This window comes from Salvia splendens, chromosome 22 (assembly GCF_004379255.2).
Source record: "Salvia splendens isolate huo1 chromosome 22, SspV2, whole genome shotgun sequence".
NCBI lineage: Eukaryota > Viridiplantae > Streptophyta > Magnoliopsida > Lamiales > Lamiaceae > Salvia > Salvia splendens.
This window is the reverse complement of record NC_056053.1, coordinates 20,659,087-20,786,105: the sequence shown is the minus strand read 5'-3', so window position 1 is coordinate 20,786,105 and position 127,019 is coordinate 20,659,087. Positions and strand designations below refer to the sequence as shown.

The 127,019-nt window shown below is 40.4% G+C and overlaps 8 protein-coding genes and 2 pseudogenes across 13 annotated transcripts; 3 read left to right on the top strand and 7 right to left on the bottom strand.

Annotated features, from left to right (window-relative positions):
• The first annotated feature begins 32,765 nt into the window (after positions 1-32,765).
• LOC121786148 (UDP-N-acetylglucosamine--N-acetylmuramyl-(pentapeptide) pyrophosphoryl-undecaprenol N-acetylglucosamine transferase) lies at positions 32,766-35,955 on the top strand. Of its 3 annotated transcripts, none has more exons than XR_006047121.1 (6): positions 32,766-33,426; positions 33,681-33,967; positions 34,154-34,262; positions 34,487-34,622; positions 34,800-34,963; positions 35,132-35,955. XR_006047121.1 is itself a non-coding variant. In XM_042184692.1 (5 exons), the coding sequence occupies exons 1-5, from the start codon at positions 32,845-32,847 to the stop codon at positions 34,910-34,912; spliced, it is 1,227 nt and encodes a 408-aa protein (XP_042040626.1). In that variant the 5' UTR covers positions 32,766-32,844; the 3' UTR covers positions 34,913-35,955. The 3 variants fall into 3 exon arrangements, 1 of the variants encoding a protein (XP_042040626.1); XR_006047122.1 differs by having other exon boundaries at positions 35,122-35,955; XM_042184692.1 differs by having other exon boundaries at positions 34,800-35,955.
• Positions 35,956-39,553: 3,598 nt separating this feature from the next.
• Positions 39,554-41,535, top strand: LOC121786291 (guanine nucleotide-binding protein subunit beta-like protein). The gene is made up of 2 exons (XM_042184897.1): positions 39,554-40,541; positions 41,296-41,535. The coding sequence occupies exons 1-2, from the start codon at positions 39,642-39,644 to the stop codon at positions 41,395-41,397; spliced, it is 1,002 nt and encodes a 333-aa protein (XP_042040831.1). The 5' UTR covers positions 39,554-39,641; the 3' UTR covers positions 41,398-41,535.
• A 142-nt stretch (positions 41,536-41,677) lies between these two features.
• Positions 41,678-42,689, bottom strand: LOC121786292. The gene has a single exon (XM_042184898.1). The coding sequence runs from the start codon at positions 42,353-42,355 to the stop codon at positions 41,768-41,770; it is 588 nt and encodes a 195-aa protein (XP_042040832.1). The 5' UTR covers positions 42,356-42,689; the 3' UTR covers positions 41,678-41,767.
• A 7,454-nt stretch (positions 42,690-50,143) lies between these two features.
• On the bottom strand, positions 50,144-52,223 carry LOC121786406 (alpha-1,3-arabinosyltransferase XAT3-like). The gene is made up of 3 exons (XM_042185035.1): positions 51,926-52,223; positions 51,749-51,841; positions 50,144-51,532 (listed from the first exon to the last, which is right to left on the bottom strand). The coding sequence occupies exons 1-3, from the start codon at positions 52,197-52,199 to the stop codon at positions 50,265-50,267; spliced, it is 1,635 nt and encodes a 544-aa protein (XP_042040969.1). The 5' UTR covers positions 52,200-52,223; the 3' UTR covers positions 50,144-50,264.
• A 3,792-nt stretch (positions 52,224-56,015) lies between these two features.
• On the bottom strand, positions 56,016-60,768 carry LOC121786087 (cyclin-dependent kinase D-3-like). Of its 2 annotated transcripts, XM_042184614.1 has the most exons (9): positions 60,613-60,759; positions 60,362-60,517; positions 59,752-60,050; positions 59,568-59,676; positions 59,281-59,406; positions 58,827-59,062; positions 58,444-58,758; positions 56,371-56,499; positions 56,016-56,286 (listed from the first exon to the last, which is right to left on the bottom strand). In XM_042184614.1, the coding sequence occupies exons 2-8, from the start codon at positions 60,470-60,472 to the stop codon at positions 56,433-56,435; spliced, it is 1,263 nt and encodes a 420-aa protein (XP_042040548.1). In that variant the 5' UTR covers positions 60,473-60,517; positions 60,613-60,759; the 3' UTR covers positions 56,016-56,286; positions 56,371-56,432. The 2 variants fall into 2 exon arrangements, with proteins under 2 accessions (XP_042040548.1, XP_042040547.1); XM_042184613.1 differs by having other exon boundaries at positions 56,016-56,272; positions 60,362-60,768.
• Positions 60,769-62,698: 1,930 nt separating this feature from the next.
• Positions 62,699-72,106, top strand: LOC121786299 (N-alpha-acetyltransferase 40-like). Of its 2 annotated transcripts, none has more exons than XM_042184908.1 (9): positions 62,699-62,809; positions 62,928-63,030; positions 63,584-63,663; positions 63,768-64,085; positions 64,597-64,673; positions 65,674-65,713; positions 65,835-65,903; positions 68,342-68,420; positions 71,794-72,106. In XM_042184908.1, exons 1-8 carry the CDS (start codon positions 62,756-62,758, stop codon positions 68,369-68,371), a joined length of 771 nt encoding a protein of 256 aa, XP_042040842.1. In that variant the 5' UTR covers positions 62,699-62,755; the 3' UTR covers positions 68,372-68,420; positions 71,794-72,106. The 2 variants fall into 2 exon arrangements, with proteins under 2 accessions (XP_042040842.1, XP_042040840.1); XM_042184906.1 differs by lacking the exon at positions 71,794-72,106 and adding an exon at positions 68,576-68,610.
• On the bottom strand, positions 66,905-70,674 carry LOC121786298 (type IV inositol polyphosphate 5-phosphatase 9-like). 2 transcript variants are annotated; one of them, XM_042184904.1, is made up of 7 exons: positions 68,995-70,674; positions 68,782-68,889; positions 68,330-68,669; positions 67,981-68,165; positions 67,553-67,661; positions 67,310-67,446; positions 66,905-67,235 (listed from the first exon to the last, which is right to left on the bottom strand). In XM_042184904.1, the coding sequence occupies exons 1-7, from the start codon at positions 69,156-69,158 to the stop codon at positions 67,076-67,078; spliced, it is 1,203 nt and encodes a 400-aa protein (XP_042040838.1). In that variant the 5' UTR covers positions 69,159-70,674; the 3' UTR covers positions 66,905-67,075. The 2 variants fall into 2 exon arrangements, with proteins under 2 accessions (XP_042040838.1, XP_042040839.1); XM_042184905.1 differs by having other exon boundaries at positions 67,310-67,374; positions 68,995-70,672.
• Positions 72,107-86,405: 14,299 nt separating the features above from the next.
• On the bottom strand, positions 86,406-92,600 carry LOC121787689 (annotated as a pseudogene).
• A 4,499-nt stretch (positions 92,601-97,099) lies between these two features.
• On the bottom strand, positions 97,100-100,402 carry LOC121787714 (annotated as a pseudogene).
• Positions 100,403-109,044: 8,642 nt separating this feature from the next.
• On the bottom strand, positions 109,045-111,039 carry LOC121788086. The gene is made up of 5 exons (XM_042186959.1): positions 110,716-111,039; positions 110,547-110,632; positions 110,348-110,449; positions 110,077-110,220; positions 109,045-109,381 (listed from the first exon to the last, which is right to left on the bottom strand). The coding sequence occupies exons 1-5, from the start codon at positions 110,828-110,830 to the stop codon at positions 109,214-109,216; spliced, it is 615 nt and encodes a 204-aa protein (XP_042042893.1). The 5' UTR covers positions 110,831-111,039; the 3' UTR covers positions 109,045-109,213.
• Between the last annotated feature and the right edge of the window lie 15,980 nt (positions 111,040-127,019).

Sequence of the window (127,019 nt, the reverse complement as noted above, 5' to 3'; positions counted from 1 at the left end):
ATACCACCAATCATCAAATCCAATCCGGACTCCCTTGCTAGATCAATGATCTCGAGAGCCCCAAGCACTCCCATTTTGGCGAGCTTGATGTTGACTACGTGTGCAAGGTCTTCCTTCACTATTTTCTTCACATCATCTAAACTACGACAACTTTCATCAGCAGCAACAGATACCCCATACTTGGTTCTGGCAACGCGACTAACGTGACCAAGGCCTTTCCAGTCATCTCTGTGAACTGGTTGTTCGAAAAGAATAGGCGTCACCTCCATTTCTGCAGGAAAAGAGATGGTTACTAAGATCTTCCAAGAAAATCTATGCAGGTAGACGGAACATATAACTACCGTGTAACTTTTGGAGAACTTGAATGGCTTCTCCAGAGCTATAACCTTCGTTAGCATCTAAAATGAACAAGCAGTCGGGATGGACTGTGCGTATAGCTTTAAGAACGTCGATGTCAGCAGACAAGTTCTTGCCGACTTTGAGCTTCAAAGTCTTGAAGCCTTGAACGCGATACTTTGAAGCCAGCTTGGCTGCTTCGGTTGGGGAAACTATTGGAATCTGTATGTATGATTATGGCAATTGGTTAGTAACTTCACCTGCTAATGATTTTATTCACATGAATACATTAACTCAAGAAAAACATGTTTGAACAGAGAAGCATCTAACTGTTATATCTGTTGTTATCGCGTTTGAGAATCCGCCAAACAGTCTCCATAGAGGTACTCCAATGCTGTTTGCAACTGCATCGATCAATGCCATCTCGATCCCTGCTCTGGCCTTCATCAATCAGATATATATTCAATTAGCATCTGACTCATGTTGGGTTACAAATCCATCCCACATCGAAGAAGAATGAGGGAAGTTGGAAGTAATATATATGTGACTGTTGAGGCCTTTTGTAGTGACCCAGAAAATACAGAATCTTCAAATTCAAGGAATATTTAACATCCAATATTGAAAAACTAAGAAATGAGGATGAATGATCACAATCAACATCACCAAAACAATGTCAATTAGGATTATGAACCCTACTTAAGAAAATCCCAAATACACCCCCAAACATGATTAATTCAGTATCCAACACAATTAGAATCCAACAAACCATCTAAAGTCTAAACTATGTCAAATCCAAACCAGAAGATTATTATTAAGTAAGAATTACAAGGGAATTAATTGTGTGAAACTCACAGAAGCAAATGAATGGCCAGGAAGCATCCCACCAATCTCAGCAAGAACAATGGCCAAGGTCTTGCCAGCTCTCTGCTTGAGAGCCCGGCAAGCCTCAGCCACCGCGGCCAGGGCGGAGGCGGGACTCCCCCCACCCGACGCAGCCGTTGCGGAGCTCCACTCGCACGGCCACTGATGGGGTACGAACTAAACCCTAATGGCAAGCCCAATAACAGTGACGGCCCATCAGCCCAGAGCCCAAGAAAGAGTATCTGTTCGGCACCAAAGAGTTCGGCACGACCAAAGAGTTCGGACTCAGCCTACAGCTCGGTAAAAGCCGACCAGTCCAGCTCTCCTCTCAGATCGGCAAGAGCTGATCGGTAAAGTCCAGCAGTTCGGTCTCAGCATTCGACCGAACTAGGAGTTAGTGGACTCATGAAAGGCCTCCACGACCTCCACTATACCCACGATCTATTTAGTGGTACGAAGCAGTTATTGAGCAGTTATTGCTCACCCACGATCTTGTTAGTGGGGCTGCAAACCACGATCCTAGTTCAATGTACAAATAGAACTTAGATCAGGTAGAAAAGGGAGCTCTCTAGAGATAAAATATCATATAGCAAGTCTGTGTTGTAAGCTGTAATCCCAGATCAAGCAATACAATCTTGCCCTCCCTTCTTCCCGTGGACGTAGATTTACTTCAGTAAATCGAACCACGTAAATTCATTGTGTCGTAGTCTTTATTCTCTACCAGCATTTACTAACATCAAAAATTCGCGGATTCATCACTGGCGCCGTCTGTGGGAAGCAGAGAACAAAATTTGTGATAAAGCGAATTTTTGATCCATTTTTTCCACCCAAAAAATGCATACCAGATCGCAGAGTACCCGTATTCCTGCCCGTAAGAACCAGGAGGAAGCCAATCCATCCCATAGGTCTGGAAAACAGCCTAGGGATAAATCCACCACCAGTTCTCATGGCGAAGGAACAAGCCGCTCCAAAAATCGTCCCACTGAGTCTTCCCAGCAGCCCGATTTGAATGAGGCTGTCAAGCAGTTTTTGGCGGCGAAGCAGGAGGAATTCTTAACCTTCCTGCAAAAAAGCCAAAAGCAGCCGGAGACGAAAACGGCGGATTCTCCTTCTCCCTCCGCACAAGAAAGTCACTACCGCAGTAGTGTCGCATCTCCCAGGAGAAAGAATCCCCGTCCCCAACATGTTCCAGTTCCTCCTCGGTACCGGAATCACAGGAGAACTCAATCTCCTCCATACCGACGAGATATCGGATTCGCCGTGTACGGAGCACTGAAGACTCCGTTCTCGGACGACATCACCCGAACTCCCCTACCACAGAACTACCGAACTCCGTCGATGACTTACGACGGGCTCGTGGACCCTCACGATTTCTTGGGGCGCTATCAATATAACATGGCGAACCAGGGTCTCAACGAGGTCCACATGTGCAAGCTGTTTCCCGAGCTGCTCATCGGGAACGCGAGAAGGTGGTTCGATAGCCTCCCCCAGGGCAGCATCAGATCTTACCGAGATCTAATGGATGCCTTCCACAGGAGGTTCTTTCAGAAAGCGGAAGCCCGAATCACTTCGGCTCAGCTGCTCTCCATTCGTCAAGGTCGCGACGAAAAAATCAGCGACTTTATGACAAGATTCCACAAGGAATGCCTGCAAGTAGACGATCTCAACGATCTGCTTGTCATCTCGGCATTCCAAAATGGAATCCTGCCCGAAGCTCTCTACAGGAAGCTCGTTGAGTGCGGTCCGCAGACAGCTCAGGAAATGTGGGACATTGCGGACCAATACTCCCGGGCCGATGAGGCAGACCGTCGCAAACGGTCGTTAGACAGCTCATCGACCCGAGGAGACAGAAAGAAGCCCGATCATAGCGATCAGGGGCATCCTCGCCGGACTCCATTTGAAAGAATTCAAAGGGCTCCGGTGCAAGACAGATTGGGACCCCGTCTCAATCCCGAGAAGCCGCCCGCTCAGTTCGTACCGCTGAACAAGCCGAGAGCGGAAATTTTCGAACTGCACTCTGACCTATTCGAAAAGCCAAAGCGGATGACGAAATCAGCCGCGCGCCGACCACAGGATAGCTACTGCTCCTACCATCAAGACCACGGTCACGATACTGAGGAGTGCAGAAACTTGGCTGCAGGTATCGATGTTCTTGTGAAGGCAGGGACATTGAAAAAATACCAAAGCAAGCAGCCAAAGAAGAATAAGAAGCAGAGTGGTGCGAACTGCGCTCCTCAGGATCCGAAAAGGCAGCCGGATCCCGAAGACGATGACGAGCCGCAATATGATGGAGTAATCCAGACTATTGACGCTCTCCCTGCCGGGAAGACCAAGTCGTCCCTAAAGTCAGAGCGCAGAGGCTCCAATCGAGAGGAGCCAACGCATAAAAGGCTGAAGCAGGACGAAGTGATTACGTTCTCGGATGCTGATCCCGTCCCGGCCATCTCTCCTCACCAAGACGCCATTGTCATCCAAGCCGGAGTGGCAAACAAACTGATCCACAGGGTGTTTGTGGATACAGGAGCGTCGGTTAGCATTCTTTTTAAAGAGTGCTTTGACAAACTAGAAGTGGACCCAGCTCGGCTCAGTCCGGCTCCGCTTCCCCTGAAGAGCTTCGCCCAGGAGGACACCCGCCCTGAAGGTATTATCAGCCTTCCGATCACGGTGGGGAAAGCGCCTACTAGCTCCAGTACGATGATTGAGTTTTTCGTGGTGAAAGCTCGGTCCCCGTACAACATCATCCTGGGAAGAGACTGGCTCAACACAGTTCGGGCCGTTTGCTCCACTTATCACCTCACCATCAAGATCCCTACTAAAGGAGGGATAGCGGTCATCCGAGGTGACCAAAAGAGAGCAAAGGAATGTCTGCAAATTGCGCTTAGAAGTGCCGAGCAGTCAGATCGGCACCACCAAGCATAGCAATCACAGCAGCCGGAGTCAGAGGCGATGACCGAAGTCATACCGGAGCCGAACTCGATGACAGTTCAGCTGTACGAAGACGATCCATCCAGAACGGTTAAGATCGGCTTCGCGGGAACGCCCCTACTTCGGGAAAAAACCATCCAGCTCCTCAAGGAGTATAAAGACGTCTTTGCATGGTCTCCGTTGGACATGACCGGAGTGCCCCCCGAGGTAATCACTCATCGGTTAAATATTGATCCTTCAGTCCGGCCGATAAAACAGAAGCAAAGACTCTTTGCGGCAGAACGAAGTCAAGTCATCCATGACGAAGTCCGTCAATTATTGAAGGCGGATGTGTTATTCGAAGTGAAGTATCCTTCGTGGGTGGCCAATCCTGTCATGATCAAGAAAAAGGAAGGAGGATGGCGGATGTGCATAGATTTCACCGATCTAAATAAGCACTGTCCCAAAGATTGCTATCCCCTTCCGAACATAGATAAAAAAGTAGAAGCTTTGATAGGCTTTGAAATTTTTTGTTTTCTTGATCTGTACAAAGGATACCATCAAGTTTTAATGGATGAGATTGACGCTTCAAAAACGGCCTTCATTACTGATTTCGGCATTTTCGCTTATAAAAAGATGCCATTCGGTTTAAAGAATGCCGGAGCCACTTATCAAAGGATGGTAGACAAGCTTTTTCGGCACCTGATTGGAAAGGAGGTCGAAGTGTATGTTGACGATATAGTCGTCAAAAACAAAAGCACTTCGGAGTACGAGCACAACCTCAAGTCCACTCTCAACGTGCTCAAGAAAGCCAACCTCAAACTTAATCCCCAAAAGTGTACCTTTTTGGTAGATTCGGGAAAGTTTCTGGGTTGTTGGGTTTCAAAGGACGGACTCAAGGCAAACCCCTCAAAAGTTCAAGTTGTTCAAAACATGGCGATGCCGAAGTCCATACATGACGTGCAAAGGCTAACCGGATGTCTAGCCGCACTGAATCGATTCCTTTCTCAAGCAGCCGAAAAGCAACTGCCGTTCTTCACGGTGTTGAAAAAGGCACCAAAGTTCGAGTGGGGAGCCGAGCAGAAAAAGGACTTTGACGAGCTCAAAAGTTATCTAGCCGAGCTTCCTATTCTCTCTGCTCCAACCGAAGCCGAAGTAATATTCTTATACTTAGCGGCATCGGATCAAACCATCAGCGCGGTGCTTGTACGAGAAGAAGGCCTAAAGCAGCTTCCCATCTACTTTACAAGCCGAGCATTAAGAGGTCCAGAAACCAGGTATCAACCTCTGGAAAAGATTGCTCTGGCATTAGTAAATGCAGCAAGGAGACTGCGGCCATACTTCTATGCTCACAAGGTATGCGTCTTAACTGATCTGCCACTTCGGCAAGTGTTGACCAAACCAGAAGCATCAGGCAGAATCGCCAAGTGGGCTATAGAGTTGGGAGAGCACACAATTGAATATCTACCTCGGAAAGCCATCAAGGGACAAGCCTTGGCAGATTTTCTTGCAGAAGCGAAGTTCGATCAAGCAATTCCTGTTATTGCCGAACAGAAGAATTCTGCCAGTGCCGAACTAGCACAGCCCTTGGAATCCGAAGTAGAGCCGCCGGACTGCTGGAGCGGGTTCGTAGATGGAGCTTCGAACAAGATGGGAAGTGGAGCTGGTATTTTACTTGTCGCTCCCGACGGACACGAGGTAGCCTACTCACTTCGGTTCCTATTCCCCACTACTAATAATGAAGCCGAGTACGAAGCCCTCCTGGCCGGACTCCAGTTAGCGCAAAGTCTGCTCGTCAAATCTCTCAAAGTCCATTGTGATTCACAAGTCATAGTAAATCACATGTTGGGTACAAGTGAAGCCCGTGACGAGAGAATGAAGAAGTATTTGGACAAAGCGCAAAGCATCAGCCGAAGTTTCTCCTATTTTCGGATAATCCGCATTCCCAGAGCGGAAAATAGCCGAGCAGATACCTTAAGTAAGTTGGCCTCAGATCCGAGCTCAAAGGCGGAAGAATTAATGCACCGAAGCATTGATGAAGCCGAGGTACACTCAGTATCCAGCTCGCCGAACTGGATGACGCCGATCTTGCAGTATCTGGATCAAGGACAATTGCCCGAGGATAAGAGAGAAGCTCGGAAGATCACGTGCCGAGCACTTCGGTACGAACTTCATGAAGGAGTCCTCTTTAGAAAGTCTTACCTTCAGCCGTTATTGCGGTGCGTAGGACCAGAAGAGACGGACTACATCCTCAGAGAAGTTCATGAAGGATCGTGCGGTAGCCACATCGGAGCCAGAGCTTTAGCTAAAAAAGTTCTGAGATGGGGATATTATTGGCCAACCATGGTACAAGAGGCAGTGCAGCTCGTCAAGAAGTGTACGAAGTGCCAAATTCATGCAAATGTCCCAAGGATGCCGCAGACCGATCTATACACTATGCAAAGCCCTTGGCCTTTCATGCAATGGGGCATAGACATAGTGGGACCACTTCCTCAAGCTCCTCGGCAAATGAAATTCCTTATCGTTGCCGTGGACTACTTCACGAAGTGGGTGGAGGCTGAGCCATTAGCTACGATAACGAGCTCAAAGGCATTGGACTTCGTCTGGAAGAACATAGTGTGCCGATTTGGCATACCCCGCATCCTCGTCTCGGATAATGGGACTCAGTTCACCGACAAGACGTTCAAGAATTGGTGCCAAGAGCTGAACATTCAACAGCGGTTCACTTCGGTCTCCCATCCCCAAGCAAACGGACAAACGGAAGTAACGAACCGGATTCTGGTGAAAGGGTTAAAAGCTCGGTTAGAACAAGCCAAAGGACAATGGGTAGAAAATCTCCCTCAAGTCCTATGGTCCTACCGAACTACACCCAAAACCTCCAACGGTGAAACTCCGTATAGTCTGGTGTACGGCACTGAAGCCGTAATTCCGGTGGAGATCGGCGTACCCAGTCCTCGAACTCTAAATTTCTCCTCAGAAATGAATGACGACGGACTGAGAGCAGAACTAGATCTCGCCGAAGAAAGAAGAGAGTTGGCGTGCATAAAAGCAGCCAAGTATAAGGAGCAAGTAGCCCGGTATTATAACCAAAGGGCGAAAAAGCTTCAATTTCAAGTGGGAGATCTCGTCTTGAGAAACAACGAAGTAAGCCGAGCAGAAAAGCTGGGCAAACTCGAGCCCACATGGGAGGGTCCGTATCGGGTGTCAGAAGTCCTCGGCAAAGGGTCTTATAAATTGACTCACATGTCAGGAGAACAAGTACCCCGAACATGGCACGTCTCCAACCTCAAGAAGTTCCACTTGTAAGAGACAAAGTCCGGTCAGTCTGTCTTGTGTCTAGTTCGGTCATAGGGGTACATGTTTTTATTTGTTTGTTTTTTACTTGTACCTTTTACTTGTCGTTTTATAAAAAGTTTAAAGTTTTTTTTCTTTCATCTTTTTCATTTTTTCTCTATGTGTTTTGTCTCTATGTGCTTGTCGTCTCTTACAAATGGTACCGAGGTATATTAAAGACTATTGTGAGTCCAAGCTTCTAAGGAGGATACAAGACCACAATTCAGCTTAACAAGCAGTTCGTCTGAAACGAACTACAACAAGCCAACGATTGTGAGTCCAAGCTTCCAAGGAGGATACAAGACCGCAATTCAGCTTAACAAGCACTTCGTCTGAAACGAACTGCAATAAGCCAACGATTGTGAGTCCAAGCTTCTCAGGAAGATACAAGACCACAATTCGGCTTAAGAAATAAGCACTTCGTCTGAAACGAACTGCAATAAGGGAAAGTCCGATCCATGCGATAAACCTCGCCGAATTAGGACGACCAAGTTCGGTCAAAGAAGTTTACTTCATAAGACCGAGGACGACCATGTCCAGTCAAAGAGGTTTACTTCATAAGACCACTTCGGTTAACTGGGAAAGTCCGATCCACGCGATAAAACTCGCCGAATTAGGACAAGGGAAAGTTCGATCCCGGCGACAAAAATCGCCAAATTAGAACACAAACCAAGTCCGGTCAAGGAAGTTTCCCTCAAAGTCCAAAGACGAGTCCGATCAAAGAAGCTCACTTCATAAGACCGATGACGAGCACGATGAAATTGTTTCGCAGAACTGTAAGTAAGCAGTGATAAAAGCGAAAGGAAAAAATTTCATTTATTAAATCTCGTTCGGCAGACAATTCAGCTCCTCTACGAGAAGGCATTACGCCATTACAAAGGACTATTCTACTGTCCGCGGTTGCTAAAGTTAAGCCACCTATCTGCAAAATCCTCTGGAAGCCGAGTTCGGTTGTTCCGAGCAAATGAAGAATAAGCAGGTCGACGAGATGCTATCCTCGACCCAACGCCTCTTCCCCGAGCCCGAGAAGTCCTAACACCTCGGCGATGAAGAGTCTCTGCAATAAGCATCTGTCGATCTAGCTCACTCATAGTCGCAACTCCTCGGCGAATTTCAGTCCGTCCCTGCCTTGACGATTCTGGTTGCTCCTGAGCCCGTTCTCGTCTTGACGTTTCCGGCTGTTCCTGAGTTCGTTGCTGACTTGGAGCAAGATTTTGAGCAAGGGAACCAGAGGTTTGATCTGGAGTGCGAGCATCTGTTGGCACGATATGCCGAAGGAATCTTTCTATGGAGGGGCGCCGAGAAAGAACAATGTTGTACCGAGAAGCCCAACGCCGCAGTGATGTCACAACTTGTTGGCAAGCCGGGCTCTCCAGCACATTGTTCCTACGGAGTACATGATATTCCTCCCACAGTTCGTCAACTCGACTCTGAACATCCGAGATGGTAACTCCCCCGCGCTCACGGATATAATCCTCATACGCAGTCCTCTCAGCAATGGCCGTATTCAGCTCGGCCTCCAGATCTTTCTTATCGGACTCTAAGTCCTTGATATCGGCCTCCAGCTTCACTAAACGAGCCAGAAGCTCGTCATTCTTCGTCTGATCGGCTATAGCTCTTTTCTCAGCTTCGTCTAAAGCCGAAGAGTACAGCCGTTTCCAGTGAAGTATCTCCATCTCCTTGGGTACAAAGCAGCTATATTAGTTCGGCAGCTGTACCGAGCAGATAGTAAAATACAACAGGAGTAAAGGCGAGTACGAAAAGCTATACGAAGACAAGTGTAGAGAATTTTTCATTCACAAGGAAAATTTTTTACACTAGGAGGGCTTCAAGGCCATTTTACAAGGAAGAAACTAGACTAAGAGAAGGGAGACGAAATCATACTCCGCCAGCTTCGTCTCCGGCTCCTCGGTCTGGCTCAGCTTCTTTCTCCTGAGCTACCTCAGCCTCGGCCTCGCCTCCTGCCGGCCTCGCCTCCGCCTCCTGATCGGCTTCCTTCTCCGGATGCCCGGCCTGCTCGACTTCGGCCTCCGGCTCCAGCGGCTCGGCCTCACCCTCTCCGTTGTAAGTCGAAGCGGGTGAAACGGGTCCCACGGAGGCAAAGATAGCCTCCAGGTTCTCGTCCCGATCAGCTCGACAACTCCGGACTCGGTCTGCAAAAAGCAGGACCGAGGATGAAGCGAGCTCCTCAAGGAGCGGCAGATTCTGAAGCCGAGCTGCTATCTCTCGGCTGTACAGAGGCAGCACGACGTCGGCCCCCTGCTCGCCCTTATCGGTAATTAGCCTTACCAGACTACCGACAAAGGCCGAGAACTGGCTGCTCAAAAAGAGTTTCTCCGTGTAAACACGGAGAGCCTCCCCCTGGGCAGCCACGGCGGCTGCCTCCTTCTGAGCCTCCCGGTGCTTCGTCTGCTCTCGCAGGATGATGAGCTGGTTTTTGGCTGACCGAGCTTCATCCTGAGCCGAGATCCTAGCAGCTCGGGCCCTCTCAAATTTGGCCTCAGCCTGTTCGGCCAGACTACGAGCAAGATGCAACTTCTTCTGCATCTCCTCGTAGTCGTGGGATGCTTTGGAGAGCTCCACGGAGACGAGCTTCGCTCTCTGAAGATGAACAAGGAAAAAAGTCAACAGAAGGGCCATCAAAAAATGTGGAAAAGAAGCCAAGTCAGAAAGCTTACCTCCACAAAATTCGTCGGCCATTGAAAAGGCTCAGGGACGTGTTCCGGGATGTCTGCAACCACCTCGGAGATGACCAGGTCTTTCCCCGGCACTCTTGGGGACTCATGAAATTTCCCCTTCCCTTTAGCCGAAGACGGCTCCGGCTCTTTCGGATCCGAAGAAGAGGTTTTTTGCCTCTTCGGATTCTTTTCGGCTTCAGACGCCGACTGAGGGGCTCTCTGCCTCTCCGGCCCCACAAGCTCGGAGGATTTGCGGACGGCCTTGTTCAGCAAGTTCACTGTCAAAAAACAAAAAAAACAAAGTCAGATTTTCTTCGTTAAAGCAGTAGAGCATAAAGAAAGAGAAAGCCTCACCCTCGGCCTCTTCGTCCGAAGACGAGATGTCGAACATGACGTCGCCCTTGACGAGCTCAGACTCCGTGTATTGTTTCCTAACTATGGGAATCTTGTTGAGCTCGCCATCGAGCTCGTCCAACGGTTCAGGCCGAGGATGACGGATAACGGACTTCGGCCCTCTCCAGGGAAAACTAGGAGCCGCGGTCCTATCATAGTAGAAGAAGCGGTTTTGCCACTTCGGCCACTTCGTTTTACAAAAGGCCCTAAAGGGCTGTACAGGGATCAAGTAAAACCAAGACCCCTTCCTCTTAAATTGAAAGAATTTAAGGATCGCCTTCAAAGACAAATCCCTTCCTAACCTACGGAGTTCGGCAGCGAAGGCCGACAAGTGCCTCCAAGAGTTCGGAGTCACCTGGCCTAAAGGAAGCTGAAAAAAATCTAGTAAATCTATAAAGGCAGAAGGGAGGGGGAAACGAAGCCCGCATTCTAAGCAGGCCTCGTACACGGTGGCGTAACCCTCCGGCGGGGAGTCAGCCCTATGATCACCGTCAGGTACCACCGCCTTCCCCCCAGGAAAAAAGTATTTTTCGGGTAGGGATATCACAGTATCCCTACTCAAAATACTATGGAAATACTCTACGGTCTTCTCCCCGGACTCTTTCCGGCCAGAAGACCCCTTACCGCCTCTCCTACCGCTACCCGACTCCGAAGAAGAAATAGAAGCCATTTTTCTTACTTTTTGAACGTGAAGAAAGTCTGAAGAAGCTCTTGAAAGCGGAAGAAAATTTCTCGAGAAAGAGAGAGTATAGAAGACGCAACAGCAAAAGTGTTCAAATGAGGAAGAAAGAGCATATTTATCAGATTCGGGAAAGATTTCGAAATCCTTGCGCTGTTTCGAATCCCACCTTTTCAGGATTCAACGGCCGGATTTTACTGTCGCATTTAATGCAGGCACGCGCAAGGCACGTCCCCTGACGTCAGCCTCCCCCTTACCGTTATCCAGAATGCCGAAGTGACTCACCTCGCCGAAGTGATTCACTTCGCTTTTCGGGGGGGGTAGTGATGGGGTACGAACTAAACCCTAATGGCAAGCCCAATAACAGTGACGGCCCATCAGCCCAGAGCCCAAGAAAGAGTATCTGTTCGGCACCAAAGAGTTCGGCACGACCAAAGAGTTCGGACTCAGCCTACAGCTCGGTAAAAGCCGACCAGTCCAGCTCTCCTCTCAGATCGGCAAGAGCTGATCGGTAAAGTCCAGCAGTTCGGTCTCAGCATTCGACCGAACTAGGAGTTAGTGGACTCATGAAAGGCCTCCACGACCTCCACTATACCCACGATCTATTTAGTGGTACGAAGCAGTTATTGAGCAGTTATTGCTCACCCACGATCTTGTTAGTGGGGCTGCAAACCACGATCCTAGTTCAATGTACAAATAGAACTTAGATCAGGTAGAAAAGGGAGCTCTCTAGAGATAAAATATCATATAGCAAGTCTGTGTTGTAAGCTGTAATCCCAGATCAAGCAATACAATCTTGCCCTCCCTTCTTCCCGTGGACGTAGATTTACTTCAGTAAATCGAACCACGTAAATTCATTGTGTCGTAGTCTTTATTCTCTACCAGCATTTACTAACATCAAAAATTCGCGGATTCATCAGCCACATTCTCCACGCCGTCCAGCCGCGCCGACGCGATCGTGAACGGCGCGAGCAGCGGCACGTTCAGCGCGCGCCCCTCCGCGCGCTGCACGCTCACCGCATACGTCTCCAGCAGGTTCTTGAACCCCAGGAACGCCGGCGGCGCCGCCATGCAGGCGGTGGGGCTCTTGGAGAATCGGAGGGGCGGCGATTTCAGGGAGAGGAAGGCGGCGGAAGGAACCATTTTTCCCCCCTCTGTTTTAGTGAGTGTAAACAGAAACAGTGTTGCTTCAAATTTTTCAATAGTGATTTGAGGAGAGTGAGAGAGAAGAAGATGCAGCCATTTTTATTTGTTTATGTTGATGAGAGAGAAGTAGAAACCCAGTTGTTTTTGGATGTTTTTGAAACGTGTTTGTTTTCAATAATTAATTATTTGCTGCTGTATGTGTTTTGCAATTTGCATGTGTGATGTACTTGTCTGTTTATCTTCTTCCTCGCCAAAATTTCCATTTCAGGCTATTTTTCTAGATTTTATTTTTCATCCATGCAATATTTTGAAACGTGTTTGTTTTGAAAAGAGAAAAAAGAGATTAAATTGTCATGATTGCAGTATCCACCTAAATTTTGTGGCAGTTCAAATTTCAAGAATTGTTCAACACGGAAAGAATTACTATGGTCTATGAGTCACATTTTTTTAGCATATCTGCTTATTATATTATAAAAACGAAACGAAACAAAATAGGACAATGGCAAAATGAGATACGTGTTAATTCTGTATAAAATTTACTTACATAATGTGGGCTTTAATTTGCTTATCATATACGGAGTAAATAGTATATCTGCTTATTATACAGTAAAAACCAAATGAAACAAAAATAGCAAATTGACGAAATGAGATAGGTAATTATGTACTACAAAGTATACTAACTGATGGAGTACGTACTAAACAAGCCCAATAGCAGTGACGGCCCATCAGCCCAAAGCCCAAGGAAGAGTATCAGTTCGGCATTACCAAAGAGTTCGGCCCCAGCCTACAGCTCGGTAAAAGCCGACCAATCAAGCTCTACTCTCAGATCGGCAAAAGCTGCTCGGTCATAGTTCAGAAGTTCGGTCTCAGTATTCGACCGAACTGGGAGATAGTGGACTCATGCAGAACCTCCACGACCTCCACTACACGATCTATTTAGTGGTGTCAACTCATACAGGATCTCATGCAGGATAGCGGACCAAACAAAGAGATAGTGGACCCATGCAGGATCTCATGACCTCCACGACATCCACTACCTAGTTAAGGGTGATGCAAGCCACGACCTAGTTAGTGGTGATGCAAGCCACGATCTTAGTTCAATGTATAAATAGAACTTAGATCAGATAGAAAAGGGCTTTAGACACAAAATATCATATAGCAAGTCTGTATTTGTAAGCTGAAAACCAGATCAAGCAATACAATCTTGCCCTCCTTTCTTCCCGTGGACGTAGATTTACCTCAGTAAATCGAACCACGTAATTCCTTGTGTCGTGATCTATATTTTTCACCCGCATTTGTTACCATCAAAAATTCGCCCAACCATCACTGGCGCCGTCTGTGGGAAACAGAGAACCAAATTTGTGATAAAGCGAATTTTTAACCCTTTTTCCACCCCAAAAAAAAAAAAAAATGCATACCAGATCACGTAACACCCATAATACCGTTCGTGATAACCCTGAGGAAGCTAGTCCAGCCCGCAGGTCTGGAAAACAGCCTCGGGAGAAATCTACTTCCAGTTCTCACGGAGAAGGAACAAGCCGCTCAAAGACTCATCGCACCGAGTCTTCCCAGCAGCCCGATTTGAACGAGGCTGTCAAATTGTTTTTGGCCGAGAAGCAGGAAGAGTTCTTAATTTTCCTGCAAAAGAGCCAAAAGCCGGAGACGAAAACGGTGGATTCTCCCTCCTCATCCAGACATGAAAGTCACTACCGCAGTAGTGCTGTGTCTTCCAGGAAGAAGAATCCTCAACCCCGACATGTTCCTGTTCCTCCTCGGTACCGGAATCACAGGAGAACTCCATCTCCACCATACCGAAGAGATGTCGGGTTCGCCATGTACGGAGCATTGAAGACTCCGTTCTCGGACGATATCACCCGAACTCCCTTGCCACAGAACTACCGAACTCCGTCGATGACTTATGACGGGTTAGTGGATCCTCATGATTTCTTGGGACGCTATCAGTATAACATGGCGAACCAGGGTCTCAATGAGGTCCATATGTGCAAGCTGTTTCCCGAGCTGCTTATCGGGAACGCAAGAAGGTGGTTCGATAGCCTCCCCCAAGGCAGTATTAGATCTTACCGAGATCTAATGGATGCTTTCCACAGGAGGTTCTTTCAGAAAGCGGAAGCCCGAATCACTTCGGCTCAGCTGCTTTCTATACGTCAAGGTCGCGACGAAAAGATCAGCGACTTTATGACGAGATTCCACCAGGAATGCCTACAAGTAGATGATCTCAATGATCTACTTGTCATTTCGGCATTCCAAAATGGAATCCTGCCCGGAGCTCTCTACAGAAAGCTCGTGGAATGCAGTCCGCAAACAGCTCAAGAGATGTGGGACATTGCGGACCAGTTCTCCCGTGCCGATGAGGCAGACCGTCGCAAACGGTCTTTAGACAGCTCATCCCGAGGAGACAGGAGGAAGCCCAATCATAGCGATCAGGGACATCCTCGCCGAACTCCTTTTGGCGATCAGGGACATCCTCGCCGAACTCCTTTTGAAAGGATTCAAAGGACTCCGGTGCAAGACCGATTGGGACCACGTCTCAATCCTGAGAAGCCGCCCGCTCAGTTCGTACCATTGAACAAGTCGAGAGCGGAAATTTTCGAACTGCATTCCGATATGTTCGAAAAACCAAAGCGGATGACGAAATCGGCCGCGCGTCGACCTCAGGATCAATATTGCTCCTTCCATCAAGACCACGGTCACGATACCGAGGAGTGCCGACATTTGGCTGCAGGTATTGATGCTCTTGTGAAAGCAGGGACGTTAAAAAAATACCAAAGCAAGCAGCCGAAAAAGAACAAAAAGCAAAGAGGTGCAAACTGCGCTCCTCAGGATCTGAAAAAGCAACAGGACCCTGAAGACGATGACGAGCTGCAATATGATGGAGTAATCCTGACTATTGATGCTCTCCCTGCCGGGAAGACTAAATCGTCCCTGAAGTCAGAGCGCAGAGGCTTCAATCGAGAGGAGCCAACGCATAAAAGGCTGAAGCAGGACGAAGTGATTACATTTTCAGATGCAGATCCCGTCCCGGCCATCTCTCCTCATCAAGACGCTATTGTCATCCAAGCCGGAGTGGCAAACAAACTGATCCACAGAGTGTTTGTGGATACCGGAGCGTCAGTCAGCATTCTTTTTAAAGAATGTTTCGATAAACTAGAAGTGGATCCAGCTCGGCTCAGTCCGGCTCCACTTCCTCTGAAAAGTTTCGCCCAGGAGGACACCCGCCCTGAAGGTATTATCAGCCTTCCGATCACGGTGGGAAAAGCGCCTACAAGCTCCAGTACGATGATCGAGTTCTTTGTGGTAAAAGCTCGGTCCCCGTACAACATCATCTTGGGAAGAGACTGGCTCAACGCAGTTCGGGCCGTTTGCTCTACTTATCACCTCACCATCAAGATTCCCACTAAAGGTGGGATAGCGGTCATTCGAGGTGATCAAAAGAGAGCAAAAGAGTGTCTGCAGATTGCGCTTAAAAGTGCCGAGCAATCAGATCGGCATCATCAAGCATAGCAATCACAGCAGCCGGAGTCTGAGGCAAGCGAAATGACCGAAGTCACACCAGAGTCGAACTCAATGACCGTTCAGTTATACGAAGATGATCCATCCAGAACGGTCAAGATCGGTTTCGCGGGAACGCCTCTACTCCGGGAAAAGACCATCCAGCTCCTCAAGGAGTACAAAGATGTCTTTGCATGGTCTCCGTTGGACATGACCGGAGTGCCCCCTGAGGTAATCACTCATCGGTTAAGCAAAGACTCTTTGCGGCAGAAAGAAATCAAGTCATCCATGACGAAGTCCGCCAATTATTGAAAGCGGATGTATTATTCGAGGTGAAATATCCTTCTTGGGTGGCCAATCCTGTGATGATCAAGAAAAAAGAAGGAGGATGGCGGATGTGCATAGATTTTACCGATCTAAACAAGCATTGTCCTAAAGATTGCTATCCCCTTCCGAACATAGATAAAAAAGTAGAAGCTTTGATCGGCTTCGAAATTTTCTGTTTTCTTGATTTATACAAAGGCTACCACCAAGTTTTAATGGATGAGAATGATGCTTCAAAAACGGCTTTCATTACTGACTTCGGCATCTTTGCTTATAAAAAGATGCCATTCGGTTTAAAGAATGCCGGAGCCACATATCAAAGGATGGTAGATAAGCTTTTTCGGCATTTGATAAGAAAAGAGGTTGAAGTGTATGTCGACGACATAGTCGTCAAAAGCAGAAGCACTTCGGAGTACGAAGACAACCTCAAATCCACCCTCGACGTGCTCAAAAAAGCCAACCTCAAACTCAATCCCCAAAAATGTACCTTTTTGGTAGATTCGGGAAAGTTTCTGGGTTGTTGGGTTTCAAAGGACGGACTCAAGGCAAATCCCTCAAAAGTTCAAGTTGTTCAGAACATGGCGATGCCGAAGTCCATACATGATGTGCAAAGGTTAACTGGATGTCTAGCCGCACTGAATAGATTCCTTTCCCAAGCAGCCGAAAAGCAACTGCCGTTCTTCAAAGTGTTGAAAAAGGCACCAAAGTTTGAGTGGGGAGCCGAGCAGAAAAAGGCTTTTGACGAGCTCAAAAGTTATTTAGCCAAGCTTCCAATTCTCTCTGCTCCAACAGATGCCGAAGTGATATTCTTATACTTAGCGGCATCAGATCAAACCATTAGCGCGGTGCTTGTACGAGAAGAAGGCCTAAAGCAGCTTCCCATCTACTTTACAAGCCGAGCATTAAGAGGTCCAGAAACAAGGTATCAACCTCTGGAAAAAATTGCTCTGGCGTTAGTAAATGCAGCAAGGAGACTGCGGCCATACTTCTATGCTCACAAGGTATGCGTCTTAACCGATCTGCCACTTCGGCAAGTTTTGACCAAGCCAGAAGCATCAGGCAGAATCGCCAAATGGGCCATAGAGTTGGGAGAACACTCAATAGAATATCTACCTCGGAAAGCCATCAAGGGTCAAGCCTTGGCAGATTTTCTTGCAGAGGCAAAGTTCGATCAAGCAATCCCTGTTATTGCCGAACAGGAAAATCCTGCCAATGACGAACTAACACAGCCCCAGGAATCCGAAGTAGAACCGCCGGACTGCTGGAGTGGATTCGTAGATGGAGCTTCGAATAAGACGGGAAGTGGAGCTGGTATTCTACTTATCGCTCCCGACGGACACGAGGTAACTTATTCACTTCGGTTCTTATTCCCAACTACTAATAACGAAGCCGAATACGAAGCCCTCCTTGCCGGACTTCAATTAGCGCAAAGTCTATTTGTCAAATCTCTCAAAATCCATTGTGATTCACAAGTCATAGTGAATCACATGCTGGGTACAAGTGAAGCCCGAGATGAGAGGATGAAAAAATACTTGGACAAAGCGCAAAGCATTAGCCGAAGTTTCTCTTATTTTCGGATAATCCGCATTCCCAGAGCGGAAAACAGCCGAGCAGATACTTTAAGTAAGTTGGCCTCATATCCGAGCTCAAAGGTGGAGGAATTACTACACCGAAGCATTGATGAAGCTGAGGTACATTCAGTAACCAGCTCGCCGAACTGGATGACGCCGATTTTACAGTATCTAGATCAAGGACAACTGCCCGAGGATAAGAGAGAAGCTCGGAAAATCACATGCCGAGCACTTCGGTATGAACTTCATGAAGGAGTCCTATACAGAAAGTCCTACCTTCAACCGTTATTACGATGTGTAGGACCAGAAGAGACGGACTACATCCTTAGAGAAGTTCATGAAGGATCTTGCGGTAGCCACATCGGAGCTAGAGCTTTAGCTAAAAAAGTTCTGAGATGGGGATATTATTGGCCAACTTTGGTACAAGAAGCAGTGCAGCTCGTCAAGACATGTACGAAGTGCCAAATTCATGCAAATATCCCAAGGATGCCGCAGACCGATCTATGTGCTATGCAAAGCCCTTGGCCTTTTATGCAATGGGGCATAGACATAGTAGGACCACTACCACAAGCTCCTCGGCAAATGAAATTCCTTATCGTTGCCGTGGATTACTTCACGAAGTGGGTGGAGGCTGAACCATTAGCTACGATAACGAGCTCGAAGGCATTGGATTTCGTCTGGAAGAACATAGTGTGCCGATTTGGCATACCCCACATCCTCATTTCGGATAATGGGACTCAGTTCACCGACAAGACATTCAAGAATTGGTGCCAAGAGCTGAATATTCAACAGCGGTTCACTTCGGTCTCCCACCCACAAGCAAACGGACAAACGGAGGTAACAAACCGTATCTTGGTGAAAGGGTTAAAAGCTCGGTTAGAACAAGCCAAAGGACAATGGGTAGAAAATCTCCCTCAAGTCCTATGGTCCTACCGAACTACACCCAAAACCTCCAACGGTGAAACTCCGTACAGTCTGGTGTACGGCACTGAAGCCGTGATTCCGGTTGAGATCGGCGTACCCAGTCCCCGAACTCTAAATTTCTCCTCAGAAATGAATGATGACGGACTAAGAGCCGAACTAGATCTGGCCGAAGAAAGAAGAGAATTGGCCTGCATAAAAGCAGCCAAGTACAAGGAGCAAGTAGCCCGGTATTATAACCAAAGGGTGAAAAAGCTGCAATTTCAAGTGGGAGATCTCGTCTTGAGAAACAATGAAGTAAGCCGAGCAGAAAAGCTGGGCAAACTCGAACCCACATGGGAAGGTCCATATCGGGTGTCAGAAGTCCTCGGCAAAGGGTCTTACAAATTGACTCACATGTCAGGAGAACAAGTACCCCGAACATGGTACATTTCCAACCTCAAGAAGTTCCATTTGTAAGAGACAGTCCGGTCAGTCAGTCTTGTGTCTAGTTCGGTCCTAGGGGTATGTGCTTTCTTTGTTTTTTACTTGTTTTTCATGTTTGTCTATGTGCGTTTTGTTTGTCTATGTGCGTTTTGTTCGTCTATGTGCGTTTTGTCTATATGCGTGTCGTCTCTTACAAATGTTACTGAGGTATCTTGTTCTTCGAAGGCTGATCCCCTTTTTAGAACATATATAAGCCAACGATTGTGAGTCCAAGCTTCTAAGGAGGATACAAGACCACAATTCAGCTTAAGAAACAAGCAGTCCGTCTGAAACGAACTGCAACAAAGGGAAAGTCCGATCCACGCGATAAAACTCGCCGAATTAGGACAAGGGAAAGTCCGATCCACGCGATAAAACTCGCCGAATTAGGACAAGGGAAAGTCCGATCCCCAAATTAGGACAAGGGAAAGTCCGATCCGAGCGATAAAACTCGCCAAATTAGGACACAAGCTTAGTCCGGTCAAAGAAATTTACTTCATAAGACCAAAGACGAGTCCGGTCAAAGAAGTTTACTTCATAAGACCAAAGACGAGTCCGGTCAAAGAAGTTTATTTCATAAGACCGAGGACCAAGTCCGGTCAAAGAAGTTTACTTCATAAGACCAAAGACGAGTCCGGTCAAAGAAGCTTACTTCATAAGACCGAGGACGAGTCCGGTCAAAGAAGTTTACTTCATAAGACCGAGGACGAGCACGATGAAATTTTTTCGCTGAGCTGTAAATACGCAGTGATAGAAGCGAAATGAAGATTTCATTTATTAAAACTTGTTCGGCATACAACTCCGCTGCCCTACGAGAAGGCGTTACGCTATTACAAAGGACTATTCTACTGTCCCTGGTTGCTAAAGTTGAGCCATCTATTCACAAAATCCTCGTGAAGCCGAGTTCGGGCATTCTCGGCAGCTGAAGAATAAGCAGGTCGACGAGATGCTCTAATCGACCTACCGCCTCTTCCCTGAGCCCGGGAAGCTCTAGCACCTCGGCGGCGAAGAGTCTCTTCACGAAGCATTTGTTGATCTTGCTCACTCATAATCACAGCTCCTCTACGAACTTCAGTCCGTCCTTGTCTTGACGTTTCCGGTTGCTCCTGAGTCCGTTCTCGTCTTGGCGTTTCCGGCTGTTCCTGAGTTCGTTGCTGACTTGGAGTAGGGTTTTGAGCAAGTGAATCAGGGGTTTGAGCTGGAGTGTGACCATCTGTTGGCGGGAAATACCTAAGGAATCTCTCGATTGAGGGACGCCGGGAAAGAATGATGTCGTACCGAGAAGCCCAGCGCCGCAATGATTTCACGACTTGTTGGCAAGCCGAGCTCTCCAGCGCATTGTTCCTCCGGAGTACATGATATTCCTCCCACAGTTCGTCAACTCGTTCCTGAACTTCAGAGATGGTCATTCCCCCGCGCCTGCAGATGAAATCCTCATACGCAGTCCTCTCAGCGACGGCAGTGTTCAGCTCGGCCTCCAGATCTTTCTTTTCGGACTCTTAAGTCCTTATTGTCGGCCTCCAGCTTCACTAAACAAGCCAAGAGTTCGTCATTCTTCATCTGGTCAGCTATGGCTTTTTTCTCAGCTTCGTCTAAAGCGGAAGAGTACAGCCGCTTCCAGTGAAGTACCTCCAGCTCCTTAAGAGTTAAGAATACAAAGCAGCTATGTCAGTTCGGCATTTCAGTTTACTGAGCAGGTAGTAAACCACAACAGGAGTAAAAGAGAGTACGAAAAGCTATACGAAGACACAAGTGCAGAAAGAAGAATTTTTTCATTCATAAGAAAAAAATTTTTACACAAGGAGGGCTTCAAAGCCATTTTACAACAAGGAAGAAACTAAACTAAGAGAAGGGAGACGAAATCATACTCCGCCAGCTTCGTCTCCGGCTCCTCGGTGAGGTTCAGCTTCCTTCTCCTTGTCTGCCTCAGCTTCAGCCTCGGCCTCCCTGCTCCTCCCAGCCTGCTCGGTGCCCCCATCACCGATCAGCAGCACCTCTTGCTCGGCCTGCCTGTCTCCGGTCTGCTGATCAGGCTGCTCGGTCTCACCCTCTCCGTGGAAAATTGGAGCGGGTGAAACTGACCCTAAGGAGGCAAAGATAGCCTCCACATTCTCGTCCCGGTCAGCTCGGCAACTACGAACTCGGTCAGCAGAAAGCAGGACCGAGGACGAAGCAAGCTCCTCAAGCAGCGGCAGACTCTGGAGACGAGCTGCTATCTCTCGGCCGTACGCGGCAGAACGACTTCGGGCCCCTGCTCGGCATTATCGGTCATCAGTTTCAGCAGATCACCGACAAAGGCCGAAAATTGATTGCTCAGAAAGAGTTTCTCCGCGAAAGCACGGAGAACCTCCCCTTGGGCAACCACGGCGGCAGCATCCCTCCGTTTCGTCTGCTCTCGCTGGATGACGAGCTGGTTTTTGGCAAACTGGGCTTCATCCTGGGCCGAGATCCTAGCAGCTCTGGCCTTCTCAAAGTCTGCCTTAGCCTGTTCGGCCTGGTGACGAGCAGCCGCCAACTTCCTCTGCATCTCAGCATAATCGTTGGACGCTTTGGAGAGTTCAACGGCGACGAGCTTGGAGAGCATATCGTTCCTCTGAAAATGGAAAAAGGAAAGAGTCAACAGGGGCCACCAAAAAAATACAGGAAAAAAGCAAGGCCAGAAAATCAAGAAGAGAATTCACCTCGGCAAAATCTGTGGGCCATAAAAATGGCTCACAGATATGTTCCGAAGGAGGCGCCAAGACCACGTCTTTCTCTGGCGCTCTTGGGGGCTTCTGGGTCTTCCCCTTCCCCTTTGCCGAAGTCGACTCCGGCTTTTTTGGATCCGAAGAAGAGGTCTTTTGCCTCTTCGGATTCTTCTCGACATCAGGCGCCGAGCTGGTAGCCTTCTCTTTCTCCGGCTTCTTAAGCTCGGAGGATTTGCGGCTAATCTTGTTTAACAAGTTCACTGCCAAAAAGCAAGAAAACAAGGTTAGTTTTCGTCGTCAAGGCAGTAATGCATAAAAAAGAAATCCTCACCCTCAGTCTCTTCGTCCGAAGACGAGGAGTCGAACACGAAGTCGCCCTTGACGAGCTCAGACTCCGAGTACTGCTTCCTAATCATGGGAATCTTATTGAGCTCGGCCTCGAGCTCGTCCAACGGTTCTACCCGAGGATGAGGAATAACGGACTTCGGCCCTCTCCAGGAAAAGTCCGAAGCCGAAGTCCTATTATAAAAAAAGAAGCGATTTTGCCATTTCGGCCATTTGGTTTCGCAGAAGGCCCTAAAGGGCTGTAAAGGGATCAAGTAAAACCAAGATCCCTTCCTCTTAAACTGGAAGAAATTAAGGATTGCCCTCAGAGACAGATCCTTATCTAGCCTACGCAGTTCGGCAGCAAAGGCCGATAAGTGCCTCCAAGAGTTCGGAGTCACCTGACCTAAAGGGAGTTGAAAAAAATCTAGCAGCTCTACAAAGGCAGGGGGAAGAGGGAAACGAAGCCCGCATTCCAAGCTGGCTTCATAAACGGTGGCGTAACCCTCCGGCGGCGAGTCAGCCCTATGAAGGTCGTCGGGAATCGCAACCTTCCCCCCAGGAAAAAAATATTTTTCGTGTAAGGATATCACAGTATCCTTACTCAAGATGCTGTGAAAATACTCTACGGTCTTCTCCCCGGATTCTTTCCGGCTAGAAGACCCCTTACCTCCTTTCCTACCGCTACCTGACTCAGAAGAAGAAGAAGAAGACATGGTTCTTACTCTTTCAAAGTCTGAAAAAATTCTGAAGAAATTCTTGAAAGCGGAAGGAAATTTTTTCGCAAAAGAGAGAGAATGCAGAAGAAGCAATAGCAAAAGTGTTCAAATGATGAAGAAAGGACGTATTTATCAGATTCGGAGAAGATTTCAAAATCATCGCACCGTTTCGAATCCCACCTTTTCAGGATTCAACGGCCGGATTTTACTGTCGCATTTAATGCAGTCACGCGCAAGGCACGTCCCCTGACGTCAGCCTCCCCCGTACCTTTATCCAGAATGCCGAAGTGACTCGCTTCGCCGAAGTGATTCACTTCGCTTTTCGGGGGGGGGTAGTGATGGAGTACGTACTAAACAAGCCCAATAGCAGTGACGGCCCATCAGCCCAAAGCCCAAGGAAGAGTATCAGTTCGGCATTACCAAAGAGTTCGGCCCCAGCCTACAGCTCGGTAAAAGCCGACCAATCAAGCTCTACTCTCAGATCGGCAAAAGCTACTCGGTCATAGTTCAGAAGTTCGGTCTCAGTATTCGACCGAACTGGGAGATAGTGGACTCATGCAGAACCTCCACGACCTCCACTACACGATCTATTTAGTGGTGTCAACTCATACAGGATCTCATGCAGGATAGCGGACCAAACAAAGAGATAGTGGACCCATGCAGGATCTCATGACCTCCACGACATCCACTACCTAGTTAAGGGTGATGCAAGCCACGACCTAGTTAGTGGTGATGCAAGCCACGATCTTAGTTCAATGTAATAGAACTTAGATCAGATAGAAAAGGGCTCTAGACACAAAATATCATATAGCAAGTCTGTATTTGTAAGCTGAAAACCAGATCAAGCAATACAATCTTGCCCTCCTTTCTTCCCGTGGACGTAGATTTACCTCAGTAAATCGAACCACGTAATTCCTTGTGTCGTGATCTATATTTTTCACCCGCATTTGTTACCATCAAAAATTCGCCCAACCATCACTAACATAATGTGAGCTTTGCTTATCATATAAATAGTATATCTGCTTATTATACAGTAAAGACAAAATGAAATAAAAATAGTTAAATGGTAAAATGTGATACTCCATTAATTGACGTCGGAGATAGTAGTATTCAGCCCTGTTATTATTTTGCTACTTTGCATTAAAGTAATAATTAAACAATTAAATTCAAGGGTGTGGTCGAGTGGCTCGTGACTTATCCATCTTTAATTAAATAATCAGGTTAGTTTTCTCGAAATGCCTATGTATTAATGTTTAAATTGTAGTTCAATTCTTACCAAATAAGTTGTCTTGATAGTACTTATCCATTGCTCTCTCTATTTTGGATTTTGATCTTTTAAATTTATGTTTCCTACTATTATCATTATAATTACTAGTACTCCTATTATTTTTGTGATTGCTATTTTATGGAGTACTTGTTTTATGGCAGCTTTTAACAGTGTAATTAAATAAAATTTCAGTATATGAATGTATCAATCCATTTCCTCAATATAATAAAAATACTGAACGTGCCTCTAAAGTTGTTACAAATATCAATTTGTGATGGTTATTATTTTGTTAATGTCAAATAAGCTTTTTTTTTGGCAGTATGTGTTAGAGTTAGGTAAATACAAATTAGAAAACATTGCTCCTATCAATAATTTTTTTTCTATATATTTGGTCTCTACCAAAATAGGTAAAGGTTGTTAGATGAGACTGTCATTTAGTTTGGGAGATTAAGAACAAGTTGTTATCATTGAATGACTAATTAAACAGAATATATATGTCTTTTCGAATATGCTTAGTGACCCTCCAATGCCCCTAATGGCTGCTTTTGGATAACAAAACTATTATTAATAATTTAGGCCACAAAAAGTTCATTAATTTGTGATGCTGCATTGGAGATGTAAATGTTGACATGAAACGGTATATGTTCACATATTCTCAAAATGCACTGTTTTTTTCAGATAAATGCATAATACACCTAATATTAATACATCGAAAAGGCTTCTTGTTCTTGTATTGAGAAAATATCCATTGCCCTAGTATCTTAATTAAGATGGAAGTGATATTTTAATGTTAAAAGCCTACATAATACTCCATACATCGGCATAGAAAATCTAAAGTAAAATAAAACGACATTTTTTTTATTTGATTGTTTCTTTATCTTATTCACAAAACAAAATTTTATTTGGAAATAGTATGGTTAACATAAATTATTCCAACACAATGAAGATATATAATTATCCAATCCTGGGCCTACGTTCAGGAGGAAAACTCTAATCTGTGTGGGCCTGAGTGAACACCGGCCCAGGACTTGGTTGGTCTGTTTTAGATTTTTATGTCCAAATAATAATTTCTCCTTTGTTATTACTACTACATGCTAAACATTTTATAGCAAATTTTTTTTATTTTGAGTTGGCCGCCTAATAATATTTTGGTTGACAATTGTAGTTTTAAGTAATTCACTAGGAAAATAAGTTTTTAAATTAATAAAAGTGAAGAAGATAAGATAATGTTTGGGCAAGATCTTGAAACTTTTTACATGGATAGCTTTTCTATTCACAAAGTTGAATTAATTAACTTTTTCTACGTAATTTTTTAAAAATAATTCTATTTGTTGAGTCATTGGAGTCTCTTTCAGCATGATAAAAGTAGCAAATCAAACGCCACTCTCCACTACAATTCTATAGCTTTCTATCAATATATGAGGATGATCACAATTCAGTAAATAAATGATTTCTTGCTCACTAATGAAATAGTAATTATTTTCTTCCACATTAAATATTATCTACTATATATGTGGTAGCATAGGCCTCTTCACAATCCATAGAAAAATGTAGCAGTAAGTGGGATTTTTAATGGAAATCACACTCAAAACCATACATTTGTGGATCTAATGGCTATAACTCTCATGTCCAACATTTCAATACTTTTTTTTTTACCCTTTTTGGTTCTAGAATTTTGTAAATAAAAAAGGTTTGTGTATATCATGTTTATATTAAAAGAGAACAACACTTAACTCCTATGTGATCATATTTCATATACTATGGAAGAGTGGAACAAGTTCATAAGGAAATCAACCTTCATCAATGTCATGAAAAATATGTTTATCTTCCTCATTAAACAATCTAATTCATACTATCAATCTTCAAAATTGATAGAATGAGTAATATTGATATTTGAACCTACCACTACAAAAGACACAGATTCTTGATGAATTTAAAGATGCACCCTCAGTAATTAAACGTGATTTTTATGTAATAATTTGCTAAATATATACATAAAATTAGGAAAAGAGGGAAAAGTGGAATATGATAAGCAAATGGGGTTTGGCCCTTGGAGGAGGTGGGGAGTCGACGACTTTTACTGTAACACAGGTCAATTTAATCTAATTCTATTCTTACAAGTGGGAAGAAGAATAGATTCATTTCATTAATCTCAAACACAACCAAACACACTAGCTAGAATGTTGATAAATTTGAAAAAGTTGATAGGTGAAGATGAATTTCAAGTTCAACCCATATTCTCAATGGTGTGGCTAGTTTTGGCCTCAGCTTCAGTGATGTCTCTCATTATATGGAAATGTGCACATGGTGTTCAACAAAAAGAAGCCGACGCCGCTGACCCCTACGGTGGAAGCAGTTGCGCCGCCGCCTGTGGTGGTGGTTGCGGTGCATGATTATTGTAATGCATGTTTTATGGATTGTATGAGTGTCGACTCATAACATTAACAAACTAAAGTTGGGTAATGCTAATGATTTTGATCCATCTCCTACAAATAGCTAATCTTCAACTATTTTTTTCGTTTAATTAGAGTTTAATTCCTCCCTATATATCCCACTGCATGTTGATTTATTTAATCAATTTCATCGTATTTCATGTTGTTGGATTTTTTCCCTTTACATTCTAAAATTCAAAAGCAACCAAAACACAATTGTGTGTTTGTGTCGTCCAAGGTGTTAAATGGTATAGACAACATATTTAGAGAAGAAAGCAATGGGAGAAGATTATTGTATTTTGATTGAATGATGAAATGGTACTCAACACCCATATATTTATAGGGATGTTGGTGACTTTTGAGATCCTACAATAAATATATATTCATGGAACTACACTACTATTGGAACAATGCATGCACATCTTCAATGCTTCTTGGAACTCTATTCTTCTTTAATGCTTATTGATACTTCCCATTTTCTCAACACTCCCCCTCAAATTGAGTGGTGGGATCTCCAAAACTCAATTTGGAAAGCACATCTTCAAAGCTCCTTGAGTTGACTGCTTTAGTTAGGATGTCGGCAAGTTGATCCTCAGAGCGAACAAAAGGGAGTTCGACAATCCCATTCTCAATGTTTTCTTTGATGAAGTGTCTGTCAACCTCCACATGCTTCGTTCGATCATGTTGTACTGGATTTTGTGAGATGCTTATAGCGGCTTTGTTATCACAATACAACTGGCACTTGCTTGGAGGGAGATTAATCTCTTTCATCAATCTCCTTAACCATAAAATCTCGGTCAACCCACTTTTAATCCCACGAAATTCTGCTTCGGCACTCGAAAGAGCCACCACCTTCTGCTTCTTACTTCTCCATGTTACCAAATTACCTCCAACAAAGGTAAAGTAGCCTGCTGTAGACTTCCTATCGTTTGGGTTCCCTGCCCAGTCAGCATCTGTATAACCATGAATCTCAAGATGCCCATTTTTAGCGAACAACACTCCATGCCCTGGAGTTCCCTTCAAATACCGACAAATCCTAAGTGCTGCCTCCATGTGATCTGTCTGCGGCTTATGCATGAACTGACTTACGACTCCAACTGCATAGGCAATATCTGGCCTAGTGTGCGAGAGATATATGAGTTTTCCGACTAGTCGCTGATATCGACTACGGTCAGCCAACTTGGCTCCTTCTCTGATTTGTAATCCGTGATTAACCGCCAGAGGAGTGTCTGCTGGTTTACATTCCAGTAGGCCAGTCTCTGCTAGGATGTCCAAGATATACTTCCTTTGTCGCAGAAAAATTCCTTTGGTTGACCTTAGCACTTCAATCCCAAGAAAGTACTTGAGATTCCCCAAGTCCTTCATCTCAAATTCCTGAAAAAGATTTTTCTTTAATTCCTCAATCTCTTCTAGGTCGTCACCTGTAATAATCATGTCATCAACATATATGATTAAACATGTGATCTTGTCACCCTGCTTCTTAAAAAATAGCGTATGGTCTGAATTTCTCTGTGTATATCCATAGCTAATCATTGCCCCAGCAAACTTCCCAAACCATACTCTTGGAGATTGCTTCAATCCATACAAGGTCTTCCTCAATCGGCACCCTTCACCTGCTTTAAAATCTGTTGCAAAACCTGGGGGTGCCTCCATGTAAACTTCTTCTTCCTTCTTCAACTCTCCATGTAGGAAGGCATTCGTCACATCAAACTGGTGTAATGGCCAGTCCCTATTAACAGCAATGGATAACAACACCCGAATTGTGTTCATCTTAGCTAGTGGAGAGAAGGTCTCAGAATAGTCAACTCCATATGTCTGAGTATAGCCTTTTGCGACAAGTCGTGCCTTGTACCTTTCTATCGAGCCATCAGGTCTTCTTTTGATAGTGAAGACCCATCGACAACCCACTGGTCGTTTCCCTTCTGGTAGAGCACATTTCTCCCATGTGTGGTTTCGAATCAGTGCATCAATCTCTTTCTTCATTGCTTCCCTCCAATGCTTGAATTTCATAGCTTCTTCCCATGTCTGTGGTATTTCTTCTTCCTCATATAGTGCATTCTCGAAAGCCCGAGCCATCTCTGATAAATGGCCTTTGGCTAGGTTCACAACAGAGTACCGCTTTTTCTTGTCAATCCTCTCTGGCGTATACCTTTTGGGTGGAACTCCTCTGTTTGACCTTGGTGGAAGTATGTACCTCCCAGTGTCAGGGTCAACTCCTTCGACCTCGACTTCCTCAATTTCCCTTTCTTCGGCCTCAATTGAATTTTCTTCTGCACTTACAGTGTTAGCCAAACAATTATCTGTATCCACAGGATTACTTACATTGGATAACCTTAACGGAGAAATATTTGAGGCGATGCCACTTTCTACGATGGACTCTACCACATCAGAGACTTGCTCAGCGGAATTGCTTACTGTTTTCTCTGATAGATCCGCATCAGGATTGCTTGGCGTTGGCAGTGGCATTGAGATCCAACTTAGCGGGTCCGTATCATTGTTATCCCTAACATTACTCTCCCCCTGACCGCTAAGATGGGTAAAGAAGTACTCAGTTTCAAGAAAGTTGCAGTTCATTGTAACAAACATCCGGTTGGACTTTGGATCGAAACACCTATACCCCTTTTGATTTACCCCATATCCTACAAAAACGCATTTGATAGCGCAAGGGGATAGTTTAGTTCTTTCATGTTTAGGAATGTGGACAAAAACGGAGCATCCGAAGACGCGAGGTTCAAGAGTCAAGGGCGGAGGAATTTTTGTGAAGGTGGACAAGACTTGTAGAGGAGTTTTGTGTTTGAGAATACTTGTGGGCAATCGGTTTAAGAGATAGGCTGAGGTGGCAATGGCTTCTGGCCAGAAGTGTTTCGGGGCTTTTGACTCTATAAGCATAGAACGAGTTATTTCGAGGAGAGATCGATTTTTCCTTTCAGCCACACCGTTTTGTTCGGGAGTATGAGCACATGTGGTTTGGTGTATAAGACCTTTGTTTTGGAAGAGTTGTTTCATGGTAGAATTAACGAACTCCCCCCCATTATCTGACCGAAGGACCTGAATGGTTTTGTGAAACTGAGTTTGGATAAGGTTATAGAAATGGGTAAAGTGTGACAAAACTTCAGATTTTTGTTTCATGAAATATATCCAGGTCATGCGAGTGCAATCATCCACAAAAACTAAGAAATATCGAAAACCTTGCCCCCCAATAACTGGTGCGGGCCCCCAAACATCAGAGTGTACTAAGGCAAATGGGGTTTCAACACGAGTATTACTTAATGGGTAAGAGTTCCGATGACTTTTGGATAAAAGACAAGTTTCACAGTACATGTCATGCTTAGGAATAATACTAGGAAATAACAATTTTAAGTAACCGATAGATGGATGACCCAAGCGCCGATGCCAAAGCCAAGCTTTCCGGTCAGCTGATCCGTGAGTTAACATGGCAGTCCCTTTTTGAGCTATCTCATCCACATAGTAAAGCCCATCACGTTCAGTGCCACGTCCAATTATCTCTCCGGTTCGGATATCCTGCAACAGACAAAATTGTGGCTGCATTAGTAACGTACAATTCAATTCCTTTGTGACATGACTAATGGATAATAACTTATGAGACATCGAAGGAATATATAGACAATTTGATAACTGCAAAGTTGGGGAAATGTTAACGGTTCCAGCCCCCTCAACCACCGTAAATTCCCCATTGGCAGTTTGGATATGAGATTTTAGAGGTTTCTGAAGGTTGGTAAGGTCTGAGGCATCATATGTTATGGTATCGGTTGCCCCACAGTCAAAAATCCATTTATCATTTTTCTCATGGCCATTAGATACTGCACACACAACTCCAAGCTTCTCGAGAGGCTGAAATCGATTTTGGCAAGTGGTTTGGGAAATTATGGAATTTTCAGGAGATTTGGGGGCTAATTGTGACTGAGAATTTTGGTGGGGTAAAACCTGCAATTTCCCAAAGATTTGGGGGCTTCCAATAAAAGAGCCCCCTAACCCTAATCTACCTGAATCAGGCGCCGCCTCTCCCCTCATCAATTCTTCACTCCAATCGTGAATTACACTCCCACTTCCGCTGGCAACGAAGTTTGCTGCCCCGGTTGTGTTCGCCGGCTGAGCAGCTTCATTTCTGGTCCTTCCTCCTGGCTGGACAGCACCGGCGGTTTGCACGACCCCCTGCACGGCGTTGCCTCCGTCGCCTCCAACTGCTGCGGCGGCGTGCCCGCCACGGTTCCAGGGTGTTTGCGGTTGCGGCGGCTTGCCGTGCTTCTCTTCCCACCAATCTGGATATCCAACTAGTTCAAAGCATGAATCTTTTGTGTGTCTTTTCCGTTTGCAGTAGGAACACACCAATTTTGACTTGTCTTCTTCATCACTTCGCCGATTTCTATCATTGCCACTGCCGCGACCACCACTGTTGCTGCCGCGACCACCACCGTTGCTGCCGCGACCGCCACCCCGAGAGCCGCCGGTAGGGTTCTGCCACCCTCGGATGGCGAGGCCAGTTCCAATTCCATCCATGGCAGCTGCTCCGCCGGTGTTTGCCTGTTGTAGCACTCGGAGTCGTGTCTCCTCCTGCTGAATCAGGTTGTACGCATAGTCGACGGAGGGAAGCGGGTCCATTTTCAGTATCTCCCTCTTAGTTGTTTCATATTTGCTATCAATTGCATAGAGAAACTGACATACTCTCTGATCTTGTATGAATTTGTTATGAATCTCCATATCCTCTGGACATTTCATTGGGTTCGTCTGTTTTTGGTCGATTGAAATCCAGATCTCTCCCAACCGGCTCCATATTTCTTCTAATGAACTGCTTCCTTGTCTCAGTGTGGTTGCTTTGAACTGAAGATCATACACCTGGATTTTATCTCTTCCGCTCCCATATGTGACGGCCAACGCATCCCATATATGCTTTGCCGTCGGATGTTGTAAAACTCGACTGACCAGTCGAGGCTCAATGTTTTGTACTAACCAAGTGATCACACAGTGATCGGCTTGTTCCCATTGTATGAAGGCTGGATCGGTTCGCGGTGGGGAATGAGGCACTCCGGTGACGTGAGATACCATTCCCCGACCGCTTATTGCCGTCTTCATCAATACGGACCAAAGGGCGTAATTTTCTCCATTCAACTTATTCCCACCAATGTGGAGGGGCTGCGTGTCAATTCTGAATGGCATGGCAGCTGTTTCTGGTGGATTTGGTTGGTTCATCGCAAAACTATTGCGCATAAAGTTGGCAAATTGCCGGGCAAATTCATCTGCCATAGATGAATCTGAGGTTTCGGTTACTATATAGTTGTCATTTGACATTTTGGCTTATGGTTATAGGTACAGCGGAAAAAGGAAAAACAAAAAAACGGGAAGGGGCCGAGAAAGGTATCAAGGACGATGATGATACCTTATCTGAGTCCAAACCCGCTCTGATACCATGTTAAATGGTATAGACAACATATTTAGAGAAGAAAGCAATGGGAGAAGATTATTGTATTTTGATTGAATGATGAAATGGTACTCAACACCCATATATTTATAGGGATGTTGGTGACTTTTGAGATCCTACAATAAATATATATTCATGGAACTACACTACTATTGGAACAATGCATGCACATCTTCAATGCTTCTTGGAACTCTATTCTTCTTTAATGCTTATTGATACTTCCCATTTTCTCAACACAAGGATCAAGCTCCTAATTTATTTTTAGATACAAATAAACTTTTTAATATTGTAATTATTAATATACGTATGCATGCCCCCTGCCTACTATTTGCACCAACTTAGTTATGTGTTTTTGATTTTGAAGCATTAAGAATCAGAAATTTATCATTAGTGAATTAAAATTGGTTCAAATTCTCATTCCTGTCTGTCTTAATCCGTCAATTTTATCACAGAATGTGAGTTAACGATTTTCAGCAATGACATTTTACGAGTTTGGTCATAAAGATTTTAATGATATATATGGATATATTCGCATTCATGATATGTGGAAAAAACAATAAAATTTACAAAAAATACTTCAACTTTTGCCTTCCAATGGACCAAAAGGCGGCTGCAAGAGGCAAGCAACAACCCCATTTAATGTTTCGGAGACGAAGAAGACGAGGGTAATGGTAGAGCGAACGTGAGAAGCCAATAAAAATGGATTATTGCACTGTCATATTTTAGTTTACCTAAAATATTAGTACTACTAGTATTTAAATCAATCATATTCTATAAATTCTAGATTAACAACTTATGAACAAAAATTGGCTTTTAAATGTATCCAAAATTATTAAGAGAGTGAGGAAGCTTCAACAATGGCTGCCTTCTTCTACTCATCTCTCAAACCCTCCACCACTCCTCTCCATCACCTCTCCTTTTCCCCCCAACCACAAGCCATCTCCACCGCCGCAACCTCTCCCACCCAAAACCTCCGTTTAGTATTCGCCGCCGGCGGCACAGGCGGCCACATCTACCCCGCCATCGCCATAGCAGACCACCTCAAAACCCTCCACCCCAACGCCCAATTCCTCTTCGTCGGAACCCCCACCGGAATGGAGGCCACAGCCGTCCCATCCGCCGGATTCCCCTTCACCCCCGCCCCCGCCGTCCCTCTCCGTCGCCCCTTCCTCTCTCTCTACAATCTCTTCCTCCTCCCTTTCATCCTCGCTAACTCAATTCTGCACAATCTCAGAATCCTCCAACAATTCGACCCCCACATTGTCATCGGCACCGGAGGCTTCGTCTCGTTTCCCACATGCCTCGCCGCCGCCGTCAGAGGCGTTAAGCTGATCATACAAGAGCAGAACTCCGCACCCGGAATCGCAAATCTGGTTCTTTCCTTGTTCGCCCACAAAATCTTCGTGGCCTTCGATTCTAGCGTGGACCGTTTCTTATGGGTGAGCAAAATAATCGAAAACCATTCAAACCAAACTGAAATTTAAAATTCGGTTTGGCTTTTGTAGTTTGCATTTTGGTTTTTACATTTTTTTGGATATATTTATGATATTTTGATTTTTCGGTTCAGAACGTTTTTACAGTTCATAATTCAGTTTTTCGGATAATTGGGTTCGGTTTTCATTTTCTCAAAATTTTGGTTTTTCGGTTCGGTTTGGTCAAAAACTGAATACTCACCCCCTAATGTTTCTGTCAGAGGGATAAATGCGTTGTCTGTGGGAATCCGGTGAGGCTGTCGTTGATGAATGGGGCGTCGAAGGAGGCGGGAAGGAGGCGTTTCTTCCCGGGAATGGAGGTGGAGAAGGTGGTGGTGGTTCTTGGAGGGTCATTAGGTGCTTATGCGATCAACGTTGCAATGGTCAATGTGTATTGCCAGTTGTTGTCGGAGAATGATGGACTCTTTGTTATATGGCAGACGGGGATGGACGCCTTCACAGAGATGGAGAGCCTTGTGAGGACTCATCCTAGGCTACTTCTTTTTCCGTGAGTGTTGCATTATGTGTTCAGTTTGGAGGGTTTGGACAGTTATATGCAGATTGATGATAGTGCAGTAGTTTAGTTTTGGATATTTTTTTGAATAGGTGGAATGTTTTTAGGCTGTTTCTTGATGCTCTTATCTATTAATATGTGTTTTTTTTCAAAGGTGAAACATTTTTTGGCGTTGTGCAGATTCTTGAACGATGTGGATTTGGCGTATGCTGCTGCAGACCTTGTTGTTTCGAGGGCTGGGGCAATGACCTGCTCTGAGATCCTAGCGACTGGGAAGCCTTCTATCTTGGTATTGAATTGGCTAGCTTAGCGTATGAGTCGATTATCTTAGTATTTCTTACTTTAAGAGGTCTTATAGTTGATCAACTTGATCTAAGGAAGTTGATCATTTGTTTCCATGATGCAAGTTGAAGATGATACAAATCCTATTTATAAGGTTTAAAGTGCCCTCTTTTTGAAGAAATCTGGAATCATTTGCATATCTTTAGCTGCCTTTTAATTTGGATGTTGTAGATACCGTCACCATATGCTGCCGAGGGACACCAGTTAAAAAATGCTCAACTCATGGCCAATGTAGCTGGTTCGAGGGTTATAACAGAAGATGAACTCGACTCAGCAACCCTTAGAAATGCAATCCAAGGAATTATCGGTATGAGATGCATTTCTAATACTACAAAGGATCATTGCTGTTTTTTCATATGAAACTTGATGTATAACCCTTTTTTCTTTACTTTTCAATTGCCAAACTAAAAGGAGAAAACTTATCCGAAGAGTCTTTCTCAAACTGCTTATGCGAGCTCTTATGACTTGCTTTGGTCTTTGACAGATAACGATACACTGATGGAAGAGATGTCTGAGAGGGCTTTGAAAGCTGCCAAAACAAAGGCCTCTGCTGAGATAGCCGAACTTATCATCTTCCTAACCTCTGAAGTAACTTGAGTTCTTGAAGGATTACTGAAAATACATTCACCTGTTTTCAGTAAACAGCAGGTTGCTGAGTTTAGTTTTAACATGCTGATATGATTAGTGTTTTGAACTGTTTAATTTCAATAGACTGGTTGAGGTAGCAAAAAATCTTGGATGGTTTATATATGTACACACACACACACATCAATTTCATTCCAGTTATGTACTTCTTTATGATTCAGTTCTGTGCAGGACTTCCTCTCTGATCATTGCCATTTGCTTCCCTTCTTGGTGAACTTGTGTAGCATCAAGGGACATGTCATCATCTATAAGATAAATGAAACTATCTGTGACTTTGAGCTTTGCATTTTCAAGATTGGAACCACCATTTCTTGAAGAGAGCAAGAATGCGGATGAATCTGGAAACACTGACCTCTAATGCTCTTTTTGACAGTTCTGTGGCACGAAACTGCAGTGAAACATCCTTCTTGCATTGATCCAGTAGCTTCTTCTTTTGTCAAGAGTTGTCTGGAAGAATCTGTGAAACTAAGGTTGTGCTTGTATCCGGGTTAAGGGAAGTGGTTGAAAGCCTCCGGCCATTGTACAAAGACACATTGAGGGGTTTCAGTTTCTTAGGAGCCGAGGGAAGTGGTTGAAAGCCTCATGGATCTTTATCAATGAATTGTATGCTATCAGACAACTCAGCAGGAGAAGTGTGTGGTGAGACACGTTCGGGCATGTTGGAAGGACGATGCTTGTTTGAAAGGATGGATGAGTCACATGCCACTCGATCACACCCTTAGGTTTAAGTAGATGTCTTTGTTTGCATGTAACTATGAAATCTTTCATTCCTAGGGGTGGGAATACGGATATCGGGTATTGGGTAAACCCATATCCGACCCGATACCCGCCGGGTATTGGGTATCCAATATATCTACTTTTATGGGATTGGGTATGGAAATTTAAGATGATTCGAGTATTGGGTAACCCAAATGGATATCGGGAATTACCCGAATACCCAATTTATTATTTTAAGTATTTTTATAAATTAGGTTTAGTCATTTCGGGCTTCAAGAGTCGGGCTAATTTATTTACTAATTACTCCCTCTGTCTAGAGGTGCCCACGGTTCCGGAATCAGCGGTTACGGTTCGGAACCACCGGTTCCGGTTTTGGAAATTTTCGAACCGGAATCGAACCGCGAGGGTGTTTCGCGGTTACGGTTCTCGTTCCAAAACCGCCGGTTTCGGTTCCGAACCAGCGGTTTTCCGGCGTTTTTTCACGGTTCCAAACCGTCGGTTTTTTGCGGTTCCGGCTTGGTTTCACGGTTTTTCAGCGATTTTTCACGGTTCCAGTTTGGAACCGCCCAGAACCTGCGGTTCCGGCACGGTTTCGGTTCGAAAATTTTTGAACCTGAACCGAACCACGGTTCAAAAATCGACGGTTTCGGTTCGGGTAAATTCTCACGGTTTTGATTCGGAACCGTAACCGGCGGTTACGGTTTCGATTTTAACCGCCGATTCGGTAAACGTTGGGTAGGGTCTATCTCCGTCCCATAAGATTATGCACTATTTCCTTTTTAGTCCGTCCCATAAGAATATGTATTTTCCAATTTTGGAAACTCCTTTCACTCTAATTAGGTGGGTCCATTCTCCACTAACAATACTTTAATTACTTTTTCTCTCTACATCTCTCTTATTTTTTCTAATTTTGTATTAAAACCCGTGTCGAACTCAAAGCGCATATTCTTTGGTGACGGAGGGAGTATAACTTTCTCTAAACTTATAGTATAAATAAGACAATATCTCTTGCTTTAGGTCACTGCTTCTACATTTTAATTAAATGTGTAACTTTTGTTGTTTTACTTACATAACCAATCCTCATAAATATAATCGATCTACTTAAAAATAAAAATGACCCATTTTTTATAGTTTTATACTATAAAATAAATGCAACATTAAAGATATTAGTCTATTTAAATATTCTCTATAGTTATATAAATATAATCATAATTTGAATTTTTTTATGTTATTAACACATGTAAAAAGTCGGGTATTTGGATACTCGATTCGTCGGGTTTGGATACCCGGGGCGGGTATTGGACTACCCGAAAATATATTGGCCGGGTATCGGGTGGACATTTTAGATGATTTTCGGGTTTGGGTACCTGATTTTTTCGGGTCGGGTATCCATGGATACCCATATTTCCCACCCCTATTCATTCCTTTAGATTTATCAATTTTATCCCATTTTTCTAATTTGTACTATAATTTTTTATCAATTAGTACTAATTTTTAGATAATTATAATCATACAAATAAAAAAAATAAAATGAAATACGCATACAGACTTTTTTCATAGCAAAATGCTAGTAAAAATTAGAATAAAATTGTTAGAATGAATTTTCTCTCATAAAATAGATAGTATAAAATTGAAAATTTAGAATACAATTGCTAATCATGTAAAAACTAGAATAAATTACAGACTTATTAAAGATTTGAACAGATTCAATTAATAAAAAATTGCGCGGATAATATTATAACAATGGGCAATTTTAATAAGTGATAGTAGGTCCATTTTATTTTGTTGTGAGTGTGGAGTAGGAGTTGACTGGAATTATGAAGTAGGTGATCCGCTCCGAAAAAATTGGGTGAATATCTTAGGGTAATTACATATTTTATACAAAATGTTTTACCTTTATTTAAATTTAGTACAAAAAGTATTAAGTTACATATTATATACTAAAAGTTTATTAAGTGTTTTAAGTTAATATATTATGTTAAATATTTTGAACACAGTTAGGTAGTTTATAATTTGTCCAACTTATCAGTATAATTATATAATTAGAGATTTAATACAATTAATTACTCTAAAAATAATGGTCAATATCAATTCTTTTAGCAATTGATTGTGGTTTAAAAAAAATTTATCTCTCAATATACTCTATTTTTTTATATTGTTCTTTATAGAACATAATATAAAATAAGGCCATATTTCATCTTTATAAATTGGTTGATTTGAGCTTCGAGCAGTTAATAAGTCAATATTTATTTTTTTTTAAAAAGATTCAATGTTTTTTAGTTGTATTCTCCATTGTTATATGAGAAAGCTTAGACAATAAAATGCAATTCGTTAATTTGATGGTGAAGAGTGGTGAATTTTTTCTCTGTATTTTTCATTTTGTGAGTAATAAAAATAACTATTTGATATAATTAAAGGAATGTTTTAATTTAAAACTTTTTGTGCAAATTTGAAACAGTGATAGAAGCTTTTTGTATACATGATATAATTAGAAGTAATGGTGTTAGTGGGGACTTGACAGAATGTATTATTTTGGAACACTTAGAGCATCTCAAGGGGAGAGGTAAATGAAGAGGTAAAGTCATATAACAACCATATTTACCTTTTTTCATGAAAAATCATTCTCGAAGATGATAGGTATTTGAGAAGATATTATACCTTTTTTTTCATTTTGAAGAAGTATCTTTACCTTTCCATTAATGGAGAGGTAAAACTTACAACTACCATATTTATCTTCTTTTCATGAAAAACCATTTTCCAATGGAAAATGTATTTGAAAATGTATTTTTTAATGCATTTTGTACTATAATTTTATTACTACAAAAAATAATTCACCTTCCTATATATCTTTTTTTCTTTGGAGTGTGTTACTTTTTGAAAGGACATGTTTCACTAGAGGTAAATAGATAATATACCTTGTGGAGATGCTCTTAGTAAACTTTTTGAAAGTAATATGTAACGTACTAAAGTTAAAAGGTAAAACATTTTGTAAGAAACATCTAATTATCCCGTATATCTTTTGTTAAACCTATGTTTTTTTGAAGATATAAACACCCGTCGCTTTTGTAAGAGTGTCCACTATGGAGTGGACGCGGCTATAGCCGCGAGGGTGAGCGGACTATAGTGGCGAGGTTGTCCGCCCCAGGGGCGGAGGCGGCGGACGTGGCGAGAGACGGCGGACGTGCGATCGCCGGGTGAGGGGCGAGGACGCGGCAGGGGGACATAGCCGCGCCTATAGGCGCGGCGACTATAGTGCGGACATCCGCCGCGGCGCCTGCGGTCAAAATTTAATTTTTTTCTGTGTACCACTTATTTTTCACCATTTTCACAAAATCCATCCACTCACTATCTACACAACCACTCTAAAAAAAATGCACCGAGGAGACGACGAATCACCCGACTCTCAGGAATCGGGATATGGCAGCAATCCATCAAACCCCTCGGCCTATCCTTCGCAGCCATCGGGTTTTGGCAGATATGCTTCTCAGCCGTCGGGTTTTGGCGGATATGCGCCTTCGTCCCAGTATTGGAGAAGAAGAGGAAATGGAAGACGAGGAAGCCGACTCCGACACCGAGTAGACGGTGGCGAAGTTTTGTAGTTGTATTTTATTTTAATTATTCTTTGTATAATTTTACCGGTTTGCAATACAACGAATATTCGGCCCTAATTACCTCATTTTCTAGTTATTTACAGTGCGATTATTTAAATTACACTTGATTGAAACTAAAAATATTTTAAAATGAAAATTGATTATAAAATTTGGGGGCTATTGGAGGTGTCCACTATAGTGGCAGAAATAGAATTTTGGGACTGTGGACAATAAAATTGGGGCTATGGACAAAAACTGGGGCGGGTGAGGCTATTGGGCGTGTGCTTATAGTGGACACCCTAATGACTGAATCCGGCTGCTTCTTCTCCCTCGAAAACCCCTAATCCAAAACCCTAGCAGCAGCAGCAGCAGCCATGGCAATGGGGCAGGAACAGCTCGTCCTCCGCGGCACCATGCGCGGCCACACCGACTGGGTCACCGCCATCGCCGCCCCAATCGACAACTCCGACACCATCGTCACCTCCTCCCGCGACACATCCCTAATCCTCTGGACCCTCACCAAGGACTCTTCCTCCTCCTCCTCCGGCGTCGCCACCCGCCGCTTCACCGGCCATTCTCACTTCGTCCACGACGTCGTCCTCTCCTCCGACGGCCAATTCGCCCTCTCCGCCTCCTGGGACGCCGAGCTCCGCCTCTGGGACCTGCAAACCGGCGAAACCGCCCGCCGCTTCGTCGGTCACGCCAAGGACGTCCTCTCCGTCGCCTTCTCCGCCGACAACCGGCAGATCGTCTCGGCTTCGCGCGACAAGACGATCAAGCTCTGGAACACGCTCGGGGAGTGCAAGTACACCATCGAGGGAGGCGAATCGCACTCCGATTGGGTCTCCTGCGTCCGGTTCTCGCCCGACGCCGGCCAGCCCACGGTTGTGTCGGGGTCGTGGGATAAGACTGTCAAGGTCTGGAATTTGACCAATTGCAAGCTGCGCGCCACGCTGACTGGACACACTGGATACGTGAACACGGTGGTGGTGTCGCCTGATGGCTCGCTGTGCGCCAGTGGGGGAAAGGATGGTGTGATTTTGCTTTGGGACTTGACGGAGGGGAAGATGTTGTACTCGTTGGAGGCTGGCTCGATTGTTAATGCTTTGACGTTTAGCCCTAATAGGTATTGGCTCTGCGCTGCTACTGAATCGGGAATTAAGATTTGGGATTTGGAGAGCAAGAGTGTTGTTGCGGATCTCAAGGTGGATTTGAAGCAGGAGAGTGAAATGGCCAGAGATGAAGCTGGGCAAACTGCTGCAGGGAAAAACAAGGTATATTTTTTGTCCTGCTATCTGCTTTTTAGATTCAAGTTTTGATTTTTTGATTATCATGAGTCTAATCTGAGTTTTTTTATAATTAAGGGTATAATTTGGATTCTTTTTGTAATTATGATTGTAATTCTTCTGATCAAGCTTAGTTGGTTGGCCACCAAATTCTTAATATTTTTCTGGGAGTTTTATTTTAGAATATCAGAATGCAATTTTGAGATCTTTCATTTCTTAAAAAGGCCAACTTTAGGTTTAATCCTCCATTTTTATCAAATAAATGGTTCTGTTCGATTGTGTGCCTAATTATTTAATCATTCCCTATTTTTGTTTTTTTTTAGATGAGAAGCAAACTTTCTACAATTGTGTGTTATTCCTCTTGTCTTAGTACATCTTGATTCTGTTAAAATTTGATGATAATGGGAGGTAAAGTGTAACCATTATAGTATACTCTAAGCAACCGGAGTATCTGTTTAATCAAGCCTTTGAACTATGTTGTTATGTTTCAATCAGGGAAAGAGCTAAAACTTTCTTGTTTATTGTTATGTTTTTATAGATCTTTCATTAGAATCGAACAAACAAAGCAGTTTATAAGATTTGACTGGCAAGTCCGCGTTCTTAATCGTTTATCATTGGCTTGGATTTGTTTAGTAGTTTAATATCAAAATTGGAGTAGTTAACTGATAGTCCATCTCTGGATCTGACTATGTATTTATAGCTTTAACTGTAAGTTATGCTTATTCATAATTGTTTGCTGCAGGTTATATATTGCACCAGTCTCAGCTGGAAAGCTGATGGAAGCACCCTTTTCAGTGGCTATACCGATGGTGTCATCCGAGTTTGGGGCATCGGCCGATACTAGGAATGTGATTCTACTCTCGTAAATTTCCAGCATGTGGAAAATTTTGACAATGTTTTTTATCACTTGGGATTTTTGTCTGCTAGGTTTCAGCACAATTCAATTCTAATTTTATAATACATAATCATATCACTTGGGATTTTTGTCTGCTAGATTTCCATTAGCTTTCGAGTTTGTTAAGTGTTTTTCCAGAGAAATCTGCTGCATTTGTGCTATATGTAGATTATGTTTCTATACAATTATTTGCAGTGTACATGGGAAGAAGTGTTGTTATTCAACACAACAATTTCAAGATTACTGATCAAATTCTGCAATCATGCAATATCTATTATCATAAGATAATACACCAAAGTTGAACTTTGAAAGAAATAGGTCATGTGGCATGAGCAACTACAGGCTCTGCATCTTCAACAATAGCTTCCTGCTTGATCGAATGAGAATGCAGATCTCTGGTAAAGTTGGTGGTAGTGTCCAAGAAGTAGAGAAGGAACGACATGGCGAAGCAGCAAAGGGACATGGGTATCGGGCCGAACACCCAGAGGAAGAGAGGAAACGACAAGTAGAAAGCTCCGAGTCCAAGCGACCAGAAGAAGCTACCCCTGTTCAAGTTCCTGGCCACGTACTCAATCGCGTCTATCCTTCCTTGAGAGGTGGGCACGGTGGCTAGGAAGCTGACGTGCGCGTAGTACCTTATGGACTGGACGTTGCAGAGGAACGCCACGAGAAAGCAGAGCAAAATGGCGAAGAACTTGAGCGAGGACATGAAGGAGGATTTGTTCCCGTAGATCAGTTTGGAGGAGGGGGAGCTGGACTTGTTGCTGACATACACGCTTATGAGCGAGCTCAGAGTGATGGCTGTCGTCGCCAAGAGGGTCGACGCCATTATGTTGTTCCGGATTGTTTGAACAGCCAGTACTCCATTTTTTAGTGGATCCTGCCAATTATCATAACAAACAACCATGAAAACTGATTACAAACAGAAAAGGGAAAAGGAATACTAACAGACATCAAGCAGAAGAGCCATTTATGGCGACTCTGAGAGTTGATGCCGATGACAGTTCTTGTCGGATTTCGGATGATGGTGAAGAGAAGCCAGAGAGAGGTGGTAGCCGAGAAACATAGCCATCCCCAACGGCACCAGCACGTAATCGAGCTGCTTCTCCTCCATCAAACTCCAGATTTCATACAAAGGCTAGAAGAAGAGAGATGGCCAACATTAAATAATAGATATTGTCCTATACAATACTATCTTTTTATTGGCATAGAATAATGAATTGAATTGTTTTAGGACAAAAAAACCCATGACAGTACGAGTTACAAAATTTGAAAGGTGTATTTCCTCGTCATCTTAGCATGCACACGTTTTGTTTACCATAACTATAAGATCTTCATAAGCATCTACACACATCAACAAAAATTGGATCCCACTATGCATCCCATACTCAATTTTTCATTACATAACACATTTATTCAATTATGGATATACACTCAAACTACATTGATTTTTGTTAACTTTTGATGAAAGTTATATGCAATTGTACAATATGATTGTAACTTGAAAACAAAAGTAAAAGAATAGACATATGACAAATAATCAATTGAGAAACTAAGTTATTGTATATAATTAAAACTTGTGTCGTTCACTACCAAGACTATTTTTCATGGACGAGGCGAAGCAATTTTTCATAAGTTAGTGACGTATATCTTTCGATATTTGACACGATTTCTTTTAACTAGCTAGAGTGTTGATTCTTCCTCCATCTTTGAACTGGTATAAGTAGTTATTAAATTAATATTCATGTGGCCGGCTATTAATTAGCTAAATTAGTTTATTTGAGCATCACCTTTGAATATACTGAGATATTTTTCAGAAAACTAATGGGCCTGATTACAGGACCACAACAAATTATATAAATGCACATTCATAAAATGGGCCTGTTCACAGATTAAGCTTGTAATTACAAGTTAAATTTGAAGAGATGTAAATATCTTCATTTAATTAATTTATTAAAATTTTCTCTCACCTATTTTTCTTTGTCATGTTTTACATTCCTGCTTTATTCAACTCATAGTCCCTTTTCTTCATATAATCCTACTTTGTCACACGTATTTTTTACATCTAGAATGATATGGAAAGGTTATATATGCAAAATAAATATCTAATACATCTCGTACCAAGCTTGACAAAAAATCGAATACGCAATACATTAGTAGGCATGAGTCGATTCATTCAAATACAGAAAATTCGAACCTTGAGTTCCAAACAATCATTCTAAAGAATAGATATTGAACTAATAGATTTCATATTTTCATTTTTTTAATGTACCGTTTTCCCTCTCTCTTTTCGTTTGGGTGCAAGTGCAACGTTACAAGTTAATATGAATTAGAACTTAATTATTTCAATAAAATTCCTACAATTTAATAGAATATATTTTGTGGTATTACAACTTAATTTCTAACGAGGTCTAATTTTCTCAATTTTTAATATCAAACTATTGTTCTAAAGGATACTGGGTCATTTGCTTACAAATTATATAGGGACAACTGATGCTGAAACACTGGAATTGGTTTTTAAGTATAAATGGTCAAATTTAATCTGATAGTACTAAATACTATAGTTAGTATTTAAATAAGTCATGGTGTATGTAAAAAATAGTATAATACATTAGCTTTATAAAAGCGTGAAACTAAGAGTCAATTTTATTAAATTGTAAAACATGTCTCCAACAATCGCTTATTATTTTCTTAATTTTAATAGAGTAAAAGTCAAAACTGGTCCTAAATATATGTCAATTTTACGATTTCGGTCATTTACTTTATCTTTTGAATTTTTGCATCCTGAACATTCGGATCGCAATTGGTCCTACACTAACATTTCCGTCAATTTTTAAACGGTCAACGGTTTTAACCCGATTTTGACCGATTAAAGCTGTTAATTATGATTTTTAACTCACTAATTATATCATTAATTATTATTATAATTTATTGTTTAATAAAACAAAATAGATATATTAAAAACAAAATGAAATTAAAAACAACGCTTGCTGCCCCTGGATGAGGAGCCCCTCACAATCCCTAGTTCTCAACCCCAAATCTTTATCTCTCCATTTCGCCGCGAAATTTCCCAGTTCACCTCAATCAACCACCACCCCTTCCGTCTCAGCCCTCTTCTCATCTCCCCAGAAGAAAATATCGAGCTTTCTTGTAGCAAAGACGCAACTTTATTGTTAGGGTCACTGATTTTCGCTGGCTGTGTGAGGGGAAGGCCTGCTTTGGCAGAGCCGGTTCAAGAAAGTGAGGTCTTTGAGGAGAAGAAAGATTCCCGAATTAGCGATGACGAGGGCGAGGAGATGTGCGAGAGACTGTTGCAGGAGAATCCGAGAGATGTTGAGGTGTTGAAGATGGTTGTGAATGTGAAGATGAGGAGGGGGAAGAGTGGTGAAGCTGTGGGGAATGTGGAGAAGTTGATTGAGTTGCAGCCTAATGAAATGGAGTGGAGGCCGCCCGCAAGTGTTGTTTTTAATTTCATTTTGTTTTTTTCATATATTTATTTTTAATATATCTGTTTTGTTTTATTAAACAATAAATTATAATAATAATTAATGATATAATTAGTGAGTTAAAAATTATAATTAATAGCTTTAATCGGTCAAAATCGGGTTTAAATCGTTGAAGGTTTAAAAATTAACGGAATTGTTAATGTAGGACCCATTGTGATCCGAGTTGAAATGTTCATGATGCAAAAATTCAAAAAATAAAGTATATGACCTGTTGAAATACGTCAACATAGCTGGAAGACTGAAGAAAGAAGAACTAGACCGTTGGAAGATATTTTCGAAGTTAGTTAGTTAGTTGGGATGAGCTGGCAACTCTTTTTGTTTTCTCTTCTATTCCTAGCTCGACTATAAATAGCGATCATAACCGCATGTATTGAATCATTGAGTGATAAATAAAATTCTCTCGTTTATCTTTTCTCCCTCGGTTAGTTTGTGTGTGTTTGTAATCTTTGGTATGATTTTGTGTTGAGTTCTTATCCTCAAAGTCAGTTTCCAGTGTTTCTGATCTGAGTTCTCAATCTTCATACTCTGTTCTTCGTGTTGGTTTTCTACCTTTCTACATGGTATCAGCAGTTTAACTGCGTTTTCGCTTCGATCTTCTCTGTTTTCTCACAATGAATCGTGTTCCCCGAGGAAATCGTGGTGGTGAGGTGATTGTTCCGGTTGAAGACAACACCAGTCCGTATTATCTTCATGCTAGTGATAATCCAAGTCTCCAGCTCGTTCCTCACTTGTTGATCGGCTCTAACTATATCAATTGGAGCAGATCTGTTGTCACAGCACTGATCGCTAAGAACAAACTCTCCTTCGTCAATGGAACACTTCCTCGACCTTCGATTGATGATCTTTTGTCTCCTTCATGGATTCGATGTAACAGTATGGTGCTTTCCTGGCTTCGCAATTCCGTTTCTCCTCAGATTTGTTCGAGCATAATGTACATTGAAGATGCTCATGAGCTTTGGCTGGATCTACGCGATCGGTTTTCTCAGATCGATTCAGCTCGATCTTATCAGCTCAAGCAACAGCTTATGTTCCTTACTCAAGGTAATTCGGATGTCAACACATATTTCACAAATCTGAGAATTGTTTGGGATGAGTTTAAACACTCTCAACCTCTTGCTTGGTGTACTTGCACCACTTGCCGTTGTGATAGTGCTGCGAAGTGGCACAAATACCAGGAGGATGACTGCACAATGCAGTTCCTCATTGGCTTAAATCCTTCATTTTCTCAAATCAGATCTAGTATTCTATCTACTGTTCCATTGCCTTCTCTATCCAAGGTTTTCTCCATGGTTGTACAAGAAGAAAGGCAAAAGAGTATTGAAGGTTATCTACCTTCTTCTCCTACAATATCTTCAAGTGAGCAGCCTTATGCTAATGCAGCCTCCATGAATTATGGACGCGGCAGATTAATGTGTTCTCATTGTGGAAGAAATAATCACACAGTAGATCGTTGCTTTTCTCTTCATGGCTTTCCTCAAAGCCTTGGCAGAGGCCGTGGAAAATTCCTCTCTAAGGACTTTACTTCTGCAAAATCAGTGAATTATGTGGATGATTGTCTGACTGATGACACTGATAAAGCAGCATCAGCTCCATCAACTGCCATGCCTTCATCTGATCAGTGTCAACAATTGATCTCTCTATTGCAGTCACAGCTTGCTGCCATGTCCACCTCCTCTACCTCTCCTCCTTCAGCCGCACATATCAACTCTCCATCTACCTCCACTCAAGTTCCCTTCACTGGTACCACTCTTTTCTCTCCTTTTGTTGCTTCAATTTCATCATATACTCCTATGTGGCTACTTGATACCGGTGCCACTCATCACGTGTGTTGTGACATAAATCTTTTTATCTCTTCATCTCCTATGGATAATGCTTCTGTTAATTTGCCAAATGGAACTAAAGCCACTGTCACACACATAGGATCAGTCCATCTCACCCCCACAATCACTCTCCATTCAGTCCTTTGTGTGCCTACATTCACTTTTAATCTCATATCCATTAGTTCCCTCACTTCATCTCTGTCATGTGTTGTCAATTTTATTCATGACTCTATAATCATTCAGGGAACTTCTCCGGGGATTGTGATTGGGAAGGGTAGAAGAATGGGAAATCTGTACACTCTTGATGTTGATTCTGACCCAATCTCAGGTTCTTCTTCCTTTCCTTGTATTAATTCTGCTGTTTCTGTTGATCTTTGGCACAAACGACTTGGCCACTTATCTTTCAATAAGCTCAAGTCAATGTCATCTTTTCTTCCTTTCTCAAATAATGTATCCCCCTTTGAAGCTCTTTTCCAGAAATCTCCATCCTACTCCCATCTCAAAGCCTTTGGCTGCCTATGCTATGCTTCAACCTTAAATCGGCATAGAGACAAATTTTCACCAAGAGCTTCTAAATGTGTCTTCTTGGGATATCCATCGGGGTATAAGGGATATAAGCTTCTTGACATTGACTCTATGCAAGAAATTATCACCAGAAATGTGGTGTTCCATGAAGACACCTTCCCCTTTGATCACCTTTCTCCATCTGATTTTCCACTTCCTCTAAACACTTCTCCTACTGATACTCCTCACTCTCCTTCAAACTCTATCTCTGATTTCCTTTTTCCACAACCACACAACACAACTCCTTCTGATATTCCTCAGCCTGCTCAAGCTCAGCCCACAAGAGCTGGCAGACAACCAAAAACCCCAGCTCACCTAACTGACTATCTCTGCAACTCAGTTTCCTCTTCTTCATCCTATCCTATATCAGCTTACTTCTCTCTCTCCAAGCTTTCCCCATCTCACCTCAAATACATTGTCCTTATGTCTGCTGTCTTTGAGCCTAAATCCTACAAACAAGCCTCCCAATGCTCTGAATGGCAGCAAGCTATCCAAGAGGAACTCTCTGCTCTCATTCAAAATAACACTTGGCAGATTCTTCCTTTGCCTGAAGGAAAGCTTCCTATAGACTGTAAATGGGTGTTTAAGGTTAAATTCAAGCCTGATGCCACTGTGGAAAGGTTTAAGGCTCGCTTGGTGGCCAAGGGCTTCACCCAACTGGAGGGAATCGATTTCTTAGACACCTTCTCACCAGTGGCTAAACTTACAACAGTTAAGTTCATCTTAGCCCTTGCTGCAATACATGGCTGGTCCCTTTATCACCTTGACATCAATAATGCATTTCTATATGGTGATCTTAAGGAAGAGATCTACATGAACATTCCTCCTGGGCTTCATGTTGAGGGGGGCAATCAAGCTGGTCCCCGAATGGTTTGCAAACTAAATAAGTCTTTATATGGACTCAAACAAGCATCAAGACAGTGGTACTTGAAGCTCACTGAGGTGCTAGCAAAATTTGGATTACAACAATCAGCCTCGGACCATTCATTCTTCTTCAAGAATGAGAACTCTATCTTCTTTGCAGTGGTTGTTTATGTTGATGATTTAATGGCAGCCACCAACAAGCCCGAACTAATGGAGAATTTCAAAGAATTCCTAGGTCAGTATTTTAAGTTCAAAGACCTAGGACATCCTAAATATTTTCTTGGACTAGAGATAGCAAGAAGTGAGAAAGGCATCATGGTCTCTCAAAGGAAATACGCAATGGATTTGCTACGGGATGCAGGCTTACTTGGGTGTAAACCTTCCTCTGTGCCCATGGATCCCTCTAAGCAGTTGCAGCAACAGTCAGGTAACTTGATGGAAGATTCGTCCAAGTATAGAAGGCAAATAGGGAGGCTACTATACTTGTGCATTACAAGGCCAGATATCACGTTTGCCGTGCACAAACTGAGCCAATATGTGTCCAAACCGTGTGTTGATCATTGGGAAGCAAGTGAAAGGATATTGAGATACTTGAAGGCCACACCGGGTCATGGATTGTTCTATTCAAGCACAGCCACCCCGACACTTAGCATATTTTCGGACGCTGACTGGGCAGCTTGCCCGGACACTCGCCGATCCATGACCGGTTATTGTTTGTTTCTTGGATCTTCCTTGGTGTCATGGAAGGCTAAGAAGCAACAAACCATCTCCAGATCATCTGCGGAAGCCGAATACCGAGCAATGGCTCAGGCAACTTGCGAAGTCATCTGGGCCATAGCATTGTTGAAGGATTTTGGGGTTCGAATTGACAAAGCGGTTCCCCTCTTCTGTGACAATCAAGCTGCGGTGCACATCAGTGTTAACCCAGTTTTTCATGAACGTACCAAACATATTGAGATAGATTGTCACACGGTTAGAGAGAAATATCTAGAGGGAATCATTAAGCCGATGCATATCAAGAACGATTTGCAACTAGCCGACATTTTTACAAAACCTCTCGGAGCTGCAGCTTTTGAAATAATTCTGAGCAAGATGAGTTTCCATAGTTTGTACACTCCATCTTGAGGGGGGGTGTTGAAATACGTCAACATAGCTGGAAGACTGAAGAAAGAAGAACTAGACCGTTGGAAGATATTTTCGAAGTTAGTTAGTTAGTTGGGATGAGCTGGCAACTCTTTTTGTTTTCTCTTCTATTCCTAGCTCGACTATAAATAGCGATCATAACCGCATGTATTGAATCATTGAGTGATAAATAAAATTCTCTCGTTTATCTTTTCTCCCTCGGTTAGTTTGTGTGTGTTTGTAATCTTTGGTATGATTTTGTGTTGAGTTCTTATCCTCAAAGTCAGTTTCCAGTGTTTCTGATCTGAGTTCTCAATCTTCATACTCTGTTCTTCGTGTTGGTTTTCTACCTTTCTACATGACCAAAATCATAAAATAGATATATGTTCATGACCAGTTTTGCCCGTTAGTCATTTTAATAATTTGAATTGTAGTGTTACGTGTGAAATATTCCCACGCAAATTATTTTATGTTTGATGAAATTGATGCGTCACCCTTCACCACCCTCTCCAGATTTTATATGTCCAACAATATGTTTAATTAGATTTTGCGCCTAAAAACAATATAAACCACACACAGACGCGCGCACACGTTTAAATAGAGTAGACCAACTTCCCCAGCAATAGATAATGAAAAAGCTTAACAACTTTTTGTCTTAAATAGAAAAAAAAAACATATGATCTTTATGTGTTGCTGCAAGTTCATAAACTATATGGTTGGTGTCATAATGTCATTCAATTTAATTATGACCTTAATTTTAATTTATTTTAAAATAGACTGAATTTGAAAATAAATAGAACCACATAAAGTTCATGCATGTAATAAACGGTAATTAACTCAATAAATTAACAACAATTCCAAAATTACATTTAAAATCAACATTACCATGAAGGACACATAGTTGCACACAATGCAACAAAACCTATAAAAAAAACATAGATCAATAGCGCAAAAGCTTGAGCGCCTTAGCTAAAGTGGCTCTAAACCTCCGTACATCAATGGTGACATTCTGATTATTCAAGTAAACATCTCTGAGCTCACCCCATCCCTTCCTATGTATCGAAATCGGATCTCTAATCACCGGATGATCCGCCGCATATCGCTGAATCAGAGAGCTCTCCTTCACCCCAATTTTGTAATCCAGATACCGAATCCCCATCCCCGCCGCCGGATCCCCAAAATCGAGCTTCGCGAACACGTCAATTGCGCCTAACGGTACAATCTGTACCAGCACCGCCTTCTCCGGCAGGAACACCATGTTCGTCAGCCCCGCGCCGTGCACCCCAACCATCACGTCGCACGAATTCACCAGCTGCGCGAATTTCGTCAGATTTGTCGAGTGGTCGCCCTCGGCGGAGACCACCTCGAACCCTAGCTTCGCCGCCGCTCGCGAGATCCGATCCTCGTTCGTCAGAATCCGCGTCCTCTTCCTCGACACGATCATCAGGCGAGGCCTGCCTCCGCCGCGGATTGATCTGTCTCTGTTTAGAGAGTAAGTTTGCCGGAGGAGCTGCCGGAATTTGTGCATGCTCACGCCGGAGGAAGAAGTCGGATCAGCCGCAACCACTAGCTCGCTGTCGAATTTGAGGCCGGCGATTAGTCTCCCGTAGCAATTTGTGGTGTTTTCGTGGTCGATGTCGATGATTTCGCTTCCGGTGAGGCGGCGGAGGAGGGGGCGGAACTTCGCCGGCCACCACGGCTTGTAGTCGGCGGCGAGAAAATGCACGTTTCGTTTGAATCGGAACGACGTCGTAAACAGTGGAACTAGTAAATCGGCGAAATCGTGGAAGTGATTTCCGGTGAATCCGCCGATTGAGAAGAGCAATGCGGGGAGAGAGTGAAGCCGATCGCATTTCGGAACGGAGGCGTCGTCTTCCGCCGCTACTTTCACCGTCCATTTTTTAACAAATCCGGTTCCTCTTCTCGGATAAGGCTCTATGATCCAATCAGAAGTCGCGTTCGTATCCAATTCCAGATACGAACGCGGCCTCACGACAAAAATCGTGGATGAATTCGCGTCGACTCTGACGTCTCCTTCGATCTCGCAGTAATCTGCATCTGATTTTAAAACTCTGCACAACGGCTCCACATTCCGCCATTCTCTAGCTAGCTCCGTCACTGACTCGTTCGTCACAAGGATGCTTTGCAGATTCAACAGCTCGATTTTCGCTGTATCGTTGATCGTAGGCATGCTCTTAGCACTATCTTCTGAGAAACACAACAGCATTATTTTGTTAGTGTTTCTTTAATCATCATATCAAATTCAACAACTGTTGGGTTGCAAACTCATCTCATATCAAAGAACGAGGGAAGTTGGAAGTAGTATTGTCCAACTTCAATTACTAGTTCGAAGCCTTTTGAAAGTGACTCAAAAACAAACACGTGCAGACTTGGCCAATATCAAACTAATGTGCACACATATACCTGTTTGAGCAGTGATATTGTCGATAATGGCATCATCGATGAGCATGGTTTCCACAGCACTGATCGAGAGCTGCAAATTGACAGCATCGCCAACTGAGATATACAACAATACAAAACCTAATTATCAGTACTTTCTTTCTGGAGAATGCAAAATCAAGAGAAAGAGAGGCTACGTACTGAGTGTCAATGGATGCAAAGTAGGCTCAAACGCGGAGGAAATGCTTAGCGCGATGAAGAGAGCGAGGACGAGAGCGAAGCATCCGAATCGTTGGCGATCGAAGCGGCTGAAGCTCTTGGCGAAAATAGGATCATACATCTTTACTTGGAAATGGAGCTCTCCTTGCTTGAGGTGATGAAAGCGTCGATATCTTTGCTTAAATGGAGTGCCACTAAAAGTCAAGGGGAAGTAGACGGTGTCGAAATAATTAATTAATTCAATATGTTTATACATAGCTTATACCAACTTAAGTTTTCGTGCTCCCCATTTCAATGATTGATTTATAGGTTAGTTGCAATATTACTTTTGGAATTTGACTTATAGATTCTATATATCCTTTCAAATTGTGTAGGTATTTAATTGATTTCTTTGCTACGTTGTTTTCGTATCCAATTATAATCGGACATTTGTATTTTATCATGGTCTTCGCCTATCCAACAAACGACAAGTTTTTTAAAAAACAATTCACCATTTCTCTTATTTTTTCATGTAAAAATAAATTATAATTGCTCATTTGTATATATGCTGGTTGTCGAGTTTATATTTTTGGATACCAGCTTATATTTATAGGAGTATTTGTAGGTTTTGGATGGGCAATGAAAACGCAAACAATTACTCAATTATAAAGGATTTTCAATTAAATTAGATGCATTTATACATATGTAAAAGTGTATTCGTTAGTTTTTGGGTGGAAGATGAAATTTTGTCAAGTAAAGATTTTTTATTAAAATATTATCTTGATTAATTTTGTCTATTATGAGCGCATATCTTTGGTATATGAATTATCTGTAATTCGATTGTCATGACTAATTATTATATGATAAGTCATGCTTGTTACTGGACAAACGTTGGATTTGTTCGACGAGTACCTGCACATTGGGGACATCACTGGGAGACTGTGTTTGATGAACTTCTGCAAAGGCGTCCGGGCAGCCTTCACCGACGAATTTCTCCGGAAGCCAAACACCACAGATTGTCAGTTTCTGCTCCGACTTCACGAAACAGTGCAAGGATTCCTCGGGATGCTTGGCAACGTCGATTGCAAGCATTGGCAATGGAAGAATTGTCATGTGGGGTGGAGGGGATCATACACGAGCAGCCACAGAGGCACCCACCCCACTGTTATACTCGAGGTTGTTGCCGACTACCGGCTATGGATTTGGCATGCGTTTTTCGGGGTCCCGGGATCGAACAACGACATCAACATGCTCAATCAATCCGGCCTCTTCAGCGAAGTTTTGAATGGTAAAGCGTTGGCCATCAACTTCACCGCTAACAACCGCCAGTATAAAATGTGGTACTATCTTGCCGACGGCATCTATCCGAAGTGGCCAACCTTCGTGAAGACGTTCAACAGACCGATAAACGAAAAACATGCTCTTTTTGCGTAGAAGCAAAAGGCTGCTCGCAAGGATGTGGAGAGAGCGTTCGGGGTTCTACAAGCTCGATTCCACATTCTCAAATCCTCGGCTCGTACGTGGTTTATGGAGAATATGGTCGACATCATGTATACGTGCATAATCTTGCACAACATGATTATCGCCGACGAAGGACCTGAAGCGGGAAATTGGTTCGACCCTGAAACCCCGGGAGGCTCTACCGCAAGTAGTCCGCCTCGCAGTGGAGTGCATCCTTCTTTGCAAGAGCGAATATGTGTTCGGGCAAGGACACGTGATTCTATTGCCCACGCCCAACTCCAAGAGGATCTAATGGAGCACATTTGGGCAAAATTTGGCAACCGCTAGACGATCACCGCATCACTTTCCATGATTATGCGGATTTCAATAAATTGTAATATTGGGATTTCAATTATGTATTTTTCGTATTTTCGGATGTTGTAATTTTCATGGTTTTTAATGATTTTATGAATTATTAGTATTAATTTAATATTTCAATGAAATATTAATTGAATTTGTTGGAAATAAAAATAAAAAATGAAATTGAATAAATAGTTAAGGGATGAGATGGTTAAGAGATGGAGGGTTGCATGTGTTGTCTCTTAGTTAAGAGATGGGGTAAAAAGTGCAGTGGACCCATGAATAGTTAAAGGATGAGACGGTATTGAGACAAGGATGTGGATGGCCTTAGCTATGGCTAATTATCCCATAATTATCCATCTAGGATTGAATTGTGAGATTTAATCTCATGAACATTACACACTCCATATTTAATCCCGGATACAATCTTGCAAACCGAACACTCCATATTGTACTTTAATAAAATAGAAGACGCCTGCTACTCTATAAAATAAAATAAAAAAATATTTAGCAAGAGACGATGTTTATGATTTACAATCAGTTAACGTGAGAGTTTAGGGAGATTCTCAAATCTGCTAATGCCAATTTAAAAATCATATTCCTTTGGTTATAGGTGGCACGGTTGTTTGTTCGGACAGGATGACTTCAACTACATCCATTAGAAATTAGAGAGTAAATATTATTTGTGAGGTCAATTCTAGAATATGTCACATCCTCTATATGCACGGGATATAAAACTGGTAGCTAAAGAGAGAATATAATAATATGATATTCAATTAGATTATAAGTTTAAAAGGTTGTTAGTCCCAAATTTGGAGTTTCTTGCGGGTATACTAATACAATGCCCCATCTTAATTTTAATTTAATTATAACGTAAACAATGTTGAGAATTAAGAAATTGAAACAACTTAGTGTCGGTAGAGAAGTCCGAAGCTAACTGTTAAGCAGTAGGCAATGAGTTGCATTCCATGGTGAATAAATAATGAATTTGTTGAAGAACACACTATAAACAAATATTATAATTGTCAAATAAATTATGAAAGATAATCATGTTCTGGTTTGCTCCACATTTTTCAAAATCAGAAGTTTATATTATGAAAGATTAAAGTTTTACATTCATCTCATCATTCCCTTTTTACGTCGAGTTACACGCTGATACGACAACCGTTTTAAAACAAGTGGTTAAAATGGGAAAACCGCAACATCTACTTAAGTTTGGAACAATGTTTTGTCCATGTGTTTTGAATCGGCTGTCACATCAGCACGTAATTTACCAGAAGGGGAAGGACAGATTAAAATTTAACCATCTTTTGTGATTTATTTGGTAATTTACCGTAATTTAATTATAAATGTATTTTTGTACATATGTTACTCAAATTTGAAGTCATGAACATCCAGAAGATATATAAATCTACACAAGTTGTTACTTAACATTAAGTCATAAACATCAAGCCTCATTACTTAATTAAATCTACATAAAACTTGTGTGGAAGATATACAAATGTAAATATATGTACCTACTATACATAGACACTCAAAACTGGGGTCTTATTTTCTTTGAAGCGTATTTTAATCTTTTTAATTCCACCATCAACAATGGATAGCTCCATGTTATGGTGGATGATGGGGTATTATAATTTATATTTCCAGTTTTTAATATAAGAGGAATGGGAGACAAGCATACTAGAAACCAGTGAATCATACACACATATATAATCACTTTTTATTCAGTATTTCAGTGTAGAAGAGTTGATCATCATAGTCATACCCTAAACAAAGACAAATTATTAGTTTAGCGTGGAAAAAATGTTGCTTGTGTACCTGCTCTAATGACTTGAAAAAGTGCAATTGTGAGGTAGAAGGCACTAAGGGGTAGGTTGAATAAAATAGGGACATCTTAACAAATATTACAAAATATTCAAATATAATAGTACTCCTTGATTGCATAATTTGCATCCATTGGGAATCTAGGATTCATTTGGGACAAATATTGATGACCCTCATCATACAAGATGGAACTATCGTCCATTCAGAATTACAAAACTTTTAGGAGTAGTTGCAAGATTTTAGCCAGAGTAAAGTTTGCCAAAACTTGCAAAAACGCCCACAAAGTAATCACATTTTAATTTTTCTGTAACTAACTACATTTCAATAAAATCATATTGCAATATTTCACTGTATCAGACAAGGGCACTACATTTCACATAATTGAGTAAAATTATTACGGGTGAAATCCAGTCTACAACAAACAAAAACGACCTAGAACGTGCTCGAAATTTGAGTACATGGTTTCTTTTAACGAATAGATATGTAAACTGCCGCAAAACATTCAGATCTCTCACAACTTAATACAAGAATTAATAGACAATTTGCATGTTGAACTTTTGCCAACCATCAATTAATTAGAAAAGGTGAAAATGAAAGAAAAACAAAAAATTACCGGCACTGTGATTTGTCTTCCGTATGGTCGGTTAAAAATACAGGGCTACACAATCATTAGTTAAATCCATTCAGCCTATGGCTCCTCCTCGGGACAGTCGATTTCCAAATCTGCGAGGGTAATACTGATTTTATGGTATAAAAATAAACACCGATGTGAACTAAAAGATGCAATGAAAATATGATCATTGTGGAGGGCCAGTACAAACCTCGGGTAGGAAGCTTTATACATTGTGCAGAAATCAGATATCCATACGTGCTTGTCTACAGGTTATTCTTCTTCTTCGGGTAGTTGAAATTCAAGATCCAGTTTCTTCTTTAGATGTGATCTGTCAGCACTGGAAGGAAATATGTCAGTTCCAAACATCACATAAAACACAATTGACAGCCCGTCATATGAGGTTTGGAAAAAGGATCAAAAGCCAAGTCCCCTCTCAAATCCAAATGTACACACAATTAACTCATTTATCCATGCTAGAACTGAAGTAAACAAAATATCTCGATTAAACCATAAAATGGGCTAGCTTTTACATGCAAAAGGGACATTCAGCATTAGGTTAGACCAGGAGGAGTCCTTGGCTCCTTGCCCCATTTATCACAAATACAATTTAATGATGACATGAATTTCCACGGAAGACAAGGTTCAGTACTCTACTCCCTTTCCTCCTCAAACCACTACGATGAAAGAGACAGACGATAACAGGGCTAACAATGGAACACAAATCAAGTCACTTGTATAAACAATCCCAACTAGAACTTAGAAGGTATACCACAACTCTCACATGCCCTTCAGGCTTTACCAGAACTGGAAATTCCCCCTTCTACTGCTGCAAAGGTATCCACTATTACTCTCTAGCCCAAGTTCGGCTGGTCATTGGTTTCATCTAACAACCTTGGGTTAAAAGATTTCTTAAAAGTTACCTAAAGTATAGGAGAAAGATTACATTTGACAAAAAGTGTTTCCAGCTGTAACTTCACCCAGCTGATTACACTATGAACTCCTCCGCTCCCAACTTTTGGACCCTAGTTTTGCAGTTATATGAACAACCCTCTTTAACTTTCTTTTTTGTCATAAAAACAAAGCGTTAGATTGGATTTATTGATTAAAAATTCTAACCTAGTTCAAAAAAATCCTACTAGGCTACTATGCAAGAGAATCTTTGGAACCAATATTCATGGCTCAAAACTTTTGGCCACTAGTATTAAGGAGAGTTGAAAGGTAATGTATTGTGTGAGTGACAAATAATTAAATATTATGTAAAGGTATCCTAAAAATGACACAGCCCGTGTTACATGGGATGGCCAAAAAAAGGAAACAGGCCACGTATATTGGGACAGATGGAGTACTATATTGTTCAAGATTGGGAGTTCATATATATTTCGTTTACATTGATTCCTTATCACTGTCAATTCAAAGATTTTAAGAGAAAGGTGCGACCCATTAGCAAATACAAGGGGATATTTTATAAGAGCTCATAAGTTTATCTATGGTACTAAAATGACTATTATAAGAATTGCCCTTCGTCTAATTTTAATGCATATTATAACATGTTATGCCATTTTTGTATTTTATCTGAATTATTGACCTAAATCCTCAAATGGGCACAATATTTGACGCTGCTCGAATCAGTTCCAAACATCAGCAGCAATTCTGTAGAAACCGGTTGGCAATTCATTGATGAATAACTAAAATGTTTGAAATCGATAGGAATATGTTTTTACAAGTTTTTTAAGAAATCTTACCACCATTCAAGATACATGAGTTTTCTAGTGGTACTATATGTAATATATTCTTCACAACTGTCTGCTACTTGATAGTTACGAATCAGAGTATATAAAAGGACATGTGGCACACATGTGAATCTTTTCTTCTAGGTAAATTAAAGGGTAGGCTTAAATGCTAATCTGATAAAGTACACATACTTTTCAATTGCTTTACTTTGGTCGAGTGGTCTTGTTATTATTAAAAAAATATTAACTACAGATAAGTAACAAGAAAGTCTACTCTTTCCAATTCCAATACAATGCTTAGTATTAGTCTCCAAAGTGGCCAGGGGTATGGGCAAAATTGACAACTATGTTACAGTTATGATGATCTTATGCAGTGTCTTATGATCTCTACTTACACAGTTCACTAAATTTCCACATTTACAATTTTAAACAAACAGTGGGTATGACTTTTGAGCATATCTCCTGCAGCTGCTCCTTTTTTATCAACACATATAAACAAACTGAACATTCAAGGAATCTATATTGTCATCAAGTGTAGAGAACGAGCCTACCTGTTAATAGTTGGTCTATTTGGTGGCCTCATGCCAAAAACTGAAAAATCCAAAGACATTGGAGCGTGCTCACTCCTCTCCCCGGCTGCCTGCTTTGTCTCATTGCCATGGTCGTCCATCTTGATCGTATTGTGTGCATTCACATCAAAGCCCTCACGTTGAGGCATGACTCTTCTTTGTTTTCTAGGAGGAGACAGCACTGTTGGTCCATCCAGAGGATTAAACTCTGAGGCTTTTGGATTGGCCGGTTCCTTCTTTGGCGGAGGTCTTCGAAGCAAAGCAGGTTCTGTAGGTGGAGGTATGGAAGAAAAATACCTGAGGGAAAAGCAAAAGATAAATTTAAATGTTTTCCAACTAACTTCAGTACGGTTGAATAAGAATACCTATGCTCCAGAGCCTGCTGTGCTGAAATTCTTGCTTTAGGATCATACATGAACATCTTCCCTAAAAGGTCCAAACAATCATCACTAGCCATGGGAAACAATGTACGCAGTGTTTGACCAGGCACATGCTGATATTCCACATAATCTGGAAGATAGACCATATCTGACCATTGGGATGCCTTTGGCGTCCCAAAAGCCGCGAATATTTTTCCTAGTTGATCAATGTCACTGTTTCCCTGCAGAAAATCTAGTTTGAGCCCCATATCTCAACTACCGCAGGCATCACATGCTCAAATTTATCACACATATATGGCCTATAACAGATGGGTGCCTTGATCATAGCAAGAAAAACTGATAATTTAGGACGATGAAAAGATTTCAGAAGTACACTGCCTTCCAGAATTCCACTTAGCAAATATGAATGACAAAATGACATAAGCAGATTGAATTGCACCTGCAGAAAAGGTCGACGTAAAAGCAGCTCAGCAAATATGCATGCTGCGGCCCATACATCAACCCCTGGACCATATTGCTTGGCACCGAACAGAAGCTCGGGAGCTCTGTACCATCTAGCAAAAACCTAACACGACACTACAAGGTTCAATATGATTTCCCACAACACCTTGTATAAACAATTAATCGAATGGTCGGAGTAAGAAATACTAGTAGGTTCGAACAATATTTCATGCAACAAGTTTGAATGTGATCAGGGTCAGAATCCGATAACCCAAGACACAATACCTGATGTGTGAACCTTCGATCAGGGCTTCCAAATATACGAGCTAAACCAAAATCTGCAAGTTTAAGTTGTCCAGCAGGTCCAATCAGCAAGTTGTTCGGTTTCATGTCCCTGTTCAAACTAATATAAGAAACCAAAATAAATGAAAAGTTGAACTTGATTAGCTCTAAGAAAAAGAAAAAAGACCTATGCAGGACCCATTTTTTATGGCAAATGGAAAGCCCCTTCAGTGTCATCTGGATGTATGACTTGATGTCAGCTGGAGAAAGAACAATATTTCTATCACGAATAACAGCTTCGAGATCTGTCTCCATGAACTCAAACACAAGGTGCAAGTTCCCCTTGTGAGGGAATGCATCAATCAACTCGATGATGTTAGGATCCTTAAGCTCTTTGAGCAACTTAATTTCTCTTAAAGCTGTGAAATTGACACCTTCCTTCTGCTTCCCCAAACGAATTTTCTTGATAGCAACTACTTGCCCAGTCTGCACAAGTATATAGCTGAAATCAGAGCAGCTCACAGAAAATTGTCACAAAATGATATCGATACCAAAACCCCAAAATAACTGAAACACCCGTATCTTTCCCCGATTTCAGAAACTACAATAGATGGACGAGTGCAGCAATTACTAAAATAGAACACACAAAATTCAGAAAGGGGTAAAAGCTGCCTGATGACTCAAACCCCACAAAACCCTAGAACAATAATTAGAGGCAAATTGAGGCAGAAATTCCGAATATTGGCAAGATAAAATCGACAAGCACGTATGAGAAGTGGCGTAGGGATGGATGGTACCTTAGTATCGATGGCTTTGTAAACGACACCATATGTACCTTCACCGAGAACTTCGCGTTTGAGATAACGATCGGCTACCTTCTTGGTCAACAGCTGATCCATGTCCGCCATCTTTCTCCGCGTCTTCGCCCTCCCTCTTCAAGATTCAAGAACTTTGTGCTCAAATTCGTGGGTTTTTCGATAAATCAGAGTGAATACAAGTTGTCATCCTGCGATAAAACGGAGGTGTGAGCGAAGAACATATGACATACAATCGTGTGGAGATATATATATGCGGATGCAATTGCGATTGGGGGAACGCCGGAGGGAGCGTAGTGCGTGAGGGTGCCTGTGGTGGGACTGTGTTTCAACTTTTGTTTAATGGGTTTTTGCACTTTTGTTGCTAAACAAAATCAAGTAATGGAATTTCGGTACGGAATAATTTCCCTCAATATCCCTACTTATAGTATAATGTTTTCAATGAATCCTCAGACTTTTGATTCAATTGTGAAAATTAATGTTTTCAAAGTCCTATTTAATGTGACACAATATAAATTTGAATCGAGTAAAAGTAATTCCAGTTAAAAATATATTAGTACAACTTTATTGAATCGAGTAAGTAATTCTACTTATAAATATATAAACAGTGGTTTAGGGTGTCGTTCAAATAAATTCAACTATTTGCAACCCTGGATTATGAAAATATTCTTGTTTTATGAGCAACAACAATTCGATGATTTCGTTACTTTAATTTGGCGAATTGGATCATGATAAAATTAAATTAAGTTGTACTACAAGTAGATATATGTGATTATATAAGTTGTGTGGACCTAATGCATAAACCGAAGGAAAATGAGGATATTATAGTAGTTGGAATGATTGAAGTGATATGGATTTTGGATGGCCGTAATATAGGCTTTTAAAAAATATGTTAAATGGAGTAATGATAAAATAGAGAGATTAAGAGAGAATAGTACAGGGGAGAAAATAACATTGATAGAGGCTTTGCATTATATAATTTTTACTTAAATTTGGACAGACATAGAAATTTGATAGAAGAAAAATAATAGTAATAAAAGTATTTTTAGTGAGGGCTTGATAATAAGAGTATTTTCAGTGAGGGCTTGACTAATCAAAGTTCCGATTGGATAAAGTTGGTGATATTCTTTAGTAGTAGCTATTTAACTTTATCGAGCCGATATCAATCTAACAAGACCCCATTTGATATTACATCAAATAAAACTATAAAACTAATGCAATGAAAATATGAGATTATTTGGATCTAAAGTCTTTATTGTACGTCATAATAATATTGCTTACACAAATTTAACGTGAAAATGCTAGTAGTAGTATGGCAAAAATATTAAACTTTAAATAAAACTATTGATCCTGAAAAAATCACAATTTTTCATCGTATTTATACACTTAAATTTTAATTGAAAAGATTATGAACTCAAGCCTCATAATGAAATTCCCACATATTCGATTTCAATTAAAAGAAAAATCTAAAATCTAAAATTTACAATTGACTTTTTTTGGGTAGGGGGAAGGTTATACGATTTAACTACGTTTTCTGTAATTGCAAGAAGGTGGCGTCGCTTCAGATTGTCACCAACCAAGCAAAGCCGGCAGGGGGAAAGCTTTACTTTTTATGTGAGAGCAAGGAATGTTGTTTCTTCACGTGGTGCAATCCAAATTCATGAAGTCGAAGCCAATTCTTAGTCAACCTCAATGGGTGGTTCCGCTTTTGAGGGTTTAGCATTGAATTTATCTTAAATAAATGATAAAATTGAGAAATTGGTGAATGTTGTGTCGTATGATATGTTATTGTGACAATTGTTTGTGTATTCAAGCAATTTGGTGGATTTGAATGCAAAATCCTAATTTTGAATTTTGGATGAATTTTGAATTTTGGATGAATTTTGAATTTTGGATTTGATTTTGAATATGGATGGATGTATTTTGAATCTCTTACATACCATTATGAAATATATTTTTGAATTTCGATTAGCAATTCTGGATGAATTTTTTTATTGTGAATCTGAATCAGAAAACACACAACTTAATAAACATCAGCTGATCAACATAGTCCATGATATTCATAATCAAGCTCAAATAGGTCCAGAACATTTACAATTAGATGACTAGTAATCCGAGATTAAGCCTAATCGGGTTAATATTTCGCTAATCGATGGTTGACCGTAAAAAATTGACAGAACCGTAAAAAATGGATCTATACGACACAAATTTTATTCGTTATGGACTAATTTTTTAAAAATTGAATATTTTAGACCAAATTCGTATTTTGGCGCTTAGGACCAAAATTAACCTTAGTCTTTTATTTTTCAAGGAGAATATATAAATGTCAGACGAAAAAACAAATGCGAGGGAAAGAAAAACAAAAAAAAATCGCAGATGGAAGCTGAATGCAAAGGTTGCGATAGACCAAGGAAGAAGACGCGGCGAGAGGTATATTGGTTTATCCATCAATTAAATTGAATTGTTTCCTGTAATCATTGTTTTCTGAGCTGAAAAAATGAGCGTTTTTCGATTTAATATCGGTTTCGCAATCCATATGCTAAAGCAGATAATTGAGAAGAAGAAAGCAATCGAGAACAGGATCAAAGCTGCTTCTTCGGTGAAAGATCATCTCGCTACTTGTCCGCATTTTCGCCACTATCGAGGAAACGGTTTGTCTGCATCTCAAGCTTTGTCTCTTTACAGTTTTTCTAATATTAAACAGTAGTAATGGTTTAGGTAGGTGAAAGTATATGCTATTGTGACTGCATTGTAACATTTTGCTGTTGGCAATGTGATTTTTATTCTTTCTATTAGGAGTATTATTCTTATTTTTATTTTTGTTGTTGTGGTTTTGGGTTTTTTAAGAGCATAACATGTGCTAAGTAGTTGACTATGGTTGTTATGTGACCTTTCATGGCTTTATGGTGGCTATTCAAGTACTGAAATTGTAACAGCACTCTATGTTTGGAAAATTGGATTTGGGAAATGATTGAAAAGAAATCAAATGGACTTTTTTTTCCTGCAATTTTTTACTATTAGAAATCCCCGAGAAATGCTAGGCTTCAGATTTTTCCTGTTTTTAATCTATGTATCCTGTAATTGATGTATGATATCACTGTTTAAGCAGACATGCTCTTGTAATTGTTACTCTTTCTTGATTCCTGCATTGGATGCCTTCTGTTTTAAATATTCACAGTACTATCTAAATCATGTCATTACCAGGATTGCATGCGCATTTGGATTCAGGACGTGGCGATAGGCTCCCTGTTCGTACGAAACAATACATACAAAACCTTCTTAAGGTAGCCATGATGCCATATAATAATCCTTCTGCTGCGTTTCTCAAAAAATATGTTTTGATTTGTGTTTTTTTCTTTGACAACCCTGGATGTATTTTCTTATTCAGCTGAACATGGAGGCACCTTTTGGACCAGAGTGGTCAGATGAAGAAAAGACCAAGAGACGTGATATGGTTGCGCCAGAAGCTCGTTACATATTTGTGCATGAGGTATCAGATGAGGATGCTGATAAAGCATTAGAGCTCAGGGACGTGGAGAGGCCATGCAATTGTAAGGGCTCTATTGTTGGTTTTGTACATTACCGATTTACTCTGGAGGAAGAGGTGCCTGTACTTTATGTTTATGAATTACAGCTTGAGCATCGTGTTCAAGGAAAGGGACTAGGGAAATTCTTAATGCAATTAATTGAGCTAATTGCTTCTCAGGTATTGTTATATGTTCCTATTTTCATTTAGCTGAAATATATTTTTCATATCAAAATTTGAGTGAGGCTTATGGGGGTTAATGAAGTGGGGTATTGGAATGAAAAGAAGATGGTTTTTTGGTGTGGCAGAATCATTCCCTGGCACTCAAGTTCATTTCGAAAAGTGAGGAATCAGTCATTTTGTTTTTGTTTGGGGGTCTGGGTATGTGTTAGCCATTCCCATTCCCCATAAATTGCTAATTTCCCCCTTAAAGTACCTATGCCGAATCAGGATTTTGTGTGAGAAAAAAATCGTTTGAACAAATTAGTTCACAAATGCCAACCCACTAGTGATGTCTATACCATTAAAGAATATATTACTGGTCTCTTTGAATTCTCTCTCCATTGATTTCACTAACATGGCCTATGAAATTCAAATGTCACTCATTTCTGGTTGAAACAATTTCTCCTAATGCCTAATGGCGAGGTTCCCCTGTTCAGAGAAACGCATGCTTATCTTGCTTCTATTTCAGAATGGAATGGGTGCTGTGGTTCTAACCGTCCAAAGAGCAAATCCAATGGCAATGAATTTTTATATATGTAAACTGAGGTGGGTCGTTGTGTATACCACTGTTTGAAGTGATTTAAATGGTAAATATATAATTTATTTTTATGTAGAATCATAAAGAGAATAAAAGTTCTGAACCGCCAACTGCCAGCCAGGGCTACGTCTAGTTTGAACATCACAGTCCACTAGCTAATCTACTCCAGATTATATATCACTTAACTGGTTTTTATTCTGCGTATAATGAAACAAGAAAATGAACATAGCCACATGACTTGTATCCGTGATATTTGTAATTTCTCTTAACTTGGTTCTGCAATGCATTACAAAGAATAGTTGCGGCACATGATCTTTGACACTTGACTTTTACCTGTCTGATGTCTACAATAATTCATGGCATGTAACTAACTAAACTGAGATTTGATATTTCTGTTTCTCACTACAAGCTCTATAGAAATATTTCTCATACATCACTTTTTTAGCAATGGTTTGCTCAGGCAGACACTTTCAAAACCAGTTTCAAGATTCTTTTAGGGATGATCCCAGCAATTTACTTATAGGAGAATGTAAAATGTAAAGTACGATTAGTAATTGCTTTGCCTAAAATTGCTTATGTAACTTTTGTTATCAGCACATTAAGTCATCACATTCTGGTTGACATTTTACTTTTCAGCAAACTGCAAATCTTCTCTCGGTAAAGTATGACGACTTTCATGTAAAAAAACAATGTCTTGTCTCATAGTTTATTTTGTTTCATAATAAATTACTGAAGAACTTCATTATACAAGGGGCTTCGATATTATACCATAAGATATTTTTTCTGTGAAGTTTGTTTTCTGGCCTCCATTTCATGCGTAGCTTCATTAAGCAAAAAGGAAATATCTTTCTCGCAATTCATGTGTACTATCCACCTGCAATATCATGCTTGACAGGCCCCAGTTGCTTGGGAAGAACCATGACTCTAATGCTTCATTGGTTTTTTTTGGTGGGGCTGGTATTTGCGTAGCTTCTCAACTATTCTTTATTGCATTTTAATCTCTTTCAGGTACACAATTGCTGCAATTTCTCCCTCAAAAGTTAATCCGGTTAGAACACTCTATCGATACTGACAACTTTTATCCAACTTCTCCAATATGGTGAAAACTTAATATTTTAAACCTTGGAACTCCCATATTCATATTGTTATTATCTTTTTTCCTCTTGCAGTTGGGACCAGAGAAAAACTATGAGATACTTTGTAAGTCATTACACAATGAAGCTCAGGCAGTCTTGGAGGTGTGTTTATAATTTAACGTGTTTAACATGTAAACATATGATATTTTCCAGCCAATGCACTTTGACGCCTTTTAATGTTAAACCACGTAAAACAGCCCCGAACTCGAATGATTTGATTGAGAGAACTGCTGTATAGCTTAATGAAAAACCTTAAAATACTAATGAATTTTTTTGTAGAGTGATTTATCGCGAAGCTCCAGCACTCTTGGAGGTTCAAGCTCTATACTAGTGTGTTCATATATATCTAAAATTTCTATCTAGTATGCTCACATAATATCTAGAGATGTCAAACATTGCTGACCCACTCAGCCCAATTTTTGGACGAGTTTGACAATCTTTTAGTCCAACCCAATCAGTTTGACACATCTAACGATATTCAAGAGAGAAAAAAGAAATGGTTAATTTATCATGACAAAATTAAAGGATAGTTTTTGTCAAAAGAATAGATGAAATTCATTCTTGAAAATAAGGAATATGTAATACTAAGGGGGAGGAAGGGATGACTGATCCCATCCGCATGGATTACTAATTCCATGGAGAATGATAATTTCCAATTGTAAAATTATGCCAAGTCATGATATTAGGAATTAACATATTCCTTTCCCACCTTATTCTTGCATTCCAGTCACTTCCTAAGCTTATTGATTTGAAAATATCCTGCTTGAGTTTATACAGATATTCCACTACTCTTATTTAACCCTTCCACCCCCTCCACATTTAAAACTGATTAACGTCATGTAAGCTATAATAAGGATAGCAATCTTAAAAAATCTTAAAACTATATATTAGTGATAGTAACTTACTACCAAATAATCTCCATTTTCATGACAGCATTTATTTTAGTCAACTGACTTGTACTCTTTTATTTGTTTAGTGGCTCCATTTATGTTCTTTTATTTTTGAATTCGTTATTCACTTCTGTTAAAGTTCAACTTGAACTTAACAAATTTCAACAATTCAAAATGTTGGTTGTAGATGATATATCTGATTATATCATCTCATTGAAGCTCCAGCACTCTCTGTGCATTTGCCATCATAAATTTACAAATCTGGCGGCGGGGGAGTGGTGGAGGTGGTACATAATGATTTGCTTATATACTCTAGGTAGCTACAAAATATAGGAATTAGTCATTCGGATCTACTTAATATAAATTGGTTTCTGAATAAGCAGTTCAGCTTGACATGGCGCTGTTTTGCATTCCTGGGAGTTTAGACACCTCTACGTATGCAGTGAACCTTGCGTAAACCGGTCTATGATCAGATAATCTGGATTCAACTCTGTTGTACTGGATCTGCTTCAGTCCTTTGCCAAACCAAATTATTCTATCACACCTGCACAAATTCTACTTCTATCACATCTGGGAACAGTTAGTTGAGTAGAAAATTTAAAGGGGAAAATGGCTTACCATGCTGGAGCTCGCATTCTCTTCACTTTTATTTTTTGACCCGATCCATAATAGTCATCCGAGTTCTGGTCATATTTATATGTAGGTGCAAACTCAATTAGTTCCTCATGCCATTCTTTGTTCATCTCAGCTATCAGCTTTATTTGAATTGTGCAGAATTAAATTATTAGAATAACTGACTGTGGCTACTCTAGGTGAAGTACGTTTTTTAATACAATCAACTGTATTCCTAGTTTTCTTTACCTGATCATTTTCTAAGAGTAAACTCCATTCTTTATTCTTCACCAAGGATCTCGTTGTATCTTCAGGCAGGTGAATCCTGTAATTTAAATCTCCTAGCCAAATCACCCGGCTGTTGCAAAACAGGAGCAACTTTTGAGCATAAGAGGCTACATGAGTGAATACAGTATTGATAATAAGTATTGTTTTGAAGTTATTCAAAACAAGTTAGAAATGCTCTTATGTTAAGTTCAAGTAAATTGTTCATATTTTCCATGTATAAAAAGCTTAGAAGGTATTAGCACTACAAGTTATCAAGTGACTAGTGCTTTCAAGAAAGCAGTACTTATGCTTAAATTTGCATTAAAAAAGTTCAACTTCAGTTCATCTCCCATAAAATAACAGGCAGCATAATCACTATGTGATCTGAGTGATGTATCTGATCTACGTACTCATGGTCTAAAATTTTTCTGGGCAAATGCTGGAGGGGTTCAGGCAGAAATAGGGTGCGCGCTAATATATGTGCTGCATCTGCATTTCGGTGTCTCTCATCGCCTTCTTTACCACCTGAAGCCAAATGGCTACATACAAAACAAAAGCTTGTTTCATGCAAGCAAAATCTGATGGAGACTGAACCCTGTTATATCGTATAGATTCAGTTAGTTACTACTGGTAAATCAGTATACTTCAAAACAAATTTGGAAGTAATATCGCATGCAATGTACGACACATTACCATTAAGAGTAGGTTATCTTCATAATTTATCATTGACATTCATCAAGTCTGATTCAAACTTATTACCTTGTTTCCCAGGCGCCCCAAGATACCACATCCGACGCATGAGACACCCAGATTGCTGATGTACTGGTGTAGCTCAGTTCTTGCCCATATGGTAATATATATTCCTACCATTTGTTTACTTATTATGCATTTATAATCTGTGGCATTGGACTTGGTGGAGCTCTGTGTTTTTAGGGGATAAATTCTTTGTGACTCTCCAATTTCTGTCTTTTGTAATGTATCTTCTGCTGGTGTCCTCTTGTTTAGGGCCGCTTTAATAAAAGAGTTCCACTTCACTGAAACGTCGCTATTTTCTGTCGCCAAAATATTTCCAGCATTGAGAGGGACAATTTCTTGAAACCTGGCAAGAGTTATTAGTTAAAAAAAAAATTTAAAAGCTAATTCTACTCTCTTTCATTTAGCTAGAAGTCATAGATATGTAACTTTACATGCTCATAATAGTTAAAGATTACCCCAACACATATATATCTGCCATGGTGTCTTCAGTGTTGAGCAACTTGTCGAGGTTCAAGTTGTCTGGAGGGCGGATGCCTCCTACGTTCCAAGAGCCTACAAAGAGTCTTTTTAGGGGGAAAAAGAAAAAGAAGCAGACGCATGCGGTTAGAACTTAGAAACAATAATGGTTATATTTTCTATGCCTCGTAGCATATAGAAGTTGATCGTACTTGAAAGATTCGTGATGAATATAATACTCTTGGGAGCGGAAGTAAGCTTGATTTGAGCTTTGTGCTGAAGCTTGTGACATATTACCCGAGTGTGGAATGGAAGTATCATCGTTCACTCTTTTCCTAAGGATATTACTTGCCTCCATGATAAGCTCTGCGACCATGGTGTCAACGGGCAAACTTTTCTTTCTTAACTATAGAGAAGTGCATGCTCTCACTTCCCTCGTGGGGTATCTGTGTTGTAGAGCAGTATTTTTATAGGTGGAAGTAAACTGCGAAAGTGCAGAAAATAGTGCAGGTTAGATACAGCTTATAAAAGGATTAGATATAAGGGTGGTGGGTGGGTGAATATGTAGGCCTGACTGAATCCAACATCAATAACGAAATGGAAAGGGATCGATTTGGCTAGTTGGAAGGGGCTTTTATCGGTGGGGTCTACTGAAAGGAAAAGTTAATCTTGTTATAGCAAATACAAGATAAAGTAATGCTGAAAATGATGTAGAAGAAAATGAGACAATCTCAACTTGGAAGTAGGACTAACTTGCATTCATTGAAAATGAGACAACCTCAACTACATTAGAGACTTAATCTTCTTGTTGAGATCATTATGAACTTTTACTTTAGATAATTATCATTCTTGGCCATCCTTTTTCTTATCTGCATTACCACTTGATTTTGAGTCAACGCCGCTAAACATTTCCAGAATTAGGCAGGCGATCTTTGCTGCGCCTACAAATCCATACCACAAATTCTTGTAATTTTCTATTTAGAATTACAGTTGTTTTCAGTGAGGTTCTTGTCGTATGTTTTGTTTGCCTCAGTTTTTAACTGTTAATTGCTTCTCTCTATATCTTGTTTTGAATTAATAATAATTTTAAAGGCGTTACTAAAACATGAGAACTTTAGCTTCAGAGGTTATTCACACGAATACATGTACACAGCACAATCTTTTTTGTTTGAATGACTGAGTAATTTTAAAGATAGCATGATAGTGGATTCAAAACTTGAGAGTTTTAGGCCATCTGCAGCGTATCTCGCTGGCGTCTCGGTCTTTTCTAGCCGAAATGAGACACCAACGTGTTGCGTGCATCTCGTCTCGTGGAGCATCAAAATGGGGAGAGAAGGCTGGCGAGCCAACTCGTGAACTTTGAAACGAGTAAATTTAATTTCTTTGGAGTGCGAAATATTAAAGGCTATTGGCGGCTAAACTTAGTTTAGCTCGTGAACTTTGAAACAAGTGAAAAAAATACACGAACTTAGTTGTTGTGGCAATTTTCCCATAAATTTAGTTTTCACCCAAATTATGGGCATTGAAAAGGAAATCATGCATAGAATCTTTATACCCTGTAATTTCATTAGGATTTCAGATTAAATAAAATTCTTGAAATTATAGGGAGAGTTGCAAGAAGGAATTCGACTAAAAACGACTTTTTCCTTTGAGATTGCACAAGAAGGTTAATTGAAGCTAGCTCATGGAATAATTGATCAGGAAGCTTGGTTCTAGTATCGACGTCTATGACTACCAAAAGACAAAATTCTGAAAGTATAAAACAAGAAACCATTTCATAGGTTCTAACGGGTGCAAATTATCGTGAATTGAATTTTGTTATTTTCACTTTCAGCTAATCGGAATTGGTTTGTCTAATGTCCACTATGGAGTGGAAGCGGCTATAGCCGCGAGGGTGGGCGGTCGGTGGGCGGACTATAGTGGCGAGGTTGTCCGCCACGGGGGCGGACGCGGCGGACGTGGCGAGAGACGGCGGACGTGCGATCGCCGGGTGAGGGGCGAGGACGCGGCGGGGGGGGGGGGGGACATAGCCGCGCCTATAGGCGCGACGACTATAGTGCGGACATCCGCCGCGGCACCTGCGGTCAAAATTAAATTTTTTTTTGTTTTTTTTCCTCTATAAATACCACTCCTCACCACTTATTTTTCACCATTTTCACAAAATCCATCCACTCACTATCTACACAACCACTCTCTAAAAAATGCACCGAGGAGACGACGAATCACCCGACTCTCAGGAATCGGGATATGACAGCAATCCATCAAACCCCTCGGCCTATCCTTCGCAGCCATCGGGTTTTGGCGGATATGCTTCTCAGCCGTCAGGCTTTGGCGGATATGCGCCTCCGTCCCAGCATTGAAGTTGGAATCAATCTCCCCCACCGTGGGCATCGAGTCCACCACTTCCTCCATCTCAGTCGTGGAGGTCTTCTCCAACTCCGCCACCGAGTAGACGGTGGCGGAGTTTTGTAGTTGTATTTTATTTTAATTATTCGTTGTATAATTTTACTAGTTTGCAATACAACGAATATTCGGCCCTAATTACCTCGTTTTCTAGTTATTCACACTGCGATTATTTAAATTACACTTGATTGAAACTAAAAATATTTTAAAATGAAAATTGATTATAAAATTTAGGGGCTATTGGAGGTGTCCACTATAGTGGCGGAAATAGAATTTTGGGGCCGTGGACAACAAAAAATTGGGGCTATGGATAAAAATTAGGGCGGGGCTATTGGGCGTGTCCGCCTTATAGTGGATCCACAATAGGGCGGACGACGGACGATGCGTCGTCCGCGCCCTAAGCTTAGTCCGCGGACGATAGAGCATCGTCAGCGCCATCGTCCGCCCACTGTGGGCGACGCGGACGATGCAACGCGTTTTAGTTTTTTTTTTTAAATCGAAAATTTTATTTATATAAATACCTCATCCTCAGATTTCATTTGTAACTTTTCGATTCACTTTTCAACTCTCAAAATATGCTATAAAATGGATTCTGGTGGATACTCAAGTCCTGGTAGCCCGATATTTGGAGATGGCGCACGGTGGCCGGTACACAACCTGACGAATATCGGTCGTTCGATGACAACACGCAGTACGACCCCGACTTCAGTACGGATTCATACGGTCTCGATGAGTTGCACCGGAAGTTAGGGCTTTTGTAGAATAGTCAATTTTTTTTATAACCATTGTAACTTTTTAAATCAATGTATTATTTGTCGTTTCTATTTAATCGTTGTGTTTTTTAATTAGTTTGCATTTATATATTTGAAAACATTTAAATTAATTAACAAAACAATAGTAAAACCTATAGCGGCGCCCCACTGCAGGTGAAAAGGCAGGAGGATAAAATGCTGACGTGACGATGCATATGACGGGCTTTAGGGTGCCCTTAGGGCGCCCAATGTGGATGCCCTAATGCTTGTTGTGATTGTATGAGTTTTAAATTAATGAACGTACAAACAAAAAAGTAAAGAAAAAAGACAATGAACAACCAATCAACAATGGACAATCAAGCAACTATTAAGCCAATCAGATTACTCTGTTTGATTTGTGTAGTGTTGAGCATTATTTGTCACCTTACATAGTCGTCGCAATCTGATTGGCTGGCCGGTAATCAAAAAAGCATGCATATATTATTGTTTCATTAGATATAATGATAGTGGGGATTTATTTAATTAATGGTGTTGGGGCGACGTTAAAATTTTCATTACAAAAAATAAACCAATCACCTTCACCACTCCACTAGTGAAACAGTTGATGCAGCGTCTACTAAGATTATTAACCCCTTTTTCTATTGGCTCATTAATGTAATTGTTTTTGTCTGTTTAGCTCAATCAGAAAACTTGGAGTATTAAATTCGAAAGCTTATGCTCTTTTTGATTAAAAAAAAAACCAAAGTAGGAAAATTGCTACTCCTAAATAGGATGGTTCATGGAGAGAGAACCATGTTTAAAATACTAAAACTATTAAAGTTGGTTATAAGTTATAACAACATATGTCAAGTCAATATTACTTAAAGTAAGTGAAAGGTTTAAATCATGTAATATGATACAGTATTATGTTGTTTTCAGTTGGGGCATATTACATGATTTCGATAAGCCAAATATATAATGGGGTGCAGGCCATCAACTTTGGCATTTCAAAAAATGTCATTCTTAGCTTGATTTATTTTAACCTAAGATATATATAAGATGTTGTTGGGTCAATTTCTATGTAACTCAACCTATCAATTTTCTTTGAACCAACAAAACCACTTAGTAAAACAAGAAAGTTTAATCTGTCAAAAAAAAGCAAAACAAGTTTAAGGGCATTTAGACATCGATGTTTTATAATATTAAAATAATAATAATAATAATAAAAAATCTCTACATATTCTTAAGCATCCATCATCGTGACCATGCTAATATCAAGTGTCTCACAAAATTTTAAATAGCATCCATACATTTTATTAAGTATTTAATAAATAAAATAAAATTTAACGAATATTTTAAGTTCTGAGTTGCGAAGATTTATCATTCTACTACCTATGGATAATGGAATGTTTCCTCCTTTTCATTGGGACTGGAAAAGGATAATATACATTCTTGCAGGGAAATTTAATAATCTCCATTTCATCATAACTTGCTTCTTATAAAGTCAATACTTCTTGTCACGCCCGCATTTCCTAAGGATAGGAAGTACGGTGGACCGCGACTAGGGGAGGAATAAAGAAGCGGGGAAGAAAGGGGAGAACAGGAATATTTGACCCAAAAACATTTATTAAAAAGAAGTTCACTTCAAACATTGTACTAAGAAGACATTACTAAAGTTAATGTAAACAGAGTTAAATAAAAACAATGTATCGGATTACAAAGCAGCGGAAAAGACCAAAAGACAGATGATGCCGGGTATGACGACACGACACCATCCAAAAGACCAAGTAAAACACTCATTTGGCTTTCACTGCTCAACATCCGTCATCCCCTCGCCGCTCAACCTGCACATTAAGAAAACAACATGCATGGCTGAGTACTTATTGCACTCAGTGGACACACGCCAAAATCATAGTTTGTCATGCCACATCAGTGTAACCTTGGGGTTTTAAGTGTAAGAAAATAACCCAAGTACACAAAATATATTTCATAAATTCGACTGCGCAGTCATTTTCAGATATTGCCACCCTTATTCCCACCATCATACACTATCTGATCCAACGGTGACAAGGGGCGTGGCCACACCCCAGGTCAACTAGACCGGCCAACTTGCTCTCAGATGGCTCCCGGTCTCGTGTACACTAGCCTGAGGGTTCGCAGCCCAACAGACCCGAATTCGATTAAACATATGTGGTAAACCACTTCAGATAGGTTTCAAATCAAAACAATTGGCAAGACAAACAGTTCACCTCCATAAACATTTCCGGAACAAAGTCCGTATTAAAAAAAATAGCCCACATAAAAGTAGGGTAGAAAAGCCCACCTCGATTGCTTAGCTTTTAAAACAGTTCCCTTCAACCACACTTTCCTCGAAACAGTCACCCTTTTGACAGATAAATAAATCGTGATTAGAGTCAGGGTAGACGATGTTTAACGACAATGCATGATTCCTACGTGGACGACTTCAACATCTAGCACGTTTCACGTACACACACTTAACAACATGTTATAACAAACACACAAAAAAAACACGTCCGAAACACACCACGCACGCACCCGACACGCATACCACGTACCCAAGACGCGCACACGACACAAACACAACACTCAAACTCCCGGAACACCCACACTGCACAAACGGCTCACCTGGCCCGGAACAGGTTCGGGAAAAAGGCTCGGCGTCTCGGCCTGGCTCGGTACCTCGGCCGGCTGTCTCGGCCGCCTATGTCTCGGCACCTCGGCCGACCATCTCGGCCGCCTGCTCGGCACCTCGGCCGACCATCTCGGCCGTCTGCTCGGCACCTAGTTTACACCCCTTTTCCTCTGACCCCCGATTCTCAAACCCTATACGACAAACACACCACGCATTCTACATCCCAAAACACACCCAAACACCTGGGATCATCCCTTCCAGACTCTCCACAAAACTGCCCTAGGCTGAACCCTAAAACTCTCGGCCAACACACACGAAAACTCTCGAACCAAACACTGATTTTCCCGAGCCATCTCTTGGCCAAACACACCCACATACTTCACAAAACACAACACTCAGAAACACACCCAAAGCACATGAAAACATCTCCCAAAAACATACAACTCGCGAATCTGCGCAGTCTACTTGCAAAAACATAATAAAATCATACGACATCCAATGAAGCTGAAATTTACACACCACACCGAAGACACATCCAAGTTTATACGGTTAAAATTTCGTACCAAAAGGAGATCGTTTGCTCAGTCAAAACGGGGTCGGAACCCACTGTCAGTTACTATCAAAACATGCTTGACAACAACACATAATCACAAAACCTATTCAGCATCTAAACCTTCCCAAAAACGTCCTACATGCATGTTTTTTTCGAATTTAACAAGGGTTAGGGTTTGGGTTACCTTTCCCGGATAGTTCAAACGTAATTCGAGCAGTTTACTTCTTCCTCCGACTCCGATTCACAACGAGCGAGCGTAACACCTTGAAGAATTCGAGATGATGATGAGGGGGAATGAATGGGGAAAGGTAAACCGAGAGGGAGGAGGGCGAGAGAGCTTACCGGTGAGAGCACACTTCGAGAGAGATGAGCGCTTGAGAGAGAGACCGAGAAGAGAAAAAGTATGGAAAAGAGGGGGGGTATCGGTTATGAGGGAGTGGGGGAGGTTGAGAGATTTGTGGGGAGAGAGGGAGGGTTTTCGAAAAAGAGAGAGGGAGAGGGAGAGAAAAACCGAGAGAGAGGGGGGGTTTAATTTATTAATTAAGATATTAATTTGCTTTTCAAATAACCATAAAACTAAATATTCACACCCATAAATAATATAAAACAAATAAAACATACCACACCATATCTTAAACAAGATATTCACAAAAGCAAACACCCCTTAAATAAAAAAAAACGGACATTACATTCCTCCCACCTTAAAAAAAAATTTCGTCCCGAAATTTCATCCAAGATCATTCAAACAGCTCCGGAAACTTCTCTCTCATCTTATCTTCTAATTCCCATGTTGCTTCCTCGACTCCATGATTCCTCCACCGTACCTTCACCGAAACAATTGACTTATTCCTCAATTCTTGCACCCTTCGATCCAAAATAGCCTCGGGCTTCTCCTCATAACTTAGATCGGGATTTAGGACCATCATCTCTTCTTGGTGAACTATGTGTGTGGGGTCAAACACGTACTTCCTCAATTGTAACACATGGAAGACGTTGTGCACATTCCCAAAGCTTGGTGGTAAGGCCAATCTGTATGCCACCACGCCGACTCTATCCAAAATCTCGTATGGGCCGATAAATCGAGGTCTCAGCTTTCCTTTCACTCCAAAACGGGTTATTCCCTTAGAAGGGGAAACTTTCAGAAAGACCTTTTCTCCGACCTCGAATTGTAAATCGGTCCTTCGAACATCCGCGTATGACTTTTGTCGATCCTGTGCCTCCTTGATCCTCCCACGGATTTGTCGGACAATCTCTATCATCTCTTCTACAGAGTCTGGTCCGAGAATTCTTCTCTCACCCACTTCATCCCAATAAAGTGGCGATCTACACTTCCTTCCATACAATGCCTCGTATGGAGCCATCTTGATCGTCGCCTGGTAACTATTATTGTACGCAAACTCAACCAATGGCAACACTTCTTCCCAACCCCAGCCTCGATCAAGCACCACGGCTCGTAGCATATCCTCTAAGGCTTGTATTGTTCTCTCCGACTGCCCGTCGGTTTGTGGGTGGAAAGCTGTACTGAAACTCAACTTAGTCCCCAACTCGCGCTGCAGGCTTGTCCAAAATCTAGAAGTGAATTTAGCATCACGATCAGATGTGATTGTCGCAGGAACTCCATGCAAGCGTATAATTTCCCGTACATATACCTTAGCCAACTGATCGGATCCATAAGTGGCACGAACCGGCACAAAATGGGCAGATTTGGTGAGGCGATCTATAATCACCCAAATCACCGTGTTCCCTCGCTGGGATTTTGGCAGTCCTACCACAAAGTCCATTGCAATATGTTCCCACTTCCATTCCGGAATCTCGAGGGGTTGCAATTTCCCATAGGGCCGTTGGTGTAGCGCCTTTACTTGTTGACATGCCAGGCATCTCTCCACAAATGCCGCAACATGCTTTTTCATACCGTTCCACCAAAACTGTCTTTTCAAGTCTTGATACATTTTGGTGCTCCCTGGATGAGCAGCGTATGGGGTTTCATGTGCTTCTCTCATGATTTCCATCCTCAGGCCTTCATCCTTAGGCACACACAACCTTCCCTTGTAGGTGAGACCGTTATCCGCTGCCTCACGGAAACTTCCGGGTTCACCCGTCCTCACTTCTGAGCGAATCTTTTCTAGTAACGTATCTCGCCGTTGAGCTTCTACAATTCTGGCTCTTAAGTCGGGTTCCATTACCAACGTGGCTACTATTCCTTCCACAGTCTCGGGTATTCTCACTACTTCCAACCGCATCTTACTGAACTCTTGGATTAAACTCTCCTCGATAGTAAGAAAGGTGGCCAGCTGAGATTGAGACTTCCTACTAAGAGCATCGGCCACTACGTTTGCTTTTCCCGGATGGTAATTTATACCACAATCGTAGTCCTTTACCAACTCGAGCCACCTACGTTGGCGCATGTTCAACTCCTTTTGCTCAAAGAAGTACTTTAGGCTCTTATGGTCCGTGTATATCTCACAACGGACTCCATAGAGATGGTGTCTCCAGATCTTCAAAGCATGTACCACGGCTGCCAGTTCCAAGTCATGCGTCGGATAATTCAGCTCATGGGGCTTCAATTGTCTCGATGCATATGCAATCACTTTCCCCTTCTGCATAAGCACACATCCAAGTCCCACCTTCGACGCATCCGTATACACCGCATAGTCAGTCTCTGGCTCTGGCACGGCTAGGATTGGTGCGGTGGTCAATTTCTCCTTCAACAACTGAAAGCTCGCCTCACATTCTGGTGTCCAAATCATCTTGACTCCCTTTTTCAGTTGTTGCGTCATTGGCCTTGCTATCTTCGAGAATCCCTCGATGAATCTTCGATAATAGCCCGCCAGTCCTAAAAAGCTTCGGATTTCGTTTTGTGTAGAAGGTGACTTCCACTCCTGCACCGCTTCCACCTTGGCCGGGTCCACACGAATTCCATCTGAGGTTACTACATGTCCCAGAAAATTCACTTCCTTGAGCCAAAACTCGCATTTACTGAACTTGGCATATAGTTTCTCGTCCCTTAGAGTTGCTAGGACGGTTCTCAAGTGCTCTTTGTGCTCCTCCTCGTTCTTTGAGTAAACAAGCACATCATCGATGAAAACTAGGACAAACCGATCCAGAAATGGATGGAACACGCGGTTCATAAGGTCCATGAACACTGCCGGGGCGTTTGTCAGTCCAAAAGACATCACGACGAACTCATAATGACCATATCTTGTTCGAAAAGCCGTCTTGGGTACATCTTCTCGCCGAACCCTCAGCTGATGGTACCCAGACCTCAAGTCCATCTTAGAGAAGACTCCTGCCCCTCGAAGTTGGTCAAACAAGTCGTCTATCCTTGGTAGTGGATACTTGTTCTTCAGCGTCAGTTTGTTTAGCTCTCGATAGTCGATACACATCCTCATCGTTCCATCCTTCTTCTTTACAAACAAAACTGGTGCTCCCCATGGCGACACGCTAGGTCTAATGAATCCCAATTCCAGTAGCTCTTGTAGTTGCACCTTAAGCTCCTCCAACTCTTTTGGCGCCATCCTATAAGGTGCTTTGGATATTGGTGCCGATCCGGGCTCCAGATCGATCGTGAATTCTACCTGCCTGTCGGGTGGGGGTCCCGGCAATGCATCAGGGAAGACATCGGGATATTCACTCACTATCACCACATCTTCTATCTTCCTGTCTTTCTTCTCCTCCCCATTCAAATAAACAAGGTACGCTGGACATCCCTTTCTCATCATTGTAGTGGCTTGCAGCGCAGAGATAATGGACTTGCGTCGGTTCATTGAGATTCCGTAAAACTTCGTCGGCTCTTTTCCCGGGGTTTCAAACGAAATTTCCCTTTCTCTACAATGAAGGGTAACGTGGTTCTCTGCTAACCAATCCATACCCAAGATTATGTCTACGCTACCCATCGTCATTACTTGTAAATTATGAGCCACTAAACTGAGTTCACCTATTCCAAAGTTCACACATGCACAAGATCGGGATATATCTATAGTCCCGCCTACCGGTGAGGTCACACTCATAGCGGGTTCGGTCTTAACAGTAGATAATCCCAAAGTATCCACACAAGAAGTTGATATAAAGGAATGCGATGCACCCGTATCAAACAAGACAACTATAGGCATATTGAGAAGTGTGCCCATACCTGCCAAGTTCCCTTGCCCAGAGGTTTCTTTCCCATTTGCCGGCTGCTTCCCCTTCAAGGCGTAGGCCCTTGCTTGTGACGGCAATCCTTGGCGGCGTTGTTGCGGTGGAGGTGCAGGTAGTGCCTGGGATGGTGGACGGAAGCCTAGCTGGTTCTGTCTCGTTCTCGTTCCCATGTTCTTATTTGGGCAATTTCGGAGGTAATGGCCACTTCCACCACAGTTGAAGCACCTAGGGTCTCGACACTCTCCGGTATGGTACTTGAAGCACCTTCCACATTGAGGGTTCCTCGGCGGAAAGTTTGCCCTCGGTTGAAAGGTATTCTGTCTCCCGCCATTGAAGGGTGCATTCCTCATGTGTTGTGGCCTCTTGCCACCATACTGAGTTTGATCACCATCCCACCTCCTCTTCTCTTGGTGACCTGGCTGAGCTTGTAGTGGTGTCGCGTTTGTTGTTGCCACAACTCTTGGCTTAGGGAGTGCATCTTCCACGTCCAGTGCACAAGTCAAGATCTCCGAGTAGGAGAGTTCTCCTCGACAGGCCAATGCGGCCTTTATCTCATCTCTGAGCCCGGCCCGGAACTTCACCGCCCATTTCTCATCGGTGTCCATCAACTCGGGCGCATATCGTGCCATCTGCGCGAGGGCTCGGTCATACTCGGTTACAGTCATTCGGCCTTGGCTCAACGTGTGGAATTCTACCACCTTGGCCCGTCTGTACGTCTTTGGGACATACTTGTTGTCAATCTCCACCTTAAACTCTTCCCATGTTAGCGCTTCCAGGCGTGCAGGATTCATAGTCCTTTGCCGAGTCTCCCACCAGTAATCGGCAGCACCTGATAGTTGAAAGGTAGCGCCAGCAATGCGCTCCCTATCTGTGCACTCCATGACCCTGAAGATACGCTCGAGGCCGCGTATCCACTCTTCGGCTTTTGAGGGATCTCCCTGTCCATCAAATTTAGGGGGATTCTGCCTGGAGAACGTAACTATAAATCTTTCTTGTTGAGGCGGGGGTGGAGGTGGTGGTGGCGGTGGTGGTGGAGGTGGTGCCTCCACGTTGGGTCCTTGTCGTGGTTGGCGTGCACGTCTTGGCGGCATTCTGATTCAATATCCAAAAAGTGTTACTACAATTCTCATCCAAAATTACCACTTTCTCAAAATTTTCTTATAAAATCTTCATGTAGTACAAGGTGCAACACATAGGATATATATATCAAAATCCAAATTCTCATTAAAAGAAAGGAGGTCAAACGTTGTTCTCAAGAGCAGATCGTACTGAAAACAAAAACTGAAAAGACAACGAACTATTCTAATTCTCGACTACGACTCTATCATCCTCATCCATAGGCCCTTCCTCCGGGTCTTCGTCATCGTCCTCCTCGGGGTTCTCTTGCTGAGCCTCCTCGGGGTTCCCTTGCGGAGCCTCCTCGGGTTCCTCCTCATAGTCATCTTCAAACCCTTGCTCACCCTCGTACATGCTCACATACTTGTCCTGGTACACGATCCTCTCTTGCACATCCTGTGGGGGCTGTTCCTCTCGAGAATCTACCAGTGCACAATACACGGCCTTCCGAAAGCCAGCCATGTCACCCACCATGTCATCGGTAGCGGGCTCATGCCACGTGTACCTTCTCGCCGTTCTTTCGGCCCACTCTTTCCAGCTGTCGGGGAGCAATTCTATTAGCTTCTCAATGCCGTCATGCTCTGTCACTCCGAACTCCTGAGCTGCCCTCCAGAGGGTATCGAAGTGTGCCACGAACTCGATCAACGGTACGTGATCCTTCTTCCGGTACACTCTATAATCTCTGAGCATCCTCTGTGCCCTAAGTCTATCGCGATCACTCCGTCGCGGGGTTCGGAACATACGCGCCATCTATAGAAAAACAGAAACAACCGCCTCGCGTATAAAAACAGAGTGCATAACCGAAGAAGAGAGAGAGATATGTGTATGCAGACGTATCGATGTTCTAACTCCCAACCCACTGGTGTTCAAAGGCCAAACGTTCTTATCTACTATAGGTCCAAGAAGCACTAGTGAAATCCTATCACGTCTAAGTTCAAACATTCAAAAGGCCAACACATACTCACATAAAAGCTCACCTCAACAATCACGTCATCAAAGCATCACACATCAGCCACATGCTTTCATATAAATTCATCACACAAAAACAGTTCATAACTCTCATAATTTCCAACTTTTCACATCACTTTGTACCCTTCCACATGCATCAATATTTACTTAAACTTTCCAAAAATCATTTTCAAAACCCAAAATCACAATTTCCTCCACTTCCATATACTTTCCAAAAATTGAAAATTTTCATTACCTCATTTCAGGTTGAGTGCGATGAGTCGGATGTTGAGCCAATGACACTTTTGAAAACTTACTCAAAACAGAAAAAGACTCTTGGATCCAGAGCAGAAAGAAAACCTCGCTCTGATACCACTCTGTCACGCCCGCATTTCCTAAGGATAGGAAGTACGGTGGACCGCGACTAGGGGAGGAATAAAGAAGCGGGGAAGAAAGGGGAGAACAGGAATATTTGACCCAAAAACATTTATTAAAAAGAAGTTCACTTCAAACATTGTACTAAGAAGACATTACTAAAGTTAATGTAAACAGAGTTAAATAAAAACAATGTATCGGATTACAAAGCAGCGGAAAAGACCAAAAGACAGATGATGCCGGGTATGACGACACGACACCATCCAAAAGACCAAGTAAAACACTCATTTGGCTTTCACTGCTCAACATCCGTCATCCCCATCGCCGCTCAACCTGCACATTAAGAAAACAACATGCAGGGCTGAGTACTTATTGCACTCAGTGGACACACGCCAAAATCATAGTTTGTCATGCCACATCAGTGTAACCTTGGGGTTTTAAGTGTAAGAAAATAACCCAAGTACACAAAATATATTTCATAAATTAACCTGCGCAGTCATTTTCAGATATTGCCACCCTTATTCCCACCATCATACACTATCTGATCCAACGGTGACAAGGGGCGTGGCCACACCCCAGGTCAACTAGACCGGCCAACTTGCTCTCAGATGGCTCCCGGTCTCGTGTACACTAGCCTGAGGGTTCGCAGCCCAACAGACCCGAATTCGATTAAACATATGTGGTAAACCACTTCAGATAGGTTTCAAATCAAAACAATTGGCAAGACAAACAGTTCACCTCCATAAACATTTCCGGAACAAAGTCCGTATTAAAAAAAAATAGCCCACATAAAAGTAGGGTAGAAAAGCCCACCTCGATTGCTTAGCTTTTAAAACAGTTCCCTTCAACCACACTTTCCTCGAAACAGTCACCCTTTTGACAGATAAATAAATCGTGATTAGAGTCAGGGTAGACGATGTTTAACGACAATGCATGATTCCTACGTGGACGACTTCAACATCTAGCACGTTTCACGTACACACACTTAACAACATGTTATAATAAACACACAAAAAAAACACGTCCGAAACACACCACGCACGCACCCGACACGCATACCACGTACCCAAGACGCGCACACGACACAAACACAACACTCAAACTCCCGGAACACCCACACTGCACAAACGGCTCACCTGGCCCGGAACAGGTTCGGGAAAAAGGCTCGGCGTCTCGGCCTGGCTCGGTACCTCGGCCGGCTGTCTCGGCCGCCTGTGTCTCGGCACCTCGGCCGACCATCTCGGCCGCCTGCTCGGCACCTCGGCCGACCGTCTCGGCCGTCCGGCTCGGCACCTCGGCCGACCATCTCGGCCGTCCAGCTCGGCACCTCGGCCGACCGTCTCGGCCGCCTGTTCGGCACCTCGGCCGACCATCTCGGCCGTCCGGCTCGGCACCTCGGCCGACCATCTCGGCCGTCCGGCTCGGCACCTCGGCCGACCATCTCGGCCGCCTGCTCGGCACCTCGGCCGACCATCTCGGCCGTCTGCTCGGCACCTAGTTTACACCCCTTTTCCTCTGACCCCCGATTCTCAAACCCTATACGACAAACACACCACGCATTCTACATCCCAAAACACACCCAAACACCTGGGATCATCCCTTCCAGATTCTCCACAAAACTGCCCTAGGCTGAACCCTAAAACTCTCGGCCAACACACACGAAAACTCTCGAACCAAACACTGATTTTCCCGAGCCATCTCTTGGCCAAACACACCCACATACTTCACAAAACACAACACTCAGAAACACACCCAAAGCACATGAAAACATCTCCCAAAAACATACAACTCGCGAATCTGCGCAGTCTACTTGCAAAACATAATAAAATCATACGACATCCAATGAAGCTGAAATTTACACACCACACCGAAGACACATCCAAGTTTATACGGTTAAAATTTCGTACCAAAAGGAGATCGTTTGCTCAGTCAAAACGGGGTCGGAACTCACTGTCAGTTACTATCAAAACATGCTTGACAACAACACATAATCACAAAACCTATTCAGCATCTAAACCTTCCCAAAAACGTCCTACATGCATGTTTTTTTCGAATTTAACAAGGGTTAGGGTTTGGGTTACCTTTCCCGGATAGTTCAAACGTAATTCGAGCGGTTTACTTCTTCCTCCGACTCCGATTCACAACGAGCGAGCGTAACACCTTGAAGAATTCGAGATGATGATGAGGGGGAATGAATGGGGAAAGGTAAACCGAGAGGGAGGAGGGCGAGAGAGCTTACCGGTGAGAGCACACTTCGAGAGAGATGAGCGCTTGAGAGAGAGACCGAGAAGAGAAAAAGTATGGAAAAGAGGGGGGGGTATCGGTTATGAGGGAGTGGGGGAGGTTGAGAGATTTGTGGGGAGAGAGGGAGGGTTTTCGAAAAAGAGAGAGGGAGAGGGAGAGAAAAACCGAGAGAGAGGGGGGGGGTTTAATTTATTAATTAAGATATTAATTTGCTTTTCAAATAACCATAAAACTAAATATTCACACCCATAAATAATATAAAACAAATAAAACATACCACACCATATCTTAAACAAGATATTCACAAAAGCAAACACCCCTTAAATAAAAAAAAACGGACATTACACTTCTCTTGCTAACAATTACTACTACAAGATACCTTCAAATTTGACAATACATACAGATCTAATCTAACAGCCTCTTTGAAAATCGGCTAAAAAAGATCTCTTTGAAAATTATAATGTACTTCAACAGGATAGGCGAATGGAAGCCCTATTATTTAATTTCGTATTTACAATATTGAAAAGAGAATTTTGCGATGATTTATTTTGATGATATAGACTTTTTTACACAAAATATTAAATATTTGACAATATTATTAAAAAAAATAATCTTTACGGGCTTGTAATTTTGGATCTTTCAATTTCAAAATTAATTACTTAATAGACATAGACATTAGTGTAATCACTGCATAAATTCAACTCTGAGAAGAATATGTACAATTCCTTCTCTTTGATATAAGAAGAGTTTGGATGCAGATTGGCGACAGCATACTCTCCCGTCATTGCTTACCTAATTATCAATAATTTTGGATTTTTTATTGAAAAAATTACTCCTACTTTGTATGAATTGATATATGGTTTCAAATATACCATATGAAATGTCAAGTTGCAAAAGAAAATAGGTTGGGAGGAAATGTGAGGACCATTTAATAGTTGGGATAATAATATTATTATAGTTGCCGAATTCTCAAGTCATCCTATATTAATAATTAAAATTATTAGTATTATTTTTATGATTTTGGTGATATATATGTTGTAAGGTGGCATTGCATAATTTGTGGCGAATGTAAAGTAATAGTGTGCGCTTCGTCGCTAAGTGTAGTGATGAAACTCAATTTAAAATTTGAATATAAATTGTTATCGTTGGTTTCTAGAATTAGAGTGGACTAATTGTATTTTTTGGTTTCTTTTTGCAATACCCAATTATCATCTTTCAACTTTAAGGACCCTTTCCTTTTACGAATTAAGATAATGTTTTTTTAGAATTTGGGCTGTGCCTACTACACTTTACTGTATTATTTATTTTTTCACTTCCTATTGTGAAAAATCACACTTTCTATTTTCAGTGGATTTATTTTGGGCTGAGCATTACAACTCAAATCAATATGGTTTGCAGTTGCCAATTTGCCTTTATTAAAGACGTGAATAACGACGTAGATAATATTTTTAGATTAACTTGGACACTTTTTGACACATAAAAGTCCGTAACATAAAAGTCGGTAAAGGTAAATTCTACTATCATTCTTTAAAAGTAAAAACTATTTTCATTTTTGTTTACTATTTTTTAAAAATAGAAATTTTTAAACTTTGTATTTTTAGAAGTGGATTTCATAATCATTTAACACTACTTCCATTATTTTTTTCTCTCTTACTTTATCACTTTTCTCTCTCTTTTACTTTACTAATTCTTCTCTCTTAACTAATTGTGTATTAAAACTCATGTCGTTTTAAAAGTTTCTATTTTTCAATGATGAAGCTAATAGTATCTATTTTATAAAATGTGTCTGAAAAAATATATTTAATTGACCTCAATCTAGGTATTATAGTTTTTGTGATTATATTGGATGACATTTTAGTATTTGAGATCCAATTCGCACCTCTTTTAGAATATGAGATCAAGGCTCGCGAGCTTTTCAGTTGATTGGATTTTTGCCTTTTTTTCTCTTTTTTTTATTCTTTTCCCTCACAAAATACGTGAACTGGACAAACTGCTCATTCCCTTGTCTTCTCTTACTCCTTCGCGAGATAGATTGGAGGATTGATCCAATAACCTGCGAGTTCACAGTTCTCTAATGGTAGAATGAGGACCATGATGGGAGGTAGGAAGAGAACTATGAACTTGCCGGTTATTGGATCTATCCTTCCGATCCGTTTCACAAAGGAGGAAGAGAAGACAAGACAAGACGAGAATTGACATTTTGGTTAATTCACATAATTTTTTGAGGAAAAGAATAAGAAAAGGAGAGAAAAAGACAAAAATATCCTTAAACAAAAGATCCGCATGTCCCGGTTCCATATTTTAAAAGATGTGCAAATTTGATCCCATATACTGAAAGTAAATCCAATTTGTAAATATGTCCTTACTTTGCCTCTCATAAAACTTACTGTAGAAGGTCTCAAAATCGAACATAGAGTAAATCTGCATCAATGCAAACATATTGGTAATGCAAATCTACGAATTGGGTTAACAAAATATGAAATTTATCATTTAAAACCGCGAGTCCAAACAATCAATCTTAATGAATGAAGCATCATAGATTAATCTACACCTTTCTAATATAAGATAAATTCACTTTACATTCTCTGCAATTCCTATCCAGGAAAAAAATTATGAGCAGAGATAGCTTTGCTCCTCTACATACAATTAACAATGGAGGAGAGCTCTGTTATTCACCAAGACGAGTGTTTCATCGCCTACTCAACTCCCAAATGCCTATTTCACATCAACGCCCACTGCTCCGTATCCGCCTTCACACTCTGGTGTTCAGCCACGACATTATGTTCCTCATGATCTCTTCCTTCTCTGGTTCAAACAGTAGGTCGTGCAATAGCCCTTCGTAGAGCACGATGTTTTTTGTCGGTCGACGAAGCCTCCTTGTACAGCTTCTGAGATGCTTCAGGGTGTCGGATACTGAATCATCACTGCCGTGAAGAACAAGAAATGGCGCTGCCAGCCTGCTCAAGTTCTGCTGCAAGTATGCAGTTATCCGAAGAATTTCGTAGCCTGTTCTCACTCTGATAGCTCCAGTGAATACTAGCGGATCTGAATACTTTGCCACTAGTGCGTCTGGATCTCTTGAGACCGCGACGCCCCTCTTGTTTGCTGCACTGAATTGAAAATGAGGAAACAGGAAGGAAAACACCGGTGCAAGCACCTGACACCAGATAGGCATAGTGCTTCAATGCTAAAAGATACATAACTATGTTACAATAATTGGCATTGAAGAATAGGTCTATTAGGATTGATACTTTGTTATTTGAATGATTGATGGTTGATGTGAACTTACAGCGAAAATTGGATGGGATGGCTGAACTCCTATGGCAGGTGAAGTCAATACGATGCCTGCTATGCGCTGTTTCACTTTTGGATCAAGTACGGTCTGTTCATCATGCATGCGAAGTAACATGCATCAATTAGGTGTAAGATTAAGAGACTTGTAACTGTGAGAGTGTAAAAATAATCAATAACATATTCAAATACTACCTTCAAGATTATAGATCCACCAGTTGAATGTCCAAAGAAGAAGCATGGGAGTCCTGGATTTTCAGCTAAAACCTTGCTGAGATACAATTTCTGTTGACCGTAGAAGATGGGGGAATCAGCGAAAAAAGTCTATGGAGTTCTGTACGTATTTTCAGAACTTTTATGTATGTGGAGAAGCGACGATAATACCATATCATTAACTGCATCATCAAGAGAATGGACATAGGCGTGCAATCCATCGCTGCCACCATGTCCTGGAATAAGGTAAAGGCTTAGATCTATCTAGTACTTATATAGTATTTCTATCGTATAACAAGTAAAATATCCAGCAAAAAGTTCTGCAAGCTCTGCACATCGAAGTAACTTACTCACAATAGGCACTGAGTTATTGTAAAAAAAAGAGAAACAATAAAAATCTAGAACACATTTATGCTAATGAATCAAAGCCAAAACCAACGACACATAAGACCAAAATCTGATCCAAAGGCAGTGGAGTACTATGAAGATGGTTTTTTGGTCATGGAATATTCATCAACAATTCAGTGTCCAATTTCTTCCCGTAAAAAATCACTTAAATGGGGCGATTTTTACATCGCTACATGCATTGGCTAGTATGGAAGAATTATGTGTGTGTAAGCAGATATCCATTTCACTTTTCCCTTTCTTGAAAAGTTTTCCTTGTCCAAATTTCAGAAGCATGGCTCTCCTTCCATTGATTTGTCACATTTAAGGTAGATGTAAAGACTCAAATAACAAGCTTACTCATGAAGGAGGCTTTGCATGATACTTTTAGGCACCAATTGCATCCACATTGAAAAATATTCATAGCCTGCAACATCCAAATAGATATGCATGGTTGAATTCTATCACATCTAGACTATAAAATAGTAAAACAAACAGGGCTTTCACTGACGTGATCATCTAGTATTGAAGCAGGCAAAGAATGCTTGTTGAAAAGGATTGAGAAAACTGGTAACCGAGGAATATTAATCTCCACCTAGCATTGAAATGATCATACCTTCTCAAAAAACATGCTGACTATTTTATTAGCAAAACAGCAAGAAAGATTTTGTTAATGCCACACTAAAAAGATGAGTTCTCAACCTGAAATGCTCTCCTCTCTCACACACACACAAAGAAACACGCTTTCATGAAGATAAACACATTCTCCATTAATTCACAATGGTCCATAAAACGTGCGGCGTCTGACTAGGAAATACCCAATTCGACCAGGTCCTTGGTGATTAAGAATGTAAAGGAAAGGCCTCCCTTTGTTCCTCTACTCGAAAAGTTTTATTGGGAAGAAAGAGCTCACGATGAATGTGTTATATTTAAAAGAATTTTCATATGTTGGCTGAACTATTTAAGTAAAAAGGGCACATGCATCTTTTGTCATACCAAAAAGGGCCTTTCTTGTTTCACCACATTTGAGAGAGATCTCAAAAGATACAAATTTTACTAGAAGAACTAGATCCATATGAAATTAAAGATAGCGCAACATCTACCTTTGCTCGTTATGTTCTTCTCCCGCCTTTGTTGGATAGCCACAAAATTACGAGCATGAAGTAGAAAACATGATATTGCAAAAAGTAAGAAATATAGAAAATAATCATTACTCTGTTCTTCCTACTCATGATCCAAAATAAATGGAAAATTCATTATTGAAGTGCTGCTCACTATGAAATTATTTCTGCATTATAACAAATTATTTCAGTAATTTCAACTCACCAATCCAGTCCATTCCATAAACTTTGAAACCATTTGCGTTCAGTTTCTTGGCGAACGCATCATATCTTCCACTGTTTAAAAACCGATGCACACATTTAGTGCACATAAGGAAAATTAAAAATGAAAATTAATTGAAATAATCTTGAAGCAGCCTATACTTATTTACTATGCTCTAGTTAGGCACAAACCTGTGTTCATTTAGACCATGCAGGAGAATGACCAGTCCCCTGCACATCAGAAAACAAACACGATAAACTCGAAGAATTGTAAGGGATACAAATTCAAGATAGTCCAGAGGTGTCTACAACTCAGCCGTTACTCTTTCTAAGGCTGTTAACACTACATGATCTTCACAATATCAAGGTAGAGATGACAGCCATATAAATTTAAAACATATGCATGACAGGTTCCATGACACAAAACAATGGGGTCCAACTTGCAGTATGATATTGAGCATCAGTTTCTATTAGCCAATCTTGTTCAGTTTCATAAAAATGGTAGGCTGGGATGACTTGGTCATAACAAGACTTTGAAGCAAATCAATCAACTAAGCCATCAAATTCCGTGGAACTTAAAACATGTTAACAGCAGTACAGCACAGGAGGGTTGTATTTTATTGTTCTCCTTCAGTTGTAAAAGTAAGATGCTTTCTCCACAACTAACTTATCCAGAATCCTTCTTATAAGTGAAGTCAGGAAATAAAAGTCAAATCCTCTCTCAGTTCCAGTCTGGATTAGCTCAAAATATAAGCAATCATCAATTGCTCTAAAATTGAGAGCATTGCAAGGAAATCCCAAAAGAATTATTCCAAATGAATATAAATTTCCAACAAAGACTTCGCAGAAAACTAGTAAAGCCGTGAAATCCTATCTTCCTCCATGTTCCCCAAAGAAATAAAATTACGTTCATGAAGAAAACAAAAAAATGGTCTTGTAAAAGCTGTTCAAGATTATGCAAACTCCTGGAATATATCAGGGAATAGGTGTCTAAATACAAGAGACATCCTCATGAAAGCTGTTCGAATCATGCAAACTCTTGGGATCCTGGATCATGTCGGTTAATATATGAACGTCAGTTTAAGTATAGTGTATCAATATTATTGCACTCAGATTCTCTAGCGCGGTGAACAAGAGGAAACAGTTAACAGTCACATGGAACTAAGTAGTATGGTAGCAAGCTAAAGGCGTAAGAATGGCGCCTTTTATATTTAAAAAGTTGTTAGTTACTATTATCAATTATTTAGTTCTGAAATTTTAGTTTGCTTAGTAGAAAGGCTCTGGCTCTGGCTCCGGCACACACCCATTGTTTTGGCAATAGCATGGACGAGGAGGCTACCATCGTCAGAAACAAAGGCAAATCCAATTCATTAGATCATTGACGAATCAGAATCCTTGTCCGTTTTATCTCAATCTAGGTCCCTCAAGTTTTCGCATTTTTGAAATAGAACCCACGTTCATTTTATTACTCCCTTATTCCAACTACGCATAAAGAATAAAATAAACAATTAAATTTACTAATAAACTAAATTTACCCAAGTATAGTAGTATGAACATAAAAAAGAATACGATTCGTAGAAAAAAATGGAGAATATTTTATTTGCTAAATTTAGACTATTTATCTAATTCAAAATTGATAATGACTGGAAATAACAAGCTTTAGTATATTAATAAAAATTGATAATGGCTGGAAATAACATAAGCTTTAGAAAATCTATGTCACTACAGCCCATGTGACTTTTTTTATCTTGTTTCATTAAAAAAAGTGCAAGTGGCCTCTTTTTCAAACTACGTACAACATTTCTGCTAATAAAATCTTAAAGTACTCCTATTACATTCAAAATCAAAGCCATTCCAAGGATAATAAAGTTCAATTTTCATCTTCCCACTTAATCCAAGTATAATAAAACTAGAAAAAGAGCCTGAGATTGGTGGGACTAAATAGAGTATAAGTTCTTATTTCAGTTACTCTATTACAATTATTGGAATTCATTTATTGCAAATTGCAATAGTAGGTGAAGACTTACACTTTTTTTCTCTAGTTTTACTGAAACGAAAATGAAATAAAATGTATGTTTCCTATCCCTCGATTTTTGTATATTTTTTGGATTTCACACCTATCTTGTTAGAATTCAGGACGTTATTTAACGTAAGTGAATATCATAACCATGTGCTTCTTTCCATTCCAATTTTAAAAATAATATTTTGACATAATGCTCTTATTTTTACAGTACATTATTATAATTTATGATTTAACCAACTATTCTTGTACTATTTCGGATACGGATTACTCAAAGTATATAAGTTAAATATTAATCAAACACCCTTTCTAATAAATCAAATTTATTAATAAGCTTTGGATTCTAATATTACTAAATATAATGAGTAATAAACGACGAAATAATACCCTAAACTTAAGGCGGAAGTAAATCACTAATTCGTGGCTAATCAAGGGCTATATTCTCAATATCAAGGCATAATATAACTATACACATAATAACTCTAATTCATACTACTAAAAACGTGCCTCATATTTCTTTTTATCAGTTCCTTGTTATATGTCCTTTTAATACGTATTTAATAAATAAGTCTACCTTCCATTAAAACTAATACTACTATATTAATATCCACAAAAATAGGATTACAGTTAGAGAACTAAGGCATTTAATTTGAATAATTATTAATTATTTAAAATGATTATTTAATCATTATTCCATAAAATAATTACTTATTTATTTAAAGACTTATTTATATTTTTCATTTCACAATCCATTCTCTCTATATACTTGAATTGTGGAGTATAGAAAAGTCGAAACAGTAGTATTACTAACTTTTTACTTACCACGAACAATTTCTTAACATTCACGTTGAGCCAAAATATGTCTTTAAATCGTAAACCAAAGTAGAGATAGCAGTACTATTTTAATTTCATGGTAGTAGGAGTACTTTATTTTATCACGAACCCAATAAATCCAGTAAATAAAAGTAATTTAAGTCCACTTCATGAATGCATAAACCCATTAAAATGCGCAAGAATCTAAGAAGAAAAAAATTAAGAAAGAGAGTGCGTGAGTAATTACCAGTGACTGAGGAAGGGCTCATCCAAGCTGTTGAAGACATTGACGATGATGTTGTCGTTGGTAACAGAGTTGATATTCGGCCCAGGAAATTGCCCATTTATCAAAATGCCCTTTCCCCAAACAAATAAAATCACCAAATTAAAACCAAATTCACCCACATTGCGTTAGAGAGAGAGAGAGAGAGAGGGAGAACCTGCTGGGGGAGGCCGAGCGGTGCCGTAGGTGACATTCCAATTGAAGAATCGGTACGGATCCTCTGCGGCGGCGACGGCCAGAAACGCCAAAACTACCGCTAATCTTAGCGGCATGTTTGGGAGATTGGAGATGGAGGGGATACTAATAACAGTAATGCTGTTTTAGTGTGAGATAGAAGAGAGAGGAGAACGGATTGGGGATTTATGATTAAATAAATTTAATACTCGGTGGCGTTCGGAACTCTCATGAGACTATCCATCTAGGATTAAGTTGTGGGATTATTTTAATTGGAGGGATGCTATGACTAATTATCGTGAGTCTATCCATCTAGTATTAAGTTGAAGGATTCAATCTTATAAACCATACATGATACATATTTAATCATGAGATTTAATCTTGTCAATCGAACACCCCCTAATATACTTCGTCCTTCTATAATTAAGTCGACCGAAAAATAAGTATTTTTTTATATAGCCGGAAGTATTTTTTATTCACTCACATTAAACAATCCCTTTGATTATGTTCATCGAAGCGACTAGTAACAATTAGAAAAGTTACTACAGTATGAGATTTGATTAAATTCTTGTCCAGCTTTTGAAAACTATGGAGTCTTAAGTTGTTCTCAGTCAGTTTGCTATAAAAAAAATTGGTGAAATTACATTAGATATGTTAGTCTTAAAATTATATATGGACAACAATGTTGGATAGCTAGACAATGCCGTTTATTTGTAAAGAAAACGACATAATTTGGTTGAGAATATCATTACGTTAGACGAATAAGTTTTTTTGTCGCTGAATAATTGCGAGCAAAATTAAATTTTATAATTGTTTTGACTGATGTTTAAAGTTATACTCATAAAGGTGGCCAGAATCTAACCAAATTATCTAATTTTTAGAATATGCATTGAAATAAATAAATTTTTGGAATATGTGGCACACCTTCTAATTTTATTACTGCGACTCTATTCGAATAAACGCGTAGATTGACAACTCGTACATCGATAATAATAAGATGGGAAAAAATCGATATGAGGTAGTATTATACCAAGGGGTATTTAATGATAAATATCGTAATAATTAATGATGGACTATGATTAGAATGCATTTATGGTCAAAGAGGCAGATTCTGAGATTTTTTATTTCCCAAATGATAAAAACCAGTATGTTTGATTAATGGTTCATCTAAGGGTAAATTAAAAAAAATACTTAAGAGAGTTAATTTATAGAGATTATGTTATACTTGCAAATCAAAGTATATGATTTAGGCATTAGTACTAAAATTTGAAATACGAGTACTATTTATATCATATTTATTTATCATTATCAAGACACGGTAATTTAAAAAGGGTAGAATTAAAACAACGGTGTCGGTGGTGTCCTATGCACCCCACATGACTTGTTAGAGCACCCGCAACGCTGTGCCGTTGCGGTGCCTATGCCGTTCCGGCGGAACGGTTCCGCTGCGGCACGCGTTGCAGGCTCCGTTCCGTCGCCATTCCGTGCCCATGCCGTTCCTATGCCGTGTCGTGTTCCGTTCCAGAGGAACGCGAAACGAAACGTTCCGCCACGCGCCGAGGCGACGTGGCGGCCTCCCATTCGACGCGTGAAGCCCACTCGCTGCCCCGCGAGTGGGCTTCGTCCCGGTGATGCAATAATTCATTTTTTTTTTAAATTCGAATTTAATAAAAAAATTTTTGCAACGGTAATGTGACCGTTTTTTATATCCGTTTTGTATTATTTTTATTTTTATTTTATTTATTTACTCTATAAATACTCCTATTTCATACTCATTTCAATCACAAACACACATCTATTCCTCTCTATTTCCACCCCAATTTTCATCTCAAATCAACTATGCTTTCCTTCTCCCAAATTTAATCAAACTAATGGATCCTTTTGAACAAATGCGTCAAATATTGCAACAATCACTTGAAGAAGATCGACGATGGGAGGCGGAACAAGCTGCGCCGCCCCAACGACGCTCCCGTACGTACATCTATCGTAACCGGGAGGAAGCCACCGCAAGGTTAGTACGCGACTACTTCTGCGATAACCCGGTTTGGGGAGATACGTACTTCCGTCGCCGTTTCCGCATTGGGAAACCGTTATTTCTCCACATCGCGAATACTTTGGCAGCCCGGGAAGAGTTCTTCCAGGAAGGGTTCGACGCGGTCGGCCGTCCCAGCCACACGACGCTGCAGAAATGTACTGCAGCAATCCGCCAGCTTGCGACTGGACAAACGACCGACATGTTCGACGAATACCTCCACATCGGAGACAGCACTGGGCGAATGTGCTTGCTCAAATTCTGCAAAGGTGTCCGGGCAGCCTTCACCGACGAATTTCTCCGGAGGCCAAGCACGGCCGATTGTCAGTTCCTGCTCGACCTTCACGAAACAGTGCACGGATTCCCCGGGATGCTTGGCAGCGTCGATTGCATGCACTGGCAATGGAAGAATTGCCCGGTGGCGTGGAAGGGGTCCTACACGAGCGGCCACAAAGGCACCCACCCAACCGTTATACTCGAGGCCGTTGCCGACTACCGCCTTTGGATCTGGCACGCGTACTTCGGGGTTCCCGGGTCGAACAACGACGTAAACGTGCTCCACCAGTCCGACCTCTTGACCGAAATTTTGGATGGTAAAGCGCCGGCCATCAACTTCGTCGCCAACAACCGGCTTTATAAAATGGGGTACTATCTCGCCGATGGCATCTACCCGAAGTGGCCTACCTTCGTGAAGACGTGCAGTGGGTCTGCTAACCCAAAGCAGGCTCTTTTTGCGCAGAAGCAGGAGGCTGCTCACAAGGATGTGGAGAGGGCGTTCGAGGTTCTCCAAGCGCGCTTCAACATCATCAAAGCCCCGGCTCGTACGTGGTTCATGGAGAACATGGTCGACATCATGTATACGTGCATAATTTTGCACAACATGATTGTCCAAGACGAAGGACCCGAGGCGGGAAATTGGTTCGACCCCGAATCCCCCGGAAGCTCAACCGCGAGTAGTCCGCCTCGAAGTGGAGCGCATCCGTCTATACAAGAACGGTTATCTATTCGTGCAAGGACACGCGACTCTAGCGCCCACACCCAACTCCAACAGGATCTAATTGATCACATTTGGGCAAATTTTGGCGGATGAAATTATTAAAAATGTGTACTTTTATTTTTTTTGGATTTGAACTGTGTGTTTTTTTATTTTTTTAAGTTTAAGTTGTAATTTTTTTTAATGTTGTGTGTTTTTTTAATAAAGTGTGTTTGTTTTTTTATTAAAGTGTGTTTATTTAAATTGAATTGGGTTGGAAATAAAAAAAATGAAATTGAATGAATAGTAATTTAATGAACGGTTAAGGAACGAAGGGTTGCAGGTTCCATTCCTTAGTTAAGGAATGGAGTAAAAAAGTACAGTGAGGCCCTCAAATAGTGGTTTAAGGAACGGTATAAGAACAGCGTTGTGGATGGCCTTATCCTCATGATAAAATACTAATGTGTTAATTATATAATTAAATGCAATTCATAATAAACTTTGTCTTACATTTATAATTTTGCATAAGAACAGCCGTAGATTTTCAGCATAAACTAGCATGTAGTATATATATTTCCATCCAATATTTTATTTGCATAGATTTTTACTAGTACTATAATTTTCATAGTGTGGTATTCAAACATCGATTTTATAGTTACTATCCAAAAAATAATTATTTATTTGGTAATAAATGGTAATGCATTGAAGATTATTTGTATATCTCAAAAATCAAAATTATACATTTAGAAAACATTCGGTCAATCATGAAAATGTAGGTCAAAACCGACCCTTTTCAAATCTATCTCACTTGTAACATTTGAATTAGTTTTACTCAATTTTTCAACTCAATTTACCAATTTGGTTTCGATCTTAATATTTTAATATACAAGTTGTGAAAAATGGCACTCCATAAGATTGATACAATTGATAAAATTCATAAATTTCATAGTTTGGAATATAAATAATAAAATCATTGAAGACCGGATATACAGATACAAGTTGCAACTATATTATTATAAAACATGCGAGGAGTAGTAATTATTTTATTCACAATTCAATATCACATTTGAGCTGTTATTATAATAATCATCTTCTTTTCTGACCTAACAGTAGACTACTGTCTGAATAAAGGAAATAAGAAAGATATTTATATAACTGCAACTTAAATTATTAGATGGTAAATTTGAAAAGAACAATGAGAATCTAAATTTGACCTTTGTTTTTTAATTTAAAGTAAGTGTTCATCCTTGTCGAGTGGTGTTTTAATTATCCAGCTTCGTGTTTAATTTTTAGAGATATTACATTTTAAACTAATAAAGAACAATTTGAATTTCCTGATTCCGAAAAGTTTTTATTTTAAATTTATAGGATTTTAGTAATTTAATCTAATGCAATTTTGTATTTATCCTAAAAAAGCAATTTGGCAATTTTGTTAGTGTCTTTAGTTATAGTATTATGTAATTTTAATATTCATCTATAACCAAAAAGACATAAAGCAACATTTGTAACAATCTTTAAAACGGTACAAATTCAGGCGAAAGTAATGGTGAAGCAATTGCCATAAATGCCAAAAGTGAAAATACACTCAGTAAGAAGAAAACAGTCATTCTTTTAATAATAAAGAAAGTAAGAAAAAGAAAAAGATGGTATACCTGTTTTCTTAATGCAAAACCAAAATTTCATTAACCCATAGAATCCTAAATAGTTTTTTTAATACAGAAAATACAGGAATACCCAAATGAATATGTTTCGCATTATAAACAGTAAGTAGGGAATTTCAAACATACCAAACTGCACCACTGAATCAGAAGTCAAGTGATCCACATTGCTTGCTCTGCAAACTGTGTTCCATCAGTTTCTCTCGAATCCTTGTTCCGCTCGGCATCCAAGCCTCGGGCCCGACCAATACCTTGCTTAGGCAAACCTCGATTAAGTCCATCGAGTAGAACGCAAGCTTTACACCATTTCTGCATTTATAAGACGTGTACGAAACTTTGAACGCTCGCAATCTTCTGTAGGGTGACATGTTACGGGTTGAAGATGATGGGCTTAACTGCAGTTATTAGCGCCTCAAGTAGAGACCATCGAAAAGCAAATGTAGAATATGCCAAAGAAAGGTAAGTGTTGAGGGTTATATACATCGTACTTTTTAATTTAAAGTATAGCATGCCTAGGATTAAAGTAAATTCAATGCAGAATAGTCGAGTAAAATGATCAAATACGACCACAACTAGATAAATAGGAGTAATATAATTCCTCTGTCTCGTTCAAAGCGACACACTTTCTTTTGTAGGAAGTCTCACTCAAAACGGCACTTTTTTAAAAATAAAATCATGACTCCCTACTTTAATCTCTATCCACTTAACATGGCAAACAAAATTGTAGGAGTACAAAATATTGTGCAAAAATGGAAATGCTTCGCGTTGAATGGGACGAAGGGAGTAGAATTTGTTTGAGATATGTGCTCTTCTAAAGATTAAACCGAAGGCAAAGCAAGTTACACTCTTACCTGGCTGGAGATGTAACCACACCTTTCACAATTTCCCTGCTCTGGCATTTTTGTATGGGTTGCTATTCTAAAATCTTCACCAGATTTTATGATGTCGAGTATAGCTCTTGGCCTAAAATGACAACCATGGAAAGCAATGTTACACCAAAAAAAAATATTGTGCCAAAGACAACATCAATATCAGAACAGATTGTAGGTAGGACCTGATCCTCTCTAAATCTTTAATGAATTCCCGAGTAAAGCCACGATAAGCATTGGGAGAGTATATGCCTGCAATTCAAATTATAACGTAATGATGATCAAAGCACGTATAAGGGAAGACAAGTGGGCTTAAAGGAAAGTCAATAGGTACTAAGAGAGTATCAATGACCAAACAAGAAACCAGTAAATATGCGAGGAAATGTGCAATGAATACGTACACTCAGTTGAGAAGTAATCCAACCGTTTGAAGTATGCATACGTAAAAAAGTATGTTAAGGGGACACGATTGCTAATAAAACGGCTGCTACAAGCATACAATCAGCAATGAAAAGAAAGCATAAAACTTTCTAATTCAGAAAGGATATATCACAATTTCCTTCTCATAGGTGTACTTAAAAGGCTTGCATCTTGGAATAGGCCCATCTTCACCCGTAATAATAGAAGTACATCTACTCAGCCTGCCATTTTAACAAGGAGTTTCCACTGATCAAGCTGACAAAGAAAATGAAGGAGCACAAAAGTGCCAACTTTAGTCTTACTTTCAATCTCTTAGCATATATTACCTTGCAATGTCGCCTCTCAATATGTTTAGTAGAACTGTCTCAGCAATGTCATCTGCATTATGCCCTGTAACTATCTTGTCCACTTTTAAAAGAGAAGCACCCCGGTCGAGAGCCTTAAACAGAAGCAGGATCACCATTGTTAGATTTGGATAACTAAGTAACCTATGTGAGGATTTTAATCGTAGAAGTTGCTTAATCGAAACTAAAGTTATGTTCTTTTCAGTCTTCTAGTTTCATCATTCTTGTTACCTGGCGACGAAAAACACCACAAAAGGTGCAGTTGTTCTTGAGACCTATCAGCTTCACAATCTCATCCATCGTCCACCCATATAAGTCTTTATACGAGATAACTTTAAGAGGAATTCCATACTGAAAGCATATAAAACGCATCAATCAATTAGACATTACAGAATTATTGAAAATGTGAGAGGAAAACCAGTTCATCTAGCTGACTCTCCTTAACCTCATAAGCCTATAGCTTAAATTTCGAACAGACACATTGCAAAGCTAAACCCCTAAACCCTAAATCCTTAAATCGGCATAGAAAACGAAAACAAAACTTAACACCAGAAATGAAAGAGAATAAATCCTGCAAGCAAAGCAATTGGTGATACACCACACCTGAATTTCATTTCTTTTAACAGTTTCAAGTGAATCATCTCTGTATCCAGTAATGCCTTCATCAACCGAAAGCAAGAAAAGATCGAGCCCGTAATCGTGTGTGCGATTCAATTCGGACATCACATATGCAAGCACAGTTGAATCTGCCGAAACACAATCCAATTACTACCAACCGAATGCAATCTAAATTAGGGCAAAAATAGAAGAGGAGAGCAAATTTTCTGCACCTTTTCCTCCAGAAGCTCCAATAGCGACGCGCTCGCCGCGCTTGAAGAGGTGATTATCCACAATCACTCTGTGAATTTCGTCTTCTAGAACTGCGTAGAAACAGTCTTTGCATATCTATTGCAGAGAGGAAGAAGGGCATGTTAATTCAGTAATGGTTTGAGAATTAAATTGAGGATTATTGCAAGAGAGTTTACTTGTTCGAGGGTTTTAGGGCGCTTGAGGGCGGCTCGCTTGGCGTTGCAGATGGTACAAAGCTTACCGCCTCTAGGCTTCGCCGCCGTCTCGGCCGCTGCTTCCGACGCCATATAAGCACAAGTGATGCGGCGGCTTTTAAGCCTTCAAAATTATTTATGCATTATTTTCTTCTTTAATTATTTTCGTGGGAAAATACTAGAGCATCCACGATAGGGAGGACTTCCTACGGAGTAGCATTAGGACTTCCCAACAAACAAATTCACATCTTATATACGGAATTAAAATTTTGGCACGAATGAATACGGAGAAAATGCGAACATCTTATATACGGAATTAAAATTACATAAACAAAAACGCGAAACTGACAAACTAAATTCAAGTAGCAAGTGAATCAAAAAACTGGAAATAACAGCGAGAATCAGCTAGGGTTTTGTTGGTGAAAACAGGAGGAACGGATCCGCAAAATACACATAATACACACATGTAATACCTTGACGAAGTGTACGTGTACGTATTTATGTACGGAAGGATGAGATGGTAAAGGGATAATCCTTCTTCTCCGGCTTCGTTTCTTCTTTGCTTAGCTCACGACCATTTTGCTGCGTGCTCCGTAGCTATTTATAGTCCGAGCCCAAAAGCTGTGCCCTAGCTCATTTTAATTGGTCAAACCGGTTTTTGGGAGCTGCTTTTCTTTTTCTTGATCTTTTTATTTTTATTTACTCTTAATTAATCCAATGTGTCCTTTAATTTTAATATTCAGTTTAAAAAATTTATAAATTTTAATAATTTTATCAAATTTTTGAAATATTCTGATTTCTCACTCATAATACTACATTATTTTTTTGGTTTCAAATTGATGACATGGTTGTGTTATTTGTTAAATATATTAAGAAAATTATTAAATTTACATGTGATATTTTTGTGAAATTTTTGGAATGCCACACAAGATAAATTCGTATTTTACGGTGGATTTTTAAAACTGGATCACAAACACCAAAAATCATTATTTTCCTGATAATTTTCCATATTTTATAGTAAGTAGTATAATGTGATTGATATATGGTTCATATATTTTTTTTACTACCACAATAATTTGCGTTCATATTGATATTTAGATTTTTTAAATTTCTTGTTGTAAAAGAAAAGAACAATTTTTTCTGACCAAAATCTGGCAAATATGAGAATTAATTGCAATTTAAGGTAGGGTAATTTATTAGACATGATTATGAATTGTAGTCTAATTTTGTATGGTTCAAATAATTTGCAATAATATTGACTGAGTATGAAAGAAATAAAATAATACAAAATCTACATTTTACATTAGAATCTGTGCTGGGCTCTTAATGGACTTATTGGCATGTAGAATCTGGGCTGGGCTCTTGAATCTACTTCATACTATAATGGTTTCTCTATGTATCAACGATGAAGCTACAAATGGTTTTGATTTTGAAAAATGAAGTTGCCCCATAAGACAATATAGATGTAGCCCAATAACACTCGGTCCCATGAACCTAGTTCATTAAGCGTTCGATTAGTAGTTATATTTTGTTGCGATAATACCCCTTCCATTTGGATTTGGTGTTACTAGTTCGTTTTTCTAGGGCTGGCAATTTTCGACACGACACGATAATTCGATACGAATCCGCACGAAATTATTGGGTTGGGGTCAAGTCTTATTGGATCCGTGTCCTTATCGGGTTGACCCATTAAGAACCCGATAATTTCGGGTTGGGTTCGGGTCGGATGCGGGTCGGATACGGGTAACCCATTAAGAAATAATATTATTATTTTTATTATTATTTAAAAAAATATATATTACTTTAATTTTTTATTTTCTTATAAATTAGGTTTAAATAGTATAAAATGAATTTTAATTATGTAAATTAGGTTAAAAATTAAGGTTTAATCGTGTAATATTAGGTTTTAATCGTGTAATATCAGGTTCGGGTTGTTATCGTGTCGTGTCAACCCATATTATATCGTGTCGATAACGGGTTCGTGTCGGGTGCGGGTCGTGTTCGGATTTGAAGGTAGCAGGTCGGGTTCGTGTTCGGATTTATAGTTTCCTTAACAGGTCGGGTTCAGGTTAAACCTTATTGGGTTGGGTCATTATCAGGTTGACCCGATAACGACCCAATCCGCACGATTTGCCAGCCCTACGTTTTTCCATTTTGGCATGTCGAGTTTCATTTCACTTTCCACTAACTCATCTCATTAACATTTCATTACAAAATTAATATACTTACTCGCAGTCTTTTACTATTTTATTCAATTCACATTCCTCAAAACATTTGTCATAAAGAAATGAGACTTTTCATTGTATAATTTATTCTGACGAAACTTATTTTTGATATGCAAGATAAATATCTAGCCTATCTATGCTAGTCTTTTAGCCCACCCGTTTCCATATTTAGTTGGATTAAAATTAACCTACCAAATTGGTGAGCATCCTTAATTTTATACTCCCTTTGTCCCAAAAAATAAACTAGTTTTTCAGCTTGGACCGTCCCCAAAAATTCGACAAAGTTTAAATTAAGAAAGTTTTGAACTAGTAATAACATGAACCTTTCAATCCACTAATCCTACTTCCACTACTTCCCCCCTCTCTTTTACTTTTTTTTTTCCATCTCTTTTATTTTTTCCTACATCATTCTTATTTTACTAATTACATATTAAAAACTGTGTCATGTACAATTTTGTCAATTTTAGAGAGATGGAGGGAGTACTTTTATAGCCCACTCTTCTGTCAATTTTAGAGAGATGGAGAGAATACTTTTATAGCCCACTCTTCTTTTTATGAATGCTAATCGAGTCAAGCCATCAGTTTTTAATCAGTACCACTCAAATTATGGGCTAATCAAACTGACAAATTCAAAAGTTAAATTTTGTGCGCCTTTTTATGCATGCTAATCGGGGTGAGCCTATCAACTTTCACAATTGCTCTACTTAAATTACATACTCCCTCCGTCCCGCACTACTAGCACGTTTCATTTTCGGCACGGAGATTAAGGAATGAGTGTATAGCAAAGTCAAATATTACGGCTGTAGGTGAAAATTTTTACTAAAAATGAAAATAGTGCAAATAACTTGGGACGCCCAGAAATGAAATAAGTGCAAGTAGTCCGGGACGGAGGAGTACATTGAACTATAATTTTGAATTAAAATCTTCTAATTTTATAAGCTATCCAGGTTAATCCACAAATTTCGAACCGAATTCACATTCCTAAACTGCGAAGTGATATGCAACTGCTAAGAAAGTAAGACATAATGCATCATTTTAATTTTTGCACTCCTAATTACTATTTTAACGAACAATATCATTCGCAACTACCATATTCGCACGAGTGACAAATTCATTTAAATTTATCATTTGTTAAAATTGAAAAATTAGATAGGTTTTTCTCACTTTTATTAGCCTATATAAATGGCTTTTATTGTATTTTGCATTTATCACTTAGTAAAAATGTAGCCCATTAATCAAACTAGTATTATCACCCGTGCTATGCACGAGTCATATGATTTTTAGTTAATGGATACAAATTTTAAACAATTCAATAGAAATAAGAATTATTATTATTATTATTATTATTATTATTATTATTATTATTATTATTATGTACATTTTACATAAAAAGAAATAATAATATATTTTCTCAGTCTCACTATAACGGGAGCATTATCAGTTGGGCATGAGATTAAATACATATTTATTTTGTATTTTGTGAGTTGAGTAGATAAAAGAGGGGATAAAGGGGTGATAATGATGTTTCCATTTTAGTAAATGTGTTAATTAGATTGAGACATTAAAAAAAAAGAAAATATGTCGCTTAGAGTGGAAAAGATGGTGTATATAGTAACACGTTATTAGATATACCAATCCCGCTGTCCCATAAAAAAAGTCTTCTTTGTCCATTTTGGTGCGTCCTATAAAAATAGTCATTTCTACTTTTGGCAAGTATGTTATCTTTTATAGAATGAGTCTTATTCTTCATTAACAATATTTCCTCACTTTTTCTTTTTACATCTCTTCTACTTTTCCAAACCCACATTAAAACGTGTGTAGTTCTCAAAGTCCCTATTTTGATGAGATAATATTAGTATATTAATTTATGTTAAATTATTAATATATTTAAAATATTTGATATTTTCAATTATAGTATAAATTGACAGATTCCCGGTTTAAAGGGAGTTAGAATGATAAAGTTTATTAGCATGTAAATTAAAAGAATGGTAGGAGCTACTCAAAACTAAATTTATGTTACAGTAAACACAGCTAAGGATCCATGGTCAACCACTTAATGCATATTAGATATTTTATGTATATAAAATGCTTTTTACCATCAAAAGTAGATCTTTTAGATAAATTACCTGCAATTATAAATTTGCATAGCTTCCCATTATACTCCAATTTCCAATAATTTATAGTACTAAATATTTTTAGAAAATATTATGAAATAATTCCAATCTAACTATTTATATTAAACTCAAACAAAAAAAATATTACTGTCCGTGATTGGCCTTGAGTATATAACTAAAAAAATCAACAATGAAATATGAATCATTGCCCAAATAAAATTTGATAGACGCATAAATAATTATAGAAACCCATATAGGGAGTAATAACTAAATTAATAAGCATCTTATTTGCCATCGTCGTCTTATTCTCCATCTTCCACAACAAAGTCGCCCGTAGCCACCGCATCCACGCCGAAGACATCGCTTTCAAGTTGAGCCACATGATTTCCTCAGTTCAAGTAGCCAATTTCAGACCTACTTTCCCATCGATATCTTCTCGTCCTCACTCGCTAGGGCGGCGCCTACCCTGTCCCCGGCATGACACCGCTACCTGCTTGACTGACTTGCGAATCTGCTCTCGCCATTACATCTCCACCGCTGATTTCTTCGCTGCCCATCTCTCCGAAGCTATCACAACTTGGTGGCTGGTACATTATTGTATTTTTTATACTGCCTGTCGGCCTCTGCTAGACTGCTACAATCCGAGCACATGATTTCATCAGCTTGCCAAAAAAATAGCTATTGATACTCACTAACTCACATTCTTTACGTCTTTACAATATGGGTAATTGGTTGAACTAAGAAAAATTATCGTAACAAAACTAAAAAATTATACGTAATAAAACTAAAAAACATAATGAAAATTGAAAACGATGAAGATAGCAAAGCTCAAAAAATTGAGAGAGTAAGATAGTGGACTGAACATATTTCACAGGATATAAGAGTATTTATAAAGGAGTAGTTCAAGCTTTGTATCGAAGCCAAGTACTCTATAAAAACAATTTTAAAAAATGATTTCAAGCTCTAATACTCAATGTGTGCAGAGCACTACTTATTTCTCGTGAAGTAACAGAACAGAGAAGGAATGAAATCATATAGTACGTGTCAGCTACTAAGTGGGTGCAAAATGTGCAGCGTGCTTTTTCTTGGTAATATGTTAATTTTCTCTTTTCTATTGTTTTTCTTGGTAATATGCAAAATGTGCTACAGCGTTGGCTATAGAGAGAAAAGTGACAAATAGGTGTGATAAAAGAACACACACTTCTATCTCATTTTCCCGCCAAAAAGGGCAGAATTGGTATTTATAAAAATGGCAAAAAAACTCTCCCTTTATATAATGAAAGATTTCTCCTTTTTTTTTTCTCTCCATCTCCACAGACGGTTTCCTCTCATCTTTTTGTAGTTTTCCTTTTGCTCCAATGGAGATTTCTCAATCCAAATCAATCCTCCATTTCTCACATGGTATCAGAGCGCAATTCGCTGCGCATCTATCGCCTCTGATTACCTCTATCCTATTTTTCTCTTTTGAATCTTCATGGTTAGGGTTTGTTCTTAGAATTCAGGTTTTTGGATCGGTGATAATCTGTCATAGTTCTTCCGCAAGTCTCTGGAGATTTCGTCTATTACTCCTCACTGGATTCCGTCTCCTCACCGCCGATGTACTCCAGATCGGTCATTTCTCTATCTTTTGATCTCAATTGAGTTTTGATTTTTTTCAATTCCGATTGTAATCGGTTCTATCTGCTTCAGAGTTCATGTTTGGTGTAGTATGTTGATGTATGAAGTTGTATGCTCCGTTTTTCTCAATCTTTTGTTCATTGGATTTGTATGATCCAAGTTTCTATCTCTCCGATTGTATTCGGTCAAGTGTTTTTCTTTTTGAGAATATGTTTTCTCAAATTTGTTGTTGAATCTGAATATGTTTTCAGATTTGTCTCTAATTTTCCGATTGTATGTCGGATGTTTGTTTTGTTGTTCACCGATTGTTCGGTTGGTTTTGTTTGTTGGATTGTTCGGTTGGATGCTTGTTTTGTTGTTCACCGATTGTTCGGTTGGATCTGTTTCAAGCCTGGTTCGTGGATGTTTGGAATGTGTTTTTGATCTTCATTGAGAAGTTTGCATCACAGCCGAATTTGTTGTTGTTTTTGCCGAGGAGAAAGACTTTCTATCCTATGCTTTGATGTGGCGCTGTTCGTAATCAATAGATGCTGCGATGAAGATAGAATTGGAGTTTATGTTTGGAGAAACATGGTTTGAGGCTGAGAGTTGCTGAGTTGTGGCATCTTTGGAGCCAATTGATTCTTCATTGAGACTTTTAGCTTCATCAAAGGCTTGTTTTGCAAGGTGGGGAATTCAAGATCTCATAGTAGAAAACAGAGAAGTTAAGGGCCAAACCAAGCCTAATGGGATGTGTAGGAGCAAGGTCAGTGGAAGCAGCACTAGTGGCAGCTTCGTATGCCTTGAGTGACTGGAGCTTGGTACAGATGTGAATCTCTATGCTTTGGTCTTTGGAGAATCTGTGCTAAATGATGCAATGGCCATTTCTAAGTATAGAACAATGCCATTGGTGAGGAGTCATATGTCATCAGATCAAAACATATTCATGGTGGTGGTCAGATTTCTTGAGACTTTTGTTGGATCAATGTCAGCAGGGGTTGGAGTTGTATTTACTTCTGCTTTATCAGTCAGGATTCTGCCATAGTCACATTTGCAATCTTTGGAACTTTTGTTGCTTCCATGGTCACTGGCATTTTAGTATACCTTGCCGGTGTATCATATCTCATCTACAGACTTCCTTTTGTCGAATGTCTGATGTTTGGTGCGCTCATCTCAGCGAGCCTGGCCAAGTAAACTTGCTGTTCTCTGTGCAGCAAGCAGCAGGAGACGATTGCTTAAGCTAGACTGCAGTATTGGGGGACTAGAAGTTGTTAGAATGGTTTGTGTGGTGATCTTGGATGTACTCGATGCTAGTGAATGCTTTGAGGCATCAGGTTTCACCATAATTCCAGCTGCAATGTGATGGTTTGCAATTGCTCAAGATTGCTTTTTTTTCTTTAAGATGGAGTTAGAATAAGATTGAGATGCTATTTTCCTTTTGTATTGATATTTTTGTCAAGATGGTGCATTTGATATGCTTCCATCTTGAGGGAGGCTGTTAAAATTGAAAAATTAGATAGGTTTTTCTCACTTTTATTAGCCTATATAAATGGCTTTTATTGTATTTTGCATTTATCACTTAGTAAAAATGTAGCCCATTAATTAAATTTCTCCTTTTTTTCTCTCCATCTCCAGACGGTTTCCTCTCATCTTTCTGTAGTTTTCTCTTTTGCTCCAATGGAGATTTCTCAATCCAAATCAATCCTCCATTTCTCACATCATTGCTTATCAATTGTTAATACTAGTGGACGGCACTAGATGACCATATCATCGTCGTGTAATAATATGTAAAAGTCAAATTTCCAATGTTCAACATTTGGAGATTATCAAATTTAAAGTACTACTACTACACATCACAATTTAAATAACTGATCCACGAGTAAAGTTCAAAGCCTGCCGTTTAGTATGACTTTGTTTTATCCAATAATATTAAATCACCAAATCGCAGGCCACATCCATTAATTTCTATATTTCATCACGTTGAAAAAATCAAATTCAATTATCTATATTTAAAACATTGGAACCACCTTCATGAATATTGTGGCAAATAATCTTTGAATTGTTTTTCAATTTTCCAATATAAACACAACTGCGTATAGACTATACAAATAAGGACTAAAGATTATTTGAATAATAGTAGTACATGATAAATGACTGGTGACATTAAATAATGTCACATGTACATCTACAACACATTTTCGTGTGTGTTAGTATAAAAGACTTGTGGCATACCCACGATTTAGTTAAGAGTAATTGCCAAAAACAAAATCATACTCTTACATTTTGTTTGAATTCTAGTCTAACTAACAATTTCTAAAACCAGTCAAAAAAGTAAAATTTGTATTTATCCATCCCAAAATGAATTTTTTGGGTGAATAATTTCTACTCATATACACACTGAATTACATTGTTATATTTAAACACAAATTTAAATAACGATAAAACCAACATTTCAAAAGAGTGTGAAAATAACCCGAAAGTGAAAACGAGCCCAAATATGACAAAACCCTCTTACAGGAAGTAGAAGTGGAAATAGGCTCCATTTTGTAAATAAAAGTAAATTTTAAGTAGAAGCAATAGCTCAGAAAGAAAAGAATATAGAAGTGATGGAAATAAGTATAGTAGAAGGAAATTGAAACAATGGAAGAAATATATAGGGATTAAGCAATAGATTTTTCAAGTAGAAACGGGCAAAGGTGTAGTACTTAGTGGTGCAACACAAATACAACATTGTGGTTTTGGCAAAAGAGTCGTACAATTCGAACAAGGACAACGTTTACTGAGAAATCGTAGTTTAACAACAAATTATCCCCTAATAATTTCTATTTATCTTAATTATAATTAATGAACCAATTGCAAACGTGGGTAGTTCAAGGTTTTGTATAAATATATTACGAAAATTAACTTTTGGTTGATTGTTCCTTGTTAATTTATAAGTTACTCCGTATATGTAGTGTTAAAGGCATTAACAACTGCGGGCGTGCTTATCCGTCAGCCAACATCGTGCCGTGTATAGAGCACATCGATTTCCCATTCCATATTTATGTTTCAACAAATAGCAAATTGCTAGAAAAAACCCAATAAAGTCTAGCCAAATTTCGGTTCGTCCCGCAACTTCAAAACGACATTATTTAATTGAAAAATACCAACAATATAGAAGTAATTTGATTTTTTTTTCTTGTGAAAAAACCTAACTTCATGACTTTTGTAGCTCATTTTTTTTAATAGTTGCGGGACTCTAAAATTTGAACAACACTCATGGTTATTCCCAAATTGTCTTTCAACAAAACCCCAGACATTATTTATGTGAAGAATAGAATGATGCAATACCTAAACTGGGAATTGGAGAAACCCAAGTACATTGATATATGTCGAACACTAATCTTTACACAGGTATGCTATTTATTGTGGCAACAACAAGATCACATAATCACTATCTACAAACACTATGTAACAGTCAATAGAATGTCGAACAAAGTTGAGTATACAAGTCACACCTCTCATATGCCAGGAAAGATATCAGCGCCCTTGTCCTCGTCCTCGTCAAAGAACTTGACGCTCATGCCATCGTTCACGTTTGGATTGAAGCTTGGATCCACATAGCACTTCATCTCGTGGAAAAGATTCAAATTGTCCACCAGCTTATGGAATACATTGCATCCACAACACTATATCCACAAACAAGAACAAGTGAACAACACCATATAAGTGCACTTTCACCCAGTGAATCAACACCGGTATTGCCTAAAACCTATTGGTTAAAAAAGGTATAACCTTCCAACTATCAAGGATACTATACTACTAGTTACCATGTACGAGTGCTTGAATTGTAGATAGGTTTTGTCGAGTATGGAGCCTGAAAGAAAGTGAATAGATCTAGGACCACAATTTAGACTTTCGTATAGTTTATATTTAGGTCCAACTCATTCATATTATGGATAGGATTATAGTTCGCCCTCTCTCACTGTAAATTGAATCCTAAAATATGGAGTATAGTGAAATCTTAGGCTTCACATCACCCCGATGTAGATACCATACCTATCGTATCGAACTAGGTAAAAAATTCTTATGATTATTTCGATTATGTTCAAGATTAACTTCTCCAAGATAATAGTGCTAGAAAATGGCAGCTCATTTGGTGCACCAACAAATTGGGAATTTTACAATTGCACCAAAAAACTTGAAGTTTGATTAAATTCTGCCAATTGGGATAAGTTAAACTATCAAATTCTTTGCCCGGAAACAGTTGTAAATAAATGTAAACTTCATAGTTTTGTCGACTAATTATATACGCTTTGGAGCAAAGCAGAATTTAACCAAAAAATTCATAGTTTTTCGGGAATTTGCGATTTTCTAAAAATACCTGAACGAAGACGGTGCCGTCGGTATAGGCATGTGGGTTGATCGCCCGGGTTGTGCGCTGGCCGCAGACGTTGCACGTGAAGGCCACGCGCATCCGCCGCTGCGGCGATTTAGTGAAGAGTGACCACGGGAAAGTGGACACACGCTCCATTCCCGAATCAAGGTCGGACGGGCGGATCCAGCCTATTATGGGGTGGGGCAAATGCCCCTCAAATATATAAAAATTTTCTATATATAATTTTGCCCCTCTCACAATAAAATCCTGGATACGCCCTGGTCTCGGACCCGGCCGGCGACGACGGGCCTTCCATACCCGACCCGGTAGTCCATCCCCTCACGTTGGCCGCGCTCAGAACCACCCCCATCGCCGCATCCTACAAATCCCCAAATTCGAGATTGATGAAATTTGCAGCTCAACTGTTCGACCAAATTACTGACCCAACTATTTCAACTTGAGATAACGAATCTTACCTCCGAAAGCGTATGATTTCTGAGGATTGGGACGAGCTTGAGATCAGTATCGCCGTTGCCGTTGCCGCTGCTGCTGTTTCTATCTTCTACGGAATAAACAACATCACAATAAGATCAGAAAAATCCGATGGTGGAAGAGGGAAAGAAAGAGGGAGAGAAAGGTGCTGACTTTTGGCTGAGGTGGAGAAGCGCAGAGCACGCCGGGAAGAAGGGTCTCTGAATTTATCGGGGGAGAACATCGCCAGCGATACGGCGGCGGCGGGTGTGGTGGTGATGGCCTCCATTTCTGATGAATTTTATGCGTGATTGAGTGTAGAACGCTTCTATGATTTTAATTTAGGAAGGGAAGTAGGAGTATGTGATGGAGAGATCGAAGATTGAAAAGCTGAATTAGATTGGGTTTGTGTTTTATATACAGTTGAGGAGGTGGTTGATCGCCGCCTTTGATCGGAGAATGAAGCTGATTTTTTGAGAGATTTTTTCTAGGAATTTTGGAATACTGCTGTTCTGATAGGGACAGGAATACTGGATCTGAGGTTGGGCTTCATGGGCTTAATTTGGACACAATTTAGTATGTAATTTGGGCCTCGTTTTTAATAGTAGGTGGCTGATAAAACAGTACTAATTGAGATGTCTTGACCATTGACCAATTTATTGGAGGGAAATGGCTAAGATAGAGTGGCGATCATATAAATTGGATACATTTCAATTTTAGGTTCTTAAATATTGTGAGCTTGGAGGAATATTTTTAATTTGTCCATCGAGAAGATTCATAATGAATGTATTAACTTGTTAGATATTGTGAGGTTGGAGAATTTTTTTTTAATTTTTCGATCAAGAAGATTCACAACGAATGTATTAACATGCTAGATGAACGTATCATTAAAGTTCGAAGACCTTTAACGCTAAAAATTCTACTTCAACTGCTAATTTCATGATAAATGATTAATATTATTACAAAGCATATTTCAAGCACACCTCCATTATTAGAGCATCCCCATCTGTGCTCTTGCCAACGAGCACGGATGTGGGCCCGGACCCACTTTTATTACTTTTTTACTCCATGCACTTAGGTAAGGGCACAACACTCACATCCGCAAGGACAAGCTCAAGGGTCACATCATTCTACTATTCAATTTAAATAAAAACATTTACACAAAATTAAAATGCATTAAAAATCCCCGGAATAATATTACAAATTACAAAAAAATTAAAAATTATATAATTAAAATTCTAAAAATTAAAAATTACATAATTAAAATCCTAAAAATAAAAATACATAATTAAACACCTAAAAATAAAAAAATGGAAGGCTATTCAACCGGCTCTACCCTCAATGTTCTTTGGAGACCCTGTATTATTGTCACATGCGATCGAAGTTGCTCGGAGGTCATATTTGACTTATCGGCCAAATTGAGTTCGGCCAAAACCCCCCACAACGAGTGGGTGGGGGGTTGAGGTGGCACAAAGGGAGCGGGAGCTGGAGCGGTGGCGGATAGAGTCGCGGCGTGACGACGGTTGGCCGTCGACCTCTTCCTTCCTTGCGACCGGCGTTGGGAACTACTCGGGCCGGCGTCGGGGCTACCCAAGTTAGCTCCGGCGAACTGGGTGGACACCTCATCGGAGCCGGCGTCGGATAGGGATACCGACCTCGACCGTTTGCCGGAGGAGCTAGAGGAGGATGCTACGCCTCCCCTATACTTCGAATTCCCACGCACGTCTTGCCAAACATTAAGGTACTTGAACGGTTTGTAGTGTTGGGATTGGTAGGTCTCCAACTCGGCACTGATGATGTTGACCTCGCATCGGCCGCTCCCCGCCGACCGCTCTTCCTGGAGGTAATACCCCTGGAACTTTTAGATTTCTTCGTTTGCTCTGTATATGGCATTACCCACCATACTCTCGTTGCGCTCGATTGTTCCAGCCGGTCGATTTTCATTATACCAGTGACAGATGCGCTACAAAAAATGATCCCCGGATTGGTTCGTGCCAATCACCGGATCTTCGGAGATAGACAAAAACGCTTTGAATAATTGCTCTATCTCCCCCGGAGTGTACGGGGTGCGGACACCACGAGTAGGAAGATGAGGAGTTTGAGAGCCGCCGCTCCCTCCCGCTCTAGGTACAGGTGGTTCGGGTGCCCACCCGTATTGCCTATCAGGGGCATCTTGGTCGTCGACCGGGTAAGGCCGGTAGCCACCCGGAGCTTGCGAACTTTGGGTTTGAGGAGGGGCTTAAATTCTGTTTCCGGACTAGGAAATGGTTGTGAACTGAACCATTCAGGGTTCCAACGTGGGAGCCGGGGGGTGATCGACGGACCCAGACATTTTTTTGTTGTAAGAGTGAAAGAAAGATTGAGAATTGTAAGAATGAAAATGAGAGAATTTAGATGAGAATTGTGTAGTGTGGTGTGAAATTTTTTGTGTGGAAGTGGGGTATTTATAGATGAAAATGTGTATTTTTGGGGAAAAAATTGAAAAATAAATTAAAAGTGGGGAGAAAACGGATATACTTTTTTGGTAAGTGGGAATTTTATTATTTTTTTTATCAGATTTTTTAATTAAAATCTGATTTTTTTAAAAAAAATTGAATTTGCCAACGGCATTGCCGTTGGCCAATCAGGAGCCGCCACATCAGCTGCTCGCTGGCACGGACATGCTCTTAGCTAAGAGCAGCGCCGCGCACAGCGGCGAGCAGCGTTCCGCCGCGCCGCTCGCACGGACGGACGCCGTGTCCGACCGCTACTGATGCCCTTACTATCACTCAAGTTTATTTTGTTAAATTCGAAGTCCTTAAGCGCTACAAATTCTGCTTGGTCCTTCAACTTTGAAAATCTATCGAAAAGACTATGAAATGTTGATTTGTGTGCAAGTGCAATTATCTCATAGCAAAAAAATGGTGGTAGTCGATGACTTATACGTGGATGTCAAAGGTAAGATATCGTTTATTCAAAATGAAAATGATGTCGTCGTTTAACAAAAACCTAATTAGTTTCACACATAGACGACGATTCATAAATCATAGTAATTCGTATAATTAGTTTTACAAAAACATAACATTCATTTTATTCTTTGTTCATTCACTAACAAATACTAGTAAAGTATTTAATAAAAATATAGAGAATCAAACTTGAATTTAATGCACATGTCCCACTCTTCACTCCTACCTCTTCTTAAATGCCCATATTTCCTCCCATTTCAACTCCACCGCTATGTTCTCACTCTCCATATATATCTGTTCATCATCCTATATACCACAAATATTAGAGATAGAGAGAGTGTGTTTTTCTGTACATGAGAGATGTTGAAAAGAGATAGAGAGAGTGTGTTTTTCTGTACATGAGAGATGTTGAAATAGTCACTATGATGTTGGCTCGGCTCACTCAGAAATGACATTGTATTCATTGTGAGATTCAACGTTTCTGATTGAGCCGTGTCAATATCTTAGTGCGTTTTTCACTTACCATAATTGTTCTTCATTTTGCTACCATAATATATACTCAGCTTCTTCAGGTTTGGGTTTTACATCTATTTAATTTTGAAGAAAAAAACACAGACATATTATAGGAGTATGTATTTTAATGTTGCCTCCTTCGTGGTAGTATTATTTTGGAAATTGAGTACTGCTACATTTTTGTTTATTTTGCTTGAATACCATGGCTAATACAACGTTGCTACTTACCGCTGCTGATCAATATAATGAATATATATTGATTTTTCTTAATTACAACGCTAAAACATTATTCCACCGCTAGATAAATAGTGGGCACACCTTTCACTTTATAATTGATTTTAATTGGAAATCTATTTTACTTCATTTTTCACTACACTTTAAATCTATGGATTTTCAAGATATAAATGACCAAATTTCACTCTAAATGTATATTTTATGATATATTTGTGATAAAATCATACGAAAAGTTGTGCCTTGATGAGAGCATCCGCACCCTATCTTTATTCCAAGTTATTGCTATTTTTATGGTGAATATTTATTTCAACTTTTCAACTAGTATTTGTTACGCATTTCACCTTCTCACGCACTTCCTTTATGTAGATTTCAAATTTTATTTTTTATAAAAACAAAAGAGTTAGTTGAAAAGAGTAAATGCGAGAGGTGGTATTGTTACTTGGCACAACCATAAATGTTAAGAACAACTTACGCTGCAATGATTTATGACACAAAAAAGAATCTCTGCAAAAAATTGTTTGTCAAACCTTAATAAAATAATGAAGACAAATTATCACTGTGCATATATAACTTATTTTATGAATGGTGTATAAATTAATAATACTCCACTGTTGCTAATTTTGATCAATGTTGAACCCTTCTTAAAGATCGAATTAGAGACCAAATCTCATCCACCCATTAATCACATCTAATGGTTATTAATAATCACATATTATCTTATTTTTTATTGATAAAAGGGTAATTTTGGAAGATCAAATCTCTCTTACTCCATCCTTCCTTCATCTCACCGTTGCCTTCCCTTTACGACGCCGTTGTTGTTGGCGTTTAGCCGCCATCGCTGTTCAGTTTGTGGAACAGCCAACAGTCCGTACTCCGTCGCCTCGCTCCAGGCTGTTCGTCACTGAACAGTACTCAGCGCCACTGCTGTCACGGTGTAGTCAGCAGTGTCGCTGCCAGTTACCTCAGCGGCTCAGCCTGCTGTTGTTGTGATCCCGATCAGCCGCTGCTTCATTTTGAAAACACTTCACACAGTATATTCGCTTTAAATTTTGTAAAAAGATTAAACAAATTCAAATTGGAATGAACTAATAATCTACTGAAATGAAGTAATTATCAATTGTTACATAAAAACGTTTTGGTTTGCTTTCAATGAGAGTTGAACTAAAACAGTATATTCGCTTTAAATTTTGTAAAAAGATTAAACAAATTCAAATTGGAATGAAGTAATAATCTACTGAAATGAAGTAATTGTCAATTGTTACACAAAAACGTTTTGGTTTGCTTTCATTGAGAGTTGAACTCAAATAGTATATTCGCTTTAAATTTTGTAAAAAGATTAAACAAATTAAATTGGAATGAAGTAATAATCTACTAAAATGAAGTAATTGTCAATTGTTACACAAAAACGTTTTGGTTTGTTTTCATTGAGAGTTGAACTCAAATAGCATATTCGCTTTAAATTTTGTAAAAAGATTAAACAAATTCAAATTGGAATGAAGTAATAATCTACTGAAATGAAGTAATTGTCAATTGTTACACAAAAACGTTTTGGTTTGTTTTCATTGAGAGTTGAACTCAAATAGTATATTCTCTTTAAATTTTGTAAAAAGATTAAACAAATTCAAATTGGAATGAAGTAATAATCTACTGAAATGAAGTAATTGTCAATTGTTACACAAAAACGTTTTGGTTTGCTTTCATTGAGAGTTGAACTCAAATAGTATATTCGCTCTAAATTTTGTAAAAAGATTAAACACATTCAAATTGGAATGAAGTAATAATCTACTGAAATGAAGTAATTGTCAATTGTTACACAAAAACGTTTTGGTTTGCTTTCATTGAGAGTTGAATTCAAGACCGCTCGCTTACAAAACGGGTGCTGAGGTGCTCTAACCAAGTGAGCTATGAAAGGTTTTAGTCACTAAATTGACGTGTCCTTAAGAAGTCTTTATTTATTAGAATATGAATGCCAATTACTTCTATAATTTATGATTTCATTCAGTTCGTTATATTAGGGTATACTGCACAGTGTTACAAAATACACACCGACCGTATTTTAAAGATTTCTATACAAACAATGTTAAAATACTTCGAATGTAGATTACAATGCCCAAAAGATAAAATGGAGATGTAAATATTTCATGTGACTAGGCCCATGATTATAAACAATACGAGCCTCAAACTTATTTCCTCATATAAAAGAGTCGAGTATATGAATGTTGATAACCTATTAATTAGGTCAAGTTCTAATTTATTTTGCAACTTTAATAATTAGCCTGAAAAATTGTAAAATTTGGGTCTGTTCGCAACTATCACACGGCGAAAATATAATTAGGCCTATAAGCATTTTTTATGTTTGTCAATCAAACGGTATCGTTTAACTCACCGATAATTATACAGTAATCACAGTTTAGTCAAACATACAAATGACTTTATATTTTGGGAGGAATTCCCTGTTTTGCCACATAAAATTTCTTTAAGTAAACATTACTATATCTATCCATTATCCACCATTTTAATAATGAATAATGCGAGTTTTAGTCAAAATTAATAGTTTGGGGATGAATAACATGTTCTGCCACACAAATTTTATTTTTGTAAATATTACTTTATCTATCCACGATGAAAATTTTAATAAAGAAGAATATGAGTCTTAATCATAGTTAATAGTTTTAACAATGAATAATAGTATCAATTTTAATTAAAATTAAGTAAATATGAGAAAAATAGAAAGAAAATTAGTTACTATTAGTGTTAGTGAAGAAAAAGTTCGCTTCATTAAGATTTGACAAATATAATGAATTGAAAATTGGAAAACATAACTATTGATTATGGATGGACTAATAAAAACAATACAATCTTCGTCCAAAACTAATAAGGTAATATCTTTTTTTACTTTGATCCTTCTAAAAAAATTAATTTCTTTTCATTTTTAATGATATTGCCCTCCATTTTCATTTTTAATGATATTTATTTATATTTTCTTTTGACAGATGTGTGGGGAGTTATAATGTGATTGTTTAACTTAATTTACCCGTAATTTTATTAATCAGATAATGTTTCACTCCAAGAATATTATTCTAATACTCCATTTAATTTATCAACTAAAAACCAAAGCAAAAAATTATAGATAAATTTAATATCGAATAATCAACTTTAATAAGTACTATCAACAAAAATGTAAAATTTGAACGCTCTGAAAAGCAACATTGATGTATGATACGAGTATATCTTAATAAATATCTCTCATATCTCTATTATTATATTATCATATCTTTTCTATATCGTTATTATCTTATTCACCAAGTTAGGTTATTCATAGGAGTATTATAAATAGGACTATTGTTATTCTCATTATTCAATCAATGAAATCATAATTATTGTCTTTTATCTTTATTTAGTTTTTCCGTTTAGAATTTCCGATTGTCGACAGAGCACGGTTTCTCTGCGACTTTCTTTATCTTTTTCACTTGATAAGGGTCTTTCCCTTATCAACTGGTGCTTTCATCGCGATCTCACCATCATGACTTCCAACGATGAAATCTATCTATCTTACCTATGTGACCAGATATTGGTTGCCTGCAACAGAATACACAAGAAGCTGGACAAGTATGACGAGTTTCTCTCATCGAATACAACTCCGGTGATTTCCTACCACGAACAACCTTCTTGGCATGTTGCAACTGATGTCGTGAAGCCTCCGGTGATTTCCTACCACGAACAACCTTCTTGGCATGTTGCAACTGATGTCGTGCAGCCGTGACCTCCACAAGACCCGCCTAACGGACAGCCGTGGAACTACGTCCAGCCCAGTCCCGACTCCCGACCAGCAAGTCCCGACCTATGGTCTCCTGTCGGTGTATGATCCTGAGCTTTACCGCCACCAGTTCAACCCTCCCGCAGCCCCGCAGCCGCCCTACACCTACACGAATTCGTACGCGCTGCTGCGAAGTCCTTATGCCGGACCTCAGAATCTACTGGTGCCTCCATACAAGCCGGACAGAGACCAATTGCACCACGGCCACCAGCCCATCGCCTATCAACAGCCACCACTGACAGCAGCCGCCGCCGCAAACCTACCCCACCAAAACTACCAGCCCGTTGGACAGCAGCGCTGCACCGGGAAGCCCCCACTCGGCTGGCCACAGCCACCCTCGCAACACTCACCGTCCTGCTGGTGTCCACCGACAGCCATGCCGCTGCCCACTGCTGTTGTCCCGATCTCAACCCCTGCCAATGGGTTTGTTGAAATCCAACATTTGCCGCGTCCGCCGCAGCATGCCCAATTTCAGATTTTCGCTGAACCTATCTCCGATTCCAGTGATGTAGAGATGTCGATCGTGGAAGAGGTTCGGACAGAAGAATTGCCTCCGATTGAGGTGATAGACGAGGAGGATGGCTCAATTGAGGATGGATTTGATTATTCCACCGAGAAGATTCTTAATTCTTCTGCTGGTTTTTGTGGAGTTGAAAAGGCTGAGAAGGAGACGAAACCCAGTCAGGATCACAAGCGCGAGGATGAACAAGTTCAAGGGCAGTTTGAGTGCTCGATGCAACTGAATGCTTTTCCAATCAAGGTTTTTCAAGGTAAGGTTGATTTGGGTAATTACATGAGGTACAATGCATCAATGGAATTATTGAGTGATTCATCACATGTTAAGAATGTTGCAAATATGAATCATCGATTAACATCACTCGATGCCGATGCCCGGTTGATTCCTCCGCAATATGACACTCTATGCTTGAGGATTCATGGACGCATTCACAAGCTTTTAGAACTGAATTATCATGTCCATAAGGGTCATCCCTTTGTGATTTTTGATGGGGATGATGCAGGGAGACTCTCAACTATTCAGTGTATGTTTGACCCAGGAGGATTCCTCAATGCTCATCGTTGCTTCATGGTTCCCACCTTGAGGACAAGGTGGATTTCAACCGTGGGGGAGTTGATACGAGTATATCTTAATAAATATCTCTCATATCTCTATTATTATATTATCATATCTTTTCTATATCGTTATTATCTTATTCACCAAGTTAGGTTATTCATAGGAGTATTATAAATAGGACTATTGTTATTCTCATTATTCAATCAATGAAATCATAATTATTGTCTTTTATCTTTATTTAGTTTTTCCGTTTAGAATTTCCGATTGTCGACAGAGCACGGTTTCTCTGCGACTTTCTTTATCTTTTTCACTTGATAAGGGTCTTTCCCTTATCAACTACTTGTTAAGGATGAAGTTCCTCAACGGGACGATTTCGCAAGAACTAGAGTTTGGAGGAAGATTTGGACGAGAGAGAAAGGAGAATAGAGAGATTGAGAGGAAGTAGTTTATTTCTTGATTGAATGATTCAAAAGAATAATAATGTCCACTATTTATAATAGTGGATACCCTAACTTAAGGAACAAGAAAATAATCCTAATAAATATGAAAAGATATGCTAAATCAATACTAAACTAAATAAGAGAGATTTGGAGATATTCTTGGAGATATTCACGTATCAACTCCCCCACGGTTGAAATCCACCTTGTCCTCAAGGTGGGAACCACGAAGCCATGAAGATGGTCGCTAAAAGAAGCTTCTCCTCCTGGATCAAACTTGAGCCGTCGTTGTTGATAACGGATCGAACTTTGCAAACTTGACCGGCACCATGATTCAATTATGCCTGCGAACATAATATGGGATCTTGAACTCTTGGAGTTTATCTGTGTTGCTCCAATATGTCTATCAAACAGACCAGTAATTAGGACAGCGATATCCTCATAGCAGACAACATTCTCTTCAACAAAAGTCTCTATATCCTCTTGTATTTCCAATTCCCGATGCTCTGGAACAATAAGATCACCAATCTTCTCATCATATGACCCGACGATCACTTTCGGTGGCATATTGTCCGTTTTGACGATCTCTTCCAGGGGCTCGTCGTTTAGCTTGACGATCTCTTCTAGGGACTCGTCCTTTGGAACCTCTAGATTAGCGCCCCCATTGTGAGCAACAATTTCGGGAACATCCTCAGCTAGATTTTTGTCATCAATATTCTCCCTAAACCAAGCGGTCACACGGGCGAGCAGGGTGGCTTGGTCCAATCTATACACACGTAACTTCTCGTTGTAATCGTTTACGGCGGCTATTTGGGCAGGGGAGAGCGATCGAACCTTGAGACTAGGAATATTGTGGAGATCACGTTGCTGCTCCGAATCAGTAAACTTTCTGGCCTGTAGAGGCAGATGTGTGGAGCCGGATTGTGGCGGGACAGCGGCAGGCAGCGGCGCTGTGCGGTGGCTCAGTGATTGGTCGATTTGCCGTGGCTGTCCGGCCAAATGGTAACTCGGCTGCCATGGATGATATCCTTCGGGATGAGTCTGACGTTGTCCATAAAAATCTGAACAATGAGACGGAGTGCGCGGGGGCTGGTACTCCGGCTGACCTTGGTGATACCCGGCGTCAGGATTTCGTTGGTTGACGATTGGGTCCATGTCGATGGAAATTTGCTGTCCGAAGGGTGTGATAAAGGTCTGCGTTTGCGGCTGATACGCGTGAGGCTGACGGGCAGCGGGCGTGCTCTGGTTGTAGGGATGGTATGGCTGCCACCAATCCACGGAGTCGGGCGGGTCTGGGTCTAGCTGCGGGGGGTACCTGTCCCGCTGGTCGAAGGAGGCACGGTTCTGCTGCCATGAGCGAGCAGCGACGTATTGGTTATGAGTGGGCGGCTTTTGGGCAGCGTAGAATTGATATGGCTGCTGCCAATATGTGTAAACTAGCTGTCCGGACTGATAATCGGCATAGTTGCGTGACATCATGACGTAATTGGAGGAAGAGCTCACGATGAAAACACCACTTGTTAAGGATGAAGTTCCTCAACGGGACGATTTCGCAAGAACTAGAGTTTGGAGGAAGATTTGGACGAGAGAGAAAGGAGAATAGAGAGATTGAGAGGAAGTAGTTTATTTCTTGATTGAATGATTCAAAAGAATAATAATGTCCATTATTTATAATAGTGGATACCCTAACTTAAGGAACAAGAAAATAATCCTAATAAATATGAAAAGATATGCTAAATCAATACTAAACTAAATAAGAGAGATTTGGAGATATTCTTGGAGATATTCACGTATCAATGTAGCACTTCAGCACTAGTGTAGATGAAATTATTGCCAACTTTAGGTGAAATTTTGATATGCAAAACCACATGTATATTCAGTCTCAGCCATTATCAAAAAGCATCTAATTTTTTCAATAATGTTCTTACACGAATTGTGTAACGGTTCATTTATTAGCTTTGGATAAATAAGATCACATAATATAGAAGAAGATATTAATTCAAGAAAAAAGGACATTTGGTAACAACGCACATAAATATAGTTGGGCTACTAAACCTAACTAAAACATAAACATATCCTAAAATGAGAGTTTTTACGAATCATGGGCTGAATAACTAATTTAATTGGGGGGAATTTAGTTGGGCTGACTGCGTAGGTTCTTAAAAAGAAAAAGAATAATTAATTAATCTATAAGTAATTGGTAGTATTAACAATATGGTTCTACCAATGGCCAAGAACATATATTGAACATTTTGAAATACTACTAGTGTTATTTTTTTATTCGCAAACTTTGAAATACTAGTATTACTATTGAATGTGGACAATTCGCTATCGATCGAATTATATTCAATTGTGTATGATTTAAGGCTTCAACTTTGAGGCTTAAATTGAAATTTGCCTCATCCATTAAATGTCATCCAATCGTCCATATTCCATATCATCAAATGAATGTCACTCAATTGTCCACATCCTTTAATTTTAACTAGAACATATCATCGATGTGAAATTAGTATCTCAACGTAAGTTCATAATATTATATACAATGTAATGCAATTATTATATCATCAAATTTTGCATTGCATAGTAATCAAGTACCACTATTATATAACTTATGTGTTTGTTGAAAGTTTGTGGATTCAATCATAGAGAAGAAATTAATGTTTAAAAACTAACCCAAACAAAAAGGAAATTTCAATTACAAAAAGTATTAACTGAATGACAAAGTAATAATACTACTCTCACCTACAACGGAATTAATATTGTACTACATTATATACAAGTGCAACAAACATATACATATAGCATTTAATTTAAAATCAGAAAAGAAAAACACATTACATCAAATATTCTGCACTCAGTGAATAGTGCATTATTACAGATTTAATTCCGTATATAAAATGTTCGCATCTTTTCCGTATTCGTGCCGAAATTTTAATTCCGTATATAAGATGTGAATTTGTTTGTTGGGAAGTGCTAGTGTTAGTCCACTATTGTGCAGTAGGATGTCCTAGTGACATGATAGAAGGTGTTTTTGGAAAGTCCTAATGCTACTCCGTAGGAAGTCCTCCCTATCGTGGATGCTCTAGTATTTTCCCGTGAAAATAATTAAAGAAGAAAATAATGCATAAATAATTTTGAAGGCTTAAAAAGCCGCCACATCACTTGTGCTTATATGGCGTCGGAAGCAGCGGCCGAGAAGCCTAGAGGCGGTAAGCTTTGTACCATCTGTGATGAAGCCGCGAATTTTCGATGTTAGTAAAGAATGCTGGAAAACGCAGATCACGACACAAAGAATTTACGTGGTTCGATTTACTGGAGTAAATCTACGTCCACGGGAAAAAGGGAGGGCAAGATTGTATTGCTTGATCTGTTTTCTACAGCTTACAATTACAAACTTGCTATTTTGTGTTTTATCTCTAGAGAGCGAGAGAGAGAGAGTGTGTCCTTAATCTATTTGATCTAAGTTCTATTTATACTGAACTAAGATCGTGGCTTGCGTCATCATTAATGATGGTTGTGGATGTCGTGGAGGTCATGCGATCCTGCATGGGCCCACTATCCTGCATGAGTTAATGACTGCTTGACACCACTGAATAGATCGTGGGTGTAGTGGAGATCGTGGAGGTTCTGACATGAGTTGACTATCTCCCAGTTCGGTCGAATACTGAGACCGAACTGCTGAACTATTGCCGAGCAGCTTTTGCCGACCTGAGAGTAGAGCTTGATGCCGACCTGAGAGCAGAGCTTGATGAGTTGGCTTTCACCGAGCTGTAGGCTGGGGCCGAACTCTTTGGTTGTGCCGAACTGAACTCTTTAGTCATGCCGGACTGATACTCTTTGGTTGTGCCGAACTGAACTCTTTAGTCATGCCGGACTGATACTCTTTGGTTGTGCCGAACTGATACTCTTTCTTGGGCTTTACTGCTGTTGGGCTTGTTTAGTTCGTACTCCATCACTACCCCCCCCCGAAAAAGCGAAGTGAATCACTTCGGCGAAGCGAGTCACTTCGGCGTTCTGGATAAAGGTACGGGGTAAGTTGAGGTCTGTCCTCGGTCTTATGAAGTAAACTTCTTTGACCGGACTTGGTCCTTGGTCTTATGAAGTAAACTTCTGACATGAGTTGTCTTTGGTCTGATGAAATAAACATCTTTGACCGGACTCGTCTTTGGTCTGATGAAATAAACATCTTTGACCGGACTCGTCTTTGGTCTGATGAAATAAACATCTTTGACCGGACTCGTCTTTGGTCTGATGAAATAAACATCTTTTGACCGGACTCGTCTTTGGTCTGATGAAATAAACATCTTTTGACCGGACTCGTCTTGTCGGTCTGATGAAATAAACATCTTTGTCCGGACTTGGCTTGTCGGTCTGATGAAATAAACATCTTTGTCCGGACTTGGCTTGTCGGTCTGATGAAATAAACATCTTTGACCGGACTTGGTTTGTTGGTCTGATGAAATAAACATCTTTGTCCGGACTTGGCTTGTCGGTCTGATGAAATAAACATCTTTGACCGGACTTGGTTTGTTGGTCTGATGAAATAAACATCTTTGTCCGGACTTGGCTTGTCGGTCTGATGAAATAAACATCTTTGACCGGACTTGGTTTGTTGGTCTGATGAAATAAACATCTTTGTCCGGACTTGGCTTGTCGGTCTGATGAAATAAACATCTTTTGACCGGACTCGTCTTGTGTTCTAATTTGGCGATTTTTGTCGCCGGGATCGAACTTTCCCTTGTCCTAATTCGGCGAGTTTTATCGCGTGGATCGGACTTTCCCAGTTAACCGAAGTGGTCTTATGCAGTAAACCTCTTTGACTAGACATGGTCGTCCTCGGTCTTATGAGGTAAACTGCTTTGACCGAACTTGGTCGTCCTAATTCGGCGAGTTTTATCGCGTGGATTGGACTTTCCCTAGTCGTAATTCAGGCAAGTTTTATCGCGAGAATCAGACTTTTGTTGCAGTTCGTTTCAGACGAAGTGCTTGATTCTTAAGCCGAATTGTGGTCTTGTATCTTCTGTAGAAGCTTGGACTTCGCAATCGTTGGCTTATCGCAGCTCGTTTCAGACGAACTGCTTGTTTAAGCTGAATTGTGGTCTTGTATCTTCTGTAGAAGCTTTGACTCGCAATCGTTGGCTTGTTGCAGCTCGTTTCAGACGAACTGCTTGTTTAAGCTGAATTGTGGTCTTGTATCTTCTGTAGAAGCTTTGACGCACAATCGTTGGCTTATCGCAGCTCGTTTCAGACGAACTGCTTGTTTAAGCTGAATTGTGGTCTTGTATCTTCTGTAGAAGCTTTGACTCACAATCGTTGGCTTATCGCAGCTCGTTTCAGACGAACTGCTTGTTTAAGCTGAATTGTGGTCTTGTATCTTCTTTAGAAGCTTTGACGCACAATCGTTGGCTTGTTGCAGCTCGTTTCGGACGAACTGCTTGTTTAAGCTGAATTGTGGTCTTGTATCTTCTTTAGAAGCTTTGACGCACAATCGTGGGCTTATATGTTCTAAAAAGGGGATCAGCCATGTTCGGGGTACTTGTGCTCTTGACACGTGAGTCAATTTGTAAGACCCTTTGCCGAGGACTTCTGACACCCGATATGGACTTTCCCATGTGGGTTCGAGTTCGCCCAGCTTTTCTGCTCGGCTTACTTCGTTGTTTCTCAAGACGAGATCTCCCACTTGAAATTGCAGCTTCTTCACCCTTTGGTTGTAATACCAGGCTACTTGCTCCTTGTACTTGGCTGCTTTTATGCAGGCCAATTCTCTTATTTCTTCGGCAAGATCTAGTTCGGCTCTCAGTCCGTCATCATTCATTTCTGAGGAGAAATTGAGCTCGGGGACTGGGTATGCCGATCTAAACCGGAATCACGGCTTCAGTGCCGTACACCATCGAGTTCGGCTCCGGTGTGACTTCGGTCATTTCGCCTGCCTCTGATTCCGGCTGCTGTGATTGCTATGCTTGATGGTGCCGAACTGATTGCTCGGCACTTTTAAGCGCAATCTACGAACACACTTGCCCTTTTTCGATCACCTCGGATGACCGCTATCCCTCCTTTAGGGGGGAAGGTGTTCGGCGAGGATGCCTCTGATCGCTATGATCGGGCTTCTTTTCGTCTCCTCTAGATGAGCTGTCTAAAGACCGTTTTCGACGGTCTGCCTCATCGGCTCGGGAGAACTGGTCCGCAATGTCCCACATCTCTTGAGCTGTTTTCGGACTGCATTCCACGAGCTTTCTGTAGAGAGCTCCGGGCAGGATTCCATTTTGGAATGCCGAAATGACAAGTAGATCATTGAGATTATCTACTTGTAGGCATTCCTTATGGAATCTCGTCAGGAAGTCGCTGATCTTTTCGTCGCGACCTTGACGTATAGAAAGCAGCTGAGCCGAAGTAATCCGGGCTTCCGCTTTCTGAAAGAACCTCCTGTGGAAAGCATCCATTAGATCTCGGTAAGATCTAATGCTGCCTTGGGGGAGGCTATCGAACCACCTTCTTGCGTTCCCGATAAGCAGCTCGGGAAACAGCTTGCACATGTGGACCTCGTTGAGGCCCTGGTTCGCCATGTTATATTGATAGCGTCCCAAGAAATCATGAGGATCCACGAGTCCGTCATAGGTTATCGACGGAGTTCGGTAGTTCGGTGGTAGGGAAGTTCGGGTAATATCGTCCGAGAACGGAGTCCTCAATGCTCCGTACATGGCGAACCCGACATTTCTTCGGTATGGAGGAGATGGAGTTCTCCTGTGATTCCGGTACCGAGGATTCTTTCTTCTGGAAGACATGATACTACTGCGGTAGTGACTGTCTCGTATGGAGGGAGAGGGAGAATCCGCCGTTTTCGCCTCCGGCTGCTTTTGGCTTCTCTGCAGGAAGGTTAAGAATTCCTCCTGCTTTTCAGCCAAAAACAGCTTGACAGCCTCGTTCAAATCGGGCTGCTGGGAAGACTCGGTGTGACGGCTTTTGGAGCGGCTTGTTCCTCCGCCATGAGAACTGGTGGTGGATTTATCCCTAGGCTGTTTTCCAGACCTATGGGATGGATTGGCTTCCTCCTGGTTCTCACGGGCAGGAATACGGGTACTCTGCGATCTGGTATGCATTTTTTGGGTTGAAAAAATGGTCAAAAATTCGCTTTATCACAAATTTGGTTCTCTGTTTCCCACAGACGGCGCCAGTGATGAAGCCGCGAATTTTCGATGTTAGTAAAGAATGCTGGAAAACGCAGATCACGACACAAAGAATTTACGTGGTTCGATTTACTGGAGTAAATCTACGTCCACGGGAAAAAGGGAGGGCAAGATTGTATTGCTTGATCTGTTTTCTACAGCTTACAATTACAAACTTGCTATTTTGTGTTTTATCTCTAGAGAGCGAGAGAGAGAGAGTGTGTCCTTAATCTATTTGATCTAAGTTCTATTTATACTGAACTAAGATCGTGGCTTGCGTCATCATTAATGATGGTT

Excerpts from the sequence above, each read along its gene's own strand:
- LOC121786406 (XM_042185035.1), bottom strand. The coding sequence starts at position 52,199 with ATGTATAAACATATTGAATTAATTAATTATTTCGACACCGTCTACTTC. Across the intron at positions 51,842-51,925 it reads TTTGCATCCATTGACACTCA|TTGGCGATGCTGTCAATTTG; the intron begins GTACGTAGCCTC and ends TGTATATCTCAG. Across the intron at positions 51,533-51,748 it reads CAATATCACTGCTCAAACAG|AAGATAGTGCTAAGAGCATG; the intron begins GTATATGTGTGC and ends TGTGTTTCTCAG.
- LOC121786291 (XM_042184897.1), top strand. The coding sequence starts at position 39,642 with ATGGCAATGGGGCAGGAACAGCTCGTCCTCCGCGGCACCATGCGCGGC. Across the intron at positions 40,542-41,295 it reads CTGCTGCAGGGAAAAACAAG|GTTATATATTGCACCAGTCT; the intron begins GTATATTTTTTG and ends TGTTTGCTGCAG.
- LOC121786298 (XM_042184904.1), bottom strand. The coding sequence starts at position 69,158 with ATGGTCGCAGAGCTTATCATGGAGGCAAGTAATATCCTTAGGAAAAGA. Across the intron at positions 67,662-67,980 it reads AGAAAAATTTTAGACCATGA|CCGGGTGATTTGGCTAGGAG; the intron begins GTACGTAGATCA and ends GTTTTGCAACAG. Across the intron at positions 67,447-67,552 it reads TACTCTTAGAAAATGATCAG|CTGATAGCTGAGATGAACAA; the intron begins GTAAAGAAAACT and ends ATTCAAATAAAG.
- LOC121786299 (XM_042184908.1), top strand. The coding sequence starts at position 62,756 with ATGGAAGCTGAATGCAAAGGTTGCGATAGACCAAGGAAGAAGACGCGG. Across the intron at positions 62,810-62,927 it reads GGAAGAAGACGCGGCGAGAG|ATAATTGAGAAGAAGAAAGC; the intron begins GTATATTGGTTT and ends ATGCTAAAGCAG. Across the intron at positions 63,664-63,767 it reads ACATACAAAACCTTCTTAAG|CTGAACATGGAGGCACCTTT; the intron begins GTAGCCATGATG and ends TTTCTTATTCAG.
- LOC121786148 (XM_042184692.1), top strand. The coding sequence starts at position 32,845 with ATGGCTGCCTTCTTCTACTCATCTCTCAAACCCTCCACCACTCCTCTC. Across the intron at positions 34,263-34,486 it reads CTGGGAAGCCTTCTATCTTG|ATACCGTCACCATATGCTGC; the intron begins GTATTGAATTGG and ends TGGATGTTGTAG. Across the intron at positions 34,623-34,799 it reads TGCAATCCAAGGAATTATCG|ATAACGATACACTGATGGAA; the intron begins GTATGAGATGCA and ends GGTCTTTGACAG.
- LOC121786292 (XM_042184898.1), bottom strand. The coding sequence starts at position 42,355 with ATGGTTGTTTGTTATGATAATTGGCAGGATCCACTAAAAAATGGAGTA.
- LOC121788086 (XM_042186959.1), bottom strand. The coding sequence starts at position 110,830 with ATGGAGGCCATCACCACCACACCCGCCGCCGCCGTATCGCTGGCGATG. Across the intron at positions 110,633-110,715 it reads CTTCTCCACCTCAGCCAAAA|AAGATAGAAACAGCAGCAGC; the intron begins GTCAGCACCTTT and ends TTTATTCCGTAG. Across the intron at positions 110,221-110,347 it reads CGGCCGGGTCCGAGACCAGG|CGTGTGTCCACTTTCCCGTG; the intron begins GCGTATCCAGGA and ends TCGGGAATGGAG.
- LOC121786087 (XM_042184613.1), bottom strand. The coding sequence starts at position 60,472 with ATGGCGGACATGGATCAGCTGTTGACCAAGAAGGTAGCCGATCGTTAT. Across the intron at positions 59,677-59,751 it reads AAAAAATGGGTCCTGCATAG|GGACATGAAACCGAACAACT; the intron begins GTCTTTTTTCTT and ends TAGTTTGAACAG. Across the intron at positions 59,063-59,280 it reads TACGTCGACCTTTTCTGCAG|GGAAACAGTGACATTGATCA; the intron begins GTGCAATTCAAT and ends GATTTTCTGCAG.